The 144,179-nt window shown below is 42.8% G+C and overlaps 1 protein-coding gene across 2 annotated transcripts; it reads right to left on the bottom strand.

Moving 5' to 3' along the window:
- Positions 1 to 44,242: 44,242 nt before the first annotated feature.
- Positions 44,243 to 118,010, bottom strand: LOC126414498 (deformed epidermal autoregulatory factor 1). Of its 2 annotated transcripts, none has more exons than XM_050083350.1 (10): positions 117,621 to 118,010; positions 117,004 to 117,117; positions 93,837 to 93,998; positions 89,140 to 89,285; positions 88,574 to 88,673; positions 88,337 to 88,475; positions 83,578 to 83,753; positions 55,122 to 55,273; positions 45,408 to 45,510; positions 44,243 to 45,305 (listed from the first exon to the last, which is right to left on the bottom strand). In XM_050083350.1, exons 1-10 carry the CDS (start codon positions 117,837 to 117,839, stop codon positions 45,090 to 45,092), a joined length of 1,527 nt encoding a protein of 508 aa, XP_049939307.1. In that variant the 5' UTR covers positions 117,840 to 118,010; the 3' UTR covers positions 44,243 to 45,089. The 2 variants fall into 2 exon arrangements, with proteins under 2 accessions (XP_049939307.1, XP_049939308.1); XM_050083351.1 differs by having other exon boundaries at positions 117,016 to 117,117.
- Positions 118,011 to 144,179: the final 26,169 nt, after the last annotated feature.

Genomic DNA, 144,179 nt, shown 5'->3' with positions numbered 1-144,179 from the left:
GAAGGTATGTGAAAGAGAGAAATGATCACAGAACATAAACAGACACTCCTAAGGCTAGATGGTTCTGCACTTAAACATGCCATAATGTTATATAAGTGTGGCTCTGAGCACTATGGGACTTAACATCGATGGTCATCAGTCCCCTAGAACTTAGAACTACTTAAACCTAACTAACCTAAGGACATCACAAACATCCATGCCTGAGGCAGGATTCGAACCTGCGACCGTAGCGGTCACGCAGTTCCAGACTGAAGCGCCTAGAACCGCACGGCCACACCGGCCTGCAAATAAGTGTGATTTCTGATATATTAGTCACATAGAATCCAATCCTATTAATACTCCATGGCAGAAATATATTTCCAACACCTGACATACATAGTGAGAAACATTAAGATGACCTTCCACACCAAAGGAAAAAAATAGATTCTTTGTGTTACATGCACTATATAGCTTTCTGTAAGTGTACAGCGCTTACTGTTCACATCTGATTACGGTTCATAAACTATGCTCTGCTCGAATTAATCCTATAAAATGATGGTCAGCAACAGAAAAATGCATCAAATAATGGAATCTTATGAAAAAATAGACAAATGTATAGCAGCAGTGATTGGCATGTGAAATTATATGCCCTGCAGCAGTAATTCCGTGAACAGAGCACAGTCTCTTCCACACACAACATTGGTCAAGCAAATGTATACACAGGGATTACAGAACTACACATGCACCTGTCACTGACTTAGCATAATTGCAGTTATAAAACTGAAGATTCAATTTATGTTGAAGAAGTGACAGGGAAATGGAGGACTTTGCATACAAATTCATTGATCTAGAGGAGGGTGCCAAAATAAAAATTATATCAGTTTAGTGGGCATGAATTCTTCATACATGCATTGAAAATCCCCTACTGACTCTGGTATATGAAGGTAAGCTGTTAACTATTGCAGGTAGACAGTGCTCTAAGTTCCACAGAGAACACACAGTTGTATAAGAGCTGAACACAGATTGTACCATGTAACTAACAATGGAAAAATGGTTAAATGTGTAATAAATGGCCTACCACAACATCCATCTCTCTCTCAGCTTGCACAGACTGCTGTGTTCGAGCGGTTCTAAGCGGTTCAGCTGCTATGGTCGCAGGTTCGAATCCTGCCTCGGGCATGGATGTGTGTGATGTCCTTAGGTTAGTTAGGTTTAAGTAGTTCTAAGTATAGGGGGCAGATGAGCTCAGATGTTAAGGCCCATAGTGCTTAGAGCCATTTGAACCAAGTAACAGCTTGCACTGTATGTGCTTTAGCATTGTCCTGAAAAATGATGGTCAGGTCCTGTAGAAAGTGTCATCAGTTCTGTCTCTATGCTGTTCATTTTTGGAACACAGCCTAGGACCAGCTTGGAGGCGGAAGTGATGACACTTTCTGCAGGACCTGACCATCATTTTGCAGGACAACGCTCAAGCACGTACAGTGCAAGCTGTTACTGATTTGTTTGACTGAAGGGGCTGCTAAGTGCTATACCACCTACTGAACTCCCCGACTTAAGCCCTCTTAAGTTCAACTCAATTTCTAAACTGAAGGATGCACTTCATGACATTCGCTTCAGAACTGCTACAAATTCGTCGGGCAATAGAACGCACCGCTCGAACTGTCAACACAACTGGCACTGCTAAGAGTATCCTACGACTTCCACATCGCTCAAAGGGCCATACACAATGCTGGTGAGTACTTTGAAGGTCAGTATGGTTCAAATGACTCTGAGCACTATGGGACTTAACATCTGAAGTCATCAGTCCGCTAGAATTACTTAAACCTAACTAACCTAAGGACACCACACACATCCATGTCCGAGGCAGGATTCGAACCTGGGACCGTAGCGGTCGCGTGGTTCCAGACTGAAGCGCCTAGAATCGCTCGGCCACCCCGACCGGCTTTTCCTCTCAAAACAATAATAATATTTTTGATATTTCATTCTGTATTAGCTCAGCCACACCGGCTGGCGAAGGTCAATAAAACTTTGAAACATGTATCTATTTTGTACAAGCTGTAAATAAATAGTTGCCCTCTTTTGTTTTCTCGCTAAATAAGGATAACATTTTTACGAATAGGCAGACTAAATTTAATTTACATCTATATGCTTACCTCACAAGCCATCGTGTGGTGCGTGGCGGAGTACATCCTGAATCACCGCTAGTCATTTCCTTTCCTATTCCATTTGCAAATAGAGTGAGTTAAGAAAAGACCGTCTACATGCGCCCATGTAAGCACTCGTATCTTATCTTCATGGTCTGTGCATGAAATGTTTGTAAGTTGCAGTAGAAAGTTTCTGCAGTCAGCTTCAAATGTTGGTTCTCAATAGCGTTCCTCAAAAGGAACATCACATTACCTCCAGGGATTCCCATCTGAGTTCTTGAAGCATCCACCCACTAATTTGGCGGAAGACAGTAGGAATGCTTCTACAGGGTTGTATGAGGCCTGTACAAAAAAATTCCGGATAATTCGTAATTTCACAGCAATGGTGTGTTGGAGTGACGTGCATTTAGCATCCCTGCACACGCCTGTGTTTAATGTGTAACTGCTGGATGTTTCATTGTTCTATGTCTTTTAGTTATTATTCAATGCTGTATTGAGTAGAGCGGTGTGTCACACAATTTGCTAATTTCAAGATGGCAGAGTTAGAGGAGCAACGCTCCTGCAATAAATTTTGCGTGAAACTCTTGAAAACCTTTACAGAGGCAGACCAAATGATGCAGGAAGCCTACGGTGATGAGTGCTTAAGTTGTACTCGGTATAACAAATGGTCCACATGGTTTAAAAACAACCAGACTGAAGTTAAAGATGACCCACGATCAGGACGCCCTTCAACATCTACCGATGATGATCATGTCAGAAATGTCAACAAAACTATACATGCCAAACAAAGACTGACTGTCCAAGAGATTACAGAAGAATGTAACATTTCAGTTGGACCATGTCATGAAATCCTGACACAGTGTCTTGGAAAGCAGCATGTTGCTGCTAAGTTCGTCCCATGGCTCATGAGTCAAGACCAGAAAGACCCTCGCCTCGCAATATGTGAAGAGCTTTAGGATAATGCAAATGAGAACAAGATGTTCTTTACGAGAGTCCTAACTGGTGGTGAGACGTGGGACCATGGTTATGATGTTGAGGTGAAGGTTCAATCTTCACAATGGGTCAGGAAAGGTGCTCCAAGACCAAAGAAAGCTTGTCAGGTCAGATCAAATGTCAAAGCCATGCTGATAGTTTTCTTTGACTTTAAAGGAGTAGTTCCTCATGAATTCGTGCCACAGGGACAAATTGTTAATCGATGGTCCTATCCGGACATGTTGCGACACCTGCGAGAAAATGTGAGAGGGAAACAAACTGAAATGTGGCGAGACAATTCATGGCTCTTTCATCATAACACAACCGTACATTCATACCTGTTGGTGTGAGGCTATTGCACGAAAAATGAAATCACTGTGCTGCTTCATCCCCTATATTCTCCAGACCTGTCCCCTGTGGACTTTTTCATTTCCAAAGTTGAAAACCCCATTGAAAGGACAGAGGTTTGCAATGATAGAAGAGATAAAAGAAAATTCACAGACGGCACTTTGTGCAATCCAGCAAGAGATGTACCAGGACTGCTTCCGGAAGTGGAAACTGCATTGGGAGCAGTGTATCAATTGTGGAGGACAGTATTTCGAAGGAGATCATGCACAGCAAGTAAAAGGTAAGCGTAGAAAAATGTTGTGGACAAAGTTTCAGAATTTTTTTAACAGATCTCGTATTCTGGGGGAAACCTAGGTCTGCAGACACATACACATTTGGGATGGGGCAATTAGCAGACAGGTGTTTCTATTGGTCTCTGGGTCAGCCTTTCCAGGATATGTTGGAAGCACATCTCAGAACGTTTCGGTTTGCATGAAGTATGAGGGGTAGCACATTGTTTAAAACCCCGATATTCACCCCAGGTACATTTAAGCACTCAGTCTTTCTATGAAAAGTAGGACAACTTTCGCGAGTCTGGAATCATTAACAGCTGTCTGGCACGGTGATTGGTGGCAGCAGCAGGGATGAGGGCGGAGTAATCGTGGGGAATGGAGAAAAGTGTGAAACATCCTATTGCCCCCATAGACTGACAGGCAAGATTAGTGCAGGAGCAGTATTTAGGGTTCTAAGTGAATTCATTCCATTAGCACGACAAGGCAGCATAGAGACAGAATACAATAAGCATTCGATATCTCCAACTACTTGGTGTTGGTTACCACCCATTTTGGGTTACCTGGTGAGTGCAATCCAATTAGTTAACTAGTCAATCAATTTGATATCGATGATATGCTGCCAGATGGGTGGAAGCGAGGGCGAGAGTATCACAGCTCTGATTCATGAGTTGGAGCGGTAATCAAGTGTTTTTTCACTGCGGCAAGATCTTTTAAATGAATTTCAATCTCCCAACTACACAGGGAGATATGACCATTGTAATAAAATCAGTTGTATTACCGAATTTATAAAATGGGCAGAGTATAAACCTGATATACATCACTCCTCTTTGCTGCTACCTTACGAGACTTTGTGTGTTATGAGCCATTTGGTTACTTTAAGAGAGTTCCAGGGTGTGAGGGGCATCCTGTGACAAAGGTAGAGCTTGCTCTTAGCTCTCTGTCATGAACCAAAAATGAGTTTAATATTCTAGAATGGCAGAATTAAGCTGACAAGAACAGATTTTTCTATCCAATGATAGAATACTTAGAGGAAATGTAGCCTATGCCACAGCATTGTACAGGAATTTCATAACAAGTAATGATACTTTAGCGATGTGAAACTATAAGTAGGGTCCAATTTCTTCTGTCTTCGGAAACAACTCGTATTAGAGGGAGGAATCTACATTTTGCATGAGAAACTCGAGGTGTATTGACAAAACAATATCCTCATTTTGGTCTGGGTAAAGAGATTTTCTAAACTGGGGAGTCTATGTCGGGGATGGAATTGCGGTTAGAACTATCCAGCCAAGTGACGTCTGCTTGTCATGCATTGTGCCACAGCCATAGGCAGGAGAGGTCACGAGGGGTTGGGGACCAGAAGCTGCAGCTTAAGCCTATTGGGAGCGACATTTACAAAGAAACTTTCCGGCTAGCTGGCTCAGTTACACAATACACTTGGTAGATGGCACAAGACTAGACTGGAGATGACTGGTCAGATTTTTCAGCTTGAGATGGCACATTAATGTGAAATAATGAGCACTGAATTCATAAAAAATATCTTACTATGTATTTCTCACGTTTTACTTGGCTAGTATGCAATTTGTGACACATAAGTAGGTATTAGCATGTTTCATTCCCCAATGATGTTGCTACAGGAGTCCTGTGTATAAGGGCAGGGATTGAGGGCTGACAGTCTTCTACCCTCCCCTATTCCCTGTGGCAGGCCCCCCTCCTCGTCAATGTTTCCTGTGCAGTGTTTCTCCATTCTAGTGCACTTATGTCTCTTCAGTGTCCTCCACCGTTCGACAGTGTACTCGTTGTGTCTTCATGTACGTTATGCACTTGGTTAAGCAATTCAGTGTCTTCAGTTCACACATCTTCATTATTATCATTATTTGTGTCACCTCTTGTTTCATATTCATATTTTCTGTGTATCTGTCTACATGTTATCTGTTCTATGGTATTCTGTGACTGAAGGGCAGCGTAGATAGGCCGCTGCTGGCCTACCTTTTGTACAAGATATTAAAATAACAATAAAGAAAAAAATTGCTGACAGTGGGTCGCTGTTCTAATATTATTACCCATCCTTACATCCATCTCAGCAGCTATTCCCTTGCACTTCAATGATCGCTTCCTGTCCTACTATTATTATCCATCCTTCCCACATAGGGCTATTAGCTAGACTACTAGCGAAAGTATCCTCTCTACATCCAGCAGATTGACATAACTCGATAGAGCTACTGTCTAATGCCTGATGAATGTTAGCTAACACTCTCCTACTCCCATGCTTCAGAGCCAGAGGAAAAATTTGGATTTTCCCGCCTATTTTTGAATCTCCCGCCATTAGGAGGAGGGGAGTTAGACTGCATCAGTTGGCTATCTTACATTGTGATGGCTTGTACTACATCAGTATTGCAAAGATGATGAAATAAAGAGTACCCTACAGGCCTCCATACCAGCTATTTGCAAACTGAGTATTAAATAAAGAATATATTATTATTATTATATCCCTTGCAATACAATGTAATTAGGACTTGAATTTACCACAAAATTTAGAATTTTCTGCCGATTTGTGAATTTCCCTCCAATAAGAATATGGTGGGTAGTTAATTGATCAATTCAATTAATTAGTCAATTAATTTGATATAAAAATTTGCTGGAACTGGCATCTCTTTTCCCAAAGGGGTGGGGGTGGGGTGGGGAGGGGGAGGGGGAGGGGGAGGGGAAGGGGAAGGTTGAGGTTCAGGGGAGGTTACAAGAAAAACCACTTAGGAGAACAATAGATTTGCCCTGAATGTATGCTTCCTGCACCAAATTAAATGCCGCAGATCCCCTTTTACCTATCTGCTGTAACATTCCTCAACAACACCTTATCCCCGACATATTGCACTCACTAGACGAGTTTACAGCGACACAGAAACAATGAATGTTGGTGGAACAAATGTTCCAGAATATTCAGAACTATGGAGATAAACAATGACTTAATACCAAGCCCCTAAGTATTTCCACAACCAGTGCAGCCCCAGTTCTACTAATAATTTGTTCATTCCACTTTTGCTTGAGGCATAAAACCACTCAGCCACACGAATCACTAATCCATAAAATACCTTCCAGGTGGCTTAAATGTAGCAATAAAGAATAACAAAAAGTGTACTGTAGAGTAAGATTGTAAACTTATATTAGAAAATAAGGACTCGAAAGAGACAGTATAGGATTAAGAACGGATCAAAAAGCTTTTTGAATAAGCTGGTCAAACGATTAAACAACAGAATTGTACAATGTGTAATTACCTATGCAACATGCATTTCATGAGACTGTTTCATAGGCACACTAAGAAAAATTCGGGATGAATTTTTTAAAGAAGAGGAGAACGTGACACAGCTGAAATGTGTTATAGACAAACATAAAATTTTCTCAGAATCCTTTCCAGCCTTTACCAAGCCAGGGCAAGCCACGCCATTGTCCCGTGTTGCAATCAAAACAACAAACAGGCAGAAAGCCAACACTGTGGAAAGCAGAACAAACCCAGAAGAGGTTGCCCACCTTGCACAGGTGAGAAGCTTTAATTGCAAACTCACCAACAAGATCTCAGCGAGCAAAAAAGAGCACATCATTGTAACAGTGCAGCTTCACTTTGGAAGAAGCATTCAAGCAATTATTCTTCCCATGCGCCATAAGTGAATGGAATGAGAAGAATACCTAATAACTGGTACAATAGGACATATGCTCTGCCATGCACTTCGCAGTGGTTTGCAGCGTATGGGTGTAGATGCAGACATAGACACCGACGAAATACAGACATTTCATACACAGCACTAACCAAACACTACTGAATTCTTCTGCACATGAACACAATTCAGAGTCACATATAAACTTATTATTCCAATCACAGAGATCAGCTTACATTACATAAGGTTCATACGACATTGCACGAAGCCAAATTTTTGAAGGCTTCAATTAATTGTTGCATCTGGGTGACTAGAGTCATAAATACAATACCTACATTAAAAATAATGGTGTAGCACAGTCGGGTAGCATGCTAACCTGAGTTGTGGAAGGTTTTAGCTTCAAATCTCATCAACTGCACTGAATTCTTTATATTTCTAAATTTAATCAGAAGGCTTCAACCACTATTTTTGTTCAAGTAATTGGTTTAAACGTATTTTTTGTTATTTCTAATGCTTTGACCTGTCATTTTCATCATCATATAGATTTTTTGATTCCTTCTTATTTTCTCACTATCATTCTTTTTTTGTTTGGAATCTGCTTGTGTGGCTATAATTTGCAACTGAGTGCCAACCAGGGCTGCTCATTTGTTAGTAATGTGATAGCCCACGTAGCCAGTGTGATGATAGTTTTAGGTAACCAATGACAGCAAGAAATTACAATTTGCTTTTACTGCTGGAAATGAAATTTGTGTGTCTTGAGTTTGCTCGAAGAGGTTAGCCTTAAACAACGTGAATGAAGGGATCACAATTTTAGTTCTGCCACAGATTGTTGAGTTGGGGTTAAGTTAGGACATGAGTTTAAATTCAGGGCTACAGAACATGTCATGTGCCACAGTTGAGTCATTATTCACTTAATATAATAGGAATATAAAAAAAGGGAGGAAGGTTTATCTGTTTAGCAAGAGTAATAGAAGGCAGATTTCAGACTACCTAACAGATCAAAACGAAAATTTCTGTTCCGACACTGACAATGTTGAGTGTTTATGGAAAAAGTTCAAGGCAATCGTAAAATGCGTTTTAGACAGGTACGTGCCGAGTAAAACTGTGAGGGACGGGAAAAACCCACCGTGGTACAACAACAAAGTTAGGAAACTACTGCGAAAGCAAAGAGAGCTCCACTCCAAGTTTAAACGCAGCCAAAACCTCTCAGACAAACAGAAGCTAAACGATGTCAAAGTTAGCGTAAGGAGGGCTATGCGTGAAGCGTTCATTGAATTCGAAAGTAAAATTCTATGTACCGACTTGACAGAAAATCCTAGGAAGTTCTGGTCTTACGTTAAATCAGTAAGTGGCTCGAAACAGCATATCCAGACACTACGGGATGATGATGGCATTGAAACAGAGGATGACTCGCGTAAAGCTGAAATACTAAACACCTTTTTCCAAAGCTGTTTCACAGAGGAAGACCGCACTGCAGTTCCTTCTCTAAATCCTCGCACAAACGAAAAAATGGCTGACATCGAAATAAGTGTCCAAGGAATAGAAAAGCAACTGGAATCACTCAATAGAGGAAAGTCCACTGGACCTGACGGGATACCAATTCGATTCTACACAGAGTACGCGAAAGAACTAGCCCCCCTTCTAACAGCCGTGTACCGCAAGTCTCTAGAGGAACGGAGGGTTCCAAATGATTGGAAAAGAGCACAGATAGTCCCAGTCTTCAAGAAGGGTCGTCGAGCAGATGCGCAAAACTATAGACCTATATCTCTTACGTCGATCTCTTGTAGAATTTTAGAACATGTTTTTTGCTCGCGTATCATGTCATTTCTGGAAACCCAGAATCTACTATGTAGGAATCAACATGGATTCCGGAAACAGCGATCGTGTGAGACCCAACTCGCCTTATTTGTTCATGAGACCCAGAAAATATTAGATACAGGCTCCCAGGTAGATGCTATTTTTCTTGACTTCCGGAAGGCGTTCGATACAGTTCCGCACTGTCGCCTGATAAGCAAAGTAAGAGCCTACGGAATATCAGACCAGCTGTGTGGCTGGATTGAAGAGTTTTTAGCAAACAGAACACAGCATGTTGTTATCAATGGAGAGACGTCTACAGACGTTAAAGTAACCTCTGGCGTGCCACAGGGGAGTGTTATGGGACCATTGCTTTTCACAATATATATAAATGACTTAGTAGATAGTGTCGGAAGTTCCATGCGGCTTTTCGCGGATGATGCTGTAGTATACAGAGAAGTTGCTGCATTAGAAAATTGTAGCGAAATACAGGAAGATCTGCAGCGGATAGGCACTTGGTGCAGGGAGTGGCAACTGACCCTTAACATAGACAAATGTAATGTATTGCGAATACATAGAAAGAAGGATCCTTTATTGTATGATTATATGATAGCGGAACAAACACTGGTAGCAGTTACTTCTGTAAAATATCTGGGAGTATGCGTACGGAACGATTTGAAGTGGAATGATCATATAAAACTAATTGTTGGTAAGGCGGGTACCAGGTTGAGATTCATTGGGAGAGTGCTTAGAAAATGTAGTCCATCAACAAAGGAGGTGGCTTACAAAACACTCGTTCGACCTATACTTGAGTATTGCTCATCAGTGTGGGATCCGTACCAGGTCGGGTTGACGGAGGAGATAGAGAAGATCCAAAGAAGAGCGGCGCGTTTCGTCACTGGGTTATTTGGTAACCGTGATAGCGTTACGGTGATGTTTAATAAACTCAAGTGGCAGACTCTGCAAGAGAGGCGCTCTGCATCGCGGTGTAGCTTGCTGGCCCGGTTTCGAGAGGGTGCGTTTCTGGATGAGGTATCGAATATATTGCTTCCCCCTACTTATACTTCCCGAGGAGATCACGAATGTAAAATTAGAGAGATTAGAGCGCGCACGGAGGCTTTCAGACAGTCGTTCTTCCCGCGAACCATACGCGACTGGAACAGGAAAGGGAGGTAATGACAGTGGCACGTAAAGTGCCCTCCGCCACACACCGTTGGGTGGCTTGCGGAGTGTCAATGTAGATGTAGATGTAAAATCAATTGACGATAGAGCGTCTCCCATTGGTGTCATACCTCATGGCAGCTGCTTCCAACAATGCTCCATGTTACACATTAACATCATCCACTCTGTTTTTGTCACCTATAACCAAACGGTAGCTGACAGCAGATATGGCAACACTGTAGCAGAAAATAACAGTGTCAAGTATTAAGTAATTTTAATTGGACTATAAATCTATTTGCTGCATTAAGGAAATAATGTTAGGGTAATAGAAAAGGCTCTGTATTCACGAATCGCAACATAAATATATCATTAAACTCGCTCAGTGCTCTTATGGCATCAACTGGTGGCTGACAAAAACATTAAGAAAAACAGATGGTCATTTCCCTGATGTGCACATTCACAGCTCGTGGAATGCCCATAGTATTTTATCACAATATCCACACTGAAGGGCACTCTCCCATCAACCAATAAATAAGGTTGCACCATTCCAAACTCTGTTAACCAGTGGCAGATCTCAATTGGCCCCTACAAATAGAATAATTCAGAAAGCTCATAATAACAATCACAATTTTTTGTACAGGAAACTGACAATCTAAAAGCAAAGAATAAGGCACTGTACAAGAGATAATAAAGAGATTGTAAGACTGGGTTAGAATGATACATGAAATTTTGTTAGCTTGCACAGTTCTCTCAGTGCTTCTGAAACAAAACAAAAAGACACCCCTCAGCAAACTACGATGCTGGTTCTGGTAGTTCGCCAGTGCATCATTTTTTGTATAACAGTCAAACATGAATTAACTTTCCAATGATGAAAGCACCTTCACCGAATGTGTGTAACAGCAGAAACAACAATGTGTGTAGGTACACAAGCAAACATACATTCACCAAAGTACATGCATAGGGCATAATGAAGTTCCCATAGTCAATAAAACCATACGCATAACTTAACCTAATGACGTGAAACACTACATATTGGACATGCAAAAGAAATATGACATACTAGAGAACAAAAACACTTCTAGCTAATACTAATTGCAGCTTATAGGTAAGGAGCATTTGACTAAATATCCAAGCATTATTCATGACAGAATATACGCAAAACTAAATCCACTGTACAAAATGTTCAAGGTTTGAGGGTAGCGAGTTCCTTATACCTCCTTCATCCACAGAGTCTTGAGCACAGTGGCATTGGTGAAGACCACACATTTTGTGCAGTAATGTTCTGTGTACAGGGAGGAAAAGCTTTTCACAGTGGTGAATTAAGGGGGAGCGGAAAGAGCGGGTGTTGGAGACTGAAGGGGATGGCCTGCACTGGGCCTTTGAACCTAGTTGGCCTCCAAAACTTGAGGGCATTGAGATTTGGAGATCCCCAGGACCAAACAACGTTTAATCAAATTCCAAAGAGTGTCAAAATACATTCATTAAATAAGATTCAGTGTGGAGTTTGAGGCCCCATAAGCATGCAAAATATGAACACAGGTACCGCCTCACCTATTTTCAGGCTGTGGAATTTGTTTGTTAGTGTATTCAGAATCCTTAGAATTTTTGCAAAATGTTGCATGAAACTTAAAACAATGTAGAATAATAATCAGTTGTCTGCTAGATGAAATTACTCTGTACAAAACTTTTTTTGTCTATGCTACCTACACAAGTGTACTACACAATGATCAGCCAGAACATTATGTCCACCAACCTACTTTCTATGTAAAAGCATCCAGCAATAGCAGCATCACCTGATGAGGAATGACTGCTAGTCAGAAACACGCACAGTCCATGTAGTGTCAGTGAGAGTGCTGTCTGTGTAGAATGGGGACGCTGCATGATTTTTCTGAGTTTGACCGAGGGCAGATTGTGATGACCCAGAGACTCGTGATGACCCAGAGACTCGCCATGAGCATTTCGGAAATTTCACAACTTGTCAGGAGTGCTACAGTGAGTGTCTTCAACATGTGGCAAAACCATGGGAAACCATATCCAGACGTCATGGAGTTGGGCAGTCATCCCTCATTATAGATGTTGTACATTGTAGGCTGGGCAGACTGGTAAAACAGGACAAGCCGTGAACTGTGGCGAAACTAACATCAGACTTTAATGCTGGGAAGAGTGCAAGTGTGTCTGAACACACAGTGCACTTAACACTGCTAATAATGGGCCTCTGCTGACGACAACCCATGCATACACCAATGTTAACACCATGACATCGGCAACTACAACTAAAATGAGATGTGACCATTGGCACTGGACATTAGCGCAGTGGCAGAGGGTTGCATAGTCTGATGAATCCAGATATCTTCATCATCATGCTGATGGGAGGGTACAGATCTGTCGTCCTCCACAGAAACAGCTCCCTGACACCTGCACTGCAGAACAGAAACAAGCTGACGCTAGTTCCATTTTGCTCTGGGGAACATTTCACATGGTCATCCATGGGTCCAGTGGACCTCATGCAAGGCAACATGATGGACAAGGAGTATCATACACTGGTTGCAGACCACATACACCCCTTTACAATGATCATGTTTCCCAGTGGCAATGGCATTTTTCAACAAGATAATGCGCCCTGCCTCCAGCCAAGAGTGTGATGGAATGGTTTGAGGAACACAGTGGGGAGTTCTAATTGATGTGCTGGTCCCCAATTCACAAGGTCTGAATCCAATCAAACACATCTGGGATATGATTGAATGTGGCATCAGAGCTCATCACCTCTCCCCCCCCCCCCCTTCTCAGTATTTACGGTAATTAGATGACTTGTGTTTGCAGATGTGGTGTCAACTCCCTACAGCGTCCTACCAAGGCCTCACAGCTTCCATGCCATGATGTGTCGCCACTGATATCCATGCCAAAGGTGGACATACCAACTATTAGGTGGATGGTCATAATGTTCTGGCTTATCAGTGTAAGTACAGTATAAAAATATATGTAAAAGTGCAGTGAAAAGCTTACCAGTCATTTATTAATTTTTTAACTAGAGTGCTTCAGTCTACAAATAAATATTTTGGAAGTTATACATAATTATTATATAGTTTATTTTATAAATATGAAACCAACTACATGAACCTAGGTAGTGTCATCCAGATTTAAGCAAATTGTAGGTGGTGGTTTGTCATTGCCAAACTCCCACAACAATGAGTTACGTCAATTCCTTGTTTGGCTTTCTTTCTTGATGTGTTTGTACATGACACAATTCAGCATCATTTGTGCAGTTATCATAATCCAATCATTATAGCTGGTACACCATATAATGACACAGGATAGTGGTGAGTGTATAAACCTGATGTGTAGAAGGTTGAAGGTCTGAATCTCATCAAATTAAGTGAAATATTTTATTTTTCTAACCCAAATCAACAGACTTTGATTCTCATTTTTATTCTATTAATTGGTTTAAATGTAAGTTCTTTTTATTTTTAATACATCGCCGCCTCATTACCAACATTTTATTGACTTTTTATTTGCTCTTGTTTTCCTTCTTATCCTTTTTTCATTTGGAATCTGTTTATTTTAAATCCTCGTTACATATATGATCTTTTTTAAAACTAAAATTGATTTCTATACCTCATATAAAATCACGACTTCCCGTTTTAAAGTAGAGAAAATTAAATAAAAGAGTAATACGAGACAATGGAATATAATATTAGATGCAAAGTAGCAAGGGCCTTTATTCAGTTTCTAATGAACATCCCTTTTATTTCACAGCAACTATATAAACCTAAAGCACATACTGTTAGTGTCTATGAGTCTTTAGCATGTGGGAGTCTTCGTGTTTGAGATTTTAGTGTCCAAGCTCTTAGTGTCCGAGTCCTGAGTATTCGCGTCTCTTTAAGTTCATGCGCCACTGTGTGAAATGATAAACTTCATTGGAAGCTGGGGTAATTAAAAGTAAATTTCAGTTGATTTAATTTATTGTCAAAAGTACGAAAACTGAGTTAACTGAGATAATGTTAACAGCCAGCGAACATCTCAATCAATAAAAGATTGATATCATTAATTCCAATTTAAGAACTTCAGTTGTTGCTGAAGCGACTATTCAAACATTGTGTCGCAAGTTGACTTTCAATTAAAGACCCTGTTTGGACATTTATTATCAAGCTAAAGTGTGACCATTCCCAGTACCGAATCATAGCAAAGAAAGTGTGTTAATAAAAACTGAGTTAAGGAAAAATACAATGTCCCATTATTTCAAACAGAGTATCACGAGAAGTGAACTGTGTATTGGATTATCTCTGGGCAATAATAATAATAATAATAATAATAATAATAATAATAATAAACCCCGTGGAGGCCCGGGAAAAGAATCGGCCTCCGGTATGTTCTGCCAGTCGTAAAAGGCGACGAAAAGAACAAACCACTAATAGGGCTAACCCCCCTTTTAGTGTGATTAGTTGGTTCAGGACAGAACTAAAGAAGCCTCGGACAAGCGCCGTCATGGTCGGGGACGACGCTTGAACCCTATGCCCGCCCACAATGGTAACAACACTGCTAGCCAACTGGAAAATGATTTAAATCCAAATAGAGGTGTTTTGCAGGATATGCTTCCTGCAACAACCCTAGAAGGAAAACAAAGACAGAGGATGAGATGGTCAGATGAAGTTAATCGACACCTCATGTTCTGTTATTACCAAGCAACAAACCTTGGAACCAACACAACTGGATACAGATCACAAGTATACACAACATTTATTACCAGATACCCAGAATTAAAATTTTTAACAGAACAACGATTAGCTGATCAGATCCGTGTAATAATAAAAAATAACAGGATACCCCAGTCAGAATTAGAAAACATCAAACATCAAGTACAACAAATACTGGAACAAAATAATGTGCAATCAGAAGAAGAAGAAAATACAGTAATGGACTCAAACATCCCAGAGCAAACAAACAAAGAACAACATGCACCAATTAAACAATCAGAGGAAAACGAAATCTTAAGACAGCCACCAGAACAAGCACAAATAGAACACGAAGTGACACAGATGTTAGATATAGAAGAAAAATTTCAGCTAACATATATAGAATACAAAGACACAAATACAGACATTAGACCATTCTTGCGTAGACCACCAAATAACCCACAAGTCGAAACAACAATAAAAACTATCAACACAGTCATACACAACAAAATAAATGAAAATACAACTATGGAAGAGTTACAACTACTGGTTTATATAGGAGGACTCACTACACTAAATATACACACTAGGCAGAGATCAGAACCAACCAACACATAGAAGAAACCCACAAAACCAGCATGGCAACACAGGCTACAGATCAAAATAGAAAAACTGAGAAAAGACATCGGACAGCTAACACAATTTATAAGAAATGAAATCTCGGAAAAAAAACGAAAAAGGTTAGGTAAAATCTCACAACAAGAAGCGACAGAGCAATTAGACGAAAAGAAGCAGAAATTACAAGCATTAGCCAAACGACTCAGAAGATACAAAAAAAGTGAAAATAGAAGGAAACAAAACCAAACATTCAACACAAACCAAAAGAAATTTTACCAGACAATAGATAACACACACATTAAAATAAACAATCCACCAAACATAACAGACATGGAACACTTCTGGAGCAACATATGGTCAAACCCGGTACAACATAACAGGCATGCACGGTGGATACAAGCAGAAACAGACACATACAAGATGATACCACAAATGCCTGAAGTGATAATTTTGCAACATGAAGTCACCCAAGCAATTAATTCTACTCACAATTGGAAAGCCCCTGGAAAAGATAAAATAGCAAATTTCTGGTTAAAGAAGTTCACCTCAACACATTCACATCTAACTAAATTATTTAACAGTTACATTGCAGACCCATACACATTCCCTGATACACTTACACATGGAATAACTTACCTGAAACCTAAAGATCAAGCAGACACAGCAAACCCAGCAAAATATCGCCCCATAACATGCCTACCAACAATATACAAAATATTAACTTCAGTCATTACACAGAAATTAATGACACATACAACACAGAACAAAATTATAAATGAAGAACAAAAAGACTGTTGCAAAGGAGCACGAGGATGTAAAGAGCAACTGATAATAGATGCAGGGGTGACATATCAAGCTAAAACTAAACAAAGGTTGCTACACTACGCATACATTGATTACCAAAAAGCTTTTGATAGTGTACCCCACTCATGGTTACTACAAATATTGGAAATATACAAAGTAGATCCTAAATTGATACAGTTCCTAAACATAGTAATGAAAAATTGGAAAACCACACTTAATATCCAAACAAATTCAAATAATATCACATCACAGCCAATACAGATTAAGCGTGGAATATACCAAGGAGACTCATTAAGTCCCTTCTGGTTCTGCCTTGCTCTGAACCCACTATCCAACATGCTAAATAATACAAATTATGGATACAATATTACTGGAACATACCAACACAAAATCACACATTTGCTATACATGGATGATCTAAAACTACTGGCAGCAACAAATCAACAACTCAACCAATTACTAAAGATAACAGAAGGATTCAGCAATGATGTAAGTATGGCTTTTGGAACAGACAAATGTAAGAAAAATAGCATAGTCAAGGGAAAACATACTAAACAAGAAGATTACATATTGGATAACCACAGCGACTGCATAGAAGCGATGGAAAAAACGGATGCCTATAAATATCTAGGATACAGACAAAAAATAGGAATAGATAATACAAATATCAAAGAAGAACTAAAAGAAAAATATAAACAAAGACTAACAAAAATACTGAAAACAGAATTGACAGCAAGAAACAAGACAAAAGCTATAAATACCTATGCCATACCAATATTGACCTACTCATTTGGAGTAGTGAAATGGAGTAACACAGACCTAGAAGCACTCAATACACTAACACGATCACAATGCCACAAATATAGAATACATCACATACATTCAGCAACAGAAAGATTCACATTAAGCAGAAAGGAAGGAGGAAGGGGATTTATCGACATAAAAAGCCTACATTATGGACAGGTAGACAATTTAAGAAAATTCTTTCTAGAACGAGCAGAAACTAGCAAAATACATAAGGCAATCACTCATATAAATACATCGGCTACACCACTGCAATTTCATAACCACTTCTACAACCCTTTAGATCACATAACATCAACAGACATGAAGAAAGTAAATTGGAAAATGAAAACACTACATGGCAAGCACCCGTATCATCTAACACAGCCACACATCGATCAAGACGCATCCAACACATGGCTAAGAAAAGGCAATATATACAGTGAGACAGAAGGATTCATGATTGCAATACAGGATCAAACAATAAACACCAGGTATTACAGCAAGCATATTATTAAAGATCCCAATACCACAACGGATAAATGCAGACTTTGTAAACAACAAATAGAAACAGTAGATCACATCACAAGCGGATGTACAATACTAGCAAATACAGAATACCCCAGAAGACATGACAATGTCGCAAAAATAATACATCAACAGCTTGCCTTACAACATAAACTTTTAAAACAACACATTCCTACATACAAGTATACACCACAAAATGTACTGGAGAATGATGAATACAAATTATACTGGAACAGAACCATTATAACAGATAAAACAACGCCACATAACAAACCTGACATCATACTCACCAATAAAAAGAAGAAATTAACACAACTAATCGAAATATCCATACCCAATACAACAAATATACAAAAGAAAACAGGAGAAAAAATTGAAAAATACATCCAACTGGCTGAGGAAGTCAAAGACATGTGGCATCAGGATAAAGTTGACATCATACCAATTATACTATCAACTACAGGAGTCATACCACACAATATCCACCAATACATCAATGCAATACAGCTACATCCAAACATATATATACAGCTACAGAAATCCGTAATTATTGATACATGTTCAATTACCCGAAAGTTCCTAAATGCAATATAACACATACCGTACAGTTAAAAGTAAGTGACGCTTGATCAAGGTCCGCGTCACTCCATTTTTAACCGGACTTAACGTCTGAGAAAGTGAAGATAATAATAATAATAATAATTTTATTCATATTAATATTAAAGGAAATAATTTTCGACTGACTAAACATCAAGCTGTGTTCAATGAACCCTGTGACTTTTGAAGGAATTAATTCAGTGTCCATGTGTTGTGCAAATCAATGATGTTAATTCATTTTGAAATGCGAATCTGTCACTTACAGTTAGTATCTATCTGACACCTGTTATTGAGCATCTTTGGCAGTAACCACTAAACGAAATATGTAGCCGATAGTAATAATTTGAATCTACAATTATTAATGAGAGAGTCTGACTCAGATTAGTGCAAAGAGTGGACATAACAACAAATATTGACTGCAGTAACAGAAAGTGTTGTGTCACCTTGCTTTCACGTATCTCAACGAGGTGGAGAATACTGGACACTTTCGCTGATCGTGGAAGTGCCAACAGGCAGCAATAGGAGGCGTCGCACTGTCACCTATAATTGAAACCAAGTGCCAACCGTGGCTGTTTATCGTTTGGTAATGCGGCATCCCCTGCAGCCAGTGTGAGGATAGTTTTGGATAACTGATGACAATGAGAAATTACAGTTTGGTTTTACCGCTAAAACAGAAATTTTGCAGTGGAAAATGGTTATGCAAACAAACAAATTACGAAATTTTTCTGTCTTGAGTTTGCTTGTAGAGGTTAACCTTTAAATGCTGTGAACAAAGCAATCATGCTTTTAGCTTTGCTGTGGGTTGTTGGCCACCAAGAAGCAAGAAGTAAGGACATACACCAATGTTACTTAACTTGGTAAGGATGTCTGCTGTCCTTTCACTCCTCAAGCCTGCAAAGAGACCAAACTGCCTTCACTAGCACTGAATTGGCCAAATAACCTCCAAGTTACAGGTGTGTTTTCCAAAATACACTCATGTTAGGGGGAGGGGGAGGAAACAGAACACCTTAGACAACTAGAGATAGGACATTCATATTCAGAGGACCAGCCCTTGGGTTCAAGATCATCATCGATATCCTGGTGCAACACCACCTACCAGTAAAATGTGCCTGCAGCTCTCGTTGTCACTAGAAATCAAAGGTAATGGATCAGTGAGACTTGAGCAAAAGTGCAGGATGCCTCGCAGACGTGTGTGAACCATACCATCAAATGAATGGGTTTAAAAGAGGGCGTATTATTGGCATGAGTGAATGTGATAATGTGATGCATCCATCCACGAAACTGCTGCTTGCATGAGAAAAAGTGTTTTGGCTGTACAACAGGTGTGTGCAGAATGGTTCGTGTAAAGCCGTAAACCCAAACCACCTCTCCAAGATGATTAGCACCTCATTCAAATGCCATTGCAGGACAGATCTGCATCCTCCTCATCTCTGCTGCAACAGTGGAACATTGTAACACATTGTACATTATCAGGAGTGACAGTCCGTTGCTATTTATTATGACATGGGTCACGTGTGCATGATCCAGTTTTCGCCTACCTTTGATGAATGTTCAAAAATGTGCTAGATGACAATGATGTATTATTGAACATTGTTGGGTACTGGAATGGCACCAGATAGTGTTTTCAGACGAGTCCAAGTTATGCATGTCTGAAAATGATGGCTGCATTTTGGTTCACTGCAGACATATGGAGGGCCATCACAGTGACTGCATTGCACAAGGCGTACAGTGCCAGCTCTAGGCCTTATTGTATGGGGTGCTATTGGGTACAAGCAAAAATCACAGTTTGTGCATGTCCAGGTCACTGTGAGCAGTGTGACTTACCTGAATAACGTCCTGTGACCCGTAGCCATACCCTTTCTGCATAACCTCCCAGACACTATTTTTCAGCAAGATGATGCATGACATGTTGCTGCACCAACACATGTTTTCTTCGTATCACAGCATGTCAGCTGTGTGCCCTGGCATGCCATATCACCAGTCTTGTCACAATCAAAAATGTGTGGGATATGGTGAAATGACAGATGCAGCACTGTGACGCAACACCAACTTTGGAACCAAGTGATTGCAGCATGGATAGCTATACAACAGGAAACCATTGGCGCCTTACACACCCCAATGCCACCACACATGGAACGGTTCATCAGGGCCCATGACAGACCCTGTGTCTACTAGACAACAGGACACATGCTGACTGAGATGACTGAAACGCTAATCATTTTTGCACAACATACTAAGGTACATGTCCTGTGAATATGAATGTCCTATCTTTAGTTGTTCAAGATGATCTGGTTTTTTTTCTGAATATGGGTGTATCATGCCCACTCATGGAAATTGCTTCACAGGGTAGGCAGTAACCAACAGTCAAAATCAGGCTTGGTGCCTTCACAGGAGCTATTTCCTCATGTAACATCCAGAACTTCAAACATCTCATGCCCTCGGCCAACTTGCTCCACATAATCACTGTCCAGAACCTCCTGCTTGCTAGCTTTTGTCCCCACCAATGGTGCCACCGGCATACTGCCAACGTTATCCAGACAAAGATCAGCAACGCGTTGTGAAACCCACTGAAACTTAAGGACACTGCTGCGGTTCAGCACCAAGGGCAGAAGGTAAAGAGGGGCTACCTACCCTCCTTAACCTGACAAACACGTACTCTAGAGACCTTCTTGTTCAACTCATTACAGACCAAGATACAGGGTGGTTATAATTAAACTTTCCCTATTTAACATGCTATAACATGGAAACTAATTACTGTACGAGTACAAGAGTTGGTAGCATTAATGTCCAGAGCATGGGCTGCATTATTTCCATGTGTCACAGTGCCACCGTCCAGTTTCAACTACGGCCAGCAGGTGAGGTGATCAGTCATCATAATTCGTAGTCTCACATACCTGACCAGTCGCAGTGCACTTGTTGACATGCCGACATGAGCTTGGACAAAAGGAGCAGGACATTTTTGGTGAATCTCTATTATCAAAACAACAGTAATGCTGCAGCTGCACTTCAAGAATACCACCAGGTGAAAAGATCACGGAAGAGTCCTCTTTCTCCACCTGTTGTATGGAGCATAATGAAGAAATTCGAATCAGCCGGAGAACTGGGTGTCGCTCTGGGAAGAGGCTGACGGCTGGTTGCACCACAGGTGACTGATGAAATTGCTGTTGCTTTGGCAGGCAATGCTGCATGCAATTCCCAATTGTCAGGCAGTTTTTATTTATTTGTATGGCTAGGGCAGGCAGTTTGCCGGGTGCCGGTCTTTCAATTTGACGCCACTTCGGTGACCTGCAGTCGATGAGGATGATAGAATGATGATAAGGACAGCACAACACCCAGTCCCTGGGCAGAGAAAATTCCTCGACCCAGTCAGGAATCGAACCCGGGCCCATAGGATTGACAATCCGTCATGCTGACCATTCAGCTACCAGGGGCGTACGTGTACACACTGTGACATGACAGTTGAACATCCTGTGGTCCACTGTACGGAAGGTGCTCCGAACCATTCTCAAATGATTTCGGTACAAGATCAATACCATACAGCAGCCTGCACCACAGGACGCACAACGACATGTTGACTTCACTCTCCACTTTCTCACAAGGACTGAAATTGATGGCAGGCCCTGGACCATCCTATGGGCAGGCGAGGCTCATTTTTCTCTGATGGGTGAGGTGAACACACAGAATTGACGAGTGTGGGGATCTTCACCTCCAGTCACTGTGCATGAAAATCCTGTGTATGGTGTGGCTTCACAGCTATGGTCATCATTGGCCCATTCTTTTTCAAACAGGATGGCACTCAAGCATCAAAGATGTAGTGTGACCGGCCAGTACTAGCTTCGCCAACATGTTATACCCACCGCTTAGGAGAGAGACACTTTGAATTCAACAGTTTTTGCGCAAGATGGGACCCCACTTCACATCACTCATGAAGTTCGCCTGCTTCTCCAAAACACTGTTGGAAATGATCAAATTATCAACTGATTGTTTCCAAATGCCTGGACGGCATGATCACTGTATCTCAGTCCTTGTGATTTCTGGTTGTGGGGCTACCTGATGGACAGGATTTACCAGGGGAACATTCACACATGTACTGATCTGAAGCGTAGCATATCACGAGAGGTAGCCAGTATACCTACTGGCATGGTCTGTTCTGCTGTGCAGAATGCAATCCTGCACTTTCAGGCTCTTCTGGACACTGATGGGTGCCATACTGAGCCCCTTTGTAACTGTAATGGTAACAAAATGTAATGGTATAATGTACCATAGCAGCACATTAAAAGTGTTTCAATTGAACTGGGACCGATGACCATAGCAGTCTGGTCCCTTTAATCCCACAAACCAACCAATCAATTGAACTAAGTCTGCATTATTTCTCTTCCCCATGTTCTTGATATTAATTCTACCAAGTTTTTGGTACTCATAAGGTAATTAGTTTCCATGTTATAACATGTTAAATAGGGAAAGTTTAATTATAACTACCCGGTATTAACTAGACTCAGAAATCTAAAAACTTTACAGGGGCCTATAAAATGGTGTTCTAGCCTTGGCTCTAACGTTAAACCTACGCACAAAATGCTAAACCCACACACAAATACATGGTCTCTGACCTTCCCTTTGATCTTGCACCTACCACAATTTTATCTAAGTGCCTGATACCTATGCATGAATCCTATATTGCATCTTGATCCCTCCTGATTATGTTTAATGGTTGGAGGGGGGGGGGGGGGGGGGGGGGGAGTGACTCGCTCATGGAGGAGCCCATCAGTGGTCCAGAGATTACTCATGGGAGATTTAACTGGATAGGCCAGGATTAATGAGGTTGGAGTGTTCTTGATGGCCTCATGCTGAGCAGTATGAAAAGCAAGATTTAACCACGAGATTGAAATGTCTCAGCATTTTTTGGACCTAACATGAAATATTATTAACAAGATCTTCAGATTCCTATTCATGAGATCAGCAAAGGACGGCTTGGGGTAGTAAGAGGTAACATGCCTAACACAATGATCAAAACAAAATCTCCAGAATTCTCTAATGTAAATGCCATAGCATTATCTCCTACTAGGTTGCTCGGTGGTCCAAAGACAGCAAACATTTTGGTGAGATGCTGTACACATTGGCCACTAGTGACCCTGCAGCTGGGAATTAACCAACTAAAATGGGAAAACCCGTCCACCACCACCACCAACATGTAGCAGTACTCCCCCCTTCCCCCAATGGGTATGTGGAAGGTATCCTACATAGATCACAAAGAGATGGTCCATAGGTCTGCTCTCACAAGTAGACTCAATGCACGAGTTAGAATTGGGTCTGCCTTGTTTGCACATCTGGCATGTCCCCTACTAACCATTGTATATCCTTACAAATAGATGGCCAAACCATATGTTGTCTAATTTTGGCCAAGGTCATATGGAAACCAAGATAACCACCCAATACTGGAATCAATACTGGAGGCAAACAGATTTTGAATGTGCTGTTGCCCTTCCCTTTTGACACACAAAACTTTCATTAAGAACATACTCGTCTATGTGCTCCCCATTTAAAAGCCTTTTTTTATTTGGAAAATGTGGGAATCTTCTTCCTGTCTCCCTATGAGATTGCAAAAAAGTTCGGGAACTTCAGTCAACACAGTGCCGCACAAAACAAATTGGCCACCATCCTCTGCCTATTGTGGGGAGTTGCAATCTTCATACATGCAACTTTAAGTCTCCCAAATGCAGAGATGCAGGCTGCCCAATGAGCAACTCTACCAATTTCTCTGGGGTGGGCCCAACTCAACAACTGATTACACTGGTCAACAATGAAAATGTTCTGGGTTCAAAAATAATTAATTCTCATGTATTTCCATCTGCTGAATTAAAAAACTCACCATAAAAATGACAGATTAGCTCTTGCTTAGGAGATAAGTTCAACGTTTTCAGTTTGGGGCAAATTTTGTTTTCAGAGTTGGCACACCTGTCCAATAACAAAATACAAATGCTCTTAAGCTGTTTGTAAGTCATAAACTGTTGCTGTGACTGAGAGTTTCATATAGTTTCTGCTATAATTAAAGCAGAATTTCTGATTTGAGAGTACTTTTGTAGTGTAAAATTCATAAAAATGCCACGAAAATGTGTAAATAAGGTGACAATATTATGTCTCACCATTTAGCATAGATGCTGAGTTGCAGATAGGCACAACAAAAAGACTGTTCCAAATAAAGCTTTCGGCCCCTAAGCCCATATCAAAAATAGATATCTCTGTCTCTCTCTCTGTCTCTCTCTCTCTCTCTCTCTCTCTCTCTCTCTCACACACACACACACACACACACACACACACACACACACACACGACTGCAGTCCAAGGCAACTACAGCCACACTCAATATTGCAATATTGCTACATTCCATCCTGGATTTTCCATTGTGAATAAGGTGAATAATTTTTGTTCCATTTGTGGTGAAATAAAATTTTCCTCACAGAAATGCAATCTGACGTCTCTTTTGAAGACTGTCTATAAGTATTATTTCAATACGGAAGTAGGGGACCAGGATAAGTTTTGGGCTCCACATATATGCTGAAATTCGTGTTCAGTTCCACTGCAAAATGATAAATGAGAAACAATCTATGGATTTTGCTGAGCGTATGGTTGACGGGAGCCTACAAACCATACTGATGACTGCTATTTCTGCTTGACTCCACTACATAGGCTGGATTGCCTATGAAGAAAAGAAGAACAATTCAGTACCCGAATCTTTGATCTGTTAATTGGCCCATTCCGCATTCAGGTGGTTTACCAGTTCCTACTCTACCCAAAAATTGTTTGTTTGAAGTAGAAAATGAAGACAGTGTGGAAGAAGAACAAAACAAGCCTTCCACATCCTGTGACCATGATTTTGAGGGAAAAGGTGATAAATCACACAGACTGACCTAAGCGGAATTGAGTGATCTCATTAGAGACCTTGACCTGTCAAAGGAGAAGGCAGAACTTCTTGGGTCTCAACTACAGCAATGAAATCATCTTGAAAGTGGTCATGGCCTCACAGTACAGAAAACATCACTTGGAACTGCTTCCCTTTTTGGAGAAGAGAAGCAATCTTGTTGTTTGCTGTTACATTAATGGCTTGATGAAATCTTTGAACCATGATCCAATTGAATGGAGGCTATTCATAGATTCCTCCAAGCTTAGTTTGAAAGCTGTGTTACTTCACAATGACAAATGTCTTCCTTCCATTCCTTTTGGTCATGCAGTTCATATGAAAGAGACATATGCAAATATGACAGGCCTCTTGGACTCAATCAGATACCTTTAACACAAACTGAAAGTCTGTAGTGATCTAAAAGTCATTGTCATGCTCTTAGGAATGCAACTTGGGGACACAAAACGTTGTTGCTTCTTATGTATGTGGGACAGTATGGATAGAGAATCTTATTATATTAAAGCTGACAGGCCTACAAGAAATCTTAACCCTAACAAGAAAAATGTCATTGCTCAGGCTCTCGTGGACCAAAAAGATGTTCTTCTTTCACCTCTGCATATAAAGCTGGGTTTGATGAAAAATTATGTCAAAGGTATTAACAGAGAAGGGCAGGCCTTTCAGTACATAATAGAGAAATTTCTGAAATTAAGTGATGCAAAAGTTAAGGAATGTATTTTTATGGGGCCACAAATTCGAGAACTTGTAAAGGATCCTGCATTTGACCAAGCTTTGGAGGGGAAAGAGAAGGAAGCTGGGGAAGCCTTCAAGGGAGCTGTTCATGGATTTTTAGACAACAAAAGAGATGATAACTAAACTCAGTTGGTGACAGTGTTCCTGCAAAAATATTATAACCTTGGATGCAACGTGTCCCTTAAAATCCATTTTCTCCTCTCCAACCTAGTTTTTTCCCTCATAGTTGTGGAGCTGTCAGTGATGAACATGGAGAAAGATTCCCTCAAGACATTTCCGGGCAGATTACTGTTGGTCTTTGTGTACAGATGCTCCGGAACTCTGTTACAAGAGGCAACCTAGAAGACGACAATCTCGTGCAGCCACCACACGATTCTCTTCAGACCTAACCATCTGCAAGGCATTCTTCCAGCAATTTATGACTCTTAAAATGTAACTACCATTTTAAAAAAGTCAAATACACTTTCAATGTTGTCAGCATACGTAATTAAAATGTATCTTTTTCTCGTAATCCATTAATATTAAATACTTCCACCTAGTGTGTATCACAGAAACTAGACAAGGAAAATTTTTCATTGTCATGTTAATTTTTCTCAACCCAAAATTATTGAGAATTTACTCATGAAGTGCAGGAATCATTCTTCTTTTTTTTTTTTTTTTTTTTTTTTTTGCCAGTGTTATCAGTCTCGAACAGAAATTCCCTATACTTTAAGTAGAACTCTCCAAGGCAAAGAGAACTGCTAAAGCTTACCACTCACACATTGAATATTTTAATTCAACAATAATTATGCAGCGCAGTGTTCTAAGATTACCTTGGCTCGTCCTTGTATGTCCTTTTTGGGTCACCTGGTTTCAGCTCAAGGGGTCAGCTGACACATTCCTTGCATGACCTTCCCTCTGCCCCTGTCTCCCCTGCCCCACCCCTAAGAGCAAGAAGGGAGTGGCCAGATTTATTGGAAATGAGAGTTTCTTTCAAATGTTTGATGCTAACTTCACCCAATGGGTGGCACCCTTGAATGATTTGTGCATACGAGCCATTCCTTTGGGGGGTGAGTCATCAAGCTTGCTTTGAGGCAATTAAAGCCACCCTTAGTTATGCTGAATTTCAGCAAGGCTTTATTTTGCAGACTGACGCATCCAATTCTGGGGTAGTGACAGTAAACCTCCAAGAACATCAGAGGGAGTGACGTCACTTCACCTACATGCATTGACCAAAAATGATAGTGCATTGAGAATGGCTAGTTTCTAGCTGAAATCTAGATCTGCCAATAAAAATTCCAAAGGATGACTGATAGCTGAAATCTATTTACAAGTCAAAATAACAGTCGCTGCGTGCAACAGCCGCTGAATGGAGGGTAACCTGACCTAATTTATTAGTGAGGACGTCATCAGGAAATCAGAATACCATGCCCAACAGTTGCCTAGCCTCACCAGGTTTCAAATGATCAGAGGCAAACTCACACAACCTGAATTGTACATTACTAATAGGTTGAGAGTACTGACAAAAACACAATGTCATCCTTTCATTACAGCAAAATTTGAAATAAAAGGTGTGAGCTTGATAATCAAGAACCAGCCTGGTATTCTCAATGAAACCACAGCCCAGTATCAAGTTAAATGACAGATTCTTAGCAATGACAAACTGACAGGCCATGTAAAATCCAGTATGCCTAACTTGCCTGGAAACTCCACTGCTAACCACATGATTTCTCTGAGATGGGGGCCACAGAAGAGGCTTTCTACACAAATTCCCAAATTTGATGCACCAGTTATAGTCAAGTAGTTAAACAGAACTCCCAGAATCCAAAAGAGCACGTACTGCATCATTACTCAAGTGGGCATACACATAAGGAAGCATCAGGTTTCGTACTGCTCTAATGTGAGAGCAGTTCTCAACAGGGAGAAGAAGACAGGCACATCTTTCTGCTGGTGTCCTACAGTATCAGATATCCAAACATAGGGCCCTCTTCACCTAACGTGTCCACACAGAATGTCTACAATCACCAAAACTTAAACAGACCTTACTGAGCACAAAATCCATGGCCTTCTGTGGTTCCCCCTCACATGAAGTAACTAGGTGACCACCCACCTCCTGTTGCTTATCAGCAAATTTTAACCCTTCTGTCTCAGCATCCAAGGAGTCTAATTCCATAAAGGCATTAGATTTCCTTGAAAAAGTCACATGTAACCGGTCCTCGGTCTTCATGCCTTCTGATATGGTCTCAAACATGTCACCTTCAACTACTTGTAACCCCAAGCTAGCACAGCAGTCAAATCTCAACAATGTATTTAGTACAAGGTCTCATGCTGGTACTGCATGCACCAAAAATGCTTTCGCTCCAACACATACCTGATCCGGGGTGACAACTTCAGTTGAATAATGCGATCTCAAATCATGAAGGAATCCTTCACTCTGCATAATTTTAGAGAAAATCTTGCTTAAAATTCCATGGGTTAAGGTATAAAGAAGCTGAAGAACAATGGCATATGAAATGCACAAAGCTCCCTAAATTGACTAATTAAGCTATCAACAGCAGCGCTTTGTTGGGCTTGCAGTAAATCACTGAGGTGATTCTTCCAATGTGTGGCCTGTGCTTGACTCCTATAAACTTGTTTGCGTGTAGCTGACTGTCTCATAAGAAGTTTACATTTTCCCACAGTCCTGTCAGCTCCGCCAAACCATCACTGAACACAACATCTACCTCACCAATGGAGGTAAGGCTGAGGTCCAAGGCTTTCTCCACGCCATCGTGCACATGAGCAGCCAATTCAGGCACTCCACCCTTTCCTAATTGCTGAATAATTCTTAACTCGTACAAAAGGTGGTCTTTCTGAAGGTAGCTTATCCCTGGGCATGGTCTGGCTTCCATGCTGATGATTGATGATTTCTACCTGGAAAATAGTATGTAATTAACCAAATACACTTTAAATTTAACATGAGCACGGTAGTAACTGAGAACACTATTGCAAGGAGGGAAAGGATGGTTACTCCCCCCCCCCCCCCCCCTCTCTCCTTCTTGATCTTTCAGAAAAGCAAAATAACCATGCTCTGGGTTACCAGTTGATAACTAGAAGTTCGGGTGGAAAGATTTGGGATTGGGTCACCCTAATGGAAGGACTGGGATCCCCACTTAACACTTTCAGTGTGCATCATCTTTAATACATAACTTTCCTTTATTAAAGTCAAATGAGTTTTAAGAAGAATCAACAGTAAGGTTGGCTTAATAGACTTTAGAAAAATGACTTTTAAACAGATGCCACTAATTATGAGCCAACAGCCATTAACTGTACACCAAAAGTACAGAGTTTTAAAAACAATTAACAGTAACTGAACAGAAAGTTAGCCAAAGTTTACTAATCAGATTTTACACAAATGATTTTTAAACAGCTGCCATTAATTATGAACCTACTATCATTCAGCAGACAGTGTAATACTGAATTTTAAAAACAATTAATGGTCCCTGAATAATCAGCTACAGTTAGCCAAATTCACTGGTCAGCTCTTCAGCAAATGACTTATAAACAATTGTCATTAATTATGAACCCACTGTTATTCAGGACACATACAAGGTATAGAAACTTAAAACAATTAACAGTCACCAAATAGGGAGCTACAGTTAGCCAAAATTCACTGATCAGTTTTTAACCAAATGACTCTAAAAAGTCACTATTAATAATGAGTTGTAGTAGGGGGCAGGGGAAGAGCAAGGTCAAGAGGTAAGAACATGCATGAAGTTACTTAACAGGATGACCACTGTCCTTCCACTCCTCAAGCCTGCAAGAGACCGGACCATCTTGACTAGTGTCAAAAGCGGCCAAATAACCTCAAAGTCATGGAAATTGCTTCACAGGGGAGACAATAACTGACAATCAAAACCATGCTTGGTGCCTTCACTGGGGCCAATGTGTGTGTGTGTGTGTGTGTGTGTGTGTGTGTGTGTGTGTGTGTCTTTTATCCACCATCAATGGCACCACCAGCGTACCTCCAAAGTTATCCAGACAAAGATCATCATGAGGTGCAAAATCAACAGGATGACGAGCTCAGATGATTCAAGTAGCTGGATGTCTAATTACATTATTACTATCTCGAAATTTTCTAGTACATACTGTCAGGATCAGAAATGCATGGATGCTCTTAATTTCTATAATCCTTTGCAAACATTAGATTCTTTCTTTATACTGTTTTACAGGAAATAACATTTTGTTGTAATATTGAAATGTATACAAATTGTATTAGGCTGATGCATAATTTCGTGGGGTTTCTGTTTTGCATGTTGGTATTCTGGCTGCTATGGGTTTATTTATCAACTGTCATTCTTTATTTGTGATCCGCTGTTGTTTTGAGTTTGTCATTTGGAGATAGGGAGTGGAGCTATGGATGCTAGAAAATGGTGTGCCAAGTGGAGAAATCTGAACATTTCTGACACATTCCTCTGTTTAAGTTCAATAGAAGGGTGACAGCATTGGAGTCTGCCAGAAACATTTTGACCATGTCTGGTAGTAATGCCATTGTACAGAGCATGGCAAGAAAATAGTTTTCTCATTTTAAGGAGGATTGTTTTCACATTAGTGACTCTCCACACTCAGGAAGACTTTCTGGGTTTAAGATCATTTAAACACATTAATCCACAGTGATCCATGCCAGTGTACTTGAGAACTGGCAAATATGTTAATTACACTAACATGTGATATTTGCATGCAATAGGAAAAGTTCAAAAATCCGGTGAAGGGTAGATATCACATACTCTAAGCCAAAATCACAAAAATCAGTAGGTGGCCATACACGCATCTCTGCTTGCTTGTCATCAATTGCCTCATGAACAACATGTTCTGTATCGTAACTGGTGACAAGAAATTGTGTCTTTATTCTATCACAGGCAAAGAAAGGAATGGCTGAGCCCGAACAGAGCAGCAACTCCCCGTAGAAAGACCAGTGCACAACCACAAAATGCAATGTTATACATTTGGGGGAACAGCGATGGTGTGGTGTGCTATAAATTGCTTCCCCAAGATGTAAGCATCACTGCTGACATTTATTGTTAATAACTGAAATGTCTTGCAGGCGCAACCCAAGAACAATGACCAGGAAGATTGTGTGAAGTGATGCTACTCCATCATGATACCCACCGGCACTCTTTTAGACTAATAAAAAACACTGTACAAAGTTGGATTGGGAAGTCATTCTACACTCACCTTATTCATTTGATCTTGCATCCTCAGATTTTTACCTTTTCCACTCTCTATCAAACAACCTTCAAGGAACTCCCTTTACGGATGAAAATGCCCTCCGAACATGGCTTGATGAGTTCTTTGCCTGAAAACCATATGATTTCTACAGTCATGGAACTGGAAAGCTACCCCAGCATTGGCGGACTGTTTTAAGTGCGGAGGAGAATATATTATTGGTGACTAAAGTCTCTTTTATGTGTATCTGTTGTGTTTATTGCACTTGTGGAAAAATGCTATGAACTTATGCACCAACCTAATAGAATCATGATGTTTAACAAATACAGTAGAGCGCATCAATTATCTGACATAATTGGGGGATATAGGTGTAGTTTATTCAGACAATCAAACTGTATCCTTTTGTTTACAAATACAAGCCTTATATATATTTTTAACAACATGAATCTCTTATTACTGTAAAGGCAAGTACAGTAGTAATGTAAGTAGTACAGCCTAGTAAACAAAAAAATGTATAAGGTGTACAACTTTGCTTCCATCGTTTGCCGATAGGTGGTGACAACGGTAAGTAGTGGTCGAAAGAAACAGATTGCAGGCCTCAGGCAGCTAGCTTGGACCTCGGTAAACATAACCTCATTCAAACATTAATCAATTTGTGTCTGCATCATAAAGTTGTTCTTGATTGAAAATATCAGTTTATGAGCCTAATTCTTGTCATTTGCAGGAGGTGTTACTATTTTGTTTCAATATGAAGAAACCAGTGGCTGAGTCTCATCGAATTCTCTCTCATAAGTTTGGTAAGGATGCTATTAGTGAAATAACATGTTGTGAGGGTTTCAATGCTTCAAGAATGGTGATTTTAATGTCGTGGACCGGCATAATGGTGGAAGAGAGAATGTTTTCGAAGATGTAGAATTGGAGACATTGCTGAGTGAAAACTCGTGTCAAACTCAAGAAGAATTGGCACGATTAGCGGAAGTGACACAGAAAGCCATTTCATAACATCTCAAGGCTATGGGCATGATTCAGAAAGAAGGAACTGGGGTCCCGTGTGAACTGAAACCAAAAGACATTGAACGGTGTTTGTGAACAGTTGCTTCAGAGGCAAAAACGGAAGGGATTTCTGCATCGCATTGTGACCAGGGACGAAAAACGTGTTCATTACGATAACCCTAAATGCAAAAAATCATGGGGATATCCCGGCCATGCTTCCACGTGGATGGCCAAACCAAATATTCACGGCCCTAAGATCATGCTCTGCATTTGGTGGGACCAGCTCAGAATCATGGACTATGAGGTGGTAAAACCAAGTGAAACAATTACAGGTGTTCATTATTGAATGCAATTAATGCATTTAAGCAGAGCATTAAAAGACAAATGGCCACAGTACAGCGAGAAGCACAATAAAATGATTTTGCAGCATGCCAATGTTTGACCCCACGTTGCAAAAAAGAGGTCAAAACGTACTTGGAAATGTCAAAATGGGAAGTCCTACCCAACCTGCCAATTTCTCCTGATGTTGCTCAATCTGACTATCACCTGTTTAGAGCAATGGTGCATGGTGTGGCTGACCAACACTTCCGATCTCATGAAGAAGTCACAAATTGAATTGATTGGTGGATCGCTTCAAAAGATGAACAATTTTTTTGACATTGGATTCGTACATTGCCCAAAAGATGGGAGAAAGTAGTGGCCAGTGATGGAAAATACTTTTAATGATACATGTGTAACCAATTTGTTTCATTAAGGCTCAAATGTTGGGGAAAAAAGGGCGGAAGCAAAGTTGTACTCCTTGTAATACATATGCATTTTGCATTTACAGTACACATGAATAGAATTAACACTTTATAAAAAAATCCTTAATTTGGGCCCATCTAAAGTCTACTCACTTACGAGCAGCTAAGTGAAGCACTTTTTCCCACGATAGATATCTGATACGTTCACTTTCGTCTTGAGCTGCAAATCATCACAAAGTAGAGTCTAAACACGTAAATTCTTCAGAAGCAATTGATATATTTTCATCTTCATTTTCTGGACCACTAGTTGATGAGATGCTGGCAGAGTCAGCTTTATCAGTGACCAGATTTACAATTTCACTATCCTGCATGATTTGGTGCCAGGAATCTGAATCCTTGACACTCGTCCATTTTAGATCATCATTTTTGCCATATTCATGGTAAATGAGTTCTTTTAGCATACTGAGCATTTCAGACAGGTCATTCTGTTCATCATTTTCGATTAGACTTTAAGGATTTTCCACCATACCCAACATTTTATTCCAAGCTTTTTCAACTTCTGTTCCTTTACACTACCCCATGGCGCTGTGATCATGTAGGACACATCTTTCAAATGAATATTTTTATGATTTCTTAACTGATTTTCTTCTCCCACCTCTTCTTTTCCTAACAATAAATTACATAGCATTTTTTTTGTAATATTGTTCTCACTAACACCTTGATCCATGAACTACAACAAGGAACTTACATTAAGTAGAAGAAACTACACTTTTATTAAGTTGTCTTTTCCATTTAAAATATCACAAGGCCGATGAGTTTGTGCATTGTTAAGAAACAGTAACATCTTTCTTTTGCCATTCTTAAACTGATGAGCTTTTATAGAGGGTACAAAAACTTCCATATAAGCCATTCCGTGAAAAGCCTAATATCCATCCAGGTGCTCTTTTGCAGTGTGTAAATAAGAGGCATCATTGACATATTAATCTGTTTAAAACAACACTTTTGGTTTCTTACCAATGATGAGCACATGTGATCAGTGGCTACCAGTAGCATTAGCACAAGCTAAACCAGTAATATGATCCGTGCATGTTTTAAGACCAGATGCTGCTACTTAGCAACATAAAGCAAGAGTTTTTCTTGGCAAAGCTTTCCAATCGAGCCCAATTTCATTGGCTCTGTAAAACGTTTTCGAGAGCATAACGTTTTTACCTCCATATGTCCCTTAGTTTTATTTTGAAAGTATCAACCCATAGAGAATCACCAGATGGTTCTCCTTGTATCTGAAGCTCATGAACGCTGTGTCTTGATTTAAAGCATTTTAGCCAGTCCATGCTTGATTTAACATTTGACTGCCCTCCAAGATTTTCAGTAAACTGAATTGCCTTTTCACAAAGAATGGGACCAGAGATTGATTCTTGTGATCTTTTTTTACGTGCGTAAATCACTTGTAAAAAGGATCATCTAGATCCATGTTCATGGGAGAGCATCACAGTTTTAAGCCTTGATAATCCATCAGGGAAGACTCAAACTTAGGTATAAAATTTGTGAAGCTCTCTTTTTTTATTTTATTTTATTTTTTTTTAAGGCTGGTGATTGTCGAATTACCAACCTTGTACATATTAAGTAACTTGGTTGCAGTTACACCTTTCTCCAATCTTTCATTAATCTCATATTTATCTCTCACAGAAAGGCTAACACATTTACATTTAGCCATTTTACGCGGCAAAGCTGACGCAAGTGATCATAACAGCTCAAATGGTTACTACTGTCAGCATCTTGGCATTGCTATTGTTGGCAACTTGACATTGGCGTGGATGAGGAGAGGAGATGGGGCAGGGGGTGTGAAAGCCCACAGCAGGGTGAGGACAACACAAGCAAGTGAGTAACAGTTTGGTTAAGCCATACGTTCAACATTTTGTAGACAACTGCCACAGTTACAAAGAAAAAAATTACTCAGCACCCCCAACACTTTCTTTTTTCTTTCTTTTTTCCCTTTCTTCAAAGAAAGGAAATCAGACACACCACCAGTTTATAAATAAATATTAGAAAGTTTTCAACTAGTTCTGATCATAACACACTTTTTGAACACAGTCTTAATTCAACAACATTTGGTGTTACTATACCTTTCCACTGCAGCTTTGTGAGCATTGCCTGTGGGGTGGGGGACAGAGTTGACGAGTGTGGGGAGGCCATCACTGGTCCCCCCTCCAACTTCTTCACCACCCATGGTTGGGCAGTACCAACCCAATTGAGAACCATTGGTCTGTCTTGATTGATGTTCGGATAATCAACATACTATTGTGATTGTTTATCAAACAGCAATATAAAAGTAACCTTTTTATCCACTGAAACAGTTTTAAGGGGGGTGTAACAGAAAATGTAAACATTTATTTAAAAAATCATTACAGCCATACTTAATATGTGGGTGTAAGTCAATTATTATCTGCAAAGTAGTTATAAAAATTTATTGTAATCAAATAGCAAACTTAGAAGAACATTTTTTGACAGTCCTTGTGTTTCAGTGCACTTGGTCCACCATTGTACAAGCTTCCTGATGCCCCCATAAAAGGTTCTCAGTTGAGCTGTGAGCCAGGAATGCACCACTTCTTTCACTGCTTCATCCAAGGCAAATAGATGGCCCCTTAATGTCCGAGTGGGCCAAACAAGTGATAGAAGGGGGCAAGATCGGGACTATATAGAGGATGATCCAGTACTTCAGATTTGAGTTTCTGGAGCGTTTCAGCAGTGTGGGCAGCAACAACAACACAACACCTTTTGACAGCAATCCTCAGCGTGTGCTTCGAATTGCAGGCTTTAGCCTGGCAGTAAGCATCTCACTATAATGAACACTGTTTATTGTTGTGCCTCTTTCCCTGTAATGTTTCAGTACTGCACCTTGTGTGTCCCTTAAAACTGTAAGCATCAGTTTTCCTATGGACGGTTGGGTCTTGAGCTTTTTTTTTTTTGCACGGCAAATTTGAATGTTTCCATTCCATACTCTGCCGTTTACTCTCCGGCTCGTAATGATGGATCCATGTTTCATCACCAGTAATGATCATGTCTAAGAAATTATCCCCTTCATTACCATAGTGATCCAAATGTTTTTTGCAGATGTCCAAGCATGTTTGTTTATGCAACTGTGTGAGTTGTTTTGGGACCTATCTTGCACAAACTTTATGAAACCCAAGTCTGTTGTGGATGATTTCATAGGCAGAACAGCGACTGAATTGCAGATGATGTGCCACTTCGTCAATAGTTAATTGTCAGTCTAAGATAATCATTTCACATGAACGCTCAATGGTTTCTTCATTTGTGGTGGTAAACAGTCATCCAGCTCCTTCATTGTGTGTAACACTTGTGCGACCATTTCGGAATTTTTCAATCCATTCGTAAACAATCCGTTGTGGCAATCGCTGTTCCCGTAGTGTACCAAAAGTCTTCGATGAATTTCAGTCCCTGATACGCCTCCCTACCACAAAAATCGGATAACTGAATGTTGCTCTTCTTTACTGCAAATAGACAGCAGAGCAGCCATGATTAACAGCACAGCAGCCATAACGAAACTAACCTAGCAGATTCAAAATTTCAAAGATATAACAACAAATAAACAAAGCATGCGTGACTTATCCTCGTAAAAAGCTAACATTTTGCATGTGTAAAGCAAAAGAGTTGTATTTTAACGAGAAAATGTAATATATGCAGGATTAATGTTTTGCCAGAAATATGAATTTTTAATTTTTTTTATTGTCTTCTTTATAAAAACACAAATTGTAATCATGCAGTTAATCTGAAAATTTTGTTGTACTGTCCTGCGAATGGCATAAGACCAGTGAACTACAGTTACACTACTGGCCATTAAAATTGCTACACCACGAAGATGACGTGCTATAGACGCGAAGTTTAACCAACAGGAAGAAGATGCTGTGATATGCAAATGATTAGCTTTTCAGAGCATTCACACAAGGTTGGCGCCGGTGGCGACACCTACAACGTGCTAACATGAGGAAAATTTACAAATTATTTCTCATACACAAACAGCAGTTGACCAGCGTTGCCTGGTGAAATGTTGTTGTGATGCATCATGTAAGAAGGAGAAATGTGTACCCTCACATTTCCGACTTTGATAAGGGTCGGATTGTAGCCTATCATGATTGCAGTTTATCGTATCGCGACATTGCTGCTCGCGTTGGTCGAGATCCAATGACTGTTAGCAGAATATGGAATCTGTGGGTTCAGGAGGGTAATACAGAACACCGCGCTGGATCCCAACGGCCTCGTATCACTAGCAGTAGAGATTACAGGCATCTTATCCGCATGGCTGTAACGGATCGTGCAGCCACGTCTCGACCCCTGAGTCGACAGATGGGGCCGTTTGCAAGACAACAACCATCTGCACGAACAGTTCGACAACATTTGCAGCAGCATGGACTATCAGCTCTGAGACCATGGCTGCGGTTACCCTTGATGCTGCATCATCACAGGCAGGAGCACCTGCGATGGTGTACTTAACGACGAACCTGGGTGCACGAATGGCAAAACGTTTTTTCGGATGAATCAAGGTTCTGTTTACAGCATCATGATGGTTGCATCGATGTTTGGCGACATTGTGGTGAACGCACATTGGAAGCGTGTATTCGTCATCGCCATACTGGCGTATCAACCGGCGTGATGGTATGGGGTGCCATTGGTTACACGTCTGTCACCTCTTGTTCGCATTGACGGCACTTTGAAGAGTGGACGTTACATTTCAGACGTGTTACGACCCGTGGCTCTACCCTTCATTCGATCCCTGCGAAACCCTACATTTCACCAGGATAATGCACGACTGTATATTGCAGGTGTTGTACAGGCCTTTCTGGATACAGAAAATGTTCGACTGCTGCCCTGGCCAGCACATTCTCCAGATCTCTCACCATTTGGAAACGTCTAGTCAATGGTGGTCAAGCTACTGGCTCATCACAATACTCCAGTCACTATTCTTGATGAGCTGTGGTATCGTGTTGAAGCTGCATGGGTAGCTGTACCTGTACACGCCATCCAAGCTCTGTTTGACTCAATGCCCAGGGGTATCAAGGCCGTTATTACGGCCAGAGGCAGTTGTTCTGGGTACTGATTTCTCAGGATCTAAGCACCCAAATTGCGTGAGAATGTAATCAGTTGTCAGTTCTAGTATAATATATTTGTCCAATGAATACCCATTTATGATCTGCATTTCTTCTTGGTGTAGCAATTTTAATGACCAGTAGTGTATTAATTTGTAGTACAAGTTGTATCATTAACAGAGTTTTTAATTTTGCACATGCAAAATAGTACCCAGATGGATCCTTTTGTGTGGAAAGCAGGTACTTTTAATAATCATATTATTCGTTGCTGAAAATTGGCATAGTAAGTCTCCGTTCTCATTGTTTTCTTGATGTAGTGAATATTTCCCAGAAACTCCATACGGATGTTCATTCCTCCCTATTTATGCATTAAAATCTATTACTAGCATCAGGTCATATTTCTCAGACTTTTCGCCAGCACTATTGGCTGATATTGCCAAAGCTTCAGCCTCCATTGCTGGTGGTGGAGTGGAGTTAAACTCGCAGGTGCACATCATATCTACGTGGTGTGCCAATGTCCGAGGGTTTTTCCGATGTCATTACCACTGCTGTTTTCCCCTTGCTAGCTGCAACAGTTGTTTGCTGCAGCATGGGAATCCATGATCCAGTCACCTTGAAGCTTTCTTCTATCTTGTTGAAGCTGTTGTCATGTTTGTGTATTTCTGTAGCTTCCCTGAACAAGCGGGTGTAATAGCTCTTACGTACAGTAAGAGCTTCAGTGTTTAAGAATTTTACTGTAAGACATACTCCGCCTCTAAGCTGTGTTCCAAAAATGAACAGCATAGAGACAGAACTGATGACACTTTCTACAGGGCCCGACCATCATTTTTCAGGACAATGCTAAAGCACATACAGTGCAAGCTGTTATTTGGTTCAAATGGCTCTAAGCACTATGGGCCATAACATCTGAGCTCATCTGTCCCCTATACTTAGAACATCGGAAAAGCCGTCCGACATTGGCACACCACGTAGATATGATATGCACCTGCATGTTCAACTCCAGTCCACCACCAGCAAAGGAGGGTGAAGCTTTGGCAATATCAGACAATAGCGCTGGCGAAAAGTCTGAGAGGGGGGGGGGGGGGGGGGGTTATCAAATATCAGCCGAAGAACCCGAGACAGAAGCCAAGAGGCAATTTGTCAACAAATGGCTATAAAAGCTTTAACAATTTTATATTTTATAAACCAATTACAATGTAAGTTAATGAGGGGCAGTTTTAGTTTCAATTAGATGTCTTAAGTCATTGTACACATTGAAATCTCCAAGACTGTACCATAGGATGTTAGAGAACCAAAACAAAATAGTGTAGCCCATTGATAAAGTGGGGTTCTGTGCAGAAATATTTTTTTTGGCAGCAGTGGAAATGTTACAGCAATGTCAGGTCAATTCAAAGGACTTCTTTACCCATCTTTAACGGTCTGACAAAGTTGTCACATTTCTGTTTCTGCCAAATTCAAATTACCAAATGATCCACCAGTTTCTCAATGGACTGTGCCAATTTTTATTTCCTAATGGCGCGCTATAGTACCGTGAGAAGATCAATATGTGCCAGAACTGCAGGCATGTACCTGCAAATAATAAAAATAGTCAATACTGTTTATAGTGACAGTGTTAATGTATTGGCTGTAATAGCGAAATCTAATAGTTCTCTCTAAATTGTACACAAACACTATATTTAACAAAAATCTCTCAGCATGACCTCACTTATTGCAACTTATAATATAAAACAAAGTACTTTTAATACATTTTCGGAGAAATACACTGTGATCAAAAGTATACGGACACCCCCAGAAACATACATTTATCATATTAGGTGCACTGTACCAGGTACTCCATATCAGCGACCTCAGTAGTCAGACATTGTGATAGAGCAGAGTGGGGCACTCCGTGGAACACAGACTCCGAACGTGGTCAGGTGATTGGGTATCACTCTTTTCATGTCTGTACGCAATATTTCCACACTTCTAAACATCCCTAGGTTCACTGTTCGATCTGATAGTGAAGTGGAAACATGAAGGGACATATACAGCACAAAAGCACACAGGCTGTCCTCGTCTGTTGACTGACAGACCACCGATGGTTGAAGAGGGTTGTAATTAGGCAGACATCTATCCAGACCATCACAGGAATTTCAAACTGCACCAGGATCCACTGCAAGTACTATGACAGTTATGCGGGAGGTGAGAAAGCTTTGATTTCATGGTCAAGCGGCTGCTCATAAGCCATGCATCACACCGGTAAATGCCAAATGACACCTTGCTTTGTGTAAGGAGCATAAACAATGGACGATCAAACAGTGGAAAAACTGTGTGTGATGAATCGTGGTACACAATGTGACCATCCGATGGCATGGTGTGGTAATGGAAAATACCAGGTGAACGTCATCTGCCAGTAAGTGTTGTGCCAACAGTAAAATCCGGAGGAGGAAGTGGTGGTGGTGGTGTTATGGTATGGTCATGTTTTACATGGAGGGGGCTTGCACTGCTCTGTGTGGCACTATCCCAGCACAGGCCTTCATTTGTGTTTAACCACCTTCCTGCTTCCCACTGTTAAAGAACAATTCACAGATGGTGACTGCATCTTTCAACATGATCGAGTACCTGTTCATAAAGCAAGGCGTATGGCATAGTGATTACACTACAATAACATCCCTGTAATGGACTGGCCTGCACAGAGTCCTGACCTGAATCCTACAGAACACCTTTGGGATGTTTTGGAACACCGACTTCATGCCAGCCTCACCGACCTACAGCGATACCTCTCCTCAGTGCAACACTACATGAAGAATGAGTAGCTATTCCCAAGAAAACTTCCAGCACCTGATTGAACATATGCCTGCCGAAGTGGCAGCTGTCATCAAGGCTCACAGTGGGCCAACACCATATTTAATTCCAGAATTACCGATGGAGGGTACCACGAACTTTTAGGTCATTTTCAGCCAGGTGTCTGGATATTTTTCATCACATAGTGTATATCTGCTATAACGTCCAATGTTAATTTTTGCTTATGTATATGAGAATGATAATTGAAACCCTCAGCTGCAGACAGGTGTTTTTGACGTACCTCAATGGGGACAGTTGAAAATGTGTGCCCCGACTGGGACTCGAACCCGGGATTTCATGCTTACATGGCAGACACTATCAATCTGAGCCACCAAGGACACACATGAATAGTGTGACTGCAGGGACTTATCCCTTGTACGCTTCCTGTGAGACCCAAATTCCCAACTGACCACAATCTACATATGTAATGTTCCTAATAGATACTTTGCCCATCCACTCATTACTCGTGCCCATTAAGGTGACTATTCCCGTAAGAGTTTGGGCAACCTGAGTGCATTCACACAGATGAAGGTCAATGCCTGGGTAGCCATTTAACTATATATGAAGATAGTAACTTTTCGAAAGAACAGATACCATTCATGACCGTGCAGCTTCTATTAGGAGCATTACTTATGTATATTGTGGACAGGTGGGAATGTGGGTATCACGGGAAGCGTGCAAGGTGTAAGTCCCTGCAATCACGCTATTCATCTGTGCCCTCGGTGGCTCAGATGGAGAAAGCGTCTGCCATGTAAGCAGGAGATCCCGGGTTCGAGTCCTGGTCGGGGCACACTTTTTCAGCTGTCCCCATCGAGGTATGTCAACACCACCTCTCAGCAGCAGAGGGTTTCAATTATTTAATTATTCTAGAGAAGCTGCACGGTCATCAATGGTATCTTATTTCAAGAACTGTTACTATCTTCATATATGTATTTGGGGATTACTATCAACAATGTAATGCTTATTTCCAAACTCTTGTTACCTGTAGATTGTTGACTTTAAATCGGGCATCAAAATGATTGCAAAATGCATCTGCATACCTTAAATGCAAAAACCAAATGAAAGTAACTGATTACCTCAAGTAGAACAGTATACTGTAGTTTTCATTACTTTATTGCATTTCAACATTAAATCAACTGGTTAAAAACCCAAACAACACTGTCTTTTCTGTGACTTGAGAACTAGAAAATTAAATTCCAATATGTGTTATTTTTTTCAAAGTACAGAAATGGAATAACAGAGTATTTTTATTATATATAAAAACAAAGATGAGGTGACTTACCGAACAAAAGCGCTGGCAGGTCGATAGACACACAAACAAACACAAACATACACACAAAATTCAAGCTTTCGCAACAAACTGTTGCCTCATCAGGAAAGAGGGAAGGAGAGGGGAAGACGAAAGAAAGTGGGTTTTAAAGGAGAGGGTAAGGAGTCATTCCAATCCCGGGAGCGGAAAGACTTACCTTAGGGGGAAAAAAGGACAGGTATACACTCGCACACACGCACATATCCATCCACACATACAGACACAAGCAGACATATTTGTCTGCTTGTGTCTGTATGTGTGGATGGATATGTGCGTGTGTGCGAGTGTATACCTGTCCTTTTTTCCCCCTAAGGTAAGTCTTTCCGCTCCCGGGATTGGAATGACTCCTTACCCTCTCCTTTAAAACCCACTTCCTTTCGTCTTCCCCTCTCCTTCCCTCTTTCCTGATGAGGCAACAGTTTGTTGCGAAAGCTTGAATTTTGTGTGTATGTTTGTGTTTGTTTGTGTGTCTATCGACCTGCCAGCGCTTTTGTTCGGTAAGTCACCTCATCTTTGTTTTTATATATAATTTTTCACACGTGGAATGTTTCCTTCCATTATATAGAGTATTTTTATTGATGTTTTGTGGTTATGTGTGTTGGATATTTTCACTTTAGGTACAATATGTCATCTCTCTCCTACAACATCTTAAAGAGAAACAGAAGAAGAAAGTGTATGTCTTCCGAGTAATTTATGTATAGAACCCTGTCTTTTCAATGTGGTACTGTCAATTTTTGTCATACAACAACTAGAACACAGTTGTGTCTTGCACGACTATTATACAATACGGCACTTTTAGTAAGCTTTTAACAGGTTCAACATTTTCTCTCATTCACTATCCAAGACTGGCTTCAACATTGTTTAACAGTTTATGCTAGTACACTGTTGCTACTTTCTTCACTTTTTGAAGGTTTTTACATTTTGATGGCATTTTATTGCTGTATGTACTGCATAAACATATGAGAAGCTCCTCTTCAGTCCCTCTCCACAAATACTGTGTTGTAAATATTGTACGTGTACTGTATTTTTGCAAATTTTTTGAGGTCTTAACTATGGCAGCCTAAAACATACTGATGCAAAATTTTATAAAAAAAATAAAATAAAATAAAAAAAAAGAAAAAAAAAGAAAAAAAAAAAAAAAAAAGAAATGAAAAACCCAGTTGTGTGACTATTGGCTATATCAACCATAAACTGTTGGTCCCTCTTGAGGAGACCAAATTCTATAGCTTCCTCTCCATATTGTAACACTTAATTCCAGTATGAAGTACTTTAACTCCATGGTCATTTATTGTCCATATCTGTTTCTACATTTGGAAGTTCTTAGTATTCAACATGGCTATCTTGAGCTTCCTACTTACCGACACATACTAGTGTTTTTTCTTGCTACTTACCTATTTTACCATACAACAGAATGAAAAGCAACATTTTTAATTCATTATATTTACCTTAAAATACTGTTTCCAAGTTAGCCTTATTTCAATCCAGGAACAGTTTTTTCCACACATCCTTCAGAAGGGTCTCGACACTTGCTACCAATATATCAATGAAGAGTTGAGTTCTCAGATTTACGCAGAAGTGACTAAACACATCTGTTCTTGTTTTACACCAATTGCTCCGCATTTACGAAAGTTGTTGTCTAACAAATTTTCAGTAATCTGAACCACATTGCAGATACATAAAAATTAAACATTTTATATACTTTGAAATATTTCTTAAAGAGAGATGTTTGCAGCAATTCTTTTACACAATGAACAATTAAATGTCAACTTTTGAGAGAATTTCATGGAAACACTACTTCCCTTCTCTGAAGGGACCAAGCAACAGCAATAACTGGATGTATGAATAAAGTCGCCGGACATTATTTTACACAATTCCTTAGGCAGCCTTTGAAAATTCATAATACCCAATTGTGAACACTTCTGATGGAACAATATCTGCAATAGAAATAAATAGTTTAAAGCTATTTCTTTAACTGCAATTTGTCTTGTTGCAAAATGGTATGGTGTATGGTCACTTCACACAAGTGACTAAGAAATCTTGAGCAATAACAAACTGTATTGATAGTTGTCGTAACTATTCAACAGTCAAGTAACTGAAAATGTCAGGATTCCATTAAATACAAAATCTGTAAAAAAAATTTTTTTTTATTCTGATCAACTTTGGAATTTAGCTGAAGTAACTTGTCAGTTTTTCTCTCACACAGGAGCATATCTCAAGACATTGAGATACCTGCATCACACAGTGTGCTATTAAAGAGGTCCTTTCATGATAAACAATGTAGTAACTACCACAAATAAATAATAAATATAAATTTACATTTACAAACACACACACACACACACACACACACACACACACACACACACACACACACACACAGATTAAAAAGTTTACATTACAATCACAAAGCTGCTCTCCATAACAGATGTGTATCACCATTGTAATCAAATAATAGAAACACAAATGAATTGCACATTTTCACAAAGCTCTACCAGTTGCCATTTAAGTATACTTTTAACCAGTTTTACAAGGATACAATGTGTACTAGCCAAAAGATAAATGTTTTATAAATACATATATAAAACAATATAGCAAAAAATGTCCTTTACATTCGTGTAAAACAGATACAAAAAAAATGTACCAACAATGAAGAGCAGTTAACAAACCGACTAATTAGAATTCACAATTCAACCAAAGGAAGAAGCAGGTCTCACTTTCCATAAAAATATTCTCATATGACTAGTAATACTTTTAACAATACTTCTGGATTGTATTCACACAACACACGTAGTAACATTTGTGCATAAAATTTTTAGATTGTACATATATGCAACATGTGCAAATTTTTTTCTTTGAAAATCATATGGACTAAACAGAAAACATCCATCATGATCAGCACACACTAACACAGCGTAAAGATCACAGATACCTCAGACGTAAGTTAGCATTATTGGCACCTTCAGAGTGAATAACTCAAGTATTACATTCACCATGTCCTAGGACTTGATCAGAACTTTCAACAATTAGCATTATTGAACTAGCTGGTTGTCCAATACTATTATCAGTTGCATTCCGAACACATTCCACTTGATGACTTGTCCAGTCTTTACGCTGACAAAATGTTGAGCAGTATGGTGTACGACGACACAACGAGCATTCTGCAAATGCTTCTCTATTGCAGTTAGCACACTGGAAGCAAACACCTTCTATTAGAGCCATTTTACGCACTTCAATTCATGAAAAAATTATTAACAACAATTTCTGAAGAAATATATAATAGCAACAACTAACCTTTTTTGTTTCATTACCATCTGTCGTTGGCTGGAGGCCTACTGTTTCAATTGGGTCCACAATATGGACAGGCAGATTATCTGACCTTTGTTCAAAAACAGCCCTGCGACATCAATACATAATATTGAACAGCTTAGCATTTACTACAAAATAATAATTACAAATTTGTTCAGTTTAAAAATAAATCTTTACCAATACAGCAAGAACACAACAAGGCAAAATAAGCCACAATAAGCATATGAACTATATTTACTGCAAGAAAACACAGACAATCTCATAAGCAAAAGGAAGTCAAGAAATGTGTTACTTAAAATTGGCACCAGCAATGCAACACAACAGAACACAGCATGACCTGCCTTTGTTTAACAACTGAACAACACTTGCCATAAAATGTTCAGAATAACTAACGGAATAACACACACTCATTGACAAAGCAGCCTCTGGAATGTTAATGCCTCATTTACAGCAGGGAAAAAAAGGGGAAGGAGGGGGGTGGGATGACTCCATGCTGTAAATGCTAGGGAGGGAATTCGTCCCTAAATGGCTCACAGTACAGAGAGAAAAATTTATAAGTGGAGGTCAAACCCCCAGGGGGAATAAAATGCCAAAAAGGAAGAATGAGAATGAAAAGGCAAGGGGAACAACAACCAGAACAAATACAAAAAAGCTGGTGGATAGCCAGATCAACAGCAGTAACACCGACAAAGAAGGAGGACCAGAGAAGGAGCGAGGACATGTAGAAACAGGCAGACAGATGGAAATGCAGTCTGGGAAGGACGAACAGGCTGCAACAGCTTGGCGTCCCAAGTGTGCCACACGTGAACCATGAACAAACTACGAACCCCCTGGGGGAGCGTGTCTGCACGTGTGTCACGAAGGTAGGCCTGCGCTCGCTACTTGCTCAACTCAGCAGAGAAACTACATTTCTACACCTATTAAACTCTTAACTAGGTGGGTACGTACAAAGGAGAATTGCATCTTTTACTGGACTCTGCTATTATGGAGTCCTACAATGATCAGAAGTTCCTAGGCCTACTTATAATTTGTTGTGGCTGTACTGGGGTACAAACATGTCAAAATGATTATCAGTTGCATAAGGCACCACTTCTTATATGAAATGAGGACTTAAGCAGAAGAGACTAAATATTATAAACAAGCTGTTATACCATATATATAAAGTACTGATCTTAAATTAAATTTTGTTGTTGTACCGTTAATCAGTGTGACTTCATAATAGCAGATTCCAGTAGAAGACTGGATTCTTGTTAGTATGTACATACTCAGCTGCAAGTTAACAGGTTTAGAAAAGCATTTTGTCTGCTGAGCGAGCAAGTTCAGGCCTACCTCTGTGACATATGTGCCGCAGCCTGTCTTTCTCATGGGTCTCGCCTGGCATCATGTTTAGTGTCAACAACGAAGTACAGAGGAGGTAGTGTTATGGTACAAAAACAAACTTTATTGCCGATTACTGGTTTCGGTAAGCATGGTTACTGTCTTCAGACATCAATAAAAGGTTATTACATATCTTCTATAACAGCTGTGCAACAGCTTCTAGAACATTGCCATGTGTCCAAGGATTGAGATCAGTGATGCCAATGCAAGTCAAGGTTACAACTACAATGTACAGAGTTATTCGCACAATGCTTGTCCCCCATATTGCACACTACTGTGCACTTCATTGCAGCCACAGGACCCCTAGGTTCATTAATGTAGTGATGCACTGGCTACAGTGAAGTGCACAGTAGTATGCTGTAAGGGGGACAAGCATTTGGCTTATCACTGTGTATAGTGGTTTTAACCCTGACTTGCCGATGCGTTATTCATCTCACCCCTCATACACCTAGCAATGTTTTCGAAAGAGTACTTGTACTGTTTGTATAGGAGGTATGTAATAACCTTGAGATCTGAAGATGGTAACCACACTTAACAAAACCAGATCAACAACAAAGCTTGTTTACAAATAATCTTGGGTAGTGCACCTTACGTCAAGTAATCATTGCAGTTTGCCCCCTTACAACTTAAGATGGGTAAACTAATGAAAATTTTAGATTTGTCCACTGGTTGATGTAAAAGAGGGGGGAAGGGACCAAACTACGAGGTCATCGGTCCCTTGTTCCGAAAGAAACAATGCCACAAGGGTGAGAATAAGACAATGAGACAACACAAAACAAAATGAAAGGAAAAACCACAACGACTGAAGGGAAACTACATTGAAATGGACAAAAGGGGACAATAAAACCACAAAGTTGCAAGAAACGGGTAGAAGAGGTTAAAACAAGAAAGCAGGTTACCATGGCTGGCTGACCATGAGGATAAAAAGGAAAAGCCAGCCACTCTGCAAAAACATTAAAACCTCCCCACCCTGAAAGCACTAGGGTGGCGGACACACAGGGACAAAGGTCATGTGCTAAAATTTAGAGCAAATGCCAAAACTCCCCCTCACGAATAAAACATAGAACTAAAGCTGCTGTTGACGCACTGTTGCCTAACACCGAAGATAGTGTGCTGGGAAGGTTATAAGTCCACCGCAGAGTGGCTAAAAGTGGGCAGTCCAGCAAGAGATGGACGACCATCATTCGTGAGCCACAGCGACACCGAGGTGAATTCTTGTGACGGAGGAGGTATCTATACATCAGCCACGTGTGGCCAATGTGGAGCCGACAGAACCAGAGTCCCTGCGAGAGGTATGCACGGAGGTCTTCCACACATTCGTAGTTTCCTTAATGGCACACTTGTGCATACTGAGGTTATGCCATTCCACCTCCCAAAGCCGTAAAATCTTGCGGCGTAATAATGAACACAGGTCAGTTTCAGAGAAGCTGATCTCCATAAGAGGTTTCTGCATAGCCTGTTTGACCACCTAGTCGGCAAGTTCATTGCCTGGGATTCCGACATGACCTGAGGTGCAGATGAACACCACTGAACGACTGGACCATTCCAGGGAATAGATGGACTCCTCGATGCTCCCTACCAAAGGATGATGAGGGTAGCACTGGTAACCAGCTTGAAGACTGCTCAAGGAGTCAGAACACAGGAGAAATGACTCACCTGGGCATAAGAGGACGTGGTCAAGAGCATGAGATATGGCCACAGCTCTGCAGTGAAAACACTGCAGCCATTTGGCAAGGAGTGCTGTTCTATATGCCCTCCATGAATATAGGCAAAGCCAACGTGACCATCAGCCATCGAGCGATCGGTGTAAACTACTTCATGGCCCCAGTACATGCCGAGAAGCTAGAGGAAGTGACAGCGGAGAGACGCAGGGTTAACAGAGTCCTTAGGGCCACGTGAAAGGTCCAGGCGAAGCTGCGACCTAGCTGTACACCATGGTGGTGTTTGTGAATGAACCTCAAGTATAGGTGGTAAGGGCAAGGACTCTAGTTCAGAGTGAAGGGATCGCACACAAACTGCAATTGGAAGCCCTGATCTGGGCCGCCAATGCGGGAGATGAACCGCTGTGGGCAGGAAAAGCAGACTAATTCGGGACGTGCAGGATAATTACAAACGTGTGCAACGTAACTGGAGAGTAACTGCGCACACCTAATCTACAATGGAGAGACTCTGGCCTCCACCAGGACACTGGTCACCAGACTCTTCCTAAAAGTTCCTGTCACTAGGCGAACACCACAGTGGTGTACTGAGTCGAGTAAACGCAACGCTGAGGGTGCCGCTGAAACATAAACCAGACTCCCGTAGTCAAGGAGGGATTGAACAAGGGATCTGTAGAGCTGCAGCAGTGTAGAGCAATCTGCACCCCACCCCTCAGTACACCACAGTGGTGTACTGAGTCGAGTAAACGCAACGCTGAGGGTGCCGCTGAAACATAAACCAGACTCCCGTAGTCAAGGAGGGATTGAACAAGGGATCTGTAGAGCTGCAGCAGTGTAGAGCAATCTGCACCCCACTTTGTGTTGCTTAGGCAGCAGAGGGCATTGAGGTGTTGCAAGCACTTCCACTTAAGCTGACGAAGGTGAGGAAGCCAAGTCAATCGGGCATTGAAAACCACTCCTAAGAATCGGTATGTCTCCACTACAGTGAGTGGATCGTCATTAAGATAAAGTTCTGGTTCCGGATGAACGGTACAACACCAACAGAAGTGCACAACATGACTTTGCCGCCAAAAACTGGAAACCGTGGGCATGACTGCGTCTTGTGGATGGCTACCTGTAGGTGCTGCTCAGCAACACCAATATTGGTGGAGCAGTACGAAATGCAGAAGTTGTCTGCGTACAGAAACAGTAACACAGACGGTCCTACAGCTGCTGCTATACCATTAATGGCCACTAGAAATAGAGATACACTTAATACGGAGCCCTGAGGGACCCCATTCTCCTGGATATGGGGCGAACTATGAGAGGCACCAACTTGGACACGGAGAGTACGAAGTGACAGGAAATAGTGGATAAAAATCAGGAGCGGGCCTCACAGTCCCCACTCGCATAATGTAAGGATGATGATGTCGCCAGGTCGTGTCATATGCTTTTCGTAAATAAAAAGACTGCAACCACCTGTTGGCGTCGAAGAGGCTGGATGACAGACTCGAGGGACACAAGTTTATCAGTGGTAGAGTGACCCTGGCGGAAGCCGCCCCGACATGGAGCCAGTAGGCCATGTGACTACAGGACCCGACCCAACCGCCGACACACCATATGTTCCAGCAGCATACAAAGAATGGTGTGGTTCAAGGGCCAATAGGTATCCACATCAAGTGGGTTTTTACTGAGTTTAAGCATCGGAATGATGGTGCTATCCCACCACTGTGATGGAAAGGCACCATTGCATCAGATCTGGTTGAAGATTACGAGGAGATATCACTTTTAGTCAGATGACAGATGTTTTATCATCTGACTGTGAATCCGATCTGGCCTAGAAGCAGTGTTGAGGCGATGTGCAAGGACAATGAGGAGCTCCCACTCCGTATATGGGGCGTTATAGGATTCATTGTGGCATGTAGCGAATTAGAAGACTTTCCTTTCCGTCCGCCTTTTGAGGATCCCAAAGGTTGGGGGTAGTTTTTCGACGCAGAACCTCGAGCATAGTGCTCAGCAATCTTGTGTGTTGGTAGACAACACGCCATTGATGTCAATGCCAGGGACACCTGTTGCGGTCTGGTACCCAAAGAGACATCTGATCTTCATCCAGACTTTGATAAAGTGATGTATGGCATCCAATGGTCGAGACATATCTCGACCAACACTCCTGCTTCTCTCCTTTGATAAGCTGACAATCACAGGCTCTGAGCCGCTTAAAGGCTATGAGGTGTTCCAGGGAAGGGTGCTGCTTATGTTGCTGTAGAGCTCGCCGACACTAATTGCCTCAGTGACTTCTGGCGACCACCAAGTGACCGCTTTTGCTGCGGGCACCCAAAAAGAGTAAGGGATCGTGTTTTCCGCTGCATTAACAATTTTTGTAGTCACCTGCTGAACCATCACATCGATGATACCATATGGGGGAGAGTCGACAGTGACCCCAGAGGTGAAAGTTCTCTGCCTTGTTTAAAGCCCATCTGGGCAAGTGTCCGTGGGCCTGACACAGGGCAGTGACAGGAAGATGGGGAACTGGTCACTACCACACAGGTCATCATGTGACCTCCAGCAGATAGATGGGAGAAGTCCTGGGTTGCAAATAGATAAATCAATGGCGGAGTAACTTCCATGAGCCACACTGAAATGTGTGGCGGCCACAGTATTTAAGTGGCAGAGGTTGAACTGAGACAGTAAAGCTTCGCCATCTCTGCCTGTGTCAATAAGCACGGCGCCACCCCACAAGGGCTTATGGGCGTTAAAATCTCACCAAAATAGGAAAGGTTTTGGGAGTTTATCAATCAGTGCAGCTAGTACATTCAGAGGTACTGCACCACCTGAAGGAAGATATACTTTGCAGACAGCCACAGCTTCAAGAGGGGTCTGAAGGGTCATAGTTCCACGACAGACCGAGTTTAGAATGTTTCGCAAACTCCACCTGACACTCCATTATAGTCTCTACAGTTGCTGTAATATCCCTTATAGCCATGGAGGGCAGGGGTCTGCATTGCTGGGAACCAGGTTTCCTGGAGGGCAATGCAGAAAGCAGGTGTAAAGCTTAACAGTTGCCGAAGCTTAGCCAGGCGGTGGAAAAAACTGCCGTTATTCCACTGGAGGATGACGTCATCGTCAGACTAGGAAGGCATGGAACATTCAATGAGGCAATTTATGCCTCAGGGTCACCTGCAACCACAGATTTATTGCCTGAGCAGTCTATATCCATTGTGGCTGACGGTCTGGCAAGATCTAGGTCATCAGTGGACGCCATGATCTCTACCTTATCCACAGACGCAGAGCTTTTAGGTAGCGGTGGTGTGGGTGCCACTGCAATTTCCTTGGTCTTAGGAGTCTTCCTTTTGGACTTTTCTCTCTGCTCCTTGGGTTTCTCTGGCTGGGAGGGCTTCACTGATTCAGTCTCCAGGACTGAGGATGATCGTGAAGCCCTACGACCAGCTGCTTTTGGACACTTCAGCCACTGGCAGGAGATTTCTCTGGCTGAGAAGTGGGGACTGGTGTCCCCGATGGTTGGCGGGGGACAGTGCTCTAGAGGTAGGTGGTACAGGAGCAACAGGGGAGGGGGGGTGGGGGGGGGGGACAGGGCGGGGGGAATTGCCCCCCACTAAGGGGGCAGGTGTAGCCTTCTGCTTCACAGCCGACTGGAATTCGCATAACTGATGGGGGCTACAACTGTTCTCATAGCGGCGGTGTATGAGGGGGTCATAGCGGCAGGATGTAGGCAATCCTATTTTCAGTATAGGTCAGTCAGTTAATGGTCTTTTATTCCATGATTTTCCTCTCTTTCTGTAAAATCCTGCAGTCTGGCAAGCAAGGTGAATTATGCTCGCCAGCCACATGATGTATTGGGATGTGATGGACATCCACAATCTCGACATGTGACGCTGGAAGTACAGCGGGAAGACATATGGGCAAACTTCCAGCACTTAAAGCACTGCATCGGGAGAGGTATGTATGGTTTGACATCACAGCGGTAGACCATCACCTTTACCTTCTCGGGTAAGGTATCACCCTCAAAGGCCAAGATGAAGGCACCGGTGGCAACCTGATTATCCCTCTGAACCCGATGGACACGCCGCATGAAATGAACACCTCACCGCTCTAAATTTGTGTGCAGCTTGTCTTTATCAGACTGCAAAAGAAGGTCACTGTGGAATATAATACCCTGGACCATATTTAAGAGCTTATGTGGTATGATGGCAACAGAAACATCCCCATCTTGTTACAAGTGAGAAAAGCCCATGACTGGGCAGAGGATGCTGTTTTTAAGAAGACAGACCCAGAGCGAATTTTGAACAAGCCCTCTATCTCCCCAAACTTGTCTTCTAAATGCTCTACAAAAAACTGGCTTCATCGAAACAAAAGAGTCCCCATTAGTTCTCGTACATACAAGGTACCAGAGTGAATAAGGTTCACTGCCATCCTTAGTCTGGTGTACCTCCCATGGTGTGGCCAGGGAGGGGAACGATTTAGGGTCTTACTTTCTAGCATTGCATTGAGACTTTGAACACTGACTGCTGGTGTCTGACCACCAGCAAGTGATGGTGTGGTACACTTCATCGCACGTCATCCAAGCTGATGCCACCCACTCCGACCAGGGATCCTCCCCATAGGCGTCATCCAGCCGCATCAAAAGTCACCTGGCAGGATGGCCCTTGCCTAGAGTCATGAAGCCCCAGGGCATACGTAGGGAGTTAACAGCGCATGCATCAGCAGAGCGATCCCTGTGTTGTCAGGAGGCTACAACCAACAGGGTACATGACGGCCCACCACAACGGACTTGTTACCATGCTGGATATGAGGTGCAAAGAAGTCCATGGTCATAGTTGGCGCAGAAAGCGACACCGCGTAGTGCATGGTGGAAAACTCACCCAGGAAGGTGTCCTCACCCAAGAGATGGAGAATGAGCTGGACTGCAATGCGACGACAAGAAAGTGGGCTAAAGATCTCTATGTATGAGAGACATGATGCACCATGTAAGGTGCCCTTCCCCAATTGGCTCACTCTTCGGGAAAATTTTGAAAAATAGAGGTCAAACCCTACAGGGGACCATCACAAAGGCCAAAACTTTCGCGACTCCTTGTAGTCGCTTCTTACGACTATTTTAATCCCCAGACCCACAGGGGGTTACAGTTTGTGCTGTCTACAGTGGATGAACAGTTCAGAAACATTGAAAATGCAACCTTTTGTAAATCAGCATCTGTGAGGCAATGGTTTGTAGACCACAACATTCCTGAAATGGGCTGGCCTGCCCAGAGCCCCAACCTGGACTATGAAATACTGCTGTTCCTCCAGACATTCGAACACCTCTCTCAAAGTTTTCTCCACCAAGTTCAAGCTGTCATGAAGGTTAAAGGTGGACCCCACTCAGTGTCCACTAATAGTTGCCCATCTACTTATATAAGGTAATGTAGTTCTAGTCTGCCTTATTTTGCATTTGTGTGCTGCTTTCAGGGTAATTGTATACAGTAAAATGATCTGAATTGGGGACTGGCCACTGGATTAGAGAGGAACTTTATACCTAACACCAGGTCTGTGACCAAGAATTTCTGCTCAAATGCTGGAATATGGAGTGTGTTATGAATTGAAAGTAAAATAATGCATGTGTTTGTAGTTTTGCACTCATTTTGCACACACTTCAATATCTAAAGAGAAATCGCCCTAAAGGATTCTTCAAAATGTAATGAGGCATTTGGCATAAAGAACAATATCCCATCATCTGTCAACTCTGGCATGTAGCTGCCTCTTCCATCCATTTTTTCCCCTTGTCTTCTTTACACTCTGCGCAAAGATTATGGTTATGTATCATTCAGGCTGACTACACTGCCTCTGGAAGCTTCAGATTTTATTTTATCCACTGACATTCTTCTTTGTAGCTGTAATTTGTACCTTGCGAGTAATAGGGAAAAACTGAATACTAAGACACTTTACCATCACATTTAGTGGTACAAAAGCTAGGCAGTCGAAGGCAAAAAGCACATTAATACATCCACCATATATGGTACTGATTGATTGTAAGTCTGACACAGTGAAACATATTGCAACTCTCAATCACTGTTCATAAATTATGCAGAACCAATGCAAAATGTTCTGGTAATACATTTTTGGCACTGATACTTAATTCAGATGTGATGCATGTAACATTATCTCCTATGATTATGTCTGACAATCATATATAATCTCCAATGATTTTTTATCACAGGTTTGGCTTCCATACATCCTTGACATACTAAAATTATGGGATTCACTTGCTCCAGCATCTGTCCCTATAGGGAAAGTCTTCCACTTGTTTCTCCTGTACCTGTTTAGCTGAATAAATTAATATATACCACAATACCGAGTGACTGCTGGCTGGTTTCCTTTATTATAATAAAATATCACTCAAAGGGCATAAATGATCAGTGTTGCCAACTTACAAAAATGCTGCTATCCATTATCTTAACAGCAATTCTTACATGTCAAAGTTAGTACCAACTTCACTAGCTGAACAACACCTAATTTACTTATCCCCTTACATTCCTTCATAAATCCTGACACTTTTATATTTTATAAAAATTTTGTTCTCCTTGGATACAACAGCTCTAAGTTATGGAAAGAAAACAACATGGTTTTTGAAACATTATCAGTTATTTTGGTTTTTCTCCCGTAACTTAATATTTTACTGCAATAAAATTACCTTGAACATGCAACTTGAGTTTCAACTCTTGCTGCCAATACAGCTTGGTCTTTTGCATCCTTAAGTTTGTTCATTTCTCTTTGGTAAAGTTCCTTTGTATCCTCAAGAGTTCTCCGGAAGCAATTAGCCAGCTTTGTAATACGGCCTGCCATCTGCAACATAAATCATTAATATTAAAAAACACAGTATTTGGGGAAGAAGAATAACTAATTATTGAGATACGTAATTTTGGAGCCAAAAAATAAATAGTTGCCTAATATGGAAGCAAATGGATCTGATGGGATACCTGTATGTATAACTGCAAGTTCAGAGCTGGTTTTTTCACTTTATTTACTAAAGTCTTTCCAAAAACAAACAAGGGAAAAGCCAGGATGGAATGTAGCAATATTAGAGAAGGAAAGTTGCTACTCACCATATAGCGGAGATGCCGAGTCACGATAAGCACAACAAAAAGATTCACACAATTATAGCTTTCAGCCATTAAGGCCTTTGTCAGCAATACACACACACACACACACACACACACACACACACACACACACACACACATCTGCAGTCTCATAACTGAAAAGACTGCAGACATGAGTGCAAGTTGTGCGTGCGTGCGCGTGCCCACACATGCGTCTGTTGCTGACAAAGGCCTTAATGGCCGATAGCTATAATTGTGTGAATCTTTTTGTTGTGCCTATTGCGACTCAACATCTCCACTATATGGCGAGTAGTAACTTTCCAAAAACAGTATTTTATACCAGGGATAAACAGAATGCAGCTATGTTTTAAAAGAATACCCTTGTATTTTAATATACTGGAAGTTCTAGTTGAAAATTACAAATTATTTAGTAATGAAGGAGACGATGCACCAAATGGCAGAAGTGCTGCATCGACAGGCACTGTCTCTAACTTATATTCTGAGAAAGTCTGTCAAGTCGGGGTCCTGATACAGAAAATGTTATAGTTTAATTGGCTAGATAAAAAAATCTAGCCACCAAGCAGCAGCAGCAGCAGCAGCAGCAGCACATACAATAAAGGCACAGAAATCTGCACGCTCTCTTAACTAGTGGCTCCTTCTCACAGAAGGTTTGAAGGGGAAGGTACTGTTCAGAAAAGCCACCCAGAACCCTGGGTTAGGGGGAATTTTGGACGGGATGAGAAGGAAAGACTGATTAAGTCTTTCCTGACTGGGTTCTGGGAGACTTTCACAAACTCTCCTCATATCATATCATATCATATCATACTATACATCACCATCCTCTTTCCCTCACTTCTTTTCCTTCCCTTTCAACCCTTTTGCCATAAGGAGAAGCCACTGGTTCCAAAAACCTGCAAATCTATCTGTGTGTGTTCTCCTGCCACAGATTGACTAGAGTTTATCTATCCAATTACACTAGAAAATGATACAGAGAATATGAGAGTTACGTAGTGGTACAGAAGAATTTTACTTTGTTGAGGATAGGTATTTCTGCAGTGGTGTTCAGATAATGGTTTAAGAGTTGAACATCAATTACAGGGAGGGCAATGAAAAAATGAAATGATTGTATGGCATTTATTGGCCGCCGTATTGAAAGTCTTTAGTTGACGCCACTTTCATGTCGATGGTTAAAATGATGGACACATAACACCCAGTCCCCTGCCAGGAATCTAACCCAGGCCCCCTTGCGTGGTAGGTGGCAATGCTACCACTACGCTACAGAGGCAGACAGGGAGGGCAATGATTTTTTTTTTGTGGTTTTAGGGCGCACAACTTCAACGGTCATTAGCGCCCTGACTACTCTAAGAATGCACCGCGAGGCACAAGTTGACCACAACAACTAAAAGGGAAAACACGATAAAAGACAGACCGATAGGCATAGGATTAAAAAACAGCATCATCAAATGTCCTTAGCGAGGTTTGTCAAATTGATAAAACGAAGAACACGAGCAGCTGCTCGTGGGTCATCCGCTAAAATGGCATCGAAAGTATTTGGCAGGTTAAGATCAAGGCGCAGTGTGTTAAGATCTGGACAGGACATTAAAATGTGTCTAACCGTCAGCAAGTGCCCACATGGGCAGAACGGCGCCGGCGCAGCCGTCAGCAGATGGCGATGGCTGAACCAGCAGTGTCCAATTCTTAACTGGGCTAAAACGACCTCCTCCCGCCGAGAAGGGCGTGAGGAGGACGTCCAAGCCACGGGAAGAGGTTTTAAGGCCCGAAGCTTGTTGTCGGTAAGTGCAGCCCAATCGGCATGCCACAGCGATAAGATGCGCCGACAAATGACCCTGCTAAAATCGGACGAAGGGACACAACAAGAAGCTGTCCGAGGCTGGAGGACCGCAGCCTTGGTCGCGGCATCTGCAGCTTCGTTCCCAGGGATACCGACATGGCCAGGAACCCACATAAAGCTAACTGGAGAACCGACGTCCACCAGCTGCTGAAGAGAGCGTTGGATCCGGTGTACGAAAGGGTGAACCGGGTACGGATCACTGAGGCTCTGGATGGCGCTCAGGGAATCTGAGCAGATGACATAAGCAGAATGTCGGTGGCAGCAGATGTAAAGAACAGCCTGGTAGAGGGCAAAGAGCTCAGCTGTGAAGACCGAACAATGGCCATGGAGCCGGTATTTGAAACTTTGTGCCCCGACAATAAAGGAACACCCGACCCTGTCATTGGTCTTAGAGCCATCTGTATAAATGAAAGTCATGTTGATGAACTTCGAACGAAGTTCCAAAAAACGGGAGTGGTAGACCGAACCGGGGGTGACCTCTTTTGGGAGCGAGCTGAGGTCAAGGTGAACGCGGACCTGAGCCTGGAGCCAAGGTGGCGAGCGGCTCTCGCCCACTCGAAAGGTTGCAGGGAGTGAAAAATTAAGGTGTTGAAGGAGGCGACGAAAGCGAACTCCAGGGGGTAGCAGGGCAGAGACATACAACCCGTATTGACGGTCAAGAGAGTCGTCAAAAAAGGAACGATAAGACGGATGGTCGGGCATCGACAGTAGCCGACAGGCATACCGACAAAGCAGTATATCGCGCCAGTAGGTGAGTGGCAATTCGCCAGCGTCAGCATGAAGACTCTCTACGGGACTGGTATAAAATGCTCCAATCGCAAGTCGTAAACCCCGATGTTGTATGGAGTTGAGGCGGCATAAGATGGATGGCCGTGCAGAGGAGTATACGAAGCTCCCATAATCCAGCTTGGAGCGGACGATCGACCAATATAGACGAAGTAGGACGGTTCGATCCGCTCCCCACGACATACCACTGACAACACGGAGGACATTTAAAGAACGGGTACAACGGGCGGACAAATATGACACATGTGGAGACCAGCTGAGTTTCCTGTCAAATGTAAGGCCTAAAAATTTTGTTGTCTCCACGATTGGGAGAGCAACGGGACCGAGTCGTAAGGACGGTGGGAGAAACTCTTTGTAGCGCCAGAAGTTAATACAGACCGTCTTCTCGGCAGAAAAACTGAAGCCATTGGCGACACTCCAGGAGTAAAGACGGTCAAGAGAACGCTGAAGACAGCGCTCCAGGGCACGTGTACACTGCGCGCTGCAATAGATGGTAAAATCGTCCACAAAAAGGGAGCCTGATACATCAGCTGGGAGGCAATCCATTATTGGACTGATCGCGATGGCGAAGAGAGCGACGCTCAAAACTGAGCCCTGTGGCACCCCATTCTCCTGGCGAAAGGTGTCGGACAGGACAGAACCCACACGTACCCTGAACTGTCGATCCATTAAAAAGGAACGAATAAAAAGAGGGAGGTGACCACGAAGGCCCCATGTATGCATGGTGCGGAGAATGCCCGCCCTCCAACAGGTGTCGTAAGCCTTCTCCAAATCAAAGAACACAGCCGCGGTCGGGCGCTTCCGCAAGAAGTTATTCATAATGAAGGTCGACAAGGTAACCAGATGGTCAACAGCAGAGCGGCGCCTACGAAATCCACATTGTACATTGGTAAGTAGGCGTCGAGACTCGAGCAGCCAAACCAATCTAGAGTTAACCATTCGCTCCATCACTTTACAGACACAGCTGGTAAGCGAGATGGGTTGATAACTGGAAGGCAAGTGCTTGTCCTTCCCCGGCTTAGGAATCGGGACAACAATAGACTCGCGCCAGCATGCGGGAACATGTCCCTCAATCCAGATGCGATTGTATGTACGAAGAAGAAAACCTTTACCCGCAGGAGAAAGGTTCTTCAGCATCTGAATATGAATAGAATCTGGCCCTGGAGCGGAGGACCGTGTTCGGCCAAGTGCGTTTTAGAGTTCCCGCATGGTGAATGGGGCATTATAACTTTCACAATTCGAGGAGCGGAAGTTAGGTGGCCTAGCCTCCTCTGCCTGTTTGCGGGGGAGGAAGGCAGGGTGGTAATGAGCGGAGCTCGAAACCTCTGCGAAAAAGCGGCCGAAGGCATTGGAGACAGCCTCAGGGGCCACAAGGACGTCATTCGCGACCTTCAAGCCAGAAACTGGTGAGTGGACCTTAGTGCCAGATAGCCGGTGCAGGCTACCCCAGACAACAGAAGAAGGAGTAAAACTGTTGAAGGTGCTTGTGAAAGCAGCCCAGCTGGCTTTCTTACTTTCTTTGATAATACGACGACACTGGGCACGTAATCGTTTATAATTGATACAATTCGCCACTGTAGGGTGGCGTTTAAATGTGCGTAAAGCACGTCGACGAGCACGTAAAGCGTCTCTACATGCTGCGGTCCACCAGGGGACCGGTATGCGACGTGGAGAAGAAGGAGGGTGAGGGATGGAATATTCAGCAGCAGCGAGAATGACTTCCGTGAGGTGTGCGACCTGACGATCGCAGCTTGTGAAGGTTTGATCCTGAAAGGTCGCCCTGGAAGAGAAGAGCCCCCAGTCTGCCTTGGAGATGGTCCAATTAGAGAAGCACGGAGAGGGGGTATGCTGCAAGAGATGGATAACACACGGGAAGTGGTCGCTCGAATATGTATCAGAAAGTGCATACCACTCAAACCGGCGTGCAAGTTGGGGAGTACATATAGAGAGGTCTAAATGGGAATAGGTGTGAGATGTGTCCGAAAGAAAAGTAGGGGCGCCAGTATTGAGGCAGACAAGATCGAGCTGGTTGAAAAGGTCTGCTAACAAGGAGCCCCTCGGGCAGGATGCTGGAGAGCCCCAAAGGGGATGGTGGGCATTGAAGTCTCCAGTTAACAAAAATGGTGCAGGTAGCTGAGCAATAAGTTGCATCACGTCTGCCCTGGTAACGGCAGATGACGATGGAGTGTAAACGGTACAAAAGGAAAACGTAAAAGTGGGGAGAGTAATGCGGATGGCAACTGCCTGCAGGCCGGTGTGCAACGTGATGGGATCGTAGTAAATATCATCCCGGACCAGCAACATAACCCCTCCATGAGCTGGGATACCTACCACAGGGGGTAGGTCAAAACGCACAGAGGTGTAGTGTGCCAAGGCAATTTGATCGCATGGGCGTAGCTTCATTTCCTGGAGGGCTACGACGAGCGGACGGTGCAAGCGGAGCAGCAACTTCAAGTCCTCTCGGTTGGAGCGAATGCTGCGAATATTCCAGTGAATAAGTGCCATCGTAAGAAAAGGAAGATGATAGAAGTGGTCACCTCGAAGGCCGCTTAGGGCCTGGCTTCGAGCGAGCACTGCCGTCGCTATCAGTAGGCGGACAGTCATCGTCCATTGGGTCTATAGGGTCATCGGCCATCTCGGGAGGATGGCCAGGAGGGGGAGCTTCCTCCGCCGGTGAACGGCCAGATGTACGGCTACCAGCGGTGCGGCCAGGCGAAACGGATGACAGCCTGGGGCGGCAACCGCTGGGTGGCGCAGGAGAAGAAATGCGCCGTGGCGGAGAAGGAGAACTGTGCTTCCTAGGAGCCTTCTTGGAAGGACGTTTAGTGGAAGTACCGGTCGAAGGCTGGGAGGTCGAGGTACGGAGGAAGTCTGCACGGGATGGTTCATTCTTGAAGGCCCGTGCATCTGACTTCGATGTCTTCGTCTTAGCAGAAGCTGAGAAAGGGGCTGGTGTCTGTGGGGTGATGGGAGGAAGAGGAGACGTCGACCGCGCGATCTTAGCACTGGCCGAACGGACGACCGTGGTGCTGAAGGTCAGATCGCATGTCTGGGTTGCTACCTCCCGGGTAGTCCGAGGAGCGGCGAGGACAGTACTGTATTTCCCCGCTGGGAGCAGCGTGGGCTTCCTACTAGCCAATAGCTTGCGAGCAGCCGAGGTGGACACTTTCTCTTTGACCCGAATTTCTTGGATACAGCGTTCTTCCTTATAGACAGGACAGTCGCGGGAGGATGCGGCATGGTCACCCTGACAGTTCATACAACGAGGAGACGGAGGTGGACAGTCACCCTCATGGGCATCACTGCCACAAGTGACACATTTAGCCGCATTGGAACAAGACTGTCGAGTGTGATTGAAACGCTGACACTGGTAACAGCGCGTAGGTGTCGGGACATAGGGGCGAACAGAAATAACCTCGTAGCCCGCCTTGATGCGCGATGGCAGCTTAACACTATCGAAGGTCAAGAAAAGTGTCCGGGTCGGTACAAGGTCATTGTTGACCTTTTTCATGACCCTATGGACAGCCGTCACGCCCTGCTCAGCGAGGAAAGATTGAAGCTCCTCGTCAGTCAATCCGTCGAGGGAGCTAGTATAGACTACACCACGAGACGAATTCAAAGTTCGGTGGGCCTCCACCCGGACAGGGAACGTGTACAGGAGGGTGGCCCGAAGCAGTTTTTGTGCCTGAAAGGCGCTCTCAGTTTCTAGTAATAAGGTGCTGTTACGCAACCTGGTACAAGATTTGACAGATCCGGCTATGGCATCTATGCCCTTCTGAATAACGAAAGGGTTGACAGAGGAAAAATCCTTTCCGTCCGCAGATCGAGAAACTACGAGGAACTGTGGGGCAGGTGGTAGTACTTTTGTCACTGTTGGCTGGTCACGTTTCCGTTTTTGGGTCGAAGTCGAGAGAGATGGAGTAGAATCCATTGCGGAGGAATCCCCCATGATTGCCAGCGTCTCCGATGGCGCGCTCCTTCCTTGTGGGGACCCTCTCAGATGGCACTCCCGCCTTAGGTGAATGTTTACACCTCAGGTCACACCTCCCGAGAAACAGACGGAGGGACCAATCGGCATGGTCAGAAGGTATCAGCTCAGGCAATCACCCCTCCCCGGGCCTGGCCTTTACCAGGGGGTACGCGCGTGCCTTACATGTCTACCCAGGGCGGGGACTTACACGTTACCCCCGTCACCGGCTACGCGTGCGAACGCATGGGTCGGCCTTCAGGCACGCACAGGGAGGAAGGAAGAAGAGGAAAAAGAAGAGAGAGAGGGAGAAAGAGGACAGACTGTCTCAAACGCCGAGGCGGAGACCAGAGAAGGCACGGAGAAGAAGGCAATGAGAAAGCACGGAGAAGAAGGCAATGAGAAGGCAAGGAGAAGAAGGCAATGAGAAGGCAAGGAGAAGAAGGCAATGAGAAAAAGGCAATGAGAATGCAAGGAGAAAAAGGCAATGAGAAGGCAAGGAGAAGAAGGCAAGGAGAAGTCAAGGGAAAGAGTAAGGAAGACAGTGAGGTGGAGAAGAGCAAAGAAAGGAACCAACAAAAGGAAGGAAGAAACGAGAAGTGAAAAACCAAAAAGACCACGATTATAGGTCGTGGAACCGTCCGTCTCCGGACGCAGGCACTAACTACCCCCGTGAGGGGGATGGACTCCTTTTAGTCGCCTCTTACGACAGGCAGGAATACCGCGGGCCTATTCTAATCCCCGGACCCACAGGGGGAGGGGCAATGATTGAGAAGGTCTCAATGCTTGTTGGCATGCAGCCATAATATATTCATAGGCAGGGGGTATGGTATAAATAACATACATCATGAACTTTTTGTGCACAAGCTTAGGTCACTAGATCCAGCCGATGCGAGTTCTGATGCTGAAATCCATACCCGTCCTTTCCCCCCCCCCCCCCCCCTAAGGTAAGTCTTTCCGCTCCCGGGATTGGAATGACTCCTTACCCTCTCCCTTAAAACCCACTTCCTTTCGTCTTCCCCTCTCCTTCCCTCTTTCCTGATGAGGCAACAGTCTGTTGCGAAAGCTTGAATTTTGTGTGTATGTTTGTGTGTCTATCGACCTGCCAGCGCTTTTGTTCGGTAAGTCACCTCATCTTTGTTTTTATATATCATCTTTGTTTTTAGATATAAGTCCATAATGTAGGTTTTTTATGTCGATAAATCCCCTTCCTCCTTCCTTTCTGCTTAATGTGAATCTTTCAGTTGCTGAATGTATGTGATGTATTCTATATTTGTGGCATTGTGATCGTGTAAGTGTATTGAGTGCTTCTAGGTCTGTGTTACTACATTTCACTACTCCAAATGAGTAGGTCAATATTGGTATAGCATAAGTATTTATAGCTTTTGTCTTGTTTCTTGCTGTCAATTCTGTTTTCAGTATTTTTGTTAGTCTTTGTCTATATTTTTCTTTTAGTTCTTCTTTAATATTTGTATTATCTATTCCTATTTTTTGTCTGTATCCTAGATATTTATAGGCATCTGTTTTTTCCATCGCTTTTATGCAGTCGCTGTGGTTATCCCATATGTAATCTTCTTGTTTAGTGTGTTTTCCCTTGACTATGCTATTTTTCTTACATTTGTCTGTTCCAAAAGCCATATTTATATCATTGCTGAATACTTCTGTTATCTTCAGTAATTGGCTGAGTTGTTGATTTGTTGCTGCCAGTAGTTTTAGATCATCCATGTATAGCAGATGTGTGATTTTGTGTTGGTATGTTCCAGTAATATTGTATCCATAATTTGTATTATTTAGCATGTTGGATAGTGGGTTCAGAGCAAGGCAGAACCAGAAAGGACTTAATGAGTCTCCTTGGTATATTCCACACTTAATCTGTATTGGCTGTGATGTGATATTTGAATTTGTTTGGATATTAAGTGTGGTTTTCCAATTTTTCATTACTATGTTTAAGAACTGTATCAATTTAGGATCTACTTTGTATATTTCCAATATTTGTAGTAACCATGAGTGGGGTACACTATCAAAAGTGTTTTGGTAATCAATGTATGCATAGTGTAGCGACCTTTGTTTGGTTTTAGCTTGATATGTCACCTCTGCATCTATTATCAGTTGCTCTTTACATCCTCGTGCTCCTTTGCAACAGTCTTTTTGTTCTTCATTTATAATTTTGTTCTGTGTTGTATGTGTCATTAATTTCTGTGTAATGACTGAAGTTAATATTTTGTATATTGTTGGTAGGCATGTTATGGGGCGATATTTTGCTGGGTTTGCTGTGTCTGCTTGATCGTTAGGTTTCAGGTAAGTTATTCCATGTGTAAGTGTATCAGGGAATGTGTATGGGTCTGCAATGTAACTGTTAAATAATTTAGTTAGATGTGAATGTGTTGAGGTGAACTTCTTTAACCAGAAATTTGCTATTTTATCTTTTCCAGGGGCTTTCCAATTGTGAGTAGAATTAATTGCTTGGGTGACTTCATGTTGCAAAATTATCACTTCAGGCATTTGTGGTATCATCTTGTACATATCTGTTTCTGCTTGTATCCACCGTGCATGCCTGTTATGTTGTACCGGGTTTGACCATATGTTGCTCCAGAAGTGTTCCATGTCTGTTATGTTTGGTGGATTGTCTATTTTAATGTGTGTGTTATCTATTGTCTGGTAAAATTTCTTTTGGTTTGTGTTGAATGTTTGGTTTTGTTTCCTTCTATTTTCACTTTTTTTGTATCTTCTAAGTCGTTTGGCCAATGCTTGTAATTTCTGCTTCTTTTCATCTTATTGCTCTATCACTTCTTGTGAGATTTTACCTAACCTTTTTCGTTTTTTTCTGACATTTCATTTCTTATAAATTGTGTTAGCTGTCCGATGTCTTTTCTCAGTTTTTCTATTCTGATCTGTAGCCTGTGTTGCCATGCTGGTTTTGTGGGTTTCTTCTGTGTGTTGGTTGGTTCTAATCTCTGCCTAGTGTGTATATTTAGTGTAGTGAGTGCTCCTATATAAACCAGTAGTTGTAACTCTTCCATAGTTGTATTTTCATTTTTTTGTTGTGTATGATTGTGTTGATAGTTTTTATTGTTGTTTCGACTTGTGTGTTATTTGGTGGTCTATGCAAGAATGGTCTAATGTCTGTATTTGTGTCTTTGTATTCTATATATGTCAGCTGAAATTTTTCTTCTATATCTAACGTGTGTGTCACTTCGTGTTCTATTTGTGCTTGTTCTGGTGGCTGTCTTAAGATTTCGTTTTCCTCTGACTGTTTAATTGATGCATGTTGTTCTTTGTTTGTTTGCTCTGGGATGTTTGAGTCCATTACTGTATTTTCTTCTTCTTCTGATTGCACATTATTTTGTTCCAGTATTTGTTGTACTTGTTTGACGTTTTCTAATTCTGACTGGGGTATCCTGTTATTTTTGATTATTACACGGATCTGATCAGCTAGTTGTTGTTCTGTTACAAATTTTAATTCTGGGTATCTGGTAATAAATGTTGTGTATACTTGTGATCTGTATCCAGTTGTGTTGGTTCCTAGGTTTGTTGCTTGGTAATAACAGAACATCGATTAACTTCATCTGACCATCTCATCCTCTGTCTGTTTTCCTTCTAGGGCGGTTGCAGGAAGCATATCCTGCAAAACACCTCTATTTGGATTTGAATCATTTTCCAGTTGGCTAGCAGTGTCGTTACCATTTTGGGCGGGCATAGGGTTCAAGCGTTGTCCCCGACCATGACGGCGCTTGTCCGAGGCTTCTTTAGTGCTATCCTGAACCAACTAATCACACTAAAAGGGGGGTTAGCCCTATTAGTGGTTTGTTCTTTTTGTCGCCTTTTACGACTGGCAGAACATACCGGAGGCCTATTCTTTTCCCGGGCCTCCACGGGAATCATCATCATCATCATCATCATCATCATCATCATCATCATCATCATCATCACCACCATCATCATCATCATCATCATCATCAGAACCACATGTCATTCCTGGCGAACTGTCTCATCATTGACAGGTGAAGGCCAAGTTGAACAGATTTAAAATACCCACAGTCCAACCCCATGACAATTCAGTTTCCAAGCACATGCTTTACTGCTGGATCACCTGGCCCAACTGCAATGGGTTACAATTTATGAACAGAATATAATCTGTTTCTATCACCTAACTGATGTACTTCGGCCATCTGTGTAAAAATAAATTTACATCAAATTGCTATTAATTTTATGTAGGGAACTAGAAAGGTGCAAAGTTTTAGGGGTGGCTGCTGCATACTGTACAGAATTCACTATGTTCAGATGAATGTTCTGGTGGCAGACTGTTTATTTAAGAGAGCTGTTCAAACCAGTCACCACTCTCCTGAATTCGTAACTCATTGCACTCTCTAAGTGACCTGCAGGTGAGAGATGAAGCAGCTGGTGTGATGTAGTGACAAACTTCCTCAATGCACTGTTGGAAGTCACGTTTGGTTACTTTATAGAATTTATCCTTAAACAACCCCCAGGTTGAAACACACAAACAGATGAGGTTGGTCAGCTGTAGATATTTATGTGAAATAAGCATAGTATACACCTACAAAGAGTTTGTGTATGTTACTACCACTTGGCAAGTGACAACACAATGCGAATGAAGCAGTCATGGCTTATGATGTGAGGTATCCTTGTTGAAGAGCTCCATCAGGCATTATGTACTTATGTACTGAACAACATCAAGAAACAAACAGTTTCAGAAGGTGCAACAGTAACAGACTTAAGATTGGCAAGAAATGAGAATGTGGGAGTGTTTTAGCTGCAATACACCATCAGCTGGTCACCTATGCTCCAAGGTTATCATCTTTGACCAGTAACCAAAATGTTCTGGGTCCTATATTCAGTCCCAACAACTGCTTAAATTCTGAATAAAATGATCAGTTATGGTAGCCAAAGACTCTTAGTATAAGGAGACACCTTTGTTCTACCAGCAGCCTTCTCAAAGAAAATATAAGAATGGAGTGTGGGGGCATCCTTTTGGCAGGAAACTTTCTCTAGAAGGCGGAAGAACCAGCACTGATCAGCGGAAGAATCAGCACTGATCAGCAGCATGATGATGCGCAAGGCTATGAAAACAATTGGATTAAAGACATTTGTATCCACAGGACATATGACATTTAACTGAAAAGGTGTCTTTACGATCTCTCCATTGGCAAAATATTGCACATTAATTCTCCACTTGACACGGGACTGCTGAAGGTGAAGTTACCATTAGAAAATGATTGAATTACTAATGAAAAGTTAACATTCTACACGACAGTGCATCGCATGTCAGACATGATGAGGTAGGGAACTAAAAAAACCCGAAAAGGTAAATGTAAAGGCTGAATCTAGATATATTGGAGATCAGCGAAGTAATACAGAAAGAAGATAGGGATTTCTGGTTAGATGAAAGTACGATAATATCAACAATATCAGAAAATGATGCAAAGGAATAGGATTCATATAAATATGAAGGCAGAACAAGAGTGAGTTACTGTGAACAATTCAGTAATAGGATTATTCTGATCAGAAACAACAGCACACCAGCGCCAACAAAAGTAGTTCAGGTATGTATGCTGATCCAACAACAGATGAAAGATGGAGAAAGTATGATGATATTTAACACACAATTCAGTATACAAGGTGTATAAGAAAATTAATGAGACTGCAAACAATCTGGCCACACTGTGTTGTTCTACTCGTTTAGATCAGTGTGTTCATCCCTTCCACACACACACACACACACACACACACACACACACACACACACACACACACACAGTTTCAGCTCCATACACCCATCAAAAGATTTTTGGGAGTGCCATCAGTGAAGTTGTGTTTTTGTTGTGCATTATGAAAATAGAACAGCAGAATTTAGAGCAACATTATGCAATTTAAACTTGGGGAATCTGTGAGGGTGATTTTTGGAAAGCTTAAACAGGCCTATGAGGAAAATTCCTTACCAAGAACCCAAGTTTTTCACTGGTGCAAATCATTTCCGGAAGGCCAAGAACAACTCAAGGTTAACCTTGCTCAGGGAGCCCTTCAACTTCAAAAGCTGACAAAAAAGTCAAAAGTGTGCGTGCTCTTGCGAAATCAGAATGACCTTTTACAAAGATGTTCTTGAAAGGCTCAAGGAAAGGATGAACTGAGTGAGACCAGACACTGCAGTCAAGTGGATGCTGCCTCATGACAACACCTCATGTCACGACTACTTCCATCACAGAGTTTTTGACCTCTAAACACCCTATTCACCTAATCTGATTCCTTAACTTCTTTTCTGAAATTTGAAAAATATGTTGAAAGGCATCATTTTGAGACTGGATAACATTCAAAAGAATGTGATTGACATGTTACTTGCTCTACTAGTTGAAGCCTTCAAATTATGTTACTAAGACTGAATAACATCTCCACCAGTTTACAGCTGTCTAAGGGAACTACTTTGAAGGGGCAATACTGTTTGAAAAAATAAAAACTTTGGTAGATAGAAAAATCAGTCATTTTTCTCACACCCCTCAAAGTGAATGCAAGTCTAAATTCTGAGTGACTGGAATTGCTGTAGCAGGCAAGGAATAGCAGACAAAGTTGCCAGAGACTATGGGGCCAGTAGTAGGAATGTGAAAGGAGGGGTAATCTAGTTCTGTAAGAAATATTGGCTACTGATAGCTAATACAGCAGTCAAAATTATCTGGAGGAGTAAGTATACTAGTGAAAATATTAGACACCATGAGGGATTATGGTTAGATTACATCATGTAACAATACGAGAGAAGGAAAGTTGCTGAGCCGTGATAAGAACAATAAAAAGATTCACACAATCATAGCTTTCGGCCATCAAGGCCTTTGTCAGCAGTACACACACACACACACACACACACACACACACACACACACACACACACGCACAAAAGTGCAACTTGCACCCAAGTCTGCAGTCTGAGAGCTGACACTACACTGCTATCAGCAGCACCAATGCATGATGGGTGGCAGTAAGGAGGAGGCTGGGGCAAGGAGGCGGAGGGATAGTATGGTGGGAGTGGCGGACAGTGAAGTGTTGCAGTTTAGATGGAGGGTAGGAGAGAAGGTGCGGAGGGGGTAGGGGGTAAGTAGCGGGGGGGGGGGGGGGGGGTGAGGGAATTGAAATACTGGATGTGGCGGTGAAATGACCGCTGTGTAGTGCTGGAATGGGAACAGGGAGGGGGCTGGATGGATGAGGACAGTGACTAACTAAGGTTGAGTCCAGGAGGGTTATGGGAATATAGGATGTATTGCAGGGAAAGTTCCCACCTGGGCAATTCAGAAAAGCTGGTGGTGGTGGGAAGGATCCATATGGCACAGGCTGTGAAGCAGTCATTGAGATGAGGGGTATCATGCCTGGCAGCGTGTTCAGCTACAGGGAGGTCCACTTGTGTTTTTGGCAACAGTGTCTGGCCGAAAGCTATATTTGTGACAGTCTTTTTGTTGTGCCTCTCTGCGAGTCAGTGTCTCTGCTATATGGTAAGTGGCAACTTTTCTTTCACAATAAGTTGCAAGGAAATTATATGAATTTCAAGGCGACTGCCATGCACAATACTAAGAGTGACACAATCCCATACTTCTGTCATCTTTCTCAAAAAGAGACTAGTATTTTAAATCTTTTAAAGTCAGTGCCATATTTAAGCCAACGATCTCCTGCGATTTTAAGCTAAGGAACAATTTACAACATGAAGTTCATAAGTACAAGAGGACTGGTGTCAACAAAATTCAATGTAATACTTGCACTGTGAACTACATAGGCTGAACACTTAAAAGACCTAAGTTAACGTACAAAGAAAACGTACACAAATTGGCTTTAACAACTTCGGGAAGTCAGCTGTAGCCTTACATATTCATGAAACTGGCTACCACATGTAAGAAAAATACAAGTAAGCTACAGGGAAAGATGGGTAATGTGCAATATGTACAAGAACTACGAGGAAACAACAATATTCAAAGATTAAGAATGAAATGTTTGAATCAAAATGAGTGTAAGACAGGGAAATAGTCTTTCACCCCTATGGTTCAAAGAAGGAATGACTGAAATAAGAGAAAGGTTCAGGAATGGGATTAAAATACAGGATAAAAGGATACTGCTGTGAATTTTGATTCATGCAGTGTGGCATAGCAGTTAACGTCACTGGCTGGTCTGTTACAGGTAGCCAATCCAAACCATACAGCCAGCTATTATTTGTTATCCAGTATTTCATTTCTGGAAGGGTCTCAAAATTTCTTATGTTTGTGATTTCCACATTCTGGAATATTTGATGTTTGTACAAGTAGCAGTGCTGTCTATTAAGAAATTCAGTTCTATTATGGCTGTACAGTGGTGTTTGTAATCCATATGCTTTCAGTGCTAACTTCATTTTTTTTTTTTGTGGTTTTAGGGCGCACAACTTCAATGGTCATTAGCGCCCTTACTACGTTAAGAATGCACTGTGAGGCACAAGTTTAAAACAACAACTAAAAGGGAAAACACGATAAAAGACAGACCGATAGGCATAGGATTAAAAAACAGCATAATCAAATGTCCTTAGAGAGGTGTGTCAAATTTATAAAACGAAGAACACGAGCAGCTGCTCGTGGGTCATCCGCTAAAATAGCTTCTAAAGTACATGGCAGGTTAAGATCGAGACGCAGTGTGTTGAAATCTGTACAGGAAATTAAAATGTGGCGGACCGTCAGCAATTGACCACATGGGCAGAACGGCGCTGGCGCAGCCGTCAGCAGATGGCGATGGCTGAACCGGCAGTGTCCAATGCGTAACCGGGCCAAAACGACCTCCTCCCACCGAGAACGGCGGGAGGACGACGTCCAAGCCGTGGGAAGAGGTTTCAAGGCCCGAAGCTTGTTGTCTGTAAGTGCAGCCCAATCAGCATGCCACAGCGATAAAATGCGCCGACAAATTACCCTGCTACAATCCGACGAAGGGACACAACAAGAAGCTGTCCGAGGTTGGAGGACCGCAGCCTTGGCCGCGGCATCTGCAGCTTCGTTCCCAGGGATACCGACATGGCCAGGGACCCACATAAAGCTAACCGGAGAACCGACGTCCACCAGCTGCTGAAGAGAGCGTTGGATCCGGTGCACGAAAGGGTGAACAGGATACGGATCACTGAGGCTCTGGATGGCGCTCAGGGAATCGGAGCAGATGACATAAGCAGAATGTCGGTGGCGGCAGATGTAAAGAACAGCCTGGTAGAGGGCAAAGAGCTCAGCTGTGAAGACCGAACAATGGCCATGGAGCCGGTATTTGAAACTTTGTGCCCCGACAATAAAGGAACACCCGACCCCGTCATTGGTCTTTGAGCCATCTGTATAAATGAAGGTCCTATTTATGAACTTTGAACGAAGTTCAACAAAATGGGAGTGGTAGACTGAACTGGGGGTAACCTCTTTTGGGAGCGAGCTGAGGTCAAGGTGAACGCGGACCTGAGCCTGGAGCCAAGGTGGCGTGTGGCTCTCACCCACTCGAAAGGTTGCAGGGAGTGAAAAATTAAGGTGGTGAAGGAGGCGACGAAAGCGAACTCCAGGGGGTAGCAGGGCAGAGACATACAACCCGTATTGACGGTCGAGAGAGTCGTCAAAAAAGGAGCGATAAGACGGGTGGTCGGGCATTGACAGTAGCCGGCAGGCATACCGACAAAGCAGTATATCGCGCCGGTAGGTGAGTGGCAATTCGCCAGCGTCAGCGTGAAGACTCTCTACGGGACTAGTATAAAATGCTCCAATCGCAAGTCGTAAACCCCGATGTTGTATGGAGTTGAGGCGGCATAAGATGGATGGCCATGCTGAGGAGTATACGAAGCTCCCATAATCCAGCTTGGAGCGGACGATCGACCGATATAAACGAAGCAGGACGGTTCGATCTGCCTCCCACGACATACCACTGAGAACACGGAGGACATTTAAAGAACGGGTACAACGGGCAGCCAAATATGCCACATGTGGAGACCAGCTAAGTTTCCTGTCAAATGTAAGACCTAAAAATTTTGTTGTCTCCACGATTGGGAGAGCAACGGGACCGAGTCGTAAGGACGGTGGGAGAAACTCTTTGTAGCGCCAGAAGTTAATACAGATCGTCTTCTCGGCAGAAAAACGGAAGCCATTGGTGACACTCCAGGAGTAAAGACGGTCAAGAGAACGCTGAAGACAGCGCTCCAGGACACGTGTACACTGCGCGCTGCAATAGATGGTAAAATCGTCCACGAAGAGGGAGCCTGATACATCGGCTGGGAGGCAATCCATTATTGGATTGTTCGCGATGGCGAAGAGAGCGACGCTCAAAACTGAGCCCTGTGGCACCCCATTCTCCTGGCGAAAGGTGTCTGACAGGACAGAACACACACGTACCCTGAACCGTCGATCCATTAAAAAGGAACGAATAAAAAGAGGGAGGCGACCGCGAAGGCCCCATGTATGCATGGTGCGGAGAATGCCCCCCCTCCAACAGGTGTCGTAAGCCTTCTCTAAATCAAAGAACACAGCCGCGGTCGGGCGCTTCCGCAGGAAGTTATTCATAATGAAGGTCGACAAGTTAACCAGATGGTCAGCAGCAGAGCGGCACCTACGAAATCCACATTGTACATTGGTAAGTAGGCGTCGAGACTCGAGCAGCCAAACCAATCTAGAGTTAACCATTCGCTCCATCACTTTACAGACACAGCTGGTAAGCGAGATGGGTTGATAACTGGAAGGCAACTGCTTGTCCTTCCCCGGCTTAGGAATCGGGACAACAATAGACTCGCGCCAGCATGCGGGAACATGTCCCTCAATCCAGATGCGATTGTAAGTACGAAGAAGAAAACGTTTACCCGCAGGAGAAAGATTCTTCAGCATCTGAATATGAATAGAATCAGGCCCTGGAGCGGAGGACCGTAATCGGCCAAGTGCGTTTTAGAGTTCCCGCATGGTGAATGGGGCATTATAACTTTCACAATTCGAGGAGCGGAAGTTAGGTGGCCTAGCCTCCTCTGCCTGTTTGCGGGGGAGGAAGGCAGGGTGGTAATGAGCGGAGCTCGAAACCTCTGCGAAAAAGCGGCCGAAGGCATTGGAGACATCCTCAGGGGCCACAAGGACGTCATTCGCGACCGTCAAGCCAGAAACTGGTGAGTGGACCTTAGTGCCAGATAGCCGGCGCAGGCCACCCCAGGCAACAGAAGGCGTAAAACTGTTGAAGGTGCTTGTGAAAGCAGCCCAGCTGGCTTTCTTGCTTTCTTTAATAATACGACGACACTGAGCACGTAATCGTTTATAATTGATACAATTCGCCACTGTAGGGTGGCGTTTAAAGGTGCGTAAAGCACGTCGACGAGCACGTAAAGCGTCTCTACATGCTGCAGTCCACCAGGGGACCGGTACGCGACGTGGAGAGGAAGGAGGGTGAGGGATGGAATATTCAGCAGCAGCGAGAATGACTTCCGTGAGGCGTGCGACCTGACGATCGCAGCTTGTGAAGGTTTGATCCTGAAAGGTCGCCCTGGAAGAGAAGAGCCCCCGTCTGCTTTGGAGATGGTCCAACTAGAGGAGCATGGAGAGGGGGTATGCTGCAGGAGATGGATAACACACGGGAAGTGGTCGCTCGAATATGTATCAGAAAGTACATACCACTCAAACCGGCGTGCAAGTTGGGGAGTACATATAGAGAGGTCTAAATGGGAATAGGTGTGAGATGTGTCCGAAAGAAAAGTAGGGGCGCCAGTATTGAGGCAGACAAGGTTGAGCTGGTTGAAAAGGTCTGCTAACAGGGAGCCCCTCGGGCAGGATGCTGGAGAGCCCCAAAGGGGATGGTGGGCATTGAAGTCTCCAGATAACAAAAATGGTGCAGGTAGCTGAGCAATAAGTTGCATCATGTCTGCCCTGGTAACAGCAGATGACGATGGAGTGTAAACGGTACAAATGGAAAATGTAAAAGTGGGGAGAGTAATGCGGATGGCAACTGCCTGCAGGCCGGTGTGCAACGTGATGGGATCATAGTAAATATCATCCCGGACCAGCAACATAACCCCTCCATGAGCCGGGATTCCTACCACAGGGTGTAGGTCAAAACGCACAGAGGTGTAGTGTGCCAAGGCAATTTGATCGCATGGGCGTAGCTTCGTTTCCTGGAGGGCTATGACAAGCGGACGGTGCAAGCGGAGCAGCAACTTCAAGTCCTCTTGATTGGAGCGAATGCTGCGAATATTCCAGTGAATAAGTGCCATCGTAAGAAAGGGAAGATAAAAGAAGGGGTCACCTCGAAGGCCGCGGAGGGCCTGGCTTCGAGCGAGCACTGCCGCCGCTATCAGTAGGCGGACAGTCTTCGTCCATTGGGTCTATAGGTTCATCGGCCATCTTGGGAAGATGGCCGGGAGGGGGAGCTTCCTCCGCCGGTGAACGGCCAGATGTTTGGCTACCAGCGGTGCGGCCAGGCGAAACGGATGACGGCCTGGGGCGGCAACCGCTGGGTGGCGCAGGAGAAGAAATGCGCCGTGGCGGAGAAGGAGAACTGTGCTTCCTAGGAGCCTTCTTGGAAGTACGTTTGGTGGAAGTACCGGTCGAAGGCTGGGAGGTCGAGGTACGTAGGAAGTCTGCACGGGACGGTTCCTTCTTAAAGGCCCGTGCATCTGACTTCTGGGTCTTCGTCTTGGCAGAAGCTGATGAAGGTGCTTGTGCCTGAGGGGTGACGGGAGGAAGAGGAGACGTCGACCGGGCGATCTTAGCACTGGCCGAACGGACGACCGTGGTGCTGAAGGTCAGATCGCATGTCTGGGTTGCCACCTCCCTGGTAGTCCGAGGAGAGGCGAGGACAGTACTGTATTTCCCCGCTGGGAGCAGCGTGGGCTTCCTACTAGCAAATAGCTTGCGAGCAGCCGAGGTGGACACTTTCTCTTTGACCCGAATTTCTTGGATACAGCGTTCTTCCTTATAGACAGGACAGTCGCGGGAGGATGCGGCATGGTCACCCTGACAGTTCACACAACGAGGAGACAGAGGTGGACAGTCACCCTCATGGGCATCCCTGCCACAAGTGACACATTTAGCCGCATTGGAACAAGACTGTCGAGTGTGATTGAAACGCTGACACTGGTAATAGCGCGTAGGTGTCGGGACATAGGGGTGAACAGAAATAACCTCATAGCCCGCCTTGATGCGCGATGGCAGCTTAACACTATCGAAGGTCAAGAAAAGTGTCCGGGTCGGTACAAGGTCACTTGACTTTTTTCATGACCCTATGGACAGCCGTCACGCCCTGCTCAGCGAGGAAAGATTGAATCTCCTCGTCAGTCAGTCCGTCGAGGGAGCTAGTATAGACCACACCATGAGACGAATTCAAAGTGCGGTGAGCCTCCACCCGCACAGGGAACGTCTACAGGAGTGTGGCCCGAAGCAGTTTTTGTGCCTGAAAGGCGCTCTCAGTTTCTAGTAATAAGGTACCGTTACGCAACCTGGTACAAGATTTGACAGATCCGGCTATGGCATCTACACCCTTCTGGATAACGAAAGGGTTGACAGAGGAAAAATCCTTTCCGTCCTCAGATCGAGAAACGACAAGGAACTGTGGGGCAGGCGGTAGTACTTTTGTCACTGATGGCTGGTGACGTTTCCGTTTTTGGGCAGAAGTCGAGACAGATGGAGTGAAATCCATCGCGGAGGAATCCCCCACGATTGCCAGCGTCCCCGATGGCGCGCTCCTTCCTTGTGGGGACCCTCTCAGAGGGCACTCCCGCCTTAGGTGAATATTTACACCTCAGGTCACACCTCCCGAGAACCAGACGGAGGGACCAATCGGCATGGTCAGAAGGTATCAGCTCAGGCAATCACCCCTCCCCGGGCCTGGCCTTTACCAGGGGGTACGCGCGTGCCTTACATGTCTACCCCGGGCGGGGAATTACGCGTTACCCTGTCACCGGCTACACGTGCGAACGCGTGGGTCGGCCTTCAGGCGCGCACAGGGAGGAAGGAAGAAGAGGAAAAGGAGGAGAGAGAGGGAGAGAGAGGACAGACTGTCTCAAACGCCGAGGCGGAGACCAGAGAAGGCAAGGAGAAGAAGGTAATGAGAAGGCAAGGAGAAGAAGGCAATGAGAAGGCAAGGAGAAGAAGGCAAGGAAACAGTAATGAAGACAGTGAGGTGGAAAAGAGCAAAGAAAGGAACCAACCAAAGGAAGGAAGAAACGAGAAGGGAAAAAGCAAAATTACCGCAAATAGAGGTCGTGGAACCGTCCGTCTCCGGACGCAGGCGCTAACGACCCCCTTGAGGGGGTGGGACTCCTTTTAGTCGCCTCTTATGACAGGCAGGAATACCTCGGGCCTATTCTAATCCCCGGACCCGCAGGGGGGTTTTTCTTCATTGACAACCCTACCTTTGGATCTGGACTAGTAGTGTTATGATAGTGCAATTGTTTGGTGAAGATATCAGATACTTAAAAACACCAGTGGGGCTATAATTAGATAATGTAAAAGTTATTGCCTACAGGAACATTAATACAAACAGTTCAGCATTCCTAAGATATGTGTAGGCACAATACTTATGGATTCCAAAACAATGGTAAGTCAGCTGCACATGAGGCACCCATCAGTGTTTTCTGGAAATGGTCAGGATTCACGAAATGGCTGAACACATTCAAATCACCAAGTGCAATAGGTGTGTTGAAATTCTATGTCTGACAAATCCATCCTTTTACTCTGATGGCACAGCCCAGCAGTGGTTACATAGCAAAGGTAAGCTTGACAACCAGGACAAATTCCAGGCTGAACTCAAGAAAACATTTGGCAACCACAAAAGAAAGTCCACTTAGCAGAAAAACCCACTGAAGAAGGCCCAATGTCATGGGAAACAATACATTCCTACTACATGATTTTATTCTATGCTGCACCGTGAATGCGAATATGACGGAAGCTGACAAACTCCCCCACTTCATGGAAGATGTGCAAAAGAATTGTACCAAGCTCTTCTTGTAATATATGTCACAATGACAGGAATCCATCACCTCTGCCAGTGCAACGAGGAAATGCAACAGAAGAGACTGACAAAAGATGTACGACTGACTCCCGAATGTCTTCCCTACGGCAGTTGTGGAAGACAGCCATGAACTTCTCTCTCTCATACTCCAGATAATGAGAGGAGAGAGTATTTCACAGCAACCATAACTATCTGACTGAGTAATCACAAGATAGGAACAATGAATCTTGACCTTATACACTAGGAGGTAAGATAATGTTGAACATGCATATCTTTAGAATCAATCTTCACCAACAGTCAGTGTCCCAGAAAGAATGGACTGTCAGCTCAGACTTCTGCCAAAGCTATGAAACTACAGCCCAGCACCTGACCAAAGTAAGTACTACCCACTACTCCATTAAGTGTTACAGTCCACAGAAGAACAGACATTTGGAGGAGAGAGGACAAAATGCCAACATGTTTCCAATCCTGGACACTTTGCACACTACTAAAGAGAAAGAAAGCAAGCTTTTAACACCACTAGATGTCAACTGTCACAGCAGTTTTATTCGTGCCAGTCAACTGCAGACTGTTATAGCTGACCTGTGGGACAAAACCCAACAACGCACCCAAGATGAGGTGTTCCAATAAGCTGTGGCTGTTTTTGTTGTCACAGAGGTACCTGACACTTGCCTAGCCATTGAATTCATGAAAACTAAGTGAAGTGACCATCTACAGAGGTGAGCCCAATGCAGATTGAAGTCCTCCATAGATGACAGTCGCCAAAATATCAGTAAATCTCATCGACAGCCATGTTTGGGCACTAGTCAATTTAGCGGCTTCATTTTCTGTAATGCGAAAAGCTGATCACCAGCTAAAAAATAAAGACTATTTTCTGCAATATCAAGGTGAGAGTGCTGAAAGTTTAAACTTGGAAATACCTCCAACCCACAAGAACATGAGTGCAAAAATATGCTACTCATGACAGAACACATACCTTTGAATTTGTTGTTTTAACAGAATGTACTTAATAATACTCTCAGATGTGACTTAGCACACATCACAAGCAACAAGACTATGGAAGATCAGAGCTCCAGATTAACAAGTCTATTCCAACTAGAACACACAATAAAAATTGCTCTGAGCAGTTGTTATCCTGCCGTCTCATCAATGAGATGAGATTCAATCATAAATCGAGATGTCCAGCTGAAGTGAACTTTTTGCATTTGACAAAAGCTATTCGAGGTGGTGTGTGTGTGTGTGTGTGTGTGTGTGTGTGTGTGTGTGTGTGTGTGGAAACACAGATATGCCAGCGACAATCTTAAGCATTTTAAACAATGGAAAAATCAAAGATGGAATAACAACAATAAGATGAAAAGCACAGGTTGCCACCCACCATACAGAGGAGATGCTGAGCCACAGGACAAGAACAGAAAGACTGCCAGATTGAGAGAGTTCTGTTTTGCTTGTCTGCAGTTTGGTATCTCCTCTGTGGCGAGTAGCATCTGTCCTTTTCATAATACTGTCCTAAGCATTTTAGGTGGTCAAGGAGCACATCAGATTACAAACTGTCAGGTGCAGTCAAAGATTATCCCTCAAGGTATGTGCATTAGGGGCAGCCGACCAAGTCCAGAGAGGGTAGTTAATTCCATTGACAAAGAATTGTGCTTCACTACCACTACACAAAATGTAGGAGGAGGAAGCTACTAACTGCATCTGGCCCAAGAGATGAATGTTTGGCGAGCGTTACCCATTTTGCTATAATTTTTGGATACTTTCAAATCATGATAAAACACAATATCAACACTGCAGATTATCCACCTATCAACCAGCACTTATACAGTGTGTTACAAAAAAGGTACGGCCAAACTTTCAGGAAACATTCCTCACACACAAGTAAAGAAAAGATGTTATGTGGACATGTGTCCGGAAACACTTAATTTCCATGTTAGAGCTCATTTTAGTTTCGTCAGTATGTACTGTACTTCCTCAATTAACCGCCAGTTGGCCCAACTGAAGGAAGGTAATGTTGACTTCGGTGCTTGTGTTGACATGCGACACATTGCCTTACAGTACTAGCATCAAGCACATCAGTACGTAGCATCAGCCTGTTAGTGTTCATCACGAACGTGGTTTTGCAGTCAGTGCAATGTTTACAAATGCGGAGTTAGCAGATGCCCATTTGATGTATGGATTAGCACAGGGCAATAGCAGTGGCGCAGTACGTTTGTATCGAGAGATTTCCAGAATGAAAGTGTCCCGACAGGAAGATGTTCGAAGCAATTGATCGGCGTATTAGGGAGCACGGAACATATCAGCCTATGACTCGCGACTGGGGAAGACCTAGAACGACGAGGACACCTACAATGGATGAGGCAATTCTTCGTGCAGTTGACGATAACCCTAATGTCAACGTCAGAGAAGTTGCTGCTGTACAAGGTAACGTTGACCACGTCACTGTATGGAGAGTGCTACGGGAGAACCAGTTGTTTCCGTACCATGTACAGCGTGTGCAAGCACTATCAGCAACTGATTGGCCTCCACGGGTACACTTCTGCGAATGGTTCATCCAACAATGTGTCAATCCTCGTTTCAGTGCAAATGTTCTCTTTACGGATGAGGCTTCATTCCAACGTGATCAAATTGTAAATTTTCACAATCAACATGTGTGGGCCGACACGAATCTGCACGCAATTGTGCAATCACGTCATCAACACAGATCTTCTGTGAACGTTTGGACAGGCATTGTTGGTGATGTCTTGATTGGGCCCCATGTTCTTCCACCTATGCTCAATGGAGCACGTTGTCATGATTTCATACGGGATACTCTACCTGTGCTGCTAGAACATGTGCCTTTACAAGTACGACACAAAATGTGGTTCATGCACGATGGAGTTCCTGCACATTTCAGTCGAAGTGTTCGTACGCTTCTCAACAACAATTCGGTGACCGATGGATTGGTAGAGGTGGACCAATTCCATGGCCTCCACGCTCTCCTGACCTCAACCCTCTTGACTTTCATTTATGGGGGCAATTGAAAGCTCTTGTCTACGCAACCCCGGTACCAAATGTAGAGACTCTTCGTGCTCGTATTGTGGGCGGCTGTGATACAATACGCCATTCTCCAGGGCTGCATCAACGCATCAGGGATTCCATGCGATGGAGGGTGGATGCATGAATCCTCGCTAACGGAGGACATTTTGAACATTTCCTGTAACAAAGTGTTTGAAGTCACACTGGTACGTTCTGTTGCCGTGCATTTCCATTCCATGATTAATGTGATTTGAAGAGAAGTAATAAAATGAGCTCTAACATGGAAAGTAAGCGTTTCCGGACACATATCCGCATAACATATTTTCTTTCTTTGTGTGTGAGGAATGTTTGCTGAAAATTTGGCCGTACCTTTCTGTAACACCCTGTATGGGATGTTGACAGCTGAACAATGGATAATTTGGTAGGAAGCAGAGAAAGATGCTGCAGGTTGAATGGCCTCATGGAACACTAATATGTTGGCAGGTATACTCTATCTTTAAAATGACGTGGACAGAGAGACTGGGATACAATACTGCCAGTTCACGACATTTACATGTAACAACTGAGCAAGACACTACGAGATTTACACCATTCTTTCCGCTCTATAGCTGCAAAGCCGAAACAAAGGATAAACTGTTCCTGTTTCAACCAGACGATACACAGGACGACTACATGAAAGACCTCCTCATCAGGACTGAAGAAGCAAGACAGCTGGCTCATATACAGACCCTGCAGGACCCAGAGAAGGACCTAGACCACTAGAATGCCAAACTGCCCCGCGATATAGCCCAGGACACCTGCTACAGATGTGTGTGCTTATGAGGAACACGGGACTGTCGGAAAAACTACTAAAGTGTTACTTTGGGGCACATGTTTTCCTTTGGCATGTCTCAAATTGCAAACCAAGTCTACAATTATTACCATTCACCAGGAAGGCCAAAGCTCAGAGATGTCATCCATGTTCTCCACACGAAGCCCTACTAGACTCCGAGGTGCAGATTGATTGAGACTTCTTGTTCAAGGAAACAAAGACTCACACAACAATGGTGAAGTTTTGATGGATGGGGGCTACCTTTGATGCTCAAACAGAATGTGAGGAGCTGCCAATGCTGCTATATGTGGAACCATTGACAAGATCTACATCCAAGGTGCTGTAGTCAGCTCCAATGAGAAATTCTGAAACAGCACGTCACACTTTTCCCCAGAAGAGGGAGCAATGCCACAGGCTGTGTATGTGTGCACATGCAGTTTGACATGGCTTGGGCTGATGTGCTTTAGGTTGCCAGTCAACACCGACCATCAGCAATCATTTGTTATTTAGTATTTATCGCATCTGGAAGGTTCTCAAAATTTCATGTCTTTTTATTCTGCAATATTCCACGTTTGTACAGAAGCAGCCCTCTCCATCTGCTTTCAGTGCCATGCGTTCCACTTCACTCAAAGTACTGCTCTTAGATTTGGACTTTATACTGGTTACAACATGACACAGCCAAATAAGATTCTCTAGTGACACTGCAACTTTCAGTGAAAGTGAAAAATAATGGGATCTGTTGAATGGAGAGAACAGCATAATGAGTACAGACTATGGACAGAATACACCGAGGAAAGGTGAAAGTAAAGACTTGTAGTAGAAATGAGATTAGTGGTAAACTTAACATAAAAATTTGGAGCATACAGTTAAGGAATTCTGCTACCTTGGAAGCAAAATAACAAGGCAGATGAAGCAAAGGGGACATAAAAAGCAGACTAGCAGAGGCAAGGAGGGCATTTCTGGACAAATTAAGTTTACTAAAAGAGTAATTTGAGAAAGAAATTTCTAAGAATGTATGTTTGGAGCCCATTACTGTGTGGTTGTGAATCTTAGAGTGAGAGAAAACGGGAAGATAAGAGTATTGGAGCATTTGAGATGTGGTGCTGTATAGGGATGTTTAAATTAAGAGGACTGATACGATAAGGAATGGAGTGGTCTCTGCAGAATTAGTGAAGAATGGAAGATTTTTTAAACAGTGACAAGAAGGGACAACACAATAGGACATGTGTTAAGATTACAGGAAATAAGTTCCGTGCTATTAAAGGGAGCTGTAGTACGTAAAAACTTTATGGGAAGACAGGAATTTTAATACCTCCAACAATGCCAGCTTATGAAAAGTTGCTGGCTGACAAGAGCTGCAAGGGAACAATTTCGATCAGTTATTTTCATCAAATTTGATATTTTAAACCCTGGTGCCTTACAATATGTTATGTTCTCTGACAAAACCACATCACAAATTATGATGCAGTGAACCATCGTAATATGCACTATTGAACCACAGATAATTTTAGCTGGGCATTTCAGAATCCTTTGAGATTAAATTGTGGCCAGTACTGTGACAAGTAAGACATATTGAGGTTTTAATGTTGACAATTTTAAGTGCTATCTCTGATAATGTCTTCCAAGACAATAGACATCATATGTGGATGTAACACTATTATCATCCAGCCTGTTCTGCATGTAATGTTGTACAAGACAAACAATAGATTCCCTGAAAGGTAGTTAGGACTTTGGCAATTCTCAGGAACAGCTCACAGTTACCCAATTTAATGTCAGTAGATTACTTTTTATAGGGATGCCTAAAGAATCATGTTTATTTCACCAAACCCACAACCCAGGTGACTTCAAACAGAACATCAGTTAAGTTCTGCACTCCATGATACCAACAACCTTATGTCTCATTTGCATGCTGTTTATTTAGAAGGTGCAATAAGGTTTGCATTAATGAAAATTAGTACTAGTTTGGACACATCACTTACGTGCACATTTTGCCACCAGAACATTGAACGCAACATTGGTTCATTCCCCCAGTCTCAACATTTCTAGTTCCTGAAGTAAACTTTGTAGAAATTTGATTACAATTTATTTATGCACAGTTGGTTTAAATATATCAGCTACATGACAAAAATTGTGTTCTATTTTAAAAATTATAGCTTGTTGCTGTCACTATGTGGAAAATAACTAAGTAAATTATATTCATAACTCTGCAGGAAGAGAAATGTTTATTACAGTTAATTAAGACAATATTGTTTCCCCTTGTTATTTTGTATATTACAGAGAAAAGAACATTATCTGCAACACTTTGTATACTACTAAAATGTGAGATGTCCTGAAGGCAAAATTTAACATGTTGCAGTCGATGGACAGGGACTGGCAGAAATGGAAATGACATTGCGCATACGTCAAAAACATGTGAAAACACCCTCAATAAGCTTCAAAATTACACAATTCCATTCTAAAGGAACTATCCCATTATTTTTGCCTTAAATAATTTAGAGAATCCATGGTAAAACTAACTGGATGGTTGGATTTGAAACATTATGCTCAGATATGCTTTTTCTATGACTTTTCACTGTTCCACCTCGCTTGGAACATTCAGTACAAAAATAAGTAAACATCACACACAAATTGTTAACATATTTTAACTTTAATCTGATACATAGCACTAACCTCTTCTAACCTCTTCAAGCCTTCATTAACTGATGATACAGTTCCTTGCTGCATCTCTGAGACATCACCAATAGAATGAGTTGGTGAAGGAGAACTAACCATGCCTTCTCCAAGTCTACTTTGAACAAATGAATCTGTATTATTCCAAGCTTGCTCTGACTTACAATCTCCACCACCTGAAAAACAATGATCGAGTCTGTAATGTACATTGATTTATTGGGTGAGGAGAGGAAGAGCAAAGTTCGGGAGGTTGCGAGAAGTGGGCTTTAGCATAATATGAAACCAAGGGTTAACATTTCCAATGCATCCAAAAGTATTAATCTAGTTATGTTCTACAAATCTACTACACAACAGAATCTTCTGGATGCAGACTAATTGCAGGTGGAGAAACTTTCAGGAATTTCAGTAACATAATTAAAATTACCTAGAGGTTGTATGGTCTTCCAGTATTTAGTATCAACAGAGTAAGATTTCCAGAATCAGGAGGTTACTTTTTGAAATTTGGCAACTACCTTTATTGCAACAAAAAGTTGCACCACTAGAGCAGCTCTGAAGGTGGAGTTTGGTTCTAAACTCACACTGCCTTATTAAACTTGGTCTTATTTCGGGTGGTATGTCTTCACCTCCTGCTGAAATCTGAGCTGACAAGCATAGCCTGTTTAATGTGAGCTCCAAATCAAAATGCAACTTGGTATTTTTTATTTTATCAAATTATGTGCAGAGGTGATAGATGTGATTAATGAAAAATTTCTAGGGGATCAAACCCCAAACCTTTGGATTTTTAGTGTTGGCACTCACCCTCTCACTTTGTTGCTACTGCTTGCTGCTTAGTCTTAAAAGTAGATGGATACTTCGTCCACCCCTGCAGGTGAGCCTTTGGTGTATTACACTTCCACGTGGGAGACCCGGGTTCAGTTTCTAGAACCACCAGGGAATTTTCCTTGGTGGGAAGATAGGAATGGGGTGCTACTAGCCTGATGAACTACTTGAATAATGAGAACTAGTGGCTCCAAGGTCAGAAAGCTGCCAGTGGCAGCAAGAGCTGACTGCTGACACCAAGCCTCTCCACACCACATAATGCTACTTTGTAAAAAATGACTAGGCAGCCAGTCAGTACTGCGTGGTCCATTGGGTCTGATCATGGAGTTACACTGATATTTATGAAGATAAACTAAGCAACAGACGGCAATAATAGCTGCAATGATACTACAAATTCATGAAGTTAGCACAGATATTCAATCCATAAATATAAATAAAAAAACTTTTAGAAGTAGTGGCTACTAAGTAATAAATTTTGCCAGTTTTTCAGCCTGTTCCATAAATTAAATATTCAGCTTTTCACATCTAAGTTTGTCCTATTTCTTTAAGCCAGCAATAAAACTTCTGTAAAGACACATACACCATGTCTACAAGTCAACATAATTAGAGAGGTTTTTGATTATAAATGAGTTCTATTTTATACTTGTATGGTGCAATAATTCCACTAACATTAGCACACACTTTGTGATTACTCTCATTACACATTATTTAAATGAATGTAAATTTTCCCACCCATCATCTAACGGACAGTTATTTCATTATCTATTTCATACATTACTTTCCACTAAATTAGTGCGTGCATGTGGAGGGAGGGGGGTGCTTGCTCTATTAGAGCATTCAAATATTTGTCAAGGTTGACAGCACATACACTTATTAATTTATACAATGTATATCTTTGTGGTTCAGTGCTGAAGTGTGGGACTACAAATAAGAAAAATCATCAGTTCAGTTCCCAGTTGCTGCTGATATTTTCATCTGTCACTTACCTCTCATAACTAGCAACATTTGTTATAGTGAAACAATGAGCGGCACTGTGGTTTCGAGTGCATGTGGAACCATACATTCACCTATAACTGCCTGGATGAGTCAGTGACACAGTTTGAGGAAGGCAGTGGAATACACCACCACCACCACCACCACCACCACCACCACCACCACGACTATGCCCAGTAAAGCACTCTGATATTCTAAACAACCTTTTGGTTGATGACAGCTTTACTTTTATACTTTGCATTTAAACAAAATTTCAAACATAGCACACACACACACACACACACACACAATTACAATTACATTTAACTGGTTCTTAAAGTATCACTTAAATGATACTTTCCACAAAATATAATCACAGTTCCATTTATCTTAATTTTTAAAATAAAGAGTTAATATTAAAACTAGAATTTGTTTATGTTGCTGTTGCACTGATTAACAGCAGAAATATGTGAGGTACATTCAAATTATAACACCTCCGATTATTTCTCTCAGCCCTGGAAACAGAAATATGCAATTTGTTTTAAAATATGCGTGCACTTGTGACTGTGGCAGAGATGGCAGCCTGTATGGCACACAGAACTTCTAGTGGCAACAGTGAGAGTAAAGACTTGATACTTAAAATTGTGTTTCCATTGCAAGAACAGCACTTTCATTCATTCCCTCCATTTGTGTGGTGTAACGCCAGCTGAAATTTATCGTCAGTTGCGTGAGATTTGGGGATGGTATCATGAATGTGTTGAATGCACATTTGTGGTTGTGAGAGTTCAAAGAAAGCAGAACATTGTGTGACGACAAACCAAGATAATATCAGCTGCGTACCTGTGTAGCGATGCAAGGAGTACCAACTTTGTCACAAAAGCCCGTGAATTACTCAACTAATAGTATTTTTGAGTACAGGTATTTCATTCATACCAATCCAGTATCAATTCACGACATCATCGTCCAGACATGAGTTGACAGTAATCTGAATCCATTTTTGCAGACCAATATTTTCTTTCACGGGATAAAATTTTATTGATTATGAAACACAGTTTCTTGAAGTTTATTTAGAATCGGAAATGTTTTGTTAGTAATTGTATGCCATAATTGTTTAATATAAAGGTGTTTTGATTTTTGTATGCATGTAAAAAGTTTGAATTTATGTGCAACTTTTACTCTTAGACGAGTTACCACTTAGACTGCTGTAAGTGCATGTGTACAGTTTGCTGACCTGTGCAGCGAATTCCATTTTGTGATTTTGAACCGATTAGAGAGAAATCCAGTTTCATTTAGACTTTACGTGAGATAGACATCATGTTACTACAAAAAGTTGTTTAGCTTATCAGGAAAAACAAACCTGAGCACTCTATTTGAAACATGTTACACACTAGCGTGTGATTGAGCTTTCCATTAAATTGCGTATAATAATTGCAAACATACTTGGACTTAATGCACAAAGTTTGAAATTACTTAGAGAGACAGACTGATTTTTTTATAAAAATGAACCGAAAATTTATTCAAAATATCAAGGTTCTGTTTCAATCAGGGCAAGTATCACCTCGTCGATCACGTTGCTTAGCAGCACTGTAATGCAAATCAATTCATTCATCAGAATGATTTGCAACACAATAAGTCCTATTACACATACAAACTGTTACATGGAATTTGCTGATCGAATGAGAGTATAAGAGTGTTCTTTTCCAGAAATGCCAATAAACCAGCAGTTTCAAAAGTTAAATTACCAACTGCTACGTAACTACATTGCTATTGCATTTCACTTATTAACACTATTCTTATTGAAAAATGAACATTAACTGCAAGTAGATTTTGAATACTCACCAACACTGCCAAGCAGTAGTTCACATTACAACCAGTAACAAATACCAATATAACTGAACGGACATTACTGCACTAAACCCGAGTGATCAGCTTCCAATTCTAGGGTAAACTGTGCCAGGTGGATTTATTAAAATCTCGTGGACGTGTAATAAGGTTTATCTGAACCCTTCTATCATACATTGATATTGCACATTAACTGGATGGATTATTAGTCTGAAATGAATTCATCCACAACAGATTGTCCCACGCCACTACTAACCTTTTATCATGATTCTTCACAAGAGTTCTCAAGAAGCCGGGATCAAGAAACAAGAAAAGAAGACATATTGGTATACCAGCTGGTCTGCCACAATTGAGCAAGTGGAGAAATTTGTTTTGGAGGATTGCTGAATGAGTGTGGAATGAATTGCCTCCACAGTTGCCATTTCTGCGAGATCTGTGCATGCAATCCTATATGAAGACTTCAAAATGCAGAAAGTGTCCTCCAGGTGGGTGCCATGAATGCTGACGAGTGATGCAATCATAAATTAGATTTCTTTTAATTGATTGTGATAATGGGTGAGACGTGGATACCATTTTTCATTCCTTCCAGCATTGCATGAGAAAGCCATAAAAGGTTGCATGTTTGCTTGATTACGTCGAGAAGTGACAAGTTTCAGACTTTGTGATAATTTTTCAAAGGGGCTGGGGGAGAACATTTGTGGTATTTTAACTTCAATGTACCTCACAAATGGCAGTAGCAAAAATTTACTTCAAAGCTACAGATCATTCCAAACAAGTACATTTTTGTATTTAAATACAATATACTCCCGATTATTTGGGATAATGTGAGGGAGAAGACACACGAATAATCAAGATATTTCCAAACATGTATTTGGGACAATATCTACTAGACGGGCGGCGGCGGCAGCAGCAGCAGCAGCAGCAGCAGCAGCTGCAGCAGCCGCCGCCGCCACCGCCGCCACCAACTGTGCCTGCTCAGTCATGGCTCTGCAGTTCTTGTGTGCATGACATGCGCTTTTTTTGGATGAATAACCCGCAAATCCAATAATCTGCACACAAATAATTGGGAGTACACTGTAGTTCGAAATGTTTTGTGTCAAACTCATTTTATTTCTTCCATACTTACCAGTATCACTGTCATCACCATTACTACCATCCCCATCCTTTGAAGATGATCTCTTCATTTTTCGCCCCATTCCATCACAGTTACCAGTATCCTTCCTCTTGCGCCGCTTGTACGGTGTAAATAACCGAACTGGTCCTGTCTACAAGACCAATTTCAATAATAATAAACCAACTACACAGAATTAACTATGCTGTTAATGCAAAATTAAAATTTACATGCATTCAGTAACAAACTAACCGCATTGTCATCATCACAGCATGCTGCACAGGTACAGCTTGTTGCATGTGGTGTTAATATCCCCTCATCAATTAATGTCAACAGGCTTCGACCACCAAACCTGGAAGGAATATTCTTATACATTGCAAGAATGGAAGTTAGAGGAGGAGGAAATTTACAAAATGTTTAACCAATATGAAAAGCAATCTGTTAATCATCACTGTATTAGTTTATGGCACTTTAATATTGAGCAGAGATTCTGCTTTCTGCTACTGAATTCATAATGAGGAGCTTCTGAGGACACCATTACTCTTAGTCTAACCTAAAGACCTTAAGCAATAATCTATAACAAAAGGCAATTAAATCCAACGTGATGCCACCTGTGCATTAAAGCATATATCCAGTGAATGTAAATATAGATTATATTTCTAACTGTTTAATGATTTCGAGACCCATGCACCAAGATAAAGAACAACAGCAACACCAAGAAGTCTGTCAGCTATCACCTTCAGATCACAACTAATGACTGTTCTTTAAGACATTAGCCAGGCTAAGAAGTAATAAATTTTTTAAAAACCTAGATGTACCTGATGCTCCTCTTCCAGTCTTTACTCGATGCTCTTCCACATAATGCTTCAAATTCACTTGGGGTGTACCATGCTTCACCAAGCTTTATGCAGCGCCCACGTCCACCAGAACCAAATCTATTTTTGTGTAGCTCTGCACTTGTGTTCTGTTTTGAGAGGAAGTAAATGGAATCAACTGTACTGCATTTATATATAAACTACTATTACTACTACACTATCAACCACTTTACAACTGTCTTCTGAAATCTGTTGCTTCCAAGACAAGCCGAAAAAAGCTATTAGTTCCAAAAAGCAGTGATAGATTTTTAAAACTACTAAATGCCAAATACAAAAGAATTTTCACTTTATTAATATCAAATAACAAAAATTGTCCAAAACATATTTCTGACAGTAAAAATGTTTGTACTGTGCATAATATTTGTTAAATTTTCAGCTTCTCACACTTAAGTGAGCTAACAAAATATTAAAGACTTATTAGTTGGTTATATTATACTGAAAAATAACCAAAGACAACCGAGCACAGAATAAAGCAAACATGCTTTTTATCTTTGAAGTTATTTTACATAAATCACAGATATAATCATTGAAATTGCACTCAAAACCCCTCAATTCAATAATTTTAGATTTAATATATATAAAAAAAATGAAGATAAACCCAACAAGCTTCTCAAAGTTATGAACCTAGGTGCTGGTAAGCCTTTAGTAAAAATGTTTGCAATCTGGTCCTTCAAATGTACATGCTCAGCAGTGAAGCTGACACACGAAATTATATTTAACGTTGATGTGCCTCAACCGACAATGCTCCCATTTCTTCCATAGCCATATACAGGAGTGATTATCCTACAATAGACAAATTGGTAGCTGGAGTGAAATTTACATGTCATCCAGTAAGTATTTCAGCCAGCGTATCTCAGAGCAGTTGTTGCCTGAGCTACATATTCCGCCTCTGTAAAAGACAAAACATTAGTCTGTCTCTTCGTTGCCTAACAGACAATATTTCCAAACAACTGTAACAGATAATCAGGGGTAGATCTTGTATCTTCCTTTTTGTTATAGTTTGTGTCAAGATAGGACAGAAGAGCTTCTCAATTCCCTCTTCCATAATGTAGTTTCACATCTTTCTCAAGCATCCCCAGAGTTGTTCTGATGGATTGTTTTGGTATGTGCTTAAGAAGTTGACCACAGAATACAAATCAGGCCCTGTTGCTGTCATTGCAGCACTGTCAAGCAGCCAATAAACTCTCAGCATGGCTTATTGATCCTTTTTCCTTCCTTTTTGTCCAGTTTAACTTTCATAGGTGTCTTGACCGTGTTACAATCTTTCATGTCTAATCATTTTAGCAAGCTATTCCAATATGACGTTTGGTCAATCGCAATGACTTGTTTCCCTTTTTAATTAAACCTGGCCACGAGTGGATGCTCATGTAAAGTTTTTTTCGAGATGGCAACTGAAGTGGAAAAATAGCTTATCCCATTATTTAATGGAAAAAATGTTGGCAATTGGAAATTACGGATGGAAACTCTTCAAGGAACTGGAACTTTTACCATTTGTGCAAGCAAATTATCTCACAAAGGTGGAATTTGTGGACACAGAGGCAGACACACAGTTTGTCACAAAAAAAGGAAAGGCGACCATGTTGACTAAACAAGACAGGAAATTTAAGTCTCTTCTTATACAATGCAATGCTGACAGTCACTTGGAATATGCGAAAAAGAAGATAACCTCTTTCGATTTATGGACACCTCTGTGCAATACATTTGAGGGAAAAGTAATCATAAGTCAACTTCTGTTAAGAAAACAGTTAACTAAGAAATTCAGTGCAATGAATGATATGCTAGTTAATCACTTTCTTCTGTCTGATTAATTTATTTGGTATTTACTTTTGACTGGAGCTACTCTCTAAAAAACTGACATCATATGCTCCTGTGAAGGTCATTCCAAAAGTAATGCCTCCTATTAATCTGTGGTGGCTTTGGATGTTCACACCAGATAGTGTAGTGCTAATGCTTGAACCTTCCTCTCATTTGCAGGTGGTTCTGTTGTTCTGCGGTTGTTGGTGCCAGAAGTTGAGTGTTCCAAAATGGAGTCCAATATAAATGCATGTATGAAACAGTGGTGTGAATTCCTCACTGCTGAAGAAATTGCGCCGACTGAAATCCATCGACACTTGCTGAAGGTTTATGGAGACGATACACTAGACATGAGCAATAAGAGGCAATGGGTACGGCATTTTCAAGGCGGTGAAAAGGGTGTGTAGGCAAACCATGACCCAGTCTACCCTGCACAGCTGTCATCCCTTGCAATGAAGAGCGTCTTCATCAACTCATCCATGCTGATCAGCAGATAATGAGCAGAGAATTGTTCACAAAGCTGAACGTCAGATGTAATGCCTTGCAAACAATGTTGGAATATCTTTGTTACCACCAAGTCTTTGTTAGATGGATCCCATGGATGCTTACAGAAGATCAAGAAAAATTCACTGAATGGAAATTTGTCAAGACCCACTGGAACAATATTAAGCTGCAGGTGACAATTTTTTGAATAGCATCGTCACCCGAGGTGAGACATGGTGTTACCATTAAGTGCTAGAATCCAAAAGTGTCCATGGAATGGTGAAATGCGAATTCTCCATCAAAGAAGAAATTCAAGACGCACCTACATGCAGGCAAAGTTATGTGCACAGTCTTCTGGAATAGCCAGGCATGGTTCTTTTGGATGTACTGGGGCTTGGAGAAACTATAAATTCAGCACACTAAGACGACACTGATTACGCTGAAAGCCAGAATTTCCAGGGTGCGGCCAGAAAAGACGACTAACTTTCACCGACATTATTATAACACCAAGTCACACACCAGTTTTGAGACCAAGCAACTCATCGCAATAATCGGTTGGACTGCTTTACCACATCCACCACAGTGTCTCAATTTAGTGCCTTCAGACTTCCATCTCTTTGGGCCTCTGAAAGGTGGACACGAACATTTTCAAGATGCAGATGTGCTGCCAAAGCTGTAAGGAAGAGGTTAGCCTCAGCTAGTTCTGATTTTTAGAAGTGTGGCATGCAGGCTCTGGTTCATCATTGGCAAAAGTGCATAACAAATGGTGGTGAACATGTAGAAAAATGACAGTCTGTAGTTGAAATATTGCTCTATTTAGCTGCGCTGTTGTGATTTATGTATCTCCTTTAGTTTTGCTAAACAAAAATAGGCAAAATTACTTTCAGAACGACCCTCGTATTTTCAAAAATACCTGCAAAAGACAATTTAGTGGTCACTGCAATCAAAGTGCCAATGAAAGACTTGACGATATACACCCCCCCCCTCTTACAGCATTTCAGACTCAATGGTATCAGAAAAAAGATTTGAAAAATGCCAGTTAAAAAAGAAGAAGAAGAAGAACTTCAGGGAGCTTATTCAACTTAACATAGCATTGTTGTGGAAACCCTAGTCACAAAAGGAAGTGTTAAGCTATCAAAAAAAATTCTAGGACCAGCAATTCAGTGGTTGTGGCTAACATCAAAGAGGAAGATTGATTGTTTTAAAACAGAGGCCCATAACCTGTTGAATTTTCAATTTCTCGTCCTTAAATAATACTCACAAAATGTTAGACTATTATTACTTGGTTTTATTAAACTGAAAAATAACTGAAGACAATTGAGCACGAATAATGATGGCAGCAAATGTGCTCTTTAAGTTATTTACGTAAATCACAGAAAAAATATTTGAAGCTGCACTCTCAACAATTATGATACATTTTTCTCATCCTTTGAACTCATGAACTCACTTTCTGCTGCAAATGCAAATTCTGGTGGACATAGATGTTACGGGAAATGTGCCAAACCAGATAATTTTTTCCCCCATGTAGCAACACTAATGGGAAGCACTAGAAAAATCAGGAGTTCAGATGGTACCAATTTAAAACAAATTTTACAACTTTACTGACTCCTAATCTTTTTCATGGACTTATTTGTAAGTTACTTGCATGTCCTGCAAGTTGGAGATATTCCAAGGAAATAATTTTTACTGAACATATTTCATCATTCTGATTCGAACTGCATACACCTTTTGAAGGATTTATTGCAATAAGCATGAAAATCTAGCAAATTTGGCTGAGAGAAGATGAGGATAACATTATGATGTCAATTTTATTACTCATACTCTCATCACTAGACACAAGTGAATAATCATTCCCATATTTTCTAATCACTGGACTGAATTGTGGTAGTGGTGGTTTCAGACAATGGTAACTGAAGTTTTCAGACATCAAAGGTTTAGATCATTTTCAGACAGGTGACTCAACTTTATGGAGATGATTGCATATCTCTCATAAAAACTAATTCCACAAGTACAAAAATTATTTTTGGCTGATAACATGCAATTATCTCTAACAAGTTTAAACATATATTGATGAGGATGCAAAAGATAAATAAATAAAATGGTTGTTTCATAGCTTTTACATGCACATGATCACTTTTACTTTTGTTCACGATGGTCAGCATTACCTCTGACAATTGTGGATTCCTTCGAATTTTAGTTGTATGAAGATTTAACACAGTTTCACCTCAAAGCAATAAAAGAACATGATGCACATTTCAAGAAGGAAGGAATGAAACTGACAATCTTGTTGAAATTAGGCACTACTCAAATAAGAGGGAGGAAAACTTTATGTTTATCAACCATTACATATCACAAAGACTTACCTTACACCTAACAGGAAGAATAGGCATATTAGCAGATTCTGTCCAGGATGTTTGAGGCATCTCTCGCATTGCCAATCCATTAGCCTGTGTTGTAGGAGTTTGTTGTTCATCAACCACAGGATCACTCTGAATAACAATGTGTGCTGCTTTAAGCTCGCCATTCTGAAATTGAGTGCCTTTCTCAGTAAATATGCAATAGACTTAAGCAATACAGAATACTAATACTTAGAATAAAATTTCTGTTAATTTTAAAACAAAATCAATATAATATGTACCCATTTTTTTCAGAAATGGACTACTACACTATAATGCTATACTTAAAAAAGGTAAAAATCAAGCAACAAACATATACCTACAGAAAAAGAATTCTATACTACATGTCAGCACTGCATAGCAGACTGCTGTGGAAGACAAAATATGAAGAAATTCTTTAAATTATAGATACCTAGAAATACATTTTCTTGTTTTCCTTTTTGAACTGGTGTCTCATCTCTTTCATTACTTAGCAAGCAATAAAAAAAATTGGAGAATAAATAACTGTAGTAGTGACGTAGTGCCTGCCAGGGTTTCAAGAACAATCACGTAAGATGGAACAGAATGCTTCGTGGAATTTTTTTTTTGTATCATCAGTCTTCTGACTGGTTCGATGCGGCCCACCACGAGTTCCACTTCTGTTTGGTTTTGTTTTACTTTAAGGCACAAAAAACAACTGGGGTCATACGCACCCGAGTCAAAACTATAGAACACGAAGACAGAGATAAGTTAAAAATGACTATATGTCAGTCCCAATTGAAATAATAGAAGACAACTAAAAACAGATATGTGGAAAAAGGGCTAAAAAGACACCAAACAGAAACAGAGGTCCAAAATTAAAAATTAAATGGCCTTTGCCATACTGCTTTGGCAGATATAAAGTAAAAAGCGGTCGACAGCCCACAAGTCATTTGCTAAAACAGCCAATAAATCAGACTGCAAACCCAAATGGGAATGTAAACAGTTAAAAAAATAGGCATTCCATCAGGAAGTGGTTGACAGTTAAAACTTTGGCACTATGTGTACAAAGTGATGGGGTAGCGCCACTTGGCAAATGACACTGGGTAAAAAGGCAGTGCCCAATACGCAGCCTAGTTGAAATGACCTCCAGCGGGAGGGCCGAAATGAGGTCATCCAAGCCGCTGGGAGAGGCTTAATAAGCCGGAGCTTATTCCCATGAAGGGAGGAAGATTGGCGATGCCAAAGAGACACCACCTCCTGATAGACAGCAACACAGGTATCATCAGAGGGAATATAGGTACACCCAGGCCAAGGTAAGAGGACTACAGCCTTGGCAGTGTCAGCAGCCTTGTTTCCTGGCAGATCGACATGACCAGGAACCCATAGAAACATCACACTGGCTCCATCAAGAGTGACAAGTGACAGTTTTCCTGGATCCGCTGCACTAAGGGATGGGCTGGATTTACTGGTTTGATATAAGGCGAAGAGCTCAGCTATAAATACTGAGCAGTGTGCCAGAGGCGTATATTGAAAGACACGGGTGCCAATGATGAAAGCACACCTGACCCAAAATCTGTCAGAAAGTCATCAGTATATACAAAGGTACTATCACGACTTTCCATGCATAGGTCGTGAAAATGAAGGCGATAGACCAAGGCTGGATTAGTGTCCTTAGGAAGCGAATGAAGGCCAATGTTAACACGGGCTGCTTCACAAAGCCAAGGTGGTGAAGGGTTAACACCCACCAGGAAAGTTGCTGGTAGTGTGAAGTTAAGTTGTCGTAGCAAGTGCCGAAAGCAGACTACAGGAGGTAACAGAAGAGGGACGCGTCCCATACTGATAATCGAAGGAGTCATCAAAGGAGGAGGCACAGGATGGGTGGCCACACATGGGAGACAAACAGCATGCATATATAATGAGATTTTCACTGTGCAGCGGAGTGTGCGCTGATATGAAACTTCCTGGCAGATTAAAACTGTGTGCCGGACCAAGACTTGAACTCAGTTCAGGTCCCAAGTTTGAGTCTCAGTCTAGCGCACAGTTTTAATCTGCCAGGAAGTTTCATCATGCATATATGCAGAGGAGAAAGTGACAGCAGTAGTACAGGGGTAGTTCAGCAGCTTCAGCATACAGACTCAATCAGGCTAGTGTAAAAAGGCACCCGTAGCCAAATGGATGCCACGATGATGGATAGTGTTGAGACAGCATAAGAGGGAAGGGTATGCAGACGCATAAACAAAGCACCCATAGTCTAGTTTCGAATGGACAAGGAACCGATACAAACGGAGGAGGGTGGTTCAATCGGCACCCAAGGAAGTACCATTGAGGACATATAGGACACTGAGGAACCTCATACAGTGGGCTGCCTGGTAAGACACATGGGAGGATCAAGAGTGTTTCCTATCGAGCATGAGCCCAAGAAATATCGTAGTATCAACAAACGGAAGAGCAACAGGCTCAAGATGTAAAGATAGTGGGAGAAACCACTTGCGTCACCAGAAATTCATACAGACAGTTTTGTCGGTGGAAAATCTGAAGCCATTGTCGATGCTCCAGGAGTAAAGATGATCAAGACATCGCTGAAGACACCGCTCAGTGAGACAGTTCCATGGAAAACTGCAATAGATAGCAAAATCGTCAACAAAAAGAGAGCCGGAGATGCCCAGCGGGAGACAGGCCATTACAGGGTTAATGGTGATATCAAAGAGGAAGACACTCAGGACGGAACCTTTAGGCACACCATTTTCCTGGATAAAGGTGTCCGACAAGGCAGAACCCACACGCACCTTGAAAAATATCTTAATGCCTGAAGGAAACTGGCAGGCAGCCACAGAATCCCCACATGTAAAGAGTATGGAGGATACCAGTTCTCCAGCAGCTGCTGTAGGCCTTCTCCAAATCAAAAACACTGCCAGTGTCTGGGATTGCCACAAAAACTCATTTATGACATGGGTGGACAAAATAACAAGATGGTCAACTGCAGGACACCACACACTAAATCCACACTGTGCATTTGTCAGTAAATTGCGAGACTAGTAGCTGGTAAGAGGGATGGAGCAGTACCTAGAAGGAAGGTTTCTGTCCTTAATGGGCTTAGGTATGAGTATGACAGTGGCATCACGCAAAATGTGCCCTCTGCCCAGATGTGGTTGTTCGTGTTAAGCAGAAAGTGCTTGCCCACAAGAGAAAGGTGGTGCAACATCTGAATGCGAACGGTGTCTGGCTGTGGGGCAGAGGATTGAGATGAACTGAGAACACGATCCAGCTCCCTCATAGTATAGGTGGCATTGTAGAACTCACGATTTGGAGAAGAGAAGGGTATCGCCTGAGCCGCCTCCGCTAGTTTCCAATGAAGGAAGGCAGGGTTATAGTGGGAAGAGCTCGGAACTTCAGCAAAATGGTGGCACAAGGTGTTGGAGATCGGAGTAGGGTCCACAATAACATCGTCTGCTGTCAGGCCGGAAAATGGGGAATGGATCTTGGTCCCAGAGAGCTGTCTGAGTTTGGCCCACACGGTATAGGAAGGGCTGGAGCTGTTAAAAGAACTAATGAATGAAATCCAGCTAGCTCTTTTGCTATCCTGAAGAATGCAACAACACTTTGCCCATATCTGTTTATAATGAATGCAGTCTTCCATTATAAGGTGACAGTTAAAACTGCGGAGAGCAAGTTTCCGTGCTCTAATTGCATTGCAGCATGCCTCAGTCCACCAAGGGCTTGGGACATGACGTGGTAAAGAGGAAGAGCTAGGAATGGAACATTCTGCAACAGTAAGGATAATGTTTGCGAGATATTCCATCTGGTCACCACAACTGGGAAAATCTTGTTCAAAGGTCACCAGGGCGGACTAAAGCCACCAGTCAGCCTTGATAAGCTGCCATTTGGGCATGCACATGGATTGGGTAGGAGTCAGCAAATGGATAGGACACAGGAAATGGTCACTCGTGTAGGTGTCAGAACAGACCACTCAAGACAATGGGCAAGCTGGGCAGTGCAAAAGGATGTGTCCAAATGGGAATAGGTGTGTGAAGAGTCGGAAAGGAAAGTGGGTGCTCCGGTGTTAAGGCAGACGAGGTTAAGAAGATCTGCACCTCTGACAGATCTTGGGAGAACCCCAAAGGAGATGATGCGCATTAAAGTTACCGAGTAGCAAAAGTGGGGGAGGTAGCTGCCCAATAAGCTGAAGGAAGTCGGCCCTGGCGACATCGAATGATGGAGGGACATAAATGGTACAGAGGGAGTCAGGTGGGGAAGGAAAAGGCGAACTGCAGCAGCTTTAAGATGGGTAGTCAGGAAGAAGGGGTTGACAATGAATGTCATCCAGTATGAGAACCACGACGGCCCCATGAGATGGAATGCCAACCTCAGGGGGAAGGTCAAAATGAAATGGTAAGTAATGTGAAAGCTCAAAGCAGTCATGATGGCACAATTTCATTTCCTGAGGCAGAGTACAAGGGGATGCCAAAAGCAGTCATAAATCCTCTTTGTGGGACTGAAGGCTGTGAACTTTCCATTGGTGGACAGTCATGAGGAGGAAGAAATGTAGGGGTGTCAACTGAGGCTGCTGAGTGACAGCCAGTGTGGAGTTGCCACTACAGGGCACAGAAGCAGGAGGATCCTGCTCCATGAGGTCCACAGAAGCATCGGCTTGCTTGTGCGGTCAGTCTGTGGAGTCCAACAATGAAAACAGTTCATGGTGTGCACCGGCGATATGGAGGCTGGCCAAGCTAATGTACCACGTGGCGGCACCATTGAAGAGGATGTTAGAGTTGGCGAAGGAGAAGACTGTTTGCCTTTGGTGGACTTGTATGAGTCTTTCTGGTTAGGGGAAGACTCGGGTGGTGTTTGGCTGGAGGGAGGGATGAAGTCTACACAGGAGTACTACTCCTGTTCTTTCCAGCCTACCAGTTATGTAGCTGGTGGCTTTACCCCTTGAGGCGAGAGTGTGATGGTTTGTTGCACAGCTGGACGGAGGGGGGAGGGGGAATGGTGGCGATGATACCTTGACACTAGACGATTTCACAACCTCAGAGCCAAACTTGAGGTCGCATGTCTGTGTGGCCATGTCCTTCATGAAGCTAGGGGGTAACAAGAACAGAACTACAGGTGTCAGACAGGAGAACACAGGGTTTGTGATTAGCCACTAATTTGCTAGCAACTGGGTAAGGTACTTTTTCCTTTACCCAAATATCTTGGACAGCCTGCTCATCAAGATACACAGGACACTCCAGAGAGGAGGCAGCACAGCCGCCATTGCAGTTGGTACAGCGGGGAGGAGGAGGCGGACAATCTCCTTTATGTGCATCCCTACCAGAGATTACACATTTGGCTGGGTGTCGACAAGATGTTTTAGTGTGGTTGAAACAAGGACACTGGTAGCAGCGCATTGGGTTCGGAATGTACAGCTGGACTGATAATTTCATGGCCAGCTTTAATCTTTGATGGCAGCACCACTCTATCAAAGGTGAGGAAAAAAGAGTGCGAGTGGACACTAAGGAGGAATCTCTCTTTCATTGCACAATGGACAGCAATGACACCCTGATCAGAGAGGTAAGATTGGATTTCGGACTCAGACAGTTGAGTAGCTTTGTGTAAGTTACACCATGGGAAGAACTAAAAAGTTCTACAGGCCTCGACACGAAGAGGGTAGCCATGTAGAAGCGAGGCAGCAAGCAGTTGTTATGCTCGAGAATCAGAAATAGTCTCCAAAAGCAAAGTGCCACTCTGTAAACAAGAGCAGGATTTTGCAGGGCTGACAATTGCAGGAACACCTTTCTAAATAATAAATGGATTTACAGTGGCAAAGGACTGACCGTCTTCAGTATGTGAGACCACAAGGAACCATGGTGCAGTGCAAAGGGCTTTTGAATCATTAACCACATTATGTTCATGTTTAGTAGACATTGCCTGGAAAGATGATCGACTCATTGCAAGAAAATCCCCACGATTGCCAGCATCTCCAATGGCGCGCTACTTCCAACTGGGGGCTCCCTTCACAAGGGGGCACACCCGCGTTAGATGATTGTTCATACTTCAGGTCACACCTCCCGAACACTTGACAGAGGGACCAATTGGCAATTTGGGAAGGTTGCAGCTCAGGCAATCACCCCTCCCTGGGCTTTGCCTGTACCAGGGGGTACATGCGAACCCTACCTGTTGACCCAGGGCTGTGAATTACACGTTACCCAGTCATGTGTTACATGTCAGACGTGTGGGCCGGCCTTCAGGAGTGCAAAGAGAGGAAGACGAAAAAGGGGAACCTCAAATGCTGAAGCGGAGGAACAAGTGGAGAAGGGAAACAAAGAAAGGAAAAGGGAGGGAAAAAACAAAGGTGAGACTGTTCTGTAAGTCAGTGACACAATGCAGAACATTCCCAATAATGTCCCAGACATGTTCCCCGAGGGAGGGGAAAAAGAACAGCAAGAGGATAGACATGCAGCACGGAAGGGAAAAAATGCTGCCAAGGCTGGGGCCACGTGGTAGCCAAGCAGGAAATTCCTCTCTTGTGCCAACCTCTTCATCTCCGAGCAGCACTTGCAATCTACATCCTCCATTACTTACTGGATGTATTCCAATCTCTGCCTTCCTCTACAAATTTTAACCTCTAAAGCTTCCTCTAGTACCACGAAAGTTATTCTCTGATGTCCTACATCCTGTCCCTTCGTCTTGCAGTGTTCCCACACATTCCTTTTCCTACAATCCCTCTTTCACTGCCATACAATGCTGTGCTCCAAACCTACATTCTCAAATTTCTTCCTCAAATTAAGGCCTATGTTTGATACTAGTAGAGTTCTCTTGGTCAGGAATGCCCTTTTTGCCAGTGCCAATTCTGCTATGTATGTCCTTGCTCCATCTGTCATCTGTTATTTTATTGCTTCCTTAATTTTATCTACTTTGTGATCACCAATCCTGATGTTTAGTTTCTCAATTTTTCTACTTTTCATTAGTTTTGTCTTTCTTCTATTTATTCTCAATCTTTTTTTTTTTTTTTTTGGTTGGGTTTAAGGGCGCTCAACTGCTGAGGTCATTAGCGCCCAGTCACTGTTGTTAGAGCACATGGAATCCGGTAAAACTCAAGGGGATGGGGGGGACACCAGAAGGACCTGACAAAGATGCAGATAAAATAAGTAAAAAGGTTAAATGTCTTTGGACAAGCCAGTTAAAGTTATAAAACGCAGAATACGAGCAGCTGCTCGAGCGTCATCAGCTAAAACATCCGGTAAAGTAGATGGCAGAGACAGGACAACACGAAATTGACTAAAACGGGGACACGACAATAAAACATGGCGCACTGTTAATGCCTGACCACAAGGGCACTGCGGGGCTGGGTCACCGGAGAGCAGGTAGCGGTGGCTAAACCGGCAATGCCCAATCCGCAACCTGGTCAGGACGACCTCCTCGCGCCGAGATGGTCGGGAGGATGTTGTCCAAGCAGTTGGGAGCGGTTTTACTGCCCAGAGCTTGTTTCCTTGGAGGGATGACCAAGCATCCCACCACAATGACACAAGCCTCTTACATACATCCCCACGAACGTCAGATGACGGGACACAATGGGAGGCTGGCCGAGGCAGGAGGACTGCAGCCTTGGATGCAGCATCTGCAGCCTCATTCCCAGACACTCCTACATGTCCGGAAACCCACAGAAAGCTGACAGAACCACCATTATCAGCGAAAGAATGGAGGGACTGCTGTATCCGTTGAATCAAGGGATGGACCGGATAGGGAGCTCCAAGGCTCTGAAGAGCACTGAGTGAGTCAGAGCAGAGTACATACGATGAATGGCGGTGGCGGCGGGCATACTGAACGGCCTGATGGAGAGCAAAAAGCTCGGCCGTAAAGCTGGAACATTGGTCGAGGAGCCGGTATTTAAAGGTGGCGGCCCCGACGACAAAGGCACAGCCGACACCATCGTCAGTTTTGGAGCCAACGGTGTAAATAAAGGTGTGACCGGCAAGTCGAGCACGAAGTTCGACAAACCATGAGCAATACACTGCAGCCGGAGTACCCACCTTCGGGAGTGAGCTGAGGTCGAGATAAATATGAACCGGAGCCTGGAGCCAAGGTGGTGTCGGGCTCTCACCCTCTCTGAAAGTGGTAGGGAGGGCAAAATCCAATTGTCGAAGCAGGCGACGGAAGCGGACTCCGGGGGGCAGCAGGGCAGAGACATACAACCCGTACTGACGGTCGAGAGAATTGGCGAAGAAGGACTTGTAAAAGGGGTGGTCGGGCATAGACAATAGCCGGCAGGCATACCGACACAGCAGTACGTCGCGCCGGTAGGTCAATGGTAACTCGGCAGCTTCAGCATAAAGACTCTCGACAGGACTAGTGTAGAAGGCTCCGGTCGCAAGACGTATCCCCCGATGGTGGATGGAGTTGAGCTGGCGTAAGAGGGATGGCCGAGCGGATGAGTAGACGAAGCTCCCATAATCCAGCTTCGATCGGACTATGGACCGATACAAGCAAAGCAGGACAGTGCGATCCGCTCCCCAAGATGAACCGCTAAGAACTCTGAGGACGTTAAGGGAACGTGTACAACGGGCCGCCAAATAAGAGACATGTTGAGACCAACACAGTTTCCTGTCCAATGTGAGCCCTAGAAACTTAGTTGTGTCCACGAATGGGAGAACAACAGGACCGAGATGTAAGGATGGCGGAAGGAATGCTTTATATCGCCAAAAGTTGATACAAACCGTCTGCTCTTCAGAGAACCGGAAGCCATTTGCCACGCTCCACGAGTAGAGGCTGTCTAGACAACGCTGAAGGCAGCGCTCCAGGAGGCATGTTCTCTGGGCACTGCAGTAGATCGCGAAGTCATCGACAAAGAGAGAGCCGGAGACATGAGGTGGAATGCAATCCATAATTGGATTGATCGCGATGGCAAAAAGGGCTACGCTCAAGACGGAGCGCTGAGGCACTCCGTTCTCCTGGAGGAAGACGTCGGACAATACGGAACCCACACGTACCCTAAACTTTCGATCCGTTAAAAAGGAATCAATAATAAGGGCAGGCGACCGCGTAGGCCCCACCTGTGCATAGTGCGGAGGATACCTCCTCTCCAACAGGTATCATGAGCCTTCTCCAAGTCGAAGAACACGGCTACCGTTTGGCGCCTTCGCAAAAAGTTGTTCATGATGAATGTCGACAAGGTCACAAGGTGGTCAACAGCGGAGCGGCGGCGACGAAAGCCGCATTGGACATTAGTAAGTAGCCGTCGAGATTCAAGAATCCAGACTAACCGAGCATTAACCATGCGCTCCATCACCTTACAGACACAGCTTGTAAGAGAAATGGGGCGGTAACTAGAAGGAAGGTGTCTATCCTTCCCGGGTTTGGGTATAGGAACAACAACGGCATCACGCCAACGCATGGGGACTTGACCTTCGGTCCAGACGCGATTGTAGGTACGAAGAAGGAAGCTTTTGCCCGCCGGAGAAAGGTGTGCCAGCATCTGAACGTGAATGGCATCTGGCCCCGGAGCAGAGGACCGGGACAGTGCAAGCGCACGTTCGAGTTCCCGCATAGTAAAGGGGGCATTATAAGTTTCCAGATTCAGCGAGTGGAAGGAAGGTCGCCAAGCCTCTTCTGCTTCTTTCCTGGGAAGGAAGGCAGGATGGTAATGGGTGGAGCTTGAAACCTCCGCGAAAATGCGGCCAAAGGCGTTGGAGACAGCCACAGGATCAACAAGGACCTCATTACCCGAGGTCAGGCCAGGTACCGAGGAGTGGGCCTTAATGCCCAACAGCCGGCGCAGGCTACCCCAAACGACGGAAGAGGGAGTAAAACTGTTAAAGGAGCTGGTGAAGGAGGCCCAACAAGCTTTTTTGCTGTCTTTGATGACTCTACGGCATTGCGCTCGGAGTCGTTTGTATTCAATACAATTCGCCAACGTAGGATGGCAGCGAAAGGTGCGTAAAGCACGTCGTCGAGCACGGATAGCGTCCCGACAAGCCTCGTTCCACCAGGGGACGGAAACGCGATGTGAAGAAGAAGTAGTACGAGGAATGGAACGTTCGGCAGCATTGATGATAAGAGCCGTGAGGTATTCGACCTGACTGTCACAACTGGGAAAATCGTGGTCCGGAAAGGTTGCCAGGGAGGAGTAAAGCCCCCAGTCAGCTTTCAGTATTTTCCAGCTCGAAGGACGTGGGGATGGGGTGTGGTGCAGGAGACGAACGACACAGGGGAAGTGGTCGCTCGAATAGGTGTCAGAAAGGACATACCACTCGAACCGACGGGCAAGAGTGGTAGAACAGATCGAGAGGTCCAAGTGGGAGTAGGTATGAGTAGAGTCCGAGAGGAAAGTCGGGGCGCCGGTATTGAGGCAGACAAGATTGAGATGGTTGAAGACATCCGCCAAGAGTGAGCCTCTTTGACAGGATGCAGGAGAGCCCCAAAGGGGATGATGGGCATTGAAGTCGCCAAACAATAAAAACGGCGGGGGAAGCTGAACGATCAGGTGCATCATGTCAGCCCGACTAACAGCAGATGACGGTGGAGTGTAGATGGTATAAACTGAAAAAGTAAAAGCAGAAAGAGTAATGCGGACAGCTATTGCTTGGAGTGGGGTGGTCAATGGTATGGGATGGTAATAGACATCGTCCCGAACGAGCAACATGACCCCACCATGAGCTGGGATACCGTCCACAGGGGTGAGGTCATACCGCTCCGAGGTATAGTGGGTAAAGGCAATACGGTCAGTCGGGCGCAACTTGGTTTCCTGGAGACCAAGGACGAGTGGACAGTGCAGGCGGAGGAGCAGTTGTAATTCCTCCCGATTAGATCGAATACCTCTTATGTTCCAATGAAACAACGCCATCGCTAGTCAAAAAGTTGGTGGAACGAGACGGGGGAAGAGCTGGTCACCTCGACGGCCGCGGAGGGCCAGGTTGCGAGGGAACAACGCTACAACCGACGGGAGGCGGACGGCCGCTGTCCCTAGTTGTGTAGGAGGGGCAGCATCATTGGCCGACGAAAGGCCAGCTGAGCGCCTGGCAGCAGAGCGTCCCGGCGAAACTGAGGACGGCCGGGAGCAGCGACTCACGGATGGAGCGTCAGACGAAACGCGCCGGGGTGGAGAGTGGGATAGAGACTTCTTCTTGGAGGCCTTCTTGGAAGGCCGAGGAGGCACAGGGATGGTGGGCTGGACCCGAAGAAGGTCCTCACGCGCGGGGTCCGTTTTGGAACGCCGGACCTCGGAAGCTGGGGTCCGGAATGTTTCCCCGATGGACGCCTGAGAAGAGGATCGCTTCTCAGGTGGCATGGGGGGAGGAGGAGGAGGAGGAGGAGGAAGAGGAAGGGTGGCCCCTGGGGCACAGGGGGTGGGGCCCACAGGGGGAGGAGGATTTGGAAGGGAGGGATTTGGGAGGCGGAGGCAGAGCCCCCCGATGGGCGGAGGAGGCGGAGGGGGGACAGGATAGGGGTGAGGGTACCGCGGAAGGAGTGGACACAACTGAGGCAAACGAAGTGGTCAATGGCACGGGATGGAGGCGGTCATACTTCTTCCTGGCCTCAGAATAAGAGAGCCGATCCAAAGTTTTGAGTTCTTGTATCTTCTTCTCCTTCTGATATGCGGGGCAGTCTGAGGATCTAGGCGAGTGGACGCCAGGACAATTAATGCACCAAGGTGGTGGGGTGCATGTATGTTCCTCACGAAGAGGACGTCCACAATCGCCACAAAGGGGCTCAGCCTCACACCGTGACGACATGTGCCCAAAGCGCAAACACCTAAAACAGCGCATAGGAGGCGGGACGTAAGGTCACACGTCACACCGGTAGCACATCACCTTTACCTTCTCTGGGAGAACGTCCCCCTCGAAGGCGAGGATAAAGGCCCCGGTGTCGATGCGAAGGTCTTTGGGGCCGCGCTGGACTCGCCGGACGAAATGCACGCCTCGGCGCTCCAGGTTGGCCCTGAGCTCCTCATCAGATTGGAGCAGGAGGTCACGATGAAAAATAACCCCCTGCATCCTATTTAGTGCCAGATGTGGGACAATGGATACTGGGATGTCCCCTAGGCGGTCGCACGCCTGGAGTGCCACCGACTGTGTGGCGGAGGTGGTCTTGATAAGAACGGACCCTGAACGCATCTTGCTGAGAGCCTCGATTTCCCCGAAGATGTCCTCAATGTGCTGAACAAAGAATATGGGCTTGGTTGGTTGGTTGTTTGAGGTTAAAGGGACCAAACAGCAAGGTCATCAGTCCCTTGTTTCAAATAGACTCCATTCTGCTAACGGGACATCTCAGAAAAGTCAGAACAATAAAATGGAAAAAGGGGAAACGTAAAAGGGCAGTCACGTTGTCAATAGTAAAAACAAATGAGGGAAGTTGGCAAGAGAACGAACCCAACACTATGCTGAAGCAGCACAGGCAAGACCACCTGTGACTTAAAAGGTACAACTGCTATAATGCAGAAAGTACATATGGGAATAGAAAAACTAACCAAGCCTTAAAAAGAAGGGGTAAAAACAGAGTAAAAGGGAAAGAAAAGAGGATTCCGGTCAGGGAGGTGAATCGGGAATCTCTGAACACTGCCTACAGTGGGAGACACCCAAACACTCACCGCCCTGCCCCAACACCAGAGGGAGATTAAAAACTTTAAAACTGAGAATAAAAACCACTCTCCCGGAGGAAACCTAGAACCAGAGAGACCATCCGGGAATCGTCAGCCAACATCAAAGGTAAAGTGTGGGGGAGTCTGTACTTAGCATGCAGAGCCAAAAGAAGGGGGCATTCAACCAAAATGTGGGCCACTGACTGGAAGGCTCCACAACCACATAGCGGGGGTGGCTCATCACGCAAAAGGAAACCATGGGTCAGCCTGGTATGGCCAATGCGGAGACGACACAGTGTGGTCGAGTCCTTGCGGGAGAGGCGAAAGGAAGAACGCCATGGGCCTGGATTCACCTTAATGGCACGAAGTTTATTAGACAGTGGAGTAGCCTCCCAAGAATTGGCCCATGACTGTGCAAAGTGGGATTTGATGTGAAGCCGTGAATCCGCTGCAGGAGGGGTTACAGAAAACGGGGGATAAGTAACTGCTCCCCCAGCCAAACGATCAGCGAGCTCATTACCCGGGATACCCACATGGCCCGGGACCCATAGGAAGTCAATGGAACAAGCAGCACGGTGAAGATCAGCGAGATGGTCATGGATGGCAGAGACCAAGGGATGGCGCGAAAAACACCGGTCAATAGCAAGAAGGCCACTCATCGAGTCCGTACATAACAAAACGCGGTTGTGTTGGGATTGTTTAATAAAGGTAAGGGCCCGGGAAATTGCCATCAATTCCGCAGTAAACACCCCACATGAGGGTGGCAGTAGATGATTTTCCGTTCCAACAAAGGACGTGAAGGCATACCCAACATGATCAGCAGATTTAGAGCCATCAGTGTAAAAAACAACAGCATCCCGAAACTCCCATAAAATTTGGCGGAAAAAGGAACGGAACACCACCGGGGGGATGGAATCTTTCGGACCGCGGCAGAGATCCATCTGAATTCGAGGCCGAGGAACTAACCAAGGAGGGGTAGAGGGGAGGGAGCGAGGAAGACAGGACAAAGAAGGAAGCCGAAAATCACGGTTAAGAGACGCAAGGCGCAGTCCAACCGGTAAACCCGCCCGAGGGCGGGAGTCAGGCGGGCGACGTCCATGGTCTGGGAATAGGATAGAATAGGAAGGATGAGCGGGAGAAGAACGGATAGTAAGGGCATAAGACACCAGAAGCTGGGACCGCCGAACAGAAAGGGGGGGATCCCAGCTTCAACCAGGAGACTATCAACAGGGCTAGTAGGGAAGGCACCGGTGGCCAAACGGATACCACGATGGTGGACTGGATCCAGCACGTGCAGCGTGGAAGGAGCAGCTGAACCATAAACTTGACAACCATAGTCCAAACGTGACAGAACTAGAGCACGATAAAGACGGAGGAGGAGGGAACGGTCCGCACCCCAAGAGGAGTGGGCAAGGAAGCGAAGGACATTGAGTTTACGGAAACATCCTACCTTCAGGAGTCTGATATGGGGCAGCCAAGTGAGCTTGTTGTCGAAAAGAAGACCTAGGAAACGAAACTGTGGAACCACAGGCAATCTTTGTGCAGCGAGATAGAGCTCTGGATCAGGGTGGACCGTAGTACGGCGACAGAAGTGGACCACCCGCGATTTTAAAGGAGAGAATTGAAACCCGTGTGAGAGGGTCCATGCAGAGGCACGCCGTATAGCCACCTGGAGCTGCCGTTCTCCAGATGGCATTGAGGAGGAACTAACCCAAATGCAGAAATCATCCACATACAGGGCAGGGGCGACCAAGGGACCGACAGAGGCCACAAGTCCATCGATAGCAATGAGGAAAAGAAGGACACTCAAGACAGAACCCTGTGGGATGCCCGTCTCCTGGGTCCGTGGAGAACTAAAAGCAGTACCAACTCGAACTCTGAATGACCGATGGATCAGGAACTGGCGGATAAAAATCGGGAGTGGGCCCCGAAGACCCCACTGATGAAGGGTTAGTAAGATGTGATGGCGCCAGGCCGTGTCATAGGCCTTGTGAAGGTCAAAAAACACTGCAACCAAATGGCAGCGCTGGGAAAAAGCCTGCCGAACTGCGGATTCCAAGCGAAGTAAATGATCGATTGGAGATCGTCCCTCTCGAAAGCCACACTGGTAAGGGGACAATAGATCCCGAGATTCGAGGACCCAAGTGAGCCGACGGGCTACCAGCCGTTCAAGTAACTTACAACCAACATTGGTCAAACTAATTGGCCGATAGATGTCAACAGATAGGGGGTTCTGACCAGGCTTAAGGACAGGAACCACAATGCTATCCCTCCACTGAGAAGGGAAGTCACCCTGGAGCCAGATACGGTTAAACACCCGAAGAAGATGGTGCCGTTGTGGAGCACTGAGATGCTGAAGCAGCTGGTTATGAATGGAATCTGGGCCAGGGGCCGTATCGTGAGAAGAAGATAGAGCAGAAAGAAATTCCCATTCAGTGAAAGGTTCGTTGTAAGATTCTGACTCACAAGTGGTGAAACATAAGGTGACAGCTTCAGCCTGCTGTTTTTGATGAAGGAAAGCAGCTGGATAGGAGGCCGACGCTGATGCCACTGCAAAATGAGTCGCAAGATGTTCTGCGAGAACTAATGGGACCGTACAAATGCCATCTGGGAGGTGAAGGCCTGGGAGGGTGGACTGCCGATGGCAACCTTGGAGAGAGCGAAGTGTAGCCCATACCCGTGACAGAGGGACAGTGGAACCAAGGGAAGAAACGAATCGTTCCCAACATATCCGCTTGCTCTGTTTGATTAAATAACGGGCTTTAGCGCGAAGGCGCTTAAAGGTAGAAAGGCTGGCTACAGATGGGTGCCTCTTAAAGTGTTGCAAAGCTCGACGGCGATCACGGATGGCAATGGCAATGGCCGTACTCCACCACGGGACTTGCCGACGACGAAATTGTCCAGATGAGTGCGGGACAGCAAGGTTAGCAGCGCGAACAATCATGTCAGACACGTCACGTAGGACGTCATCAATACAACCCGACAAAGAGGGAGAAAACTCGACCTGTGCAGTATATAGAGGCCAATCGGCGCGGTGGAAAGACCAACGAGGTAACCTCTCCATCGGGGAGCGGGAAGGGAGCGTGAATATGGGCTTGGAGGTGGCGAATGTCCCCCCATCGGTTCGAGAACAGACCAAATAGCGGGGGAAGTACTTCGCCCCAAGCCGGCGGGCCTGTCCCTCCTCCCATGGAGTGGCCAAGGGGGAAAGGGCAGGAGAACCAGAACTAGAAACGGTACCTTTTCTTATGAAAGACTCGGCCGCAGAGCGACCTGATACGTGTTGACGTTTCATCTGCGAAACGTCCGCCCTGATACCACCCACTCCGACCAGGGGCTCTCCCCACGGGCGCCACCCAGCCGCAGCAAGGGCCACCTGGCAGGATGACCATTGCCGGGAGTCCTGATGCCCCAAGGAGACGGGCATCTACTCCTTGGACGACGTGGGGAGGGTGCAGCTCAGGTATCGGCAGTACGATCCCTGTGTTGTCAGGGGGCTACAACCTAGAGGGTACATGATGACCCCACCACAACGGGCTGGCTACCGTGCTGGATTTCTGGTGCCATGGAAAGTCCATCATGATCGCTGGTGCAGATGGAGATGCACTATGGGCGTAACTTGGACAACCCATCAGGCGTTTAGGCCCAATTTGAGGAAAAGTGGGTATGGTTACAACACCGGTGCAATGCTGAGTGCCAAGGTCTTAGTGCACTTAGGACCAGTGGTACACCACGTAAGGTGTCCTTCCCCAAAAGGCTCGTACTTCTGTAGAATTTTGAAAAATGGAGGTCAAACCCCAAGGGGGACCATCACATGGAAGGCCGAAACGGTTGAAACTCCTTTTAGTCGCCTCGTACGACAGGCAGGAATACCTCGGGCCTATTCTTACCCCGGACCCGCAGGGGGATTATTCTCAATCAATGTTCTGTACTCAGTAGACCATGCCATGCAGCAGCCTTTTAATTGTTCTTCACTTTCACTGAGGACAGCAATGTCATCAGTGAATCTCCCCTTAATTTTAATTCCACTCCTGAACATTTCTTTTATTTCCTTCATTGCTTCTTCGATGTACAGTTTGAATAGTAGAGGCAAAAGACTACATCCCCGTCTTACACCCTTTGTAACCCAAGCACTTTATACTTGGTCTTCCACTCTTATTACCTCTTGGTTCTTGTATATATTGTTTGTTACCTGTCTTTCCCCATAGCTAATCACTAATTTTCGCAGAATTTCTTACATCTTGCACCATTTTCTACTGTAACACTATCCAGGCCGAAAAATCCTATGGTCGTTTCTTGATTTTTCCTTCAGTCTCAATTTCATTATCAACTGTAATGCCAGAATTGCCTCTCTGGTGCCTTTACCTTTCCTAAAGGTGAACCGATTGTCATTTAACACATCCTCAATTCGCTTTTCCATTCTTCTGTGTATTATTCCTGCCAGCAACATGGATGCAAGAGCTGTTAAGCTGATTGTGCGATAATTCTCGCACTTGTTGGCTCTTGTGATCTTTGGAATTGTGTAGATATTTTTCCGAAAGTCAGATAATGTATCATCAGACTCTTACAGTCAACATACCAGCATGAACAGTCATTTTGTTGCTACTTCCCCAACAATTTTAGAAATTATGATGGAATGTTCTAAATTCTTATGCCTTGTTTGATCTTAAATCTCCCAAAGCTCTTAAACTCTTATTGTAATACTGGATCCCCTACCTCTTCTATATTGACTCTTGTTCCTTCTGCTATTATCTCATCAGACAAGCACTTAAACATATTCTTTCCACTTTCCCGCTCTCTCCTCCAAGTTTAACAGTGGTACTCCCATCACATTCTTAATGTTGCTGCCCTTGTTTTTAGTGTCAAAAAAGGACATTTCAACCTTCCTGTATGCTGAGTCAGTCCTTCTGACAATCTTTTTTTCCATTTCTTCACATTTTTCATGTAGTCATTTCACCTTAGCTTCCCTGAAGTTTTTCAGTGACATTTTTGTATTTTCTTTTTTCATCGATCAACTGAAGTATTTCTTCTGTTACCCATGGTTTCTTCGCAGTTATCTTTTTTGTACATTTTTTTTTCCAACTTCTGCGACTGCTCTTTTTGGAGATGCCCATTCCACTTAAACTGAACTGCCCATTGGGCTTTTCCTTATTGCAATATCCAAAGCCTCAGGGAACTTCAAACCTATCTCCTCATTCCTTAGTACTTCTGTATCCCACTCCTTTGCCACTGATTCTTCTTCACTAGTCTCTTAAATATCAGGCTATTCTTCATCATTACTAATTGTGATTCAAGTCTGATACCAATATCAGATTTCAGAATCTCTGCCTGACCACGATGTAATCCGACTGAAATATCCCTGTATGTCTCCATCATTTCAAAGTATACCACCACTTCTTTGTGATAGTTGAGTAGAGTATTCACAATTACTAGCCGAAATTTATTCCAGAATTCCATTAGCCTCTCTTCTCTCATTCCTCCCGCCAAGCCCATATTCTGCTTTAATGCCTTTTTCTACTACTTTCCCTATAACTGCGTTCCCATCCCTCAATGAGTATTAGATTTTCATCTCCCTTTATGTACTGAATTACCCATTCAATTTCCTCATATACTTTAGCTCATCATCTTCAGCTTGCAATGTTGGGCATGTATACCTAAACTATTGTTGTCAATGTGCGTTTGCTGTCTATTCCGCCGAGAAAAACCTGATTACTGAATTGCTCATAGTAACACACTCTCTGCCCTACCTTCCTATTCATAGCGGATCCTACTCCCATTATACCATATTCTGCTGCTGCTGCTGCTGCTGCTATTACCCTAGACTCATCTGACCAGAAATCCTCCCCTGACCCCCATCACATCTAGACCAAGCATTAGCATTTCCCTTTTCAGAATTTCTATCTTCTGACATTCCAAGCCCCGACTCTTAGAACGTTTTCCTTTTGTTGATTATTCAATCTTTTTCTCATGGTCACCCTCTCCCTTGGCAGTTCTTGGGGCCATGAAACCAATAGTGATCTAAACATAAAGGACTAAATACAACTCAAGTGATTTATTAATGCCCCAAGATTATTTTTAAGAAATGGAATTTCTGTTAGCAGGGAACAAGATTGTGATACTAAATCCTTATGAACGGTGAAGAAGAAACATTGTATACAGATTGATTCCTAAAACAGAACACCTTAGATAATTTGTCACAGAATATAAAACACCAAAATTACATATTCAAGAATTTCAAGGAATTGTTGAAAAAACAACTCGCATAACCATGAGATAATTTAATTCGAAATAATCAGTTACTTAACAGCTTATTAAAAATGTAATGTCAATATTTATGAGAATTTTTTTAACATTCAGAATAAAAACTTGTGTTTGAATCACATGTGTCTCTCTCTCTCTCTCTCTCTCTCTCTCTCTCTCTCTCTCTCTCTCTCTACCCCCCTCCCCAGTTTTAGACAAGGATTAAATCAACCTTTCTATAGAGAAAATAAATAAAGCAGCAAAATTGGCTTTTATAGATTAGCAATGCAGCTTCCCAGTTTGATTAAAATTTACAGAAATCTATATACAGCATATACTCTGCAAGCGGCAGTCCTTGGCAGAATGTACTTCGTGCAAATATTAGTGATTTTCTGTTCTGCTTTCACATACTGAGCAATGGGAAGAAACAGCTATCTATAGGACTCTGTACATGCCTACTCTGCCTCCTCTTATTAGATTTCTGGCTCTCTAAATTGACCATATATGGTTTTACAAGAAAAACATTGCTTTTTTCCTAAAGATCCATTTAAATTCCCAAACATTATTTGGGCCGTACTTCCCTCTCAATCCTACCAACACTCTTATGAATTAACTGTATAAATGCCAGACATGCCTATTTGATACTGACTCCAATGCTGGAGCAATACTCTACAACTGGTTGCACTATCATCTGGTATCCATTTGCATTACAGATGCACTGCCTTTTCCCAAAACACTTTCAAACAAACCTGTTCACCTTTCCTAATACTGACTTTTAAATTTTCTTCCTATTTCATGTTACTTATTACTATTACAACTAGCTGTTAACTGATGTACCACACAAGCAGTTTGTACTGAAATTGCATGTTTATGGAATATCATTTCAGTTATGTGACTGGATTTGCGATTTCCTGTCAGAGGTCACAGTTTGTAGCAACTGACAAAGACACTGAGTAAACCAGAAGTGATTTCTGATGTTCCCCAAGGTAGAGCTGTAGGCTCTCTGCGACTCGTGGACTTCGAACGTGGTTAGGTGATTGGATGTCACTTTTGTCACACATCTGTATGCGAGATTTCCACACTCTTAAATACCCCCAGGCCCACTGTTTCCAATGTTATAGTGAAGTAGAAACTTTAAGAGAGACGTACAGCACAAAAGCATACAAGCCAACCTTGTCTGTTGACGGACAGACCACTAATAGTTGAAGGGGGTCATAATGTGTAATAAGCAGACCTCTATCTAGATCATCAGACAGGAATTCCAAATTGCATCAGGATCCACTGCAAGTACTATGACAGTTAGGCAGGAGGTGAGAAAACTGATTTCATGGTCCAGCAGCCACTCATAAGCCACGCACCATGCTGGTAAATGCCAAACAACGCCTCGCTTGGTGTAAGGAGCGCGAAAATTGGATGATTGAATAGTAGAAAAATGTCGGGTGGAGTGCTGGCCGGTGAACATCATCTGCCAGTGTGTTTAGTGTCAACACAAATTTGGAGGTGCTGGCATTATGGTAGGGTCGTGTTTTTCATGGAGGGGGCTTGCACCCCTTGTTTTGTGTGGCACTATCCCAGCACAGGCCTAAATTGGTGTTTTAATCACCTTCTTGCTTCCCACTGCTGAAGAGCAGTTCGGGGATGCAGACTGCATCTTTTACCACGACTGAGCACCTGTTCATTATGCACAGCCTGTGGCAGAATGGTTACACTACAATAACATACCTGTAATGTACTGGCCTGTACAGAGTCTTGACCTGAATCCTATAGAACACCTTTGGGATGTTTTGGAACGCGAACTTCATGCCAGGCCTCACTTATTGAGCAATGTGTTCCTCTTGAGCTTCCAAAATGCAGCAAGATTATAGCGAACTGTGAAACCTAATAAGTACATGCCAAAATTACACCAAAGCAATCCTATTTGCTCAACCATTCACGACAGCACCTTACTTTCACTAATGTGTCTTTCGAAATAATTTTATAAATTGAGAACAGGAGGCAGCACCAGTGAAGGGGCATGTCACAAGAAGTCCGTACATTCTTCTCATACAAAATGAGTCCCATTTGGGCAGTCTTATTAAAACAAAGTTGGAGGCCGAGCTATGCTTCGTCTCAAAGTGTTAAATATAGACTTCAGTATTTTTACTTTCTATTAACGAGAAATTGAAGGAGATTTTGATCCATTAATTCCTCTCACATAAGGACAGAACTTCATATGATTTTTTTATAGCTTTCTCACCAGAACCTGACTGTGGCAATTATTGTAGGTTTCACACACATGTCTTCTTATGGATGCACAAATGTCAGTTAAGTTTTTTCGAGCATTTTTCCCAGTCTTCCACAATGATTTGTACACAAGGCAAAGTGGGTCTTTGGCATGTTATATGGAACATTTTTACTGCCATTGCTGCAGTGGGATCGCTTAAGTGCCTCAATACTACAGATAATCATGCCACGTGTGCAACCAAATCAAGTGGGTTCCAGTACGGAAGCCTAACATATTGTACTGAAAGAGGGACAGCAGCCTTTTCAGTATTTGCAGGGACAACAGTATTGACAAACTATTTATCTGGTCTGGTCTTAACAAGGGCCAATTATGTTAATATTGTGGCATGTCTAACTGAAGGGGAAACTACAGGTCTTTCAATTTCCCATGGACACATGGCTCTGTCGTATGCTTCAATAATGGTATCCTGGGCTACGCACAACTTAAACCCACTAAGTAAGAATTAAATTTGCCATGCACAGCAATACATTTCCTTCATGCCTTGAAAATAATGAGGCAACATGTCAAAATGTATCACTGGTTGACAGGATGTTACCTAGCAGGAACAGCAATCCATTCTTCATCAAGAACCATAACCAGAAAAGGTAGTGATTTTAGACACTGGTTTCTGGAGGGAAGTCTGTTCTAACTCATCCTAAAGGTGTTCCATCAGGTCCAGATCAGGACTCTGGTCATTCAATCCATTTCATTTCAAGGATGTTATTGTCCACGAATCATAGTCTCACAGGTGCTACTTTATGACAATGCATTGTCACTCTGATACACTATCTCTGAGCTGATCCTCTACATTCACATCCGTCTGGATTTAGCGTTTTCATAAGTGCAGTAGCCATGAAAAACATCCCATATTAAGACACCCCCTTCTCCATTGGCACTACATATGATGGCACATAACATTCTCCAGGTACTCACCAAAGCCAAACCATTCAATGGGATTGGCAAGAGTATAGCCTGACTCATCACCAAAATCACTTTTTCCAGGCATCCACTGTCCAGTGGGGTCACTAATACCATCACAAGTGTTGCTTAGCACTGACTAGAGAAATGTGTGGCATATGAGGAGCTGCTTTATCACTATGCCCTATTTTGAGGCACAGTCACTGTGCCAAATGGAATACTGGTAGCACTCTGGAACTCGCACGTTATTCTTTCTGCTGATTTCATGTGATTACAATTAGTCTCCTCAATGTTCAATAGTAGTGACTACTAAGTAGTGCAATGGGATCCACCCTATGCCATGCTCTTCATATAGTTTGCAGAGAATAGAGGAAGATGTAGGTGCAGTAACTCTGGTCTTCTGTTGGCCTTCGTTTGAACAAGTTATACTTCATACATAATGAATGGATAAATGTACAGCTAACTATGAAATGTTATTTTATTTGTGCTGGATCTTATTCACCTCTATAGCTGTTAGTCAATTACGCTCACTCCATTGATGGATAACAACCTTCCACATTGTATGTGGCTGTCCCTGTGATGCAACAGACTCTAGCTAGTCCTCTCACCATTCTCTGCTCTGTTCACTACACTAAAGAGGAACCTGAGTAGTAGAGAAGTTTAAGATCTCACGTAATTATATATTGTGTGCTGTTATCACTGATTAAACTTGCAATACCGTTAATTCTGAAGTGTGTGATAAAATCTGCAGCAACAATATAGTTTACAATGTATTAAATATTTGTTAGAAAATTTATGGAGAATCAAACATTAATGACAGGAACAAACTAAATTCAACAGCCTCAATGAACAATAACAGTAAAAAAAGTATTCAGAACAAGGATCCAGAGACACTTGACTGCCCTTCTCCATTTCTCTCCCATCACTAGAAGGGATGTATGGGGAAGACTCTGGTGGCTATGCCAGCTCCCTAAACTTAATGTCAGACAGTTCTTTACAAAAGAAAATAAGAAATGCAACTTAGGCCAACTGGGCCTAACACAGTTTCCAGCAAATATGAGCATATAAGAGTACATAGATAGGATAAATTAAAGGCCAACTTCCACTGAACCAATTTCATGCAAAACTGTTTCAAATACCAGGAAAGATAGCAAACTAACCAAGGAGTGAACCTTCGCCACCAAGTTTCATGCACATACCTGTGATCTTACCCAGGTTCTAATGGAGTCGGCATCCTTTTCTTGTCGCGTATCACATATGAAACTGTTATCCACACACAGCACATGAGGTTTGAACTGTGTTGAACCGGCCAGCTGAAATAACGGAAGTCTCTAATCAGCAATAACAATGTTGCAAACTGCGTTTTCGTTGCACAGTGTGCAGGTTACATACAACAGGCACGTAAAATATTAGCACAGTCTTAAATTACAAGTAAGATTTTTAAACTTATGACGCCGCAGCAACACGGCTAGACGCGTCAAACATGAACCATTACTTCTACGTCAAGTATTTGTTTTGCGGATTAACAGCATATATTTCGCATTTGTCCTTCCATATATTTCTTCATCGTGTAAGTCATACGCTGCCTCCCGAAATTCTCGAACTGCTATGACCATCCACAAACTAGTCTAAAGCAAATATTTTCTCCTTGCACAGTAAATATTACGAAGCCGACGCGGTTGTTAGAGACGCATCGTATATTGCAAATACTTTGTCAACAAGTACAATACTGACTAATTAAAGTCACAGCAGACGACAAATTCGGACGCACCTGAGTGTGCAATATAGAGTGAACTGCAGAATAAGATGTACATACCAGCTGGTCAGGAGTGATAACATTGAACGTCCCCGAACTTGCGACACCAATTAAAGAGCCAACAGGCAATGAAACAGGTACCGAGGCAACTGGAACTGATACTGGAGCCACTGCCTGATGAGCATCCGAAGTTAGAACACCATGTTCCTCGGATTCATTCGTAAGAGGTTCGGACATGTCCGGGAGCACGACAGTTTCCGATGTTCGATCCTCCTCCATTTCGGCTCAATGGCGCGAATGCAACCAAGTACTCGAATTTGCACGTTTAGCTTCCATATGTTGGAAAAAGTCGTCGGATCATCAAGATCGCATATGGGGCCTTTACAATTTCTTAGTTGACAATTAACATACTACGTAATTAGTTATTTCTTATAAAATGGCTCCGTATGGGCGTAGTATTCAAAATTGCCGAAAGAGAGCACAATGCGTCTTCGCTGCTGACATCTATCGGTTAATGTTAAACCTACGTACGAAGTAGCGGTTGTTTAGAATCGGAATGTCATTCCTATGTCATTTTATCATTTGGCTATGTGATAGAAAATATACTAATCGGTGAAGACCTGCGTATCCATAAACTGTTGAATATAATCTTAATTGTGATACGTAACGTCAATGTTACATTCCATTTCAAAGTAGTTTTTGGTGATTGCTCTTAATAATTTTTGCGTTTCCACCCTTTAACAGTCCAGTCAAATAAACGTATCCGTCGGATGACTGTCAATGTTTTTTCTGTAGTCACTCTGTCATATACCTTTAACAAACAAATGTTGACAAGCAGCGAAAGAGTTATGTGTACATGTATCTAATGTCGAACGTATCAGCATGTTAATACTATTGACTTCCATAGTAGCATGCCTATTCAGACAGCCTGACACAAAGATAACCACATAGAATCCAGCCACGTAATTTATAGTCACCCTCTCAGTTAAACTTTTGTTGCACTCCCGTAGAATTTACAGTTGACATTCTATTAGTTTAGAAACTGAATATTGAGGCTATTTTTCAATAATTCTCAGTGTGTGCTATACATGCTAATGAGAAATGGAATTAGAGGTAGCTACAATATTTGATGTAGAATACTGCTATTGCAGCAGTGAATGGGATAACTCAGTATGTGGTGTGATGTGATATGATGTGAAGTTGTTAGCCAGTGTGCAGGCCTTTATTGTGAAAGTGGGGTGCAAGATGGACAAGATGTGTTATATCAGTACATAGCTCAGATCATGGGCACTCACTGCACGAAGTTCTATTACCAAGGTCTCTAAGTGTTTCAAACACCACTGTGGCATGGTCTACTGTAAGTAGTTCCATGGGGAATATTGCCACAACCAGAGTCAAGTGACACACTGTCAGACTGTTTTGAGCAGGAAAATGGTTTCCCTCAGGGCAGGCTTTTAAGTGTTACTCTCTTTGTCAAAGCTGTAAACAGTGTCACGTCTACAGTAAAGATTCCTGTACAAAGCTCCTTATTTGTAGACAATTTTGCTGTTTTCTGTTCCTTCTCCAGTGTTGCAATAGCAACTGGCCAGTTGCGACTTACAATGCAGAGATTAGAAGAGTGGACTGAAAAGACAGGTTTCCGGTTTTTTGCAAAAGAGAGGGGGGGGGGGGGGGGGGGAGAGAGAGAGAGAGAGAGAGAGAGAGAGAGAGAGAGAGAGGGGGGGGGGGGGGGGGAGGTTGTGGGTGTGTGGGCATGCGCATTCATTTTAACTGTTATCACCATATTTTTAACTTACTGCCTTGCATATGAAGGACACCACTCTCCTTTTTAAAGACTCAGTCAGATTTCTAGTCTTCATTTTTTCTGCAAGTAATCATGGTTGCCACACCTGAGAGACATGAAAGCCAGAACCCTGCAGGCACTGAATATCATAAACGGCCTTTAGCTACAGGTCTTGAGGAGGGGACAGGGCACATCTGCTCCAGTTTTGTAGGGCTTTGGTGTGTTTGGACTGATCTATGGGGCACAATGTACAGATTGGTGAGGCCGCCTTATCTGAAGATCATTGACACTCTCCATCATGAGGGAATTAGGCTGGCCACAGGTGCTTATAGGACCAGCCCCATACCCAGTCTCTGTGCTGAAGCTGGTGAAGCACAACTTACTCCGAAGCCAACTCCTCATGATGCATCACACTTTTAAGTTCCTCACATCTCCAAATTCACCTGCATACCACACTGTTGCTCATCTGCCTCTGGAACATCTTTTCTTCAATTGTCCATGGGCAACAAGGCCATTTTGTATCTAAGTGCAGCGTGTGCTGAAGTCATTGGTGTGGAGAACGTACAACCCCAAAACCAGGGTTTAAACCGCCTGCATTCTTATTACTGTAGAGGGCCAAAGTTATTTTAGATTTAGTGCAGTACAGGATATGTTGCACTCCTGCATATGATTTTGGTACATTATTTAAGGACATTTTAACTGTGCACCATACCTTTGCAGCTGTCTTTACAGATGGAACAAAACAGGGGGACTCCATTGGTTACTCTGTTGTTTTCCCTGATCATTTCCTCTAGGTCTGTCTACCTCAAGACTTTACTGTCTTCAGTGCGGGCACTGGAGCAGATGAGACAGGATTTGAGTACTAATTCCCTTGTCTGTTTTGATTTTCTGAGTGCCGTTCATTCTCTGCAGCTCTTGTACCCATCAGTTGTCCAAAATATCCGGGTTGCCCTCCTCCAACTACAAGGCTGCAGAAGGAGGTGTCTTTCAGCTGGTTGCCAGGGCACATGGGCGTCGCAGGGAATGAAAGGGTGGATGTATCAGCCAAGGAGGCATATTGCGACCCTAAGTTAGATTGGTGTGCTGTCACCCTACATGTTAAAGTCTTGCTGTTGAAATGCAGAGTCTTGCTGGAACTGACAGCACGATGATGTACCACCATGTCGATGGGATTAGGTCCTCCTTACTTTTGCACTTGTTCACATAGAACACAGTCTTATGATGCATGGCTCCTTGCTCCAGTGAGCTCCAGTGTGTGGTGCTTGTGGCACACAGATCGCAGTGTGTCACATTTTATTGGGGTGTGTCTTATTTTCGGACCAGAGGGTAGAGGCAGATTTGCCAACAGACCTGCCCTCTATTTTTCCCAAGATTTTAGGGAGATGGTTTTAATGGGTTGACAGGGTGACTGGCTCGCATATGTTTTTGTAAACGGTCAGCTGGTCACCTTTATGTGCTCTGTTGTTTTAGCTTCTTTGTCATTTCACTTGTGTTTTAATCCCTGTTATAGAAACTTGCACCCTTTCTCTGTTGTTGTAAGACATGGGAGATAGAGTGAATGTGTGAATAAATATGAGTGAGGGTGGGAGTGAGTGCAAAAGTGTCATTTTGTAGGTCACATCTTCACTGTGTGCTATAATTTTAACAATTTTATTCACATTCATTTCTTTTAAAATCTGTCAGAGTGCTGATAATCTTGCCATTGAGTGCCCGTAAAGTCAGAAAAGAGAGTGCACACACACAAACACACACGCACACACACACACACACACACACACACACACACACACAGTGAGCAGCCATACCACCCAGACCCACCTTATCATAGGTGCAGAGGCCACTGTCCCACACGTATACCTCCAGATACCACACGTTATCTGAGTAGTACAAGAACACTACTAGTGGATGTTAGAAGCATGGAATAGGTCTCCTGGGCTGATGAGTCTCACTACTTGTAGATATCTGCCAACACCATGGCACACCATTTTGTATCAGTATATCGTCTTTGTTGCCTGTAGGTACGTGAATGTGACCCACTTTCTGTGCCAGCCATCACAATCATTCTCTGAAAGACTGTCAGAAATCCCTTGTAATTTCTGTTGACATGGAGGGAATACATAGCTGTGATGCAGGCTCAGTGTCCTCATGTTTTATTGCTCAAAAACATGCTGTAAGAACAATATGTGTTGCTCACCCACAATCATCTTGTAGACATGTTTAAGGAGTAAGGCATTTTGACTACTGCTTCATAATATATGAATTCCCTCAGGAATTTTGTTGTAAATGACCCACAAAAGTTCAAAGGAATAACGATATTCATAATTACAATATCAGCAGAAAAATAAAAGATATCCACTATTTCACATTAAGGTTGACTTTGACATAAGAAGGGTTGCACAATACTGCACCAATTTTTTGGTCTCATACCAAAGGAACTAAAATGTCTGACAAAGCTAAATTTTAAAACGAAAATGAGAAAGATTCTCCTTGACAACTCCTACTCTATAGAGGAATGTCTACCTCTACCTGTATGTGTATAATATGCAAAGGGTGTTGGGTAGGAATTACTAATTCACATCTAAACAATGAAAGTAAAAGGACAGGTTGCTACACAGCATAAAGATCCAAAACCTTTTGCAGAGGACACACACACACACAAATTTGGTGCACACAAACAGCAGCTCGGACTGGAATGCAGCTGTCATGTGAAATGAAACCAGCAGTCTGAAGGAGGTAGGGAAGGGATAGTAGGCTAGATGAATTGGCAGGGGACAGCACACAGTGGGTGTGAGAGGACAGAGAGGGTGGAAACTGTTGGGTGGAGGGTGTGAGGACAGTAGGTTACCATAGGATGAGGCTGGGATAGTTTTGGGAGTGGAGAATGTGTTATAAGGATAACTGCCATCTGTGAAGTTCAGAAAAGCAGGTCGTGGAAATAAAACATGTTATATTTGCTGCATGTTGTCCCACGGGGTGGTCTGATTTGCTCATGGCCTGTTCATTCTTGTGGACAGCTAGTTTGTATTCATACGAATATAAAAAGCATCCTGGTGGACAGCTGGTTTGTACTCATACTGATATAAAAAGCTGTGCAATGATTGCAGCATACATTATCCACTCCCAAAACTATCCCTGTCTGAAACTATGGTAAACTACAACCCAACACCCTCTGCCAAACAGTTTCTGCCCCCCCCCCCCCCTCTGTGTTCCCTGTCCATGTCCCCTAACACTCACTACATGCCACCCCTTGCAAACTCATCTGCCCTCTTTCCCCTTCCCTGCTCCTCTCCTCTCCTTTTTCCTACCCCCCCCCCCCTCCCCCCACTCTCTCTCCTGGCTCCCTGCCCTACGGCCTCCTGACGACACTGCACCTGGTGGTAGTCGTCATGCCTCCATTGCCTCCATCTAGTCCGTGCACACTCCACCAGATAGCACTCTTCTCTCTGCTGACCTGTACCCTGCTATCCCTTTTCCTTTCCCTATCACACCCTCTCCAGACTGCTGTTTTCATTCCATGTGACATTTGCATTCCAGTATGAGCTGCCAGAGATAGCACTCATAAGTGCACAAGATGTGTGTGTGTGTGTGTGTGTGTGTGTGTGTGTGTGTGTGTGTGTGTGTGTGTGTGTGTGTGTTTTTCCTTTTCTGAAGAAGGCTTTGGCTAAAAGCCAAATGTGTAACAGCCTTTTTGTTGTGTCTGCCTGCAACTCAGTGTCTCATCTTTACAATGAGTAGCAATGTATCCTTTTCCTTTTATTGGTGATATTCCATCCTGGGGTTTCCATTTGATTTTGTCTAATTCACATCTGACTTGTAAATGGTCAACTAGTAGCCATACATACATGATGTGTTATAGAATGTAAAATGACTCATTCCCCTTCATTACCATTTGTTGTACAGATTATCTGTGGAATATGAAAGTAACTAACTTACTTCCTCTTTTTCATCAACATTCTTTGGAGGAAAAGCCATCATACAATTCCCTCCTACTACGTACCCTATTTTTTTTTTCCTCAGAATGGGGCAGTAGGTTATTGGACTAGGCCTGAAATTTGGCTGAAGATTTCTCAAGCAAAACTCAGATGTTATTCTCAATGAGGGAGACATAATCAGAAATTGAAGTAACATTTTAAGAAAGTATGATGGAACAATGGAACCATCATTGGTCACTGTATACACTCATGAGCAATTGAACTGGAGATAAATTTAAAAAAGAGCAGCTCATTTTGTATGATTATAAAACAGAGGAGAAAGTGACACCAATATGATAAATGAGTTGGGACGTTAGTAACTGAATCAAAGGTGGTTTTTGTTGCAGCAAGATCATTTCTCAGAATTATACTCACCAACTTTCTCCCTCGAATGCCAAAACATTTTTGTGACTGCCACCTACATAGGAGGAAACGACCTTCATGGTGAAATAAGAGAAAAAAGAGCTCACAAAGAAAGATTTAGGTGTTCACTTTTGCCCATTGCTATTTGAGACTGGAACAGCTGAGATTTAGGTGTTCACTTTTGCCAATTGCTATTTGAGAATTGAACAGCTGAGAAACAGTCTGAAAATTATCCTGTGAAACCTCTGCCAAACACTTAACTATAAGTTGAAGAGTAACCATATATGAATTATTTATGAATAAAGGAGATGACTCACTGAAAGGCAGAAGTGTTGCATTGTCTATAGGCATACAGACAAGAGGTACAGAACTTGGCTAGCTTTCAGGATGCACTTCCTTTTTCTAGCTGTAGGAAAAACATTCACTCAAAAACCACACACTCACTCAAATTTGCACAACAGTCCCCCTACATTGTGCTCAGTTGACTTCCATCTCTTTACCTCATAAAAAGCTGGCAGCTGACTGAGCACAATGTAGGGAGAGAGGCATGTGCTTTTTGTGTGTGTGTAGGGGGGAGGGGGGGGGGGGGGGGGAGTTACACGTACATGCCTTTTGACAATGCAGTGCTTCTGTTGAGTCATCTACCCTAAATAATTCGTAATTAGGTATAGATACACCGAAAAGTGTGTGCCACCACTTTTCACTCTGATGATAGCAGCTATTTGTCATGATTTGGAGTCCATGGGATGCTGGCCTCTTCCATAAGCACTTTGACCACAGTCAAGGAAATTAGTCAGAGCTGAGTCTGAGGCACACACATCTCAGCCAATGGCACTCCAAACCTTCTCATTGCATAAGGTGAAATGGAGGACCACAAAAATACCCTAATGTATGTGGAATATTCCTCCAGCTTTATTATGCAAATCAGAGGTGATAGTGTGCTACACTGGCTTGCTGAAGGTACAGATCACTCGCATGGTGCTGTAAATGAACAAAGGAATGCAAATAATTTGACAGTAGGCTCCTTTATTCTAATCGGATGAAAGACAAAGACAGACAGACCAGGAACTGCATTTTAACCCATGTGAACATCATCCTGGAAATTCCTCCATCTGCCTGAATGGCGCCTTCTTGGCTATCAGAATGCATTGACCCTTGTAGTTTTCATTTTATTGCAAACCAACATGCATGACAACCAGTTGATTCAGGTGATTTAAATGTCCATTAACGCTGTTCTGGCATCCATCGCAGTTCTCACTGAGGCAATATGATACACAATATGATATAACACATTGCAATAAATTTGTCCCTTGCAGTTTTCATTGTATTGCAAACCAACATGCATGACAACAAGTCAATTCAGGTGATTTAAATGTCCATTAACGCTGTCCTGGTGTCCAGCACAGTTCTCACTGAGACGATATGATACGCTATATGAAATTGCATAAAATTGTATAGTAATTTTATAAATAATTGATTGTCATCATTGTTATTTTAATAATTTTATCAAAATTTGATTGTTTTTGTTGTTATATTGCGATCAAAGACGAGTGACACTCGTTTTCCCATTGGGACAACACAAAATGAGAGGCTACTAGCGATACAATAAGCAACAAGAAAGCATGAATCGTGTTTCAGTTTCAATCATGAGCTCTTCTGAAGAGGACCTTATTATTTAAATCTAAAAAAATAAAGAAGTAGTAGTACTGGATGCATCCATACAATTCTATAAATATCAAACATAGTTTGGCTGTGATTTCTCTTGCACTCTCTCAACATGAACACAAATTCTACAGAATGAATCCAAACAGTTTTAGAGCAACTATTGTCTGTTACTCTGAGAAAGCAGGACACAATTTTTTGCTATTTCTCCTGCTGAGAAGCTACTCATTAGAATAAGGTAAGCTGGGGAAAGTTTGAGAATGATGTTAAAAATGCCACCATGAAAAGTTTGTTTTTTTGTAAGACCACATAGCAAGGTACTTAACTCACTATGTTACACATATAAATAATGATTACAAATTAATAAAGCTATGATTGTATTTCTACAACTGTTAAGTTTCATAAAGTAGTATATGCTTCAGCTTGAGGAGCACTCAGACGGAACATTGTTTGATCTGAATTAAGATCAATCACCATGACAGTGTAGAAGTGGTTGGTGAACTGCATAGGGATAGACAATGTGTTGGAAGAAATGCAAGAATTCATGATGATAAGGGAAATCCCAATGTGTCCTCAGCTTCATCCAGCTGTTCATTGAGAAGTAACAGTATTTTGCTTTCAGATCTCTTTTATGTCTGTCTCAAAGTTCCTGAAACCAGGGAGCATAGACTGAGAAAACATTCAATCAGCATTATCAGCTGATGACTCCCAGTGTCTCTTCATTTCATTTACAGTTTCGGCTTGTATCCGCAGCGATCCACATAGCAGGTAGCAATAGTTTCATGGGTGGTGCATTGCAGGCAACCTCTATTATATCTCTAACAGTGGAAAATACAGGATGGAATTCAACAATATTGTGAGAAGGAAAGTTGCCACTCACCATATAGCGGAGATGCCGAGTCGCTGATAGGCACAAAAAAATATTTTTACACTTATAGCTTTTGGCCAATGGCCTTTGTCACACGTGTGTGTGTGTGTGTGTGTGTGTGTGTGTGTGTGTGTGTGTGTGTGTAATATGTATATCTAAAAACAAAGATGATGTGACTCACCGAACGAAAGCGCTGGCACGTCGATAGACACACAAACAAACACAAATATATACACAAAATTCTAGCTTTCGCAACCCACAGTTGGTTCGTCAGGAAAGAGGGAAGGAGAGGGAAAGACGAAAGGATGTGGGTTTTAAAGGAGAGGGTAAGGAGTCATTCCAATCCCGGGAGTGGAAAGACTTACCTTAGGGGGAAAAAAGGACGGGTATACACTCGCGCACACACACACATATCCATCCACACATATACAGACACAAGCAGACATATTAAAAGACAAAGAGTTTGGGCAGAGATGTCAGTCGAGACGGAAGTGCAGAGGCAAAGAGGTTGTTGAATGACAGGTGAGGTATGAGTGGCGGCAACTTGAAATTAGCGGAGATTGAGGCCTGGTGGATAACGGGAAGAGAGGATATATTGAAGAGCAAGTTCCCATCTCCGGAGTTCGGATAGGTTGGTGTTAGTGGGAAGTATCCAGATAACCCAGATGGTGTAACACTGTGCCAAGATGTGCTGGCTGTGCACCAAGGCATGTTTAGCCACAGGGTGATCCTCATTACCATCAAACACTGTCTGCCTGTGTCCATTCATGCGAATGGACAGTTTGTTGCTGGTCATTCCCACATAGAATGCGTCACAGTGTAGGCAGGTCAGGTGATAAATCACGTGGGTGCTTTCACACGTGGCTCTGCCTTTGATCGTGTACACCTTCCGGGTTACAGGACTGGAGTAGGTGGTGGTGGGAGGGTGCATGGGACAGGTTTTACACCGGGGGCGGTTGCAAAGGTAGGAGCCAGAGGGTAGGGAAGAAGTTTGGGGATTTCATAGGGATGAACTAAGAGGTTACGAAGGTTAGGTGGACGGCGGAAAGACACTCTTGGTGGAGTGGGACATGCTGGATAAAAAATATAGTTAACATATTGAAATTGTTTCTAACAGTGGAAGGAGACTGATACCTCTTTCCTTTCTCAAGAAAATATGATATATAATAGAACAATATTATGAGAAGGAAAGTTGCCACTCACCACATAGCAGAGAGCCGAGTCACAGATAGGCACAACAAAAAGATTTTCACATTATCACTTGTAGTGGCATCTAGTGTAGTGTTTGTCTGCTCCCTGCCGAGAATCTTGTAACTGCATTTATATGTGCACACCTGGAACATCCAGTCCGTTTGTTCAGAGCAATCAGGGCAGTGCCAAGACAAGACAGCAGGCAGACATGTCTCATTCAGCCAAGTTCCACAGTGATCAGAACTCATTGCATCATGCCATTTGTTATTATGAAGGTGATTTATGTGTTACATACCTATTGTTACGTCTTATCATTTGAGGGAAAATAAAGGGAGGGCAGTAAGTCCTCTTGCATTATACACTCAGAACTTAAGTGAAAAACTCAAGAACCAGAGGCTTGTAAGCAAACAGTTGCATACATTTTTTGGTCCTCCGGCCTGGATAAGGTGAACAGGCAATATACCGTGTGGTTATAATTGAGGTGCAGCTACTCAGTGAGGTCCAGAGTGAGCTGTAATTATTGTACGGCAGTGAAACTTAGTAAATATGCTAATGCGCTGATGCAGATCTGATTTACGCTGGAAAAAATTAGTTCCAGTTTTGGCCACCAGCTGCAAATCTGGCACTGTACATTTTTTCGACATCTGCACTCTCAGATAACAAGTCATAATATGAGTGAATTGTATGGCTACTGAGAAGAGGGACTGTGCGCTGTTAATAAAATTGTTTTGTGTGAACAACAGCAATTACAGTGCTGCATTGAGAGTATTGCCGACTGAAAGGTCTGAGGAGAGGCCCGATGTCTTTAAATGGTTTAAAGAAAGTGATAATGAAGTTCAAAACATGGAAGAACTTGGCATGGCACCTGGAAGGGGAAGTGTGGAAGTTATTGACGAGGTTGCTGTTGCTGTAATTGACCATACAGCATGTGCCAATGGTAGCGTTAATGCTGATGCAGTGTCATGAGAATTGTCTGTCCATCCCATGGTCAAGAGTACAGGAAGTTTTGTGGTCTGTTTTACACTGGTACCTGCACAAGATACAGATGGTACAACTACTGGAAGCTCAGGATCTGCAACGATGTTCCAAATTTGCTCTATAGTTTCTGGCATGGAGTGAAGTTGGTGACATATGACCGGCCAATATTATACGGACTGACGAGACACATTTTGCACTACAGGGTGCAGTGAATACAAAAAGCTACCAAATTTGGGGTTCTGTTCAGCCGCATGTTTTGCCGAGGAGTCACTGCACTCACTGCATGTGACTGTGTGGCATGGATTCACAAGCGCCTTTATTCTCAGTCCATTTTTCTTTGACGAGAATGCACGCAGAGGGCCTATCAGGTGTACCATGATGTCTGCACATAATCGAGACTTCCTTGTACAGCATCCAAGTTCTGCTTTGGAAGAGCGCAAATATGTGCAAACCACTGTTTTTACGAAAGATGGGGCCACATCTCCTGTTGCTCACCCAGTGAAAGATCTGCTTTATGCAAGCTTCCATGAATGTGTTATCTCCAGAGGTTTCCCAGATGCGTGGCCTGCAAGATCACCTGATCTGAATCCATTTGACTTTTGGATCTGGAGAACTCTACTGTAAAAGGATGCATTTAACAGGGATATGTTTGGGCTCTATCTGATCTGAAGGCCATTATACAGGTACACGTTGCTCAGATACCACCGGAACTGCTGTGAGAAACTGTTGAGCACATTGTTTTACCGATGCAGCATCTTGTCAACAGCTCTGGTGCTCATATTGAACAAACTGTGTACATGGTGGTTAATAATAGAATCAACATTAAACCTTTCTCACTTTATCTGCCCATGCCCCACATCTAACCCATTATGTATGGAAACATTTCTATATGCCTTTCTTGCATTCACAGTGCCAGATTTGCATCTGGTGACAAAATTAGAACAAATTAGGGCCCACTTGAGACAGATAAGCTACAGCATCTGCAGTATGCAGAAATTTTTGTGTTGGTTGATGTCTTGGGGCATCATACTCTCACACTCACTTTACACTGTCAACCATAGTGTACAGTGTGCACATGGTGTCCATAGTTGAAACATATCAACTTGTTATCCTTTTTCCTCCAAATACCTACATTCCTCTGTGGATTTGAATTCCGCGTTAGGGTTTCAGTACATGAATTGCTATGAAGTTTGACTTGTTTTGATTACTTGCAGAGCAAGAGCAGCTCTTTACTTCAGTTCAGATAATGGCAGAAGATCTTGAACAAATCTGGGACCACAGGTTGTCGCCAGCCAGCATTAATAATGTTTACACCACACTGAATGACACAAAAGCTGTAACAATATAAGCCCATGAGCAATTGAAGTAGAGAGAGCTTTTGTGTTAGGCACGATTCTCACTGAGGTGATGGTATATGCAGTACGATATGTGATGTAACTTATGATACGCTACAGAAGCAACCTGCATTGATGGAGTGCATATAAAAGTAGTTGTAGTGACTTAATTGGTTCACATTGAAGTAACAGCAATATGACACAGATCTCATATCACCAGGCACAATAGCGACTGCTGTATGCTCCACACAACTGTTTCATACAATACGAATTTAATGTTATATATATAAAATAGAAAGAAACATTCCACATGGGAAAAATATATTAAAAACAAAGATTCCATGACTTACCAAACGGGAAAGCGCTGGTAGATAGGCACAATAAAAAAACACACGAACACACACACAAAATTTCAAGCTTTCGCAACAAACTGTTGCCTCATCAGGAAAGAGGGAAGGAGAGGGAAAGACGAAAGGATGTGGGTTTTAAGGGAGAGGGTAAGGAGTCATTCCAATCCCGGGAGCAGAAAGACTTACCTCAGGGGGAAAACAGGGCAGGTATACACTCGCGCACGCACACACACACATATCCGTCCACACATATACAGACACTAGCAGACATATTTAAAGGAAAAGAGTTTGGGCAGAGATGTCAGTCGAGGTGGAAGTGCAGAGGCAAAGATGTTGTTGAATGACAGGTGAGGTATGAGTGGCGGCAACTTGAAATTAGTGGAGATTGACGCCTGGTGGATAACGGGAAGAGAGGATATATTGAAGGGCAAGTTCCCATCTCCGGAGTTCGGACAGTTGGTGTTAGTGGGAAGTATCCAGATAACCCGGACGGTTATACTGAGTGACAGGTCAGACACATGTTGCACTATCAACCAACTGTGAATTAGATGAGCCCAGTGAGAATAATGTGGTGACATCTAGAGCTTTTTTTTTTTTTTTTTTTTTTTTTTTTAAGATTACAGTCTGTAAAGGGTGATCTTGGTTTGCTTAAGGACAGTTGTAGAATGTCATAATTTGGAAACACTATTTGGACTGTGTAGCACTGTTGCATAGAGCACAACTGTCCCATTATACATACAACAGCTGGGCAAATATGTGACTGTATAACATTGCCTTGGTGCTAATATGGAATATAGCAACACATATGCATACACTTCCAGTTACTGGGACATTATTATTAAGAAAGCTGCTGAGAATACAAATGACTTATTTATAGAAAAAGAAGCTTTTGCCTCAGTTCTGTCTAGATACCTACTCTCCCCTTGGTTAAACATATGCATGGAATTAGAGCTACTTGCAGTTGGTTAATGTTTTGCTATTTATGAAGTCTGATATTGGTGGTGTGGTGATGTTAGTGCTGTACTGAGCTCATTGTCTTAATGCATCTGTCAACCTTTGGTTTCCATGCCGGCACAGCTGTGTTTACCAAGGGTTTAAATTACCATGAAAATAATGTGGTGTACACAAATTGAAATGTCAGTGGTTGCTAAGGAAATTTCTCGGCTTAATTCTCGTTAGTTACTTGAGCAGTCAGTGGGCTGGGAGAAGCTCAAGTTGTCATTGATGCCTCATCCATCTCGCTGTTACTACGCCTTGGTATTGATAGTAGCCCATGGCTCAGTTGTTGTTAATCAGTTCTTTGACTAGCCTGGTTATAGACATTCAACACAGTTCTTTTTAAAAGGCTGTGTCTAATGCAATGATTAAAAGATTCATAAAAATTGCATCATATTTTGATATTTTCCTTATTTCTCATGTTGGTTCTGTAGATATATTAAAAATTGTAGTTTCTCAGTGCATCGAAGGTGTGAACAGGAGTGTTCTGTGTGGTCAACCACTTTTTAAAAACCTACAGACCTACGATATATTAGCGTTCCCCCGCTGTTCGTACTCATCTGCCAGTGTATCTTTTTCAATCTACATGTTTATAATACAACTTAGATACATATTCTTGTATGACATATTTCTTGGGATGAGCACCTATCTTTTTTTACAGCTCCTCTTGTCCAGTCGCTACTTCAGATATTGAGAGGGGAAGTGGTTAAAAAGGTTTGATTAGGAAAATTGTATCTAAGTTGGACATTCTGGGCATTACCACCTTTGATATTGTCACAAACAGCATAATGTCTGTGATTAGGAAGCCATTTCATGTTTCTCTATTTGTGTGTGACAATGCGACATTTTTCTCTGCCTCCAATTCTTCAACAGCACACAGCAGTTATAATTAACCACCAAAAGGCTGGAGGAGTTGATGGTGCACACCAGTTTTACATTTTCACCAAAGAAATCATATATATGGATTTTGCACTTGTTGTTGTTGTGGTCTTCAGTCCTGAGACTGGTTTGATGCAGCTCTCCATGCTACTCTATCCTGTGCAAGCTCCTTCATCTCCCAGTACCTACTGCAACCTACATCCTTCTGAATCTGCTTAGTGTATTCATCTCTTGGTCTCCCTCTACGATTTTTACCCTCCACGCTGCCCTCCAATACTAAATTGGTGATCCCTTGATGCCTCAGAACATGTCCTACCAACCGATCCCTTCTTCTGGTCAAGTTGTGCCACAAACTTCTCTTCTCCCCAATCCTATTCAATACTTCCTCATTAGTTACATGATCTAACCATCTAATCTTCAGCATTCTTCTGTAGCACCACATTTCGAAAGCTTCTATTCTCTTCTTGTCCAAACTATTTATCGTCCATGTTTCACTTCCATACATGGCTACACTCCATACGAATACTTTCAGAAATGACTTCCTGACACTTAAATCAATACTAGATGTTAACAAATTTCTCTTCTTCAGAAACGCTTTCCTTACCATTGCCAGCCTACATTTTATATCCTCTCTACTTCGACCATCATCAGTTATTTTGCTCCCCAAATAGCAAAACTCCTTTACTACTTTAAGTGCCTCATTTCCTAATCTAATTCCCTCAGCATCACCCGACTTAATTAGACTACATTCCATTATCCTTGTTTTGCTTTTGTTGATGTTCATCTTATATCCTCCTTTCAAGACACTGTCCATTCCATTCAACTGCTCTTCCAAGTCCTTTGCTGCCTCTGACAGAATTACAATGTCATCGGCGAACCTCAAGGTTTTTATTTCTTCTCCATGAATTTTAATACCTAATCCGAATTTTTCTTTTGTTTCCTTTACTGCTTGCTCAATATACAGATTGAACAACATCGGGGAGAGGCTACAACCCTGTCTTACTCCCTTCCCAACCACTGCTTCCCTTTCATGTCCCTCGACTCTTATAACTGCCATCTGGTTTCTGTACAAATTGTAAATAGCCTTTCGCTCCCTGTATTTTACCCCTGCCACCTTTAGAATTTGAAAGAGAGTATTCCAGTCAACATTGTCAAAAGCTTTCTCTAAGTCTACAAATGCTAGAAACGTAGGTTTGCCTTTCCTTAATCTTTCTTCTAAGATAAGTCGTAAGGTCAGTATTGCCTCATGTGTTCCAGTGTTTCTACGGAATCCAAACTGATCTTCCCCGAGGTTGGCTTCTACTAGTTTTTCCATTCGTCTGTAAAGAATTCGTGTTAGTATTTTGCAGCTGTGACTTATTAAGCTGATAGTTCGGTAATTTTCACATCTGTCAACACCTGCTTTCTTTGGGATTGGAATTATTATATTCTTCTTGAAGTCTGAGGGTATTTCGCCTGTTTCATACATCTTGCTCACCAGATGGTAGAGTTTTGTCAGGACTGGCTCTCCCATGGCCGTCAGTAGTTCCAATGGAATATTGTCTACTCCGGGGGCCTTGTTTCGACTCAGGTCTTTCAGTGCTCTGTCAAACTCTTCACGCAGTATCGTATCTCCCATTTCATCTTCATCTACATCCTGTTCCATTTCCATAATATTGTCCTCAAGTACATCGCCCTTGTATAGACCCTCTATATACTCCTTCCACCTTTCTGCTTTCCCTTCTTTGCTTAGCACTGGGTTTCCATCTGAGCTCTTGATATTCATACAATTCGTTCTCTTATCTCCAAAGGTCTCTTTAATTTTCCTGTAGGCGGTATCTATCTTACCCCTAGTGAGATAGGCCTCTACATCCTTACATTTGTCCTCTAGCCATCCCTGCTTAGCCATTTTGCACTTCCTGTCGATCTCATTTTTGAGACGTTTGTATTCCTTTTTGCCTGTTTCACTTACTGCATTTTTATATTTTCTCCTTTCATCAATTAAATTCAATATTTCTTCTGTTACCCAAGGATTTCTACTAGCCCTCGTCTTTTTACCTACTTGATCCTCTGCTGCCTTCACTACTTCATCCCTCAAAGCTACCCATTCTTCTTCTACTGTATTTATTTCCCCCATTCCTGTCAATTGCTCCCTTATGCTCTCCCTGAATCTCTGTACAACCTCTGGTTCTTTTAGTTTATCCAGGTCCCATCTCCTTAAATTCCCACCTTTTTGCAGTTTCTTCAGTTTTAATCTACAGGTCATAACCAATAGATTGTGGTCAGAGTCCACATCTGCCCCTGGAAATGTCTTACAATTTAAAACCTGGTTCCTAAATCTCTGTCTTACCATTATATAATCTATCTGATACCTTTTAGTATCTCCAGGGTTCTTCCATGTATACAACCTTCTTTCATGATTCTTAAACCAAGTGTTAGTTATGATTATGTTGTGCTCTGTGCAAAATTCTACCAGGCGTCTTCCTCTTTCATTTCTGTCCCCCAATCCATATTCACCTACTATGTTTCCTTCTCTCCCTTTTCCTACACTCGAATTCCAGTCACCCATGACTATTAAATTTTCGTCTCCCTTCACAATCTGAATAATTTCTTTTATTTCATCATACATTTCTTCAATTTCTTCGTCATCTGCAGAGCTAGTTGGCATATAAACTTGTACTACTGTAGTAGGTGTGGGCTTCGTATCTATCTTGGCCACAATAATGCGTTCACTATGCTGTTTGTAGTAGCTTACCCGCATTCCTATTTTCCTATTCATTATTAAACCTACTCCTGCATTCCCCCTATTTGATTTTGTGTTTATAACCCTGTAGTCACCTGACCAGAAGTCCTGCTCCTCCTGCCACCGAACTTCACTAATTCCCACTATATCTAACTTCAACCTATCCATTTCCCTTTTTAAATTTTCTAACCTACCTGCCCGATTAAGGGATCTGACATTCCACGCTCCGATCCGTAGAACGCCAGTTTTCTTTCTCCTGATAACGACATCCTCTTGAGTAGTCCCCGCCCGGAGATCCGAATGGGGGACTATTTTACCTCCGGAATATTTTACCCAAGAGGATGCCATCATCATGTAATCATACAGTAAAGCTGCATGCCCTCGGGAAAAATTACGGCTGTAGTTTCCCCTTGCTTTCAGCCGTTCGCAGTACCAGCACAGCAAGGCCGTTTTGGTTATTGTTACAAGGCCAGATCAGTCCATCATCCAGACTGTTGCCCTTGCAACTACTGGAAAGGCTGCTGCCCCTCTTCAGGAACCACACGTTTGTCTGGCCTCTCAACAGATACCCCTCCGTTGTGGTTGCACCTACGGTACGGCTATCTGTATCGCTGAGGCACGCAAGCCTCCCCACCAACGGCAAGGTCCATGGTTCATGGGGATTTTGCACTTATAAAGATGAAACTTAATTCAGTAACACTAGTCATGTGGGACAGTGGTCTTAGAGTGAAAGTGTGAGGTTTCTGGGCCTCATTTTTGACAAGTTCTCATGGTTACCATACTCTGGAGATTCAAAATGAAGGTCTCTCAAGTCACTTGAACAAATTGAAGTGCTCCAGTCACAGATTTAGGGGAGCAGCAAATACAGTATGTCTGCTCCAGTTTTGTGACTTAATCACTGACAGTATCCATCATTAGGGGAGTGGGCTGGTCATGTGTGCCAACAAAATGTTACCAGCCACTGGGCTAAGGGTAGGGACTTGCCTTCTATTCTAGGAAACTCAAAGCATTAAATAGCAAGTGTTTGTCTTCTACTCAACTTAAATTCACTGCTGGCCATTAAAGTTGCAACAACAGGAAGAATAACAAATAATCTCATTTTACTTATTGTGTATATGCAGTATAGTATGAATAATATGTGGTAAGTGATTTGGAGTGTACAGGATGTGAAATTTAGTACACAGAGCTGCCCCTTTTTGCAGCAACAGCAGCTCCAACCTGGCTGGGAGTCATGCCAAACTAAGCATGGATGATATGTGGGTATGTGATTCCATGTTGCTTCAGCTCTGTGCTAAAGTTCATGAATCAGAGTGGCTGGCAAATGGTGGTGTTGCAGTCTCTCAGAAACCCATGACCACGTATCTTCGGTGGGTGAGAGATTTGGTGAATGTGCTTGCCACAAAAGGCAAACACCATTTCTATCAAGTAGATCAGGACAGCATGGGCAACATGTAGTCTTGCATTATCTTTTCGAGAGATAACATCATTAGATTTCACATATAAGACACAGTCACTGGCCTTAACACATCAGAATTGTAACACCTGCTGTTCAAATTACCAACTGTGTGTACCAGAGGAGATGTGTCTTGTATAACTAGGGTCAAACCATACTATCACACCAGGTGCTCCGCCCATGTGAGGATGAATCCAGTCTGGCAGTGTTCGTTCTCGTTAAAGCTCCACACACAGACATCTTATCGAGAGAACATCAGACTTCACATATAAGACACAGCCACTGGCCTCGACACATCGGAATTGAAATACCTGCTGTTCAAATTACCAATTGTGTGTACCAGAGGTGCTGTGTCCCATATACCTAGGGTTACACCATACAATCACACTAGGTGCTCGGTCCATGTGGGGATGAATCCAGTCTGGCAGCGTTCATTCTCCTCAAAGTTCCACACGCAGATATCTTCATAGTGATGCTGTACGTAAAAGGAGGATTCTCTCTCGCTGTCATGTGGCAGCACACTGCTAAGTGCAAGTCTTTATATGTGACGCCATTGAAGCAATTTATTACCTTGGTGATGACAAGAAGAAGAAGAAGAAGAAGAAGAAGAAGAAGAAAAAGCAGCAGAGGAGTAGGACAACACAACACCTAGTTCCCAAGCCTCTTTGGTTGGCATTCAGCCATGCTGACCCTGCAGTTACAGAGGTGAACAAAGGAGGACTACTAAATGCTGAACATCTTTGGACCCTGAAGGAATAAACTTTCCAGATAAATTTTAAGCAGGTGTGTTGAAAGGTTGTCACAATAAGAGGACATCGTGTTCATTGCTGGATAGATTTGGTTAACCAATATGAGACAGGCACTGTTCTGTGAATCATATATCTGTATGGCTGCAGAGAATAATGTAATTAGTAGATATAGACAGGACAATAGATAACTGTACTAAACACATCATGTCCCCTTTTCCAGTTTCCATAGTGAAAATAAGTTTCCTTCAGTGACTGATAAAGAAGATAAATATGAGTGGAGAGCATGTTTCAGTGTGAGTTTCTCCTCTGAACCATGGATATATGGTAAAGTACCGTAATGTGCATAGTCAAAAGGAATTTTCTCAAAGTGGAGAATCACTATATTAGATTAGATTCAGTTATCTTTACACAGACCCAAAAATGAGATGATTCTCATGGGTGTGGAACAAGTTAGAAAGTATAACATAAAAACAAAACAAACATCTGAATATAATACACACTACCCTGATCATTTTTCAGCAGACTGTCAAAATACGTGAATACATTACAGTTAACTGGACCTGCTGATATTTACAGAATTAATACTCTGTCAGAATGAAACACACTGTAGTTAGGCAAACACAAAATACCTGATCTTGACTGTTGTGGCAAAGAGCTGTCAAAACTGAAATCCAACAGACATTTTTTCTTAAGCTGGTTGAACAGTTCACGTTAAGATATTCAACTATAGCATAGAAGGAGTTGCCTATCAAGAAGCCTTTCAAACCCTGTTTAAGCCACGCATTATCTGAAACAAAGTTTTTTATGGTTGCTGGCAATTTATTGAAAATGTGTGTTCCTGAATATTGAACCCATTTCTGGACCAAGGTAAGTGATTTTAGGTTTTTATGTAGATTGTTCTTACTCCAGGCATTGATACTACATATTGAGCTATTGAGTGGAACTAGAGATACACTCCTGGAAATTGAAATAAGAACACCGTGAATTCATTGTCCCAGGAAGGGGAAACTTTATTGACACATTCCTGGGGTCAGATACATCACATGATCACACTGACAGAACCACAGGCACATAGACACAGGCAACAGAGCATGCACAATGTCGGCACTAGTACAGTGTATATCCACCTTTCGCAGCAATGCAGGCTGCTACTCTCCCATGGAGACGATCGTAGAGATGCTGGATGTAGTCCTGTGGAACGGCTTGCCATGCCATTTCCACCTGGCGCCTCAGTTGGACCAGCGTTCATGTTGGACGTGCAGACCGCGTGAGACGACGCTTCATCCAGTCCCAAACATGCTCAATGGGGGACAGATCCGGAGATCTTGCTGGCCAGGGTAGTTGACTTACACCTTCTAGAGCACGTTGGGTGGCACGGGATACATGCGGACGTGCATTGTCCTGTTGGAACAGCAAGTTCCCTTGCTGGTCTAGGAATGGTAGAACGATGGGTTCGATGACGGTTTGGATGTACCGTGCACTATTCAGTGTCCCCTCGACGATCACCAGTGGTGTACGGCCAGTGTAGGAGATCGCTCCCCACACCATGATGCCGGGTGTTGGCCCTGTGTGCCTCGGTCGTATGCAGTCCTGATTGTGGCGCTCACCTGCACGACGCCAAACACGCATACGACCATCATTGGCACCAAGGCAGAAGCGACTCTCATCGCTGAAGACGACACGTCTCCATTCGTCCCTCCATTCACGCCTGTCGCGACACCACTGGAGGCGGGCTGCACGAAGTTGGGGCGTGAGCGGAAGACGGCCTAACGGTGTGCGGGACCGTAGCCCAGCTTCATGGAGACGGTTGCGAATGGTCCTCGCCGATACCCCAGGAGCAACAGTGTCCCTAATTTGCTGGGAAGTGGCGGTGCGGTCCCCTACGGCACTGCGTAGGATCCTACGGTCTTGGCGTGCATCCGTGCGTCGCTGCGGTCCGGTCCCAGGTCGATGGGCACGTGCACCTTCCGCCGACCACTGGTGACAACATCGATGTACTGTGGAGACCTCACACCCCACGTGTTGAGCAATTCGGCGGTACGTCCACCCGGCCTCCTGCATGCCCACTATACGCCCTCGCTCAAAGTCCGTCAACTGCACATACGGTTCACGTCCAAGCTGTCGCGGCATGCTACCAGTGTTAAAGACTGCGATGGAGCTCCGTATGCCACGGCAAACTGGCTGACACTGATGGCGGCGGTGCACAAATGCTGCGCACCTAGCGCCATTCGACGGCCAACACCGCGGTTCCTGGTGTGTCCGCTGTGCCGTGCGTGTGATCATTGCTTGTACAGCCCTCTCGCAGTGTCCGGAGCAAGTATGGTGGGTCTGACACACCAGTGTCAATGTGTTCTTTTTTCCATTTCCAGGAGTGTATATTACTCACAACAAATTTCATTAAAGAATAAATATACTGAGAAGCAATGGTTAGAATACAAAGTTCCTTGAACATTTCTACACGATTGTCTCGAATTTACACCACAAATAAATCTTATTACACACTTTTGTACCCTAAACACATTTGCTTGGTTTGACGAGTATCCCAGAATACAATCCCTTTTATGACATAATAGAATGGAAGTATGCAACTTTTTTTATATTTCTATCTCCTACATCATTCTCATTGCAAATATGAACTTATTTAGGCGCTTCAGCAATTCTGTGGTACGCCCTTCCCAACTGACTGTATTATCAAGTTGTAATCAACCTCTTTAATCTGCATGTCTTCATATATGCAAATGCTGGAAGGAAATCTCCTACGGAATCTGAACTGCATATAGTGAGTATTTTCGAAGTTTAATGACAGTGAATTAGCTTTAAACAATTTATTAATGTCAGTGAAAATTTGATTAGCAGCCATTTCTAAATCTGTACTAGACCTGCTACTTATTGCAATATTTGTATCATTTCCAAACAAAACAAACTTAGCATCTGGCAATGTAACAGTCGACAAGTTATTAATGTACACAGGAAAAAGCTATGGACCCAACATGTAACCTTGACGAACACCACATGCGATTAATTCCCAGTCAGATGAAGACAGATTTTACTGCACAGCTGTTTCGCAACAACACCCTTTGTTTCCTGCTAATTACATAAGACAAACGATTTCACAGCACTGCTGGCGACACCATAATATTCTAATTTACTTAAGAGAATGCTGTGGTTCACGCAGTTGAAGGCTTTTGACAGGTCACAGTAAATGCTGGTAGCCTCTGATTTATTATCTAATGAATTAAGTACATTCACACAGTAAGTGTAAATAACTTTCTTTATATCAGAACCCTTAAGAAACCCAAACTGTGACTTGGACGATATATTATTTGCAGTGAGATGCTTAAGGAGATGCTTGAACACATTCAAATATTTTTGAAAAAGCTGGCAAAAGTGAAATTGGTTGATGGCTTGATGGTATCTCTTTTAGTTTGATGGTATCATTCTTGTGAAACACAACTAGCTCTTTATACTCTTGAAGTAAAAAGTGCTATCGACAGGGGATGTCAAATTGATTCCGTATTTTTAGATTTCCAGATGGCTTTCGACACCGTTCCTCACAAGTGTCTTCTAATCAAACTGCGTGCCTACGGAGTATCGCCTCAGTTGTGCGACTGGATTCGTGATTTCCTTCAGAAAGGTCACAGTTCGTAGTAATAGATGGAAAATCATCGAGTAAAACAGAAGTAATATCCGGTGTTCCCCAAGGAAGTGTTATAGGCCCTCTATAGTTCCTGATCTATATTAACGACATAGGAGACAATCTGAATAGCCGTCTTAGATTGTTTGCAGATGATGCTGTCATTTACCGTCTTGTAAAGTCATCAGATGATCAAAAGACTTGCAAACTGATTTAGATAAGATATCTGTATGGTGCGAAAAGTGGCAATTGGCCCTGAATATAGAAAAGTGCGAAGTTATTCACATGAGTACTAAAAGAAATCAGCTAAATTTCGGTAACGCGATAAGTCACACAAATCTGAGGGCTGTAAATTCAACTAAATACTTAGGGATTACAATTACAAATAACCTAAATTGGAATGATCACATAGATAATATTGTGGATAGAGCAAACCAAAGACTGCGATTCATTGGCAGAACACTTAGAAGGTGCAACAGGTCTACTAAAGAGACTGCTTACCCTACGCTTGTCCGCCCTATTCTGGAGTATTGCTGTGGAGTGTGGGATCCACATCAGGTTGGACTGACGGATGACATCGAAAAGGTACAAAGAAGGGCAGCTCGTTTTGTATTATCGTGAAATAGGGGAGATAGCGTCACAGACATCATACGTGAATTGGAGTGGCAATCATTAAAACAAAAAGTTTTTCGTTGCGACGGGATCTTCTCATGAAATTTCAATCACCAGTTTTTTCCTTCGATTGTGGAAACGTTCTGTTGGCATCCACCTACATAGGGTGAAATGGTCATCATGATGAAATAAGAGAAATCAGGGCTAGCACGGAAAAATTTAAGTGGTCGTTTTTCCCATGTACCGTTCGAGAGTGGAACGGTAGAGACAGCATGAAGGTGGTTCATTGAACCCTCTGCCAGGCTCTTTATTGTGAATAGTAGAGAAATCACATAGATGTAGATCCCTGTTATTGTAGAGGCTTAACTTCGCCATATTTTAGCCAGTCTGGCAATGTTCCTCTGATAAGAGATTGAGTACACAAATAACTTAAGGTAGAACTCAATTTGCCTGAGCACTCTTTGATTAACTTTCTTGATATATTATCATAACCACTAGAATACATAGATTTTAAGGATTTTATGACGAATGCTGCTTTTTGGGAGATGTGTCATTTCAATTTTACCGATGTTATTTGTAAAGACTGGTCTCACATACTGTAATTACTGTGTTAAAACTACAATTTGAATTTGCTTGTAAGTCATCTCTGTTCCATTTTGTTACTTCTTAAAGGTAAAGTAAAATTACTGAGAGAAACTTAAGTTCTTAATGCATGTATACTCAAGAGTAACCATGCAATGTAATTTGTGAACCTGAAGGTCCACATTGTACAACATTTTACAGAGAAGCTCCATTATGTAAATATTAAAATTAAAGCAGCAATCAATCCAAAGACTTCCTTTCTTTTTCTAATTAGTGATGTACCATCAGTTGGGAAACCTACCGTTTATGTAGCATAGTATCTGATTCAAAATAGACATTAATATGACTAAAATCATAACATATGAAGTGCAAAAAGACAGAATAATAATGAATCCTAACACTGATGATCTGACAGCCAGGCACTTCACTTCACCAGGAAAGCTCTACCACAGGTACCGAGCAAAAGAAAAGAGCCCCCTCTCTGTCAAAGTTAACGTCCAGGTTTGAGACCTAATATGGCAAACATTTATCAGGTTACAAATATCCAAATCTCATTTGCCTATCTCTCCTTGTCAGGTTATTCACACTGTGTGTACTGTACAATATTTGCAGTTTACACCAACACATGTAAACTAGATGTTGTCCATTCACAATGTAGTTAATTTAACGCTTTCTTGATTTCATGACATGTTTGTAGTCTCTGGTCAGAGCAGATTTCTTCTGGATGAAGCTTACCAAGATGAGTCTAACTGTGCTGCAGTTATGATGATGAAAACAAAACAATATCTCCATGTTTCATGACGGAAGGTTTACCGAAGGACAGTATTTCTTGCAGTAGTCTAATATTAAGTTGTATACTTCAACCAGGCAAGTATATACAAGGAGTAAAAACATCTGCTTTGAATGCAAATAACAATGTCCACTGTACATGATCCTCTGTCAATAAAAGTTTGTAGATAATTATTAATCTCTGACAACCATGAAAAAACAAGTTAATTCCATTTAATTAGGAAATGAGTGAATGGCACATTCTGACAGCCAGCCGCAGCACTACAAGGCAATTAAAATGACTTTTAAATAACATGGCAAGTCACTGAGATATGAAAGGTTTCACTTTTATTGGTAACAGAAAGAACGTTGGGTCTTCTCACGGCAAGAATGAGGTCAGCGACTGGCTGAGCTTCTTACTTTGCGTTGTGTCCTTGTAGTAATAGTGTTTAGTGTGAAGAGTGATAGTAGTGTGGTCCTCTAAGAATCTCAAAGATACGCCAATTGTCATAAGATCAAGGTGAGAAACCACCTGTTAGTCAGTCAGTTAAAAAGAGAAAAATTTATGGCAGAATGAGTAATGTCTGTAGGGACCTAACGGCAATGTTTCATGAGTTAGGCAGTGACTGCTGATGTTCATTTTTGAATGCTGCAAACAAGTCACACTCTGTGAAAGAGCACAGCTTATCAAGAATTCTAATTTGTTTGGTAATGGAAATGATGAATCATCTTATTTAACCCGCTTAATTTCACTGACATTAATTGCACATAGAAGGTGTAGACAAGATGATTCCAATGCCAGAGATTGCTCACTCTGGTACATTGTAAGAATCAAATGAAAGGATACCATAAGAGCAATTCCTGTTTGCTAAAAGGCCTTTACTGATTTGCATGGAATAAAAAAGTGCAGACTGTACAGTCGAGTATGAAGGATACTAGAATATCTCCTCCCAAAGACAAAAAGAGTCCTGAATGCTAACTGGCCGTGGAAATTGTCCAAAGAAAAGGAGGCATCAGCTGTAAACCACATAAGTGCATTTAAGATAAGAAATAGCCACTATAGCAATAGAAAGATAGACAGGATTTACTTTCCAGAAGAACTATCACTAAAAAATGCTATGAGTTGTAAAAGAAAAATATCCTGAACTTCCTATTGCATATGAAACATACTGGGAAATATTTAACAGGGAATTCAACTTATAATTTGGGTACCCAAGTACTAATACCTGCTCACTATGTGGTAAATTTCAAACACAGTTAACAGGTTTGAACTTGCTTTCACAAAATATCTCTGAAAATGAAAAGTTTGAAGTTACAAATAAAATTAGGGTACTTAGTGCAGAACAGTAGGGCTATAAGCTAAGGGCTGTTACATTTCAGTCAAGAAAGCAAAAAGTGAGGCAAAAAAGTTAAAACATAGTGAAAAATGAAGCAATATACATGGACTAGCAAAAAAGCCTACCCTTGCCAAATATCAGCACAAATGATGAGTATTACAAGTGTCAGTTATCGCTTTATGGCTTCAACAGTCACCAAGTGTCCAGCAGTGATGCAATATTTTATATTTACACTGAAGATGTAGGGCATAAAGGAACAAATGAAGTTATTAGTTTTTGCACAGTTTTGTGAGTGAAATCCTTGATCCAAAAGTAAGGGTTCTTGTAATATTCTGCAGTTCATGCTCAGGACAGAATAAGAACTATTCAGTGTTCTTATACCTTTAC

Source organism: Schistocerca serialis, chromosome 1 (assembly GCF_023864345.2).
Source record: "Schistocerca serialis cubense isolate TAMUIC-IGC-003099 chromosome 1, iqSchSeri2.2, whole genome shotgun sequence".
NCBI classification, from domain to species: domain Eukaryota; kingdom Metazoa; phylum Arthropoda; class Insecta; order Orthoptera; family Acrididae; genus Schistocerca; species Schistocerca serialis.
The sequence above is the reverse complement of the archived record's forward strand: the minus strand, read 5'-3'. Positions and strand labels throughout refer to the sequence as shown.

Excerpts from the sequence above, each read along its gene's own strand:
- LOC126414498 (XM_050083350.1), bottom strand. The coding sequence starts at position 117,839 with ATGGAGGAGGATCGAACATCGGAAACTGTCGTGCTCCCGGACATGTCC. Across the intron at positions 117,118-117,620 it reads TTATCACTCCTGACCAGCTG|CTGGCCGGTTCAACACAGTT; the intron begins GTATGTACATCT and ends CCGTTATTTCAG. Across the intron at positions 89,286-93,836 it reads TTCTTCCTGTTAGGTGTAAG|AACACAAGTGCAGAGCTACA; the intron begins GTAAGTCTTTGT and ends CTCTCAAAACAG.